Genomic DNA, 144,179 nt, shown 5'->3' with positions numbered 1-144,179 from the left:
TCTCCACAACTCATCAAACAGGGGCAAACACGAGGAAATCTGCAGATGCAGGAATTTCAAGCAACACACATAAAAGTTGCTGGTGAACGCAGCACACCAGGAAGCATCTCTAGGAAGAGGTATAGTCTACGTTTCGGGCTGAGACCCTTCGTCAGGACTAACTGAAAGAAGAGCTAGTAAGAGATTTGAAAGTGGGAGGGGGACAGATGGAGCCAAGAGCTGGACAGTTGATTGGCAATAGGGATATGAGGGGATCATGGGACAGGAGGCCTAGGGAGAAAGAAAAGGGGAAGGGGGGAAAACCCAGAGGATGGGCAAGGGGTATAGCGAGAGGGACGGAGGGAAAAAAAGGAGAGAGAGAAAAAGAATGTATGTATATAAATAAGTAACGATGGGGTACGAGCGGGAGGTGGGGCGTTAGCGGGAGTTTGAGAAGTCAATGTTCATGCCACCAAGGTTGGAGACTACCCAGACGGAATATAAGGTGTTATTCCTCCAACTTGAGTGTGGCTTCATCTTTACAGTAAAGGAGGCCGTGGATAGACATATCGGAATGGGAATGGGACGAGGAATTAAAATGTGTGGCCACTGGGAGATCCTGCTTTCTCTGGCGGACAGAGCATAGATGTTCAGCGAAATGATCTCCCAGTCTGCGTCGGGTCTCACCAATATATAGAAGGCCACATTCGGAGCACTGTACGTGGTATATCACCCCAGCCGACTCACAGGTGAAGTGTTGCCTCACCTGGAAGGACTGTCTGGGGCCCTGAATGGTGGTGAGGGAGGAAGTGTAAGTGCATGTGTAGCACTTGTTCTGCTTACAAGGATAAGTGCCAGGAGGAAGATCGGTGGGGAGGGATGGGTGGCACGAAAGGACAAGGGAGTCGCGTAGGGAGCGATCCCTGTGGAAAGCGGGGATGGGAGGGAAAGATGTGTTTAGTGGTGGGATCCCGTTAGAGGTGGAGGAAGTTACAAAGAATTATATGTTGGACCCGGAGGCTGGTGGGGTGGTAGGTGAGGACAAGGGGAACCCTATTCCTAGTGGGGTGGCGGGAGGATGGAATGAGAGCAGATATGCGTGAAATGGGGAAGATGCGTTTGAGACCAATTTTATCCCTCACTATCCTTTTGCTGTTAATATAATGGTAGTAACCCTTGGGATTTATTTTCACCTTACTTGCCAAAGCAACCACGTATCTTCTTTTAGCTTTTCTAATTTCTTTCTTAAGATTCTTTTTACATTCTTTATATTCCTTGAACACCTCATTTACTCCATGCTGCCTATATTTATTGTAGATATCTCTCTTTTTCCTAATCAAGTTTCCAATATCCCTTGAAAACCATGGCTTTCTCAAACTTTTCACCTTTCCTTTCAACCTAACAGGAACATAAAGATTCTGTACTCTCTACATTTATCTATATAGTACATTTATCTAGTACTTCTTATAATTTTGCTTAAGATAAAATTATCTGAAAATTCAATATTTACTTAGGTTTATTTTCTGATTGTATTCTTAACTTAATCAGAGTTTTGCTGTTAGGAAACTTGCATTTCTAAAAACACAATGTCTGTAATTTACCACAAAACTCAGCATTTTAATACAGGAACATAAGAACCTCAGAAGTTGATCGTTTGGCCTTTCAGGTCTTCTCTGCTATTCTGAAATATTTAAAACTTTATCAATTTCATTCTTGGAAATACTTACTGAATCAGCCTCCACCACTTTCTTGGTAAATGAATTCTAAATGTTTGGTGATTCTAATGTTTTCCCATCTCAGTGCTGATTGGTTGATACCTTTGAGACTGTGATCCTTAAGTGATTGCCTAGGATATCCTGAGAGGTTCTCTGGAAGATCATTAGCAATAGCTTTGTCATGTGACTGCAGAATAAGTTCCAGTGAAACACTTTCATCTGTCAAAAGGATTAATGAGGTTGACATGGTATTGGCGACAATGCTTTATTTTCAAACAAGATGCTTCTGTTTTGAAATTAGCCAATAGCCAGATTTATAGTGCCTACCTTACTAGGGAACTCAGATTTCTTTGGTCAGGGGCATGTGGCTAAGAACTTGAATGTATCACTCCTGAAAGTGTAGAAATTACTTACTCAAAGTTCTGTGGGAAGAAGCACAGGGACAAGCAATTCAGACACCAGTGGAATGGATGAACATCATTATGAGAGAACCGAAGTCTACATTAGAATCTGCCCCCCTATTTACAGATACAGATACCAAGGCTGCTGCTGACATACCTTCAGGCACCCTTTGCCAGCTACCACTGGAAAGTGGCAGAATGAATCAAATGCGGTGACAAACCAAGTGGTGACAAACCTGGTATAAAAATGTTGTGATATATCTGACTTATTTATTTTCCCCTTTTCAATAGGTTCAATATGTACATTTAACATCAGAGAAATGTATACAATACACATTCTGAAATTCTTTTGCTTCACAAACATACACAAAAACAGAGGAATGCCCGTTAAACGTTAGAAACCCAAAGCACGTCCCCAGCTCCCCCTCCCAAGCACAAGCAGAAGCAAGGCAACGACCACCCTCTTCCCCCACAAGCAAAAAAGTATCAGCACCATCCACCGAGCACTCAAGCATGAAGCAAAGCATCAATAAAGACACAGACTTGCAGTACCCTAAAGACTACTCGTTCACCTGGTAATTTGACATACCATAGGCTCTCCCTCACCCTAATAAGGGAACAAAGAGGTGCCCCCATTTCACAGCTGGAGGGGTGACATAACAAACAACTCGCTGATTTATGGTGTTAAAGTCTGTCTGAGCTTTGCACCCAGAGAGCTCAGGTCTCTGGGCACACAGCCAGCAGCTAGCCCACTGCTTCCAATGTTCTGTGTTCTCCCGTGACACCTCAGTCAGGAGCACTGGCCTTGAATCAGCCCATCTCCAGAGCCACGAAAGTCCAGCACCCTGAAGGCATGCTGGTCTCTTAGGCCGCGTCCTTGGGATATCAAAAAGCAGCCGGTTCTGAGGCCCTGAGAGCGGGTCCCATTCCCGCAAAGAATCAAAGTCAGAGTGTAATTCCAGCTCAGGGTCTTCAAAAGAACCTTGAAAAGGAAATAAGAAGAGGTATCAAAGATAGAAATAGAGCTGTTTCTAATTGTATTCAGCTATTACTCTTGAACTGGTTTTTCACCTGGGAGATGCGGTCAATGGATGTTTAATTCAGTGAAGTGTTAAACTCCTTTACTTTGAAAGGCATAATGTTCCTGTAGATTAAAATTAAAGTGTTCTTGTTGCCTTTGATTCCCTTTAATATAAACAAAGCTTTGAATAAAGTCAGTTATCAATTTTTTGTTATAAAATATTTTACATTATAATTTCCTCCAGAAAACTCACATTGATTTTACAGCAACAGATTTATAAGAATGACAATGCAGCCAGCTATCTGTAATTGGAGATATCAGATCTTAATATTTACAATCTGAATTAGGATTTTTAAATGTTAATAATTATCACTATAATAATAGTAATTAAAACCGTTTCTTTGCTTCATTGATGAAGCACATTCAGGATTTGTCATTTTAAGTTGCACATACTTTGTTGGTGTCATAAATATTGTGAACATTAAAGTTATATCAGACCACTAAAATGAAAGATACTTAATACAAATACTTTTGTAAAAATGTCATTGCAGAACAAATAAAAGGCCAGACATGTATAATTTCTTTGAATAATGCGATGGATCTTTTAGCATAATGCATTGTGAAGCTGAGTATAACCCTCTGCAGAATTAGAAACAGACACTAAGCTAGAAAATGAGCTTAGCTAAATGCTTCCATCATTATAAACCAATTTTATGTTTAATAATCTGCCCTGACCTCAAGATCTTGTTTCATATTGTATTCAATTTTTAAGCCAGCCATCTCCTTTGATCCCCAATTCCCCAAATAAAAGTAAATATAAGAGCTAAATGTTTGTCTTTTTCTCGTCATGTCCTGTAATTTTAGCTATGAGATTAGCAAAGGATTGACACTGCTTGCATTATTCATAGAAAGCATTTTCTATGTTTCTATATTATCATCTCCAACTGTAAATCTATAAATCGCTGACTCTTGATCAATTATTTTATCCAAATTATATTAATCTTCATGTATTTATTTTGGCATAAGATTTATGATTCATTGATTGATAAGATCTTGTTCATTCTCTCAGGCTTCCTTGTGCAGTGAACCATTGGTAGATTGAAGATATGGTGTGCAAGCATTTTCACCTCACTATTGTTACTTAATTGATTGGTAACTGTCTTCCTTTTTGTGATGATATTGCTCATCAGTTGACAATCTGTTCCATGCCCATGCAGGCCAATTTGAACTTGTTGTATGGAAACTATGGCTGCATGGAATAGGGTTATATAGTATGAGTTTAGGCGTATATGCTTAAAGCTTTCAATAGTTCAATAGTTCCATTCAATAGTTTAGAGAATGTACACAATATACAACCAGAAATTCTTGCTCTTTGTAGACGTCCATGAAAACAGAAGGGTACCCCAAAGAATGAGTGACAGTAAAAAGGTAAGAACCTCAAAGTCCTCCCCCCTGCCCACTCCCCCCTCCTATGCACAAGCAGCAGCAAAACATTGAGCCTCCCCGTCTTACTTCAGCAAAAAGGATTGGCACCCTCCACCCACCAAGCAAACAATAGCAAGGCTGTCAGGAAAGACCATGATCTGCTGTACAACAAAAATCAGTTGTTCACCTGACAATTGCACACACTACAGGCTCTCTCTCTCCCTAATAAAGGGGCAGAAAGATATCACACAGTGAGAGGGGAGACTAACAAGACAAAAAATGCCTCACTGATTACGATGCTAAGGTCTACCGCATCACATTTTTTCCCTGAGTTATCCGACTTGAGAACCAGCAACAAACTCTTTTCTACCAATGCATGTAAGAAAGGCAGATAGAGAGAGAGAGAGAGAGAGAGAGAGAAGAGAGCGAGCGCAATCCATGTACAGACGCCTACCACTGTGCCCAATATTCTGTTTCTCCTGCAACGCTTCAGTTGGTGACACCAGCCAAAAATCAGCTTGTCCCCAGGATGGCAGAAGCTCATCACCCAGAGGACCCGCTCGTCTTTTAGGCCACGCCCTTGGGATATCAAAACATGGACGGTCAGTGAGCTCCAGGAGCGGGAACCATTGCGGAAGAGAACTGAAGTTTGAGTGCAACTGTAGGTTAGGGACTTTGGCAGAACCCAATCCACTTTGGAAAGATAAAAAAGAGACATTAGTAAAAAATTAAGCTGTTTCCGCAGACGAGCTCAAAGAAGCTGCTGTCTAGCACCACTGTGGCATTACTCGAATGCTGTCTGTTAAATACTTATGTGCACTGGTTTTGCCTTCCTGGTAAGGGAGGCTCCTAATCATTGACACAAATTTATAATATTATCTTTTTATAATATTCATAGAATCATGATGTCACCAACAAAATCAACAATTATTGTCCTTGTCTATTGTGTTTTTAATATGCTCACTATTTCAAGAGGGCAGTTAACAACAATGCTACCTGACCTGCTGAGTTCCTCCATCATTGTGCGTATCTTACTCTCGATTTCCAGCATCTGCGGAATCTTTTGTGTTTACGAGTTAACAACAATGTTGTGTCTGAAGTCCCAAATGGGCCAAGATGCACAAAGGTTGGTGGTTTCCTTCACTAAGAAATTGGCAAATTATTTGGAGGTAGTCTGCATTGCACTTGTCAGGAGAATTGTGTGTGTGCAATCTCCTTTTGTCAGAAGCATATCTGGTGCATAGCAGACTCATATGTCACTTAATTTTCTTTTGTTTGAAAATAAACCACATAGCACACAAAAATATGATGCCACATGATGTAATTTCTACTCTTTCATAAGTGCTGATAGAAAAACTGTAGTACTCCTAAAAGTAAGCGATGGGAGTACTTGCTTTGCATAAGCAGAAGTCATCAGGAATAGTTGCTTATCTGAAATATATTTCTGCAGTTTCACTAGTATAATGAAATGTCTTAGATGCCTCAGCTGAGTTGAACTGCCCAAAAATTGAAAACTAAGTAAAACAGGAGATATTGAGAGAAGGGAGAGAGGCTTACTGAGGGGAATTACTCAGGCTTACGGAGTGCATTGGGTTCTGCCAAAGCCCCTGACCTACAGCTGCACTCAATTCCCTTTTTCTTTCAACTTGAACATGAAAGGAAAAGGTCCTCGATCCATGAAGCATTTGAGTCACGTCCAGCGCAGTCATTGATATGCAATGGAGAGTATTCATCCTGCGCCTTCCTGAAGTCCACAATCATCTCTTTTGTCTTATCCACATCTACCTCCCTACCTCTTCTCTATATGCCGACTCATTATTGTTGCCAATGAGACCATCATTGTAGTATCATTAGTGAACTTGATGACACAGTTTGAGTTGGATGTGGCAGTGCAATCATGAGTCAACAGCATGAACAGCAGAAGACAGAGCACACAGCCCAGGAGGGTACCAGTGCTCAGCGTGATGGATCTTGAGATGTTACTGCCAACTTGCACTGACTGGGGTCTTTCCATCAAGAAGTCCAAGATCTATTTACAGAGAGTTCCAACAAGAACAGTTTACTCATCAACCTCTGAGAGATGATCACATTAAACACTGAAGTCAATAAACAACAACCTGTCATATAAAGCAAAGTTTTCTAGGTGGGGACAGGACGGAGTAGAAGGTTGAGGCTATGGCATCATCAGTGCACTGGTTTGTGTGGTGGGCAAACTGAAAAGGTCCAATATAGCTGGAAGGTGGGATTTTTACAATCGATTACCAGCCGCTCAAAGCACTTCATGATTATTGAGAATATAGCCATTGGACAGTATTCATTTAGGCCAGTTACCGGTGTTCTCTTGGACACCAGAATGATGGTGACAGCCTTGAAACTGGCAGAGACAGTGGACTGTTGCAAAGAAATATGAAAGATGTCCAGTAAGACCTCATTACTTCATGCATGCCTCAGGGGCAGTGTCTGAAGATCATTGGTTGTCATACTTGACACAGCTTTTACCAGCTGAGGAATAGTTTTCAGTCCTATAACTAAGCAGCCTTCACCATTGTTTTGGGGGATTTTAACCAGGCCAGTCTGAAAAAATCACTAAGTAATTACCATGAACAGAACACTTGCAATACTAGAGGAAACACACACTGGACCATTGTTACACAACTATCAAGAATGCCTACCGTGCTATTCCACGCCCTCACTTCGGGAAGTCTGATCACCTGGCTGTACTTCTACTCCCTGAGTATAGGAAGAGACTGAAGACTGCAGCACGAGCAGTGAGGACCAAGAAGGTATGGACAAGGGAACACGGGAGCACCTACAGGACTACTTTGAATCGGTGGACTGGACTGTATTCAGGGATTCATCTTCAAACCTGGATGAGTAGGTATCTGAGTAGCCAGGGCATCAAAGGTTATGGTGAGAAGGCAGGGGAGTGGGACTAAATAGGAGAAAATGGATCAACTCATGATAAAATGGCGGGGCAGACTCGATGGGCCAAATAGCCTACTTCTGCTCCTGTGTCTTATGGTCTTATAGTATGCAGCAGTTGTTACCGACTTCATTACAACCTGTGTGGATGAGTATGTGCCCACAAAGACTTACTGTACATTCCCAAACCAAAAGCCAGGGATGAACCAGGAGGTACGTTGTCTGCTGAAGGCTAGATCTGTGGCATTCAAGTCTGGTGACCCAGGCCTGTACCAGAAAATCAGGTATGATTTGCAGCGGGCTATTTCAAAGGCGAAGAGACAATTTTGAACGAGTGTTGGAGGCGACATTGGATGCATGGCAACTCTAGCAGGGTTTGCAAGACATTACTTCCTACAAAGCGAAACCCACTAGCATGAATAGCAGCAATGCTTCACTGCCAGATGAACACAACGCATTCAATGCACGCTTTGAAAGGGAGAATATAACTACAGCTGTGAAGATCCCTGCTGCACCTGACGACCTTGTGATCTCTGTCTCAGAGGCTGATGTTAAGCTGTTTTTAAAGACGGTGAATCATTGCAAGGTAGAACCTCTCACTGCTATGGGTGGATGTTCCCACTTGCTTCAAAAAGACAACAATTATACCAGTGCCTAAGAAGAATAATGTGGGCTGCCTTAATGACGATCACCCAGTAGCACTCACATCTACAGTGATGAAATGCTTTGAGAGATTGGTCATGACTAGAATGAACCCCTTCTTCGGCAAGGACCTGGACCCATTGCAATTTCCTTGTCGCCACAATAGGTCAATGGCAGATGCAACCTCAATGGCTCTTCACACAGCTTTAGACCACTTGGACAATACAAACACCTATGTCAGGATGCTGTTCCTCGACTGCAGCTCAGCATTTAATACCATCATTCCTACAATCCTGATTGAGAAGTTGCAGAACCTGGGCCTCTGTACCTCCCTCTGCAATTGGATCCTTGACTTTCTAACTGGAAGACCACAATCTGCACGGGTTGGTGATAACACCTCCTCCTTGCTGATGATCAACGGTGTGTGCTTAGCCCATTGTTCTACTCTCTATGTACCCATGACCGTGTGGCTAGACATAGCTCAAATACCATCTATAAATTTGGTGATGATACAACCATTGTTGGTAGAATCTCAGATGGTGACGCCAGGGCGTACAGGAGTGAGATATGCCGACTAGTGGAGTGTTGTCGCAGCAACAACCTGGCACTGAACGTCAGTAAGATGAAAGAGCTGATTGTGGACTTCCAGATGGGTAAGACGAAGGAACACATTCATAGAGGGATCAAAAGTGGACAGAGTAAGCAGTTTCAAGCTCCTGGATGTGAAGATCTCTGAGGATTTAACCTCATCCTAACATATCGATGTACCTTAGAAAGAAGGCAAGACAGCGACTCTGCTTCATTAGGAGTTTGAAGAGATTTGGTATGTCAACAAATACACTCAAAATCTTCTATAGATGTATTGTGGGGAGCATCCTGACAGGCTGCATCACTGTCTCGTATGAGGGAGGGGGCTACAGCACAGGAACAAAAGAAGTTTCAGAGATTTGTAAATTTAGTCAGCTCCACCTTGGATACTAGCCCACAAAATACCCAGGACATCATCAAGGAGCAGTGGCTCAAAAAGGCAGCTTCCATTATTAAGGACCCTCAGCACCCAGGACATGCCCTTTTCTCACTGTTACCATCAGGTCAGAGGTACAGAAGCCTGAAGGCACACACTCAGTGATTCAGTTCTTCCCCTCTGCTATCCGATTCCTAAATGGACATTGAACCCTTGAACACTACCTCACTTTTTAATATATATTATTTCTGTTTTTTGCATGTTTTTTAATCTATTTGATCTACTCAATATATGTATACAGTATTGATTACTTATTATTGTTATTATTTTCTTCTTCTATATTATGTATTGTATTGAACTGCTGCTGCTAAGTTAACAAATTTCATGACACATGCCGATGATAATGAACCTGATTCTGATTCTGAGCTTCGTTTAACACAATGGCTGTTAGCAGTGTTACATACCCTGTAACTGGGTTGCCAAACCAGCAGAAATGGATCACTCAGTTGGAGTCTGGATTACTAGAACTAAGAAAGTTTTATTAAAGAAACAAGCAACACAGTAATCGAAAGGATAATAAATGCAACAGTTCAGCAATGATAAACACACATGTGCACAGAATTAAGATAACAGCATCAATCAATCTCTATCATTGTCTAGGGGTAAATGACCAATTTCAAAGTGACACAAAGTTCAGTCCAATTTAGTTCAGTTCGCAGTAACCGTTGCCATGGCGATGGACAACGTGGGGGGAGAGAGAGAGAGAGAACGACTGATCATTCAGAAATGGCTTCCACTCACAGACCGGCGATATTGCTCACAAGCAGCTTTCGGGCAGGTCCTTGGTGATGTCACCTGAGGTCACTGACTGTGACCCCTCCTCCAGATGCGGTCGATCCTCTGCAGTGAACCCGGCACCCAAGCGAGGGTGGACACACATCGGGTTCCCGCTGATCGTACCTTTCCACCCTGTGCGTTTAAGGTCCGGTACTTCCCACCGACTCGTGAGAGGCGCACCGCTTCCAGGGTCTCGTTACCTCGAGTGTCGTGTGTGTCCTGCCTTAGCGAACCTGTTCCTTTTTATCCCCCTGCTGGGGTATCGCCTGTCCATCACTTCAAACAGTTCAGGGTTCAAAGGGGGAGCCGCTCCAGACAGCTCTCTCTCCCGTCCCTTCATTACACATCTCCAGACGCTGCTCCATTGTTCCTTATCTCTCCTTCCCCTGAGGACAGGTGGCAGACCACTTGTTGATGCCACTGATGCTAACCCAGGCCAGCAAACATCTTAATTTTGTGTGTATTCTCGTCACAGCAGTAAGCCTGCTTCAGGCTGGTAAGTGCTACCAAGGGAGTAAACTCCATCATAAATCTTTGTGTGTGACCTATAGTGGACTAATTACGCATTAAGTATTGGATGAAGCTATGCAACCATACACTAGTTTTCCATCAGAATTCAATTGCTAGAGTAATTGAGGAGAAACAGCCACCATCCTGTTCGTTTGAACTGATCTCAGACTTGATTTTGGCATGTGAATGCAAGTTTTCCAAACCCATGGAGAATGTGAGGACAATGTCCAGTAATTTCACAATAATTAATAATCTAAAATCTCCATTAGACTGAGAAATTTTGAATCTAAATGCTGTCATGAATGAAGCCTCAAACTAATTAATGTAAAGGAAGTCAGCAATCAGCCAGCAATATCTAGATAACTTTAATAAGAATGTAATATTTTGTTAATAACGACGGCTATTAATACTTTATTTCTCAACATGTCAAACCATGCAAAATTCATTAGAACCATTATTAGAAGTAATTATTTATGGGCAATTTAGCTAATAAAAATGTATTTTCATAATACATGATCCATAATTCCTTTTTAAATCTTCAATTTAAAATCGAGTGTTGACTGACTGGTTAAAAATTCTGAAAACAATGGATACAAAGAAAAACTCCAAGATGTGAAGAAAATTTTGAACAATTTCAGCCTTTCTATCCTTTTCACTGTAAAGAAAGACCACTTGATGAGGAAGGAGCAATGAAAATAATACCTTTGTGATCCATCAGAACATTGCCATAAACCATAATAGAAATAGATCTGCAGTCCCCCAGATAAACAGGACAGAAATTTATGCTCATTAGTTAACCAAAACTCAAAGAAGTCAGAAAGTTATATCTCCCCACCCCCCACTGATTTATTGGTTTTATCTAGTGTAGTAAAGAGGACAAAAAAAAGCAAGCAAAGCTTGCTAATTTTCTTTGATCTTCTTGAATTTTCTTCCCATTTTATTCCCTCTTGGTGTTTGGATAACCCCAGCCAATTATGAGAGAACAAAAATGCTATCAATTAGAATCAGAATCAGGTTTAATATCACCGGCATATGTTGTGAAATCTGTTGCTTTGCTCCAGCAGTACATTGCAATACATATGAAAAAATACTGTGGAAGTTTTCATGAGTTCATTGTCCATTCAGAAATCTGATGGCAGAGGAGAAGAAACTGTTCCTGAAACTTTGAGTGTGTGTCTTCAGGCTCCTGTAGCTCTTCCTCAACTCGATGTTGAGTGCAAAGTTGTTGCTGTGACACCACTCAACCAGCTGATCTATTTCGCTCTTGTACACATCCTCATCCTCATCTGAAACTCGAACAATAGTTGTGTTGACAGCAAATTTACAGATGCCGTTTGAGCTGTGCCTACCTACACAGTCATGGGTGTAGAGAGAGAGAGCAGTAGGCTAAGCACACATCCTTGAGTTGTGCCAGTCTCAACTGTCAGCATGGAGGAGATGATCTTTCCCATCTGTACAAACTGTGATCTCCCAGTGAGGATGTCGAGGACTCAGTTGCAGAGGGAGGTACAGAGGCCCAGGTTTTGTAGCTGTTCAATTAGAACAGAGGCTATGATTGTGTTGAACGCTGAGCTAACGTAAGGATTACTATTGTGCAGAGGATCCAAAGCCGAGTGGAGAGCCAGAGAGATTGCATCTGCTATAGACCTATTGTGGCAATAGGCGGTAGGAGTTGATACTAACTATGACCAATCTCTCAAATCACTTCATCACAGTGGATCTGAGTGCTACTGGGCAATAGTCAATGAGGCAGATCACCATGCTCTTCTTGGGCACTTCTGTCACACTTTAGTTACCAATGTTACCAATCTAACATTGTATGGGATAATGGCAAGTAAGAGGCAGGAACCTGTCCTCCCATAATCAAAAGAAATTCCGCAGATGCTGGAAATCTTAAGCAACAACCACGAAACGCTGGAGGAACCCAGCCGTCAGGCAGCTTCTTTGAAAAACTTTGCTTCCTGTTTTACGTCAATGCATATTTGGAAGAATTTATCATTGTGTATACAGATATGAGCAGTATTTGGTTTTATAAGACCATAAGATATAGGAGCAGAATTAGGCCCATTGAGTCTGCTCTGCCACTTCATCATGGTTGATCCATTTTCCCTCTCAGCCACAGCCTCCTGATTTCCCCCCATGTGAAAGTTTCAAAGGTTCATTTTATTGTCAAAATATGTATGCAGAATACAACTCTGAGATTTGCCTTCTCCAGGTAGCCTTGAAATACTGAAAAACCTTGAAAGTCATTGAAATCAGCCTCTCTCCTGCACAAAAAGAAAATGAAACAAGACTCAAAATCCCCCAAACCCCAACCTCTCCCTTGCACAAAACTAGCAGGTCACCCACTCGGACACAGCAGCTAAAATATCAAATCCCTAACCCCGTTTCCCTACCATGCAAAAAAACAGCGATAATAACATCAAAACTCCAACACACAAAAAACTAACTTGGAAAAACACCAACAAGTTCATCAGATCTCAGATCCCCAACTTCTCCCCTGCCCCCAAACCCACCAATCAGCAACAAGAGAGAAAACACAGAAAAACTGAGGAGACCAATATAAACTACAGTCCACAGCAGTACTCACATATGTCTCAGAGTTTCAAAAACATCCTCTGTCAGCAGCATTGAGCAGTGTGACCGGTCGAACTCAGTCCTTCCGTGGGGGAGCAACTGCTGACCCACAGCCCTTCATAAACTGACCAATCAAAAATCTATCAACCTCTGTCTTAAACATATCTATAAATTGGCCTCCATGACCACCTGTGGCAACTAATTCCACAGATTCACCACTCTCTGGCTAAAGAAATTCCTCCTCATCATTCTAAAAGGATGCCCTTCTATACTAAGGCTATATCCTCTGGTCCTAGACTCACCCACCATAGGAAACACACTCTCCACATCCACTGGATTGAGACCCTTCAATATTTGATAGGTTTCAATGAGGACACCCCTTGTTTTTCTGAATTCCAGTGAATACAGGCCCTGAGCCATTAAATGCTTCATATGACAAGCTGTTCAATCCAGGAATAATTTTCGTGAATCTCCATTGAACTTTCTCCAGTGTTAGCACACCCTTTCTAAGATAGGAGGCCCAAAACTGCTCACAAGTGGGGCCGCACCAGAGATTTATAAAGCCTCAACATTACATCATTGCTTTTATATTCTGGTTCTCTTGAAATGAATGCCAACATTGAATTTGCCTTCTGCGCCACAGACAACCTGCAAATTAACTTTAGGGAATCCTGCACAAGGACTCCAAGTCCCTTTCCAACTCAGTTTAGAAAATAGTTCACCCTTTCATTCCTTCAACTAAACTGCAACACCATACACTTCTGGACACTGCATTCCATCTGCCATGTCTTTGCCTGTCCTTGTATTCTGTCTATGTCCTTCTGTAGCCTCTCTTCTTGCTCAAAACTAACTGTCCTTCCACCTATCTTCATATCATCTGCAAAACTTGCAATAAAGCCACCTATCTTTGTATCGCCCACAAACTTTGTACTAAAATCATCAATTCCATCATCCAAGTCATTCACAGATAATGTAAAAGGAAGTGGTCCTAGCACAGACCCCTGTGGAACACCACTAGTCACCAAAAGCCAACCAGAAAAGGCTCCCTTTATTCCCATTCTTTGCCTTCTGTCAATCATCCACTGCCTTATCCATGCTAGAATCTTTCCTGTTTTGACAGTGATTCCATTTTTGTTTAAATTGCAGAAATATATTCTGGTACCAAACTTGCCTGCAAACCCCAATGTAATTTAGCTTCTCAGATTCACTGAAACAACTCAGAATTTGTTCCTGACTCCACTCCTTCTCTGAGGTGTTTTAGCTATTAGAAGTTTTCCATTGTTCACATTTGCAAACTTGTGATGGTTGTTCTGGCTGCTCAACAACCGAATTACTATTAGCCTACTATATTCTGGCTATACTGAGGATATTGGCTAACCTACTTTGCTGACCTTGTAGAGGGCATGGATTAGGAATGGTGATTCTATACTCTACCTTTTTGTCCTGATTGTCTCTGTTGTTATTCCTAACTCTATTAGATTATTTCAAGGTAACCCACTCCTCCTACGTTCTTTATCCATGCCCACTTGTCCAGCAAGGATCTCAATCCATTTGCTCACCTTTCTATTCCTAACCCCACCCCTGTTTCCAAGACATCACCATTCCCTACATGGTTTCATCTGCCCATCACCCCTGTACCCATCTGTTTGGCTTTCTTCTTCCTTGCTTCACCTTTTCTACTCCAGCATGTGGATCCCTTTGTCTATCAACCCTCCCATATCTGGTTGCATCTATCACCACCAGCCATTGGCTATCCTTGCCCCATGCCCCTTGCTCTCACTTTCCTATCTGCCTCTTTTGTCTCTTTTCTTATGTTTCCGCCTATCATCCATTTCCACTTTCTCACACCTCCCTCTTAATTCGATATTCCTGCTTCCTGAATAACCTGTACAATATAAATTTATTCACTATGTGACAGGCAAGGATATAGGCTTTACAGTTTCCTATTGAATTTTTTAACTTTGCCACTATCTGCTGTGCAATCTCGAAATAAAAGAAGGAGCTCCAATCATGCTACAGAGGATTTTGGATTAACACAATTGCACATGGTTATCAGTTTAAAATTTATTATCACATGCAACCGAGGTTACAATAATAATTGGTAATGCTGTTGGGGATATGTCTTCATTCCTTAGGTATCCCATCTAATCTTCCTTTTCAATTCACATTGCTTCAATTTTATGTGTTGTTTTGTTTTGTGTATGAACAAAGTGCAAGCACAACTACTAAAAGTTGTTGTCCCTAAGCCCAGCTGGCAGACTCATTGCGCTTGTGAGATGATGCTGTATAACCTTTGCAACACACACAAAATGCTGGAGAAACAGCAGGCCGGGCAGCATGTATGGAAAAGAGAACAGTCGATGTTTCAGGCCCAGACCCTTCATCCAGTCCTGACAATTTTCTTTGACCTTGGAAAATAGATTTTGAAAGTCTTCCAGGTCTCATAGACTTTTTAACTCTCAGTATTACTTGCAAAAAAGGCTTATGTGAGGAACTAATTGATTGCTGATAAAGGTCTTTCTAGAACAAATAGGTCAGGAAATTGTGTTTGAAAAACATGCTTTTGAAGTCCATAACTGCAGGTACTTATGCAAAAAGATCCTATCCAGAGAAAATAAGAAATGAAAACAGAAGTGGGCCATATAACCCTTTATGCTGTTCTGCCATTCAATAAGATCTTGACTGTTCTTTTATCTCACCCGCACACCTTCTCCCTCACCTGATCTCACTTTCCACCTGCCAGTTTGTCTTCTTCCCCTCTCCCACCTCCTTATTCTGACTTCTTCTCCCTTCTTTTCCTGTCCTAATGAAGGGTCTCGGCCCAAAATGTTGACTGTTTATTCCTCTCCATACAGGCTACATCATTTCGTGTGTGTGTGTTGTGTTTATTTCAGTGCTACTTTCCTGCACATTTCTCACTTTTCGGGAGTCCCCAAATATCAGTCTTTGCCAGCAGATATTCCAGGACTGATCCTCCAAGGGGATATAGAATTTCAAGATCCACAACCCCCTAGATAAATAAAAACACTTTTCATCTCTGACTTGAATGGATAACACCTTATTTTGAGACTTTAATCTTTGGCTCTGAACACTCCAGTCAAGGAAATATTATTCCCACACCAACCTTATCAATGATCCAGTTTTCATTCTTCTCAACTCAGAACACCCATATTAGTCCTGTCTCTTACTGTTCCATCAAATGATAAATCTGATACAATCTGCTGAATATTTGCTTCACTTTCTCCATTGCAAATGTATTCTCCTTTTGATAAAAAGACCAAATCTGATATTGTTGTCCCTCTAGTCAATCATAATCCCTGATTTATTAATGGTGGTGACTGAGATGTAACGCCATTGAATCACATGGGTAGGAGGTAAGGTCATGAAGTCACAGGAGATATAGAACAGAAACTGTTCCTACAGCCCACTAAATGTGCACCAAACATCCACCGCCCATTTCCATCAATTCTCGAGTAAAATCAATTTTTATTCTCCTCACCTTATCACCTCACCCTTAATTCTGACACTCATCCACCACGCCTTTGAGATGTTGGAGGAAACCAGAGTAGCTAGAGGAAGCCCAGATAGTCAGAGAATGAAGAATATGGCTCAAGTTCAAGTACAAGTTTAATTGTCATTCAACCATACATGAATACCCATGAATACAGTCAAATGAAACAACATTAGTCCAGGGCCAAGGTGCAAAACACAGTACCAACAGTCATACACAGCACAAGGTACATATAAGGTAGCAATAAAATGCATTCACACAAAGAATATAGTCCAAGTCTCTGAGTCCATGAGTATTGCAGTGATCTGTAGTCGAACACAATTCGGCTTGTCTTCTGCCGAACAGATACTGGGAGGCAACATGGACACCGCGCCACACTGCCTTCAGCATCCTAGTGCAGCCACCGACACCACTGCCACTTCCTCCAGCTTTCCTGGGTGGCTGTAAACTAGCGACCCCTCAGCAAGTATGTATTACCAAGGCCATGCAGCTCTCCCACCATCTGCCCATAAATCAGTGAATTGGACTTGCAACATTCCACATTAACATTGTGCAGCAGGGCCTTAGGATCAAAAGAAAAGCGACTAAGCTGATCGCTTGCTTTTAGACTACACACCACCTTTGCATACCAGCTCCTCTGAAGCCTCTGTAACACAGTCAGCAGCATGATCCGCACCAAGTCCAGCTCCTTCATTTTCTATGCCAATGAGCAATTCATTGATGGGGTAGACTTGCAGTGCTTTAACTTCTTAATCTCCAGCTGGGTCTTCCAATTGTAAAAGAAATTCATTTTAAAAAAAACATTATGCCTTTAGTTCAGAAAACTCTTCTGACAGTCTAGCCTTTTTTTTGTGTCTCATAATTTTGTAAACAAAGATCAGGTCTCCACTCCACTTCCGACACTTCAGAGAAAACAAGCCAATTTAGTCTGACCTCTCCTTATAGCTAATCCTGGCAACATCTTGGAAACATTTTCTGTATCCTTTCCAATGCCTCCATTGTAATGGGGCAACTAGAAATAGACATGACAAAAGCCACAGGGAGAATGCACAGACTCCAGGGAGACACCACTTAAGGTCAAGATCAAGGTTGGAACTCTGTCCACTGTGCTACTGGTAGAATACCTCTTGTTGGAATTGGTAATTTCCTAGAATTATTGCCATGTGAAATGCACTCACCAGTTATCAGTTCTTTTCTTAATGTTGTCTTAGAGTTGCTGCCTGCAGGCATGGGATGTTTCTTTTGCTGAGGATTTGCAATGGAATTGAGAACAGTGCAATTATCATCAAGGAACTCCATCTGTGTAAAATAATGTAAGCCATTGCTTGTTTACTGTCAGACATTTTAAAGTAGTTTCCCAGTATGATTAGTAGGTGGTAAATGTTATTCCTTTGTTCAAGAGAGGGAGTAGGGATTACCCTGAGAATCATAGACCAGCAAATCTCACTTTTGTGGTGAGCAGTGAACAGATTATTGGAGAGAGTTCTTAGAGAGAGGATTTGCAAGTATTCAGAGAAACATAGTCTGATTAGGGATAGTCAGCATGGCTTTATGAGGAGCAGGTCTATGAGAAAGCAGCAGAAGATAGCTGTGCCTCAGACTCTGCCTAAGAAATTCCACCAGCGATTCTGCTGATGAAAAGATCATGACCCACAAAGATATTCATTCTTAAATGTATGAACTCTGACCCCAACCATTGGAGTGTTTGTCCTTGTCATTAGGTAATTTCATTTTCATGAAGGCATATTTAATCTATTGGATCCTTTTTATAAAATTACAGGCAGTCACTTTCTTCCTACACCTGGAATGCAGTTCTCTGATCCACGATAGCACTATCAATAACACAGGCCACCATTTCACTGACTGCAAAGTAATTAGCCTGATTGGAGGTGCCCTTTTTGGGGAATCAAAGATAGCTGAATAATTTTCCACATTGTCAGGTAGATGCCAATGTTGTAAGTGTTCTGAAACAGCCTGATTAGATGTACCTCTTGTTCAGGAGTACAAGCCTTACATATTGCAATGAGAATGTCAGATTACATCACTTTCTTATGACCAATGTTAGGCTAACCAGTCTATGATCACCCCTTTCCTGCTTCTTTTCTTAAATAAGAGAAATAAATGTGTTGTCTTTCAGTCCATGTGAGTTCTTCCAGAGTTTGTGGATTTTTGGACGAAGACGCATTCAGTATCTCCACATGTACCTCACTCAAATCCTTATGATGCAGGTCAGCATGTGCCAGTAATTTATTGTCTGTACTTCAAGTAAATTCTCCAATTTTGCTTCACTAATTATACTTGATTTGATCCCCTCATTCATTACAGATCTCCAATATTTCTAGGAGGCATTCCATGTCTTCTTCCATGAAGTCTGACATAAAGTATCAGTTTAATTTCTTTTGGATTTTTTTTTGGATCTCCCCCTCCCCCTCCCATTTTTAAATCTCTTACTAGCTCTTTCTTCAGTTAGTCCTGACGAAGGGTCTCGGCCTGAAACGTCGACTGTACCTCTTCCTAGAGATGCTGCCTGGCCTGCTGCGTTCACCAGCAACTTTGATGTGTGTTGCTTGAATTTCCAACATCTGCAGAATTCCTCGTGTTTGCGAGTTTAATTTCTCTGTCACTTCTTTATTCCCCCAACAGAATTTCTTCTGCTTCAGTCCACAAGCGATCGTATTAACCTTATCTGATCTTTTGCTTCTTACATGCCTATAACAGATTATATTGCCTGCTTCTATGTTTCTCACTAGACTCCTCTAGGCCACTTTATCAATGGCTTGATCTTCCTTTGCTGAATTCTGCATTTATTTCAATCCTCATGTTTACTGCTCTTTTGGCCAAAATTATAAGCCTCTTTCATTAATCTAAAATGCCCGAGTGAATCATGGGACCAGGTACTCTCACAACAATCACTTGAACCACCAAAGTATAGAAATCAACTGACCAAGTGCATGTAAATGGGACTAGTGTAACCAGTTTCTGTGCTGTATAACTTAATGACTTAAGGGCAAGGGCCAGAAAAATTGGTCAGGATTTATATATTTATAGTTTCCTGAACAATATTGTGTAAAGATGGACAAAATATAACTCAAATGATTAAAGGTGCAGGTAGCAATGGAATTAGAATAAATTGGGTAGCTTTAGTATGCGTAGACTGGGTATACTAAATTAGCAGCAATCACATAGAGAAGAAATTCATGAGGTACATAAAATGTGGTTTTGCTGATCAATACCTTGTGAAACCAACATGGGAAAGAGCTACTGTAGAACTGGAATTGTCTGTCAAGGAAGAGTACATTAATGAATAATTATTTAGGGGCTTTTTGGGGAACTGTGAACACTAGTGCTGGAAGTTATTTAGATCAATTTAAAAATCAGAGCCTTGAGTCTGTATAAAGCAGATTATGATGCATGAACTGACTACAGTAGACAGGGAAACTACTTTAAAATATCTGACAGTAAACCAACAATGGCTTGCACTATATTTGTCTTCCCTTGATAGACATAGCTATCTCGGAATGTAATACGTATTTCTTGCAAATTATGTATCTATTATTTCACTGTCACCCTCTTATTTTTCTGGAATATTGAATTCCCAGTGTTGTTCACTTTACAAGCATTTCCCTGTAATAGCTCATTCACTGTATCTATCTATGCCACCTACCTTGTTACAACTGCTACATACAGTCAGTGGCCACTTTATTAGGTACACCTGCTCGTTATTGCAAATATATAATCAGCCAATCATGTGGCAGCTTGCAGGCGTGGTCAAGAAGTTCCACTGTTGTTCAGATCGGACATCAGAAAGGGGAAGAAATGTGATTTAAGTGGAATGATTGTTAGTACTAGACAGGGAGGTATGAGTATCTCTGAAGCTGCTGATCTCCTTCTACTTTCATGGACAACGGTCTCTAGAGTTTACAGAGAATGGTCAGACTACTTCAAGCTGACAAGGAGATGAGAGTAACTTAAATAGCCACGCTTTACAACAGTGGTGTACAGAAGAGCATCTCTGAATGCACATCATGTTGAACCTTGAAGTGGATGGGCTACGTACAGCAGCAGGAGACCACAAACATACACTCAGTGACACTTTTTAGGCGCCTCCTGTATGTTCAGATAAAGACCCTCCAAGTTTGTCTTTTTCTAGATTACACTGTAACTGGAGACATACTTTTGTTGCCATTTTGTATTTTTCTTTAACTTTCCATATCACCCCTTCATCAGAACCAGAATTCAGCAACAAATTGTAGCATATGACTTCGATGTGGTCAAACTTAACCGCATTGAAAAGCTTAGATTTCTGCAGATAATTAGGGGCTCAAAAGGTGCAGAGGATGGAAAATGATCTGCTTTCTACATAGAGTTAGATAGATTATTCCCTGAGCTGTAAGTCAACACAGTCTGCTTCACATTAACATGATCTTGTGCTTAGCCAAAGCCAGTGATTGTGAACCTTTGAAGGAAGAACTAATAATTGATCTTTAACAATAAGTCGCTGATCATTGGTGATCCCAAGGTGTTGAGGATAGGAAGTTTAGTCATGATGATTGTTAACGTTACTTGCCATTTTTATAGCAGGTGGAACAGGGGAAGAAAGGAACAGTAGGATAAGAGCAGTGTGGTTTGAGTACACTGACATTTTAAAGAATGGATAATATGATAATATGGTTGATTATAGAGAACTGAGGGAACAAAACATGATTGAAATTCGGAAAAATTGTTGATAAAAGTTGATTGAACAGAAATTTTCTTGTAGAAAATTTTATTTTGTATCAATAGGCAGAAAGTGGCAAATTGTGTTCATATTACTTTAAATTAATTCACTTCCATCTGTTGACCTGAGAACCTAGTCATTTGGTTAACCAGAGAAAAGAAAACATTTCGTACACTTGGTTTACTCTAAAACCTGTTAATTAATTCATTGCAACAAAAATGTTATCATTGGTGTGTTAATGTTCAAGTGTTACCCATTTCTATAGATGCAGAGTGGAAAGTATCCTGACTGGTTGCATTATGGCCTAGTATGGAAACACCAGTGGCCAGGAATGGAAAACAAGGAGCACAGCTAGCTACAAGAAAGCTCAAGGACCCTTCGCATCCAAGCATTGCTCTCTTCTTGCTGATGATATCAGAAGGAAGTTTAGGAGCCTTAGTAGCCTTAGGAGCCTTAGGTCCCACACCACCAGGTTCAAGAACAATTACTACTCTTCAACCATCAGGCTCCTGAACCAGAGTGGATAACTTCACTCACTGAACACAACCTATGGACTCACTTTCAAGGAATCTACTACTCCTGTTCTCAGTATTATTTATGTATGTATGTATTTATTTATTTATTTCCTTAGTTGTATTTGTACAGTCTATCTTCTGTTGCATACTGGTTGCCTTTCATTAATTCCGTGAATTTTTTCATGATTTTACTGTATTTCTTTATTCTACTCTGAATACCTGCAAGAAAATGAATCTCATATTCATATAAGGTGACATTTACTCACTTTGATAATAAATGTACCTTGCATTTTGAACTTCGAACATTTGTTCCTGAGCTAGCCAGGCTTGGTATGGCAAGAATTCTGGCTGTCACCTGTATCCCTGACTGAAGGTTCTTCTTGCAGACTTAAGAGACTGCAGATGCTGGAATCTGGAGCAACAAACAATCTGGAAAGGAATTGTTGACATTTCAGATCAAAAGTTGACATCAGGAGAATTCTGGTTTGAGATTTTGAACCGATACATCGATAATTCCTTTCCTTCCACTGAGGCTGCTTTACCTGAAGACTTCCTCCAGCAGGTTGTTTGTTGTCCAAGGTTCTTCTCCTTCCCTACTGACCATTAGTCTCTGCATTTGTTGCTGCTGATGTATTTTCCTCTTCCATGTGTTATTACATCAATCTTTCAAAAAATCGATTGAAGCATGTAACTGAGCTAAATGAGCCAATCAAAACAGGGCATGGAGTTGATTACTTCAAACAGTGTTCCATGTGGATTACATGATCAGGTTTTCCTAGAAATGTGTTTCACTATTTTCATAGTCATACGGTTATTCAATGCAAAAACAGGCCTTTCAGCCCAACCGTACCCTCCCTGTTGGTCCCAGTTGCTCGTGTTTGGCCCATCCTCCAAGCCTCTTCCATCCATCTATCTATTCAAACGTGTCTTAAAATTTGCAGTTGTACCCACCCCAATCACTTCCTCTGGAAGTTCAGTTCAGGTACTTACTACTCTCTGTGTAAAAGTACAGAGACCCAGTTGCCTCATATTACCATTGTATTAACTAGCTATTCAGCTCACTCGTGAGACCTAGAATGACTTGAGAGACACTTCAGAATCGACCTATTGTTTCTTATCTCACTATTATTTGTTGAACAATCTCCAGGTGTTTACTTTAATATAGGTCTTTTATGTGTTGGGCTTCATCAAAACCAGGTAACTTCCAATTGAAAATAACTTTGCAACTTTGCTTCTTTATCTCATGAAGGTCTAGTTTCAGTCTGTACCACAGTATTAATAGCACAGGTGGCTTCCCCAAATAATCTCTATTTCATAATTTTGCTATCAAATACTGGACAATATCCTTCCAATTAAATTGTTATCAATGTCAATGTCTTGGGAATGTTGTCACAACTATTTACTTTCCTTGAGCATGGCTTGTTCAAACTGAAAACATGGCCCAGTCTGTTCTGATTTTTTCAATCATTTGCATTGTTCTATTACTCTTCTCTCAAAAACCTGTCGGTCACATGAAGTTGGCTTCTTTTCCCACCATGCTTTGTAGAAGTTTAGCAGCTAGCAATGTAGTTACTATCAAGCTCTTGCATAGTATTTTTTTCCAAATAAGGATGACTGGAATATTATTATTAAAACCTTCCCACTCAAATCTCCAACTCAAAATGAGGCTAAAACAAATTCAGGGAGAATCTGCTACCCTGAATCTTGAAGAAGGATCGGGACCAGAAATATTGCCTTTATTCTTTTCCATAGATGCTGCCATATCTGCTGAGTTCCAATAGAATTCTGTATGTGTTGCTTTGGATTTCCATCATCTGCAGACTTTCTCGTATTTGTGATTTATCCTGTATATTTCCTCTCCAAAGTTATTTGGCAGTAGAAATTAGTCAAGAATCCATATTTACAATTAATTTATGTGTTATATAAAGTCATTCTGCCACTGCCAAGAACTAGTTCTCCTGGAGCCACACTGAGATGACAGACATATTGTAAACTAGCAAAGCCTTCCAGAAGAAAATCTGGGACAAGAAGCAGTGTGATTATTGTTACGTTTTGAACTCCAAAACATAAATCTAATTGAAAGCAAAAACACAGAGCTGGGAAGGCATATCTCAGTTTCATTTTCACTTTAGCGACACACTCACATATGACATGGTGGCATGATAACGTATGCCATTCACATACTTTTACATATAACCTATAATTAATTATTTAAACAACAAGAATGCTTAATCAAAAATATATTTACAATATTACTCAAATATTAAATACACAACACTCCTCCCTGCTTAGCTACGAACTCCAACTCAACTATATACACAAAAACCAGTATAATACAACTACTATATAGACTTCCATGGCATAGTAAATTTTAAATCATCTCATTTTAGCCTGAAGATTTACCAAAGTCACTGTGGAGGACTTACTTTCATGGAATAACATCATTCCTGACCAGGGAGGTCACTCTGTTTGGGAGTTGAGACTTGTGGCAATGAAACAATCTCAGGTTTGGGGGTCTTCCCTTCCCTGGGTTGCTGTAGCAGTTGACTCTGGGACTGCAGGTAGAGGTTCTGACAGCTCTGGACACTTTTCTTCTGGATGTATTGACATCCCAAACAGTGCATGGCCAGTTGCTCAATCTGCTGAGCTATCTCAGGCCACCAGACAAAGATTCGAGCCGATGCTTTCATTTAGACAATGCCTAGGTGAGTGGCATGTACCTCCTTCAACACTGTTGCTCTCAGCTTGGATGATACAACAACTCTCAATCCCTACAGAAAGCAAAATGCTTCAGGGATAAGCTCATCCCAGAACTGTTAAAAAATGAGGGAAATGGAGATTCTGTTGCACGTTCCACCCATTCTGGGTGCCATGTGGATCTGAAATTGTGTGAAGTGCTTTTTGGTTTCCCTTTGGATCATCTCTGCCATATCAGGGAGACTGTCAATTTGCATTAGGTAGAATACTTAAGAAGTATCCTCTTTCATAAATTTTTCAGGTATTTGCTTTTCCAAGGTTATATGGGACAATCCATCAGCATTTCCATGAATAATCATCCTCTTGAATTCAATCTTGTAATTGTGTGCTCCAAGAAACATAAACCATCTCTGTACTTGTGCTGCTGTTATTAGTGGAACACCCTTCCATGTATTGAAAATGGACATTAATAGTTGATGATCAGTAATGAGGGTAAACTCTCTCTTATTCAAATACTGGTTGAAACATTTTACACCCCAAACCAGACTCAAGCCCTCTCTTTCAATCTTCGCATAATTTTTCTCTGCCATAAGGCGAGGCATCACAGACGAGCATCACTGGATGATGTGGATCATAATGTGTGAGGACTGTGCCTGATGTCACTATTTTCCTTACCTTTGGAATGCCACCTCACCCTGCTTTGTCCATTGCCATTTCTTACCAATCTATAGTGGTGTGTTCAAGGGGTGGAACACAGTAGCCAGGTTTGACAAAAACCTGTTATAGTAATTAACTGAGCGTAAAATGGACAATGACTGTGACACGTTCTTTGGCCTTGAGTCATCAACAATTGCTTAAATTTTATCAGTAAACGGGTAATGTTTGTGTGTCAATGGTGTGATCACAGAAAGAGACGCTTGGTTTAAAGAATTTACACTTGCCATGTTGTGCTCTGAGCCCATAACCTTCTAATCTTTTTGATGCTCTCTTAAGATTTTGGAGATGTTCGTTGTCATCGTTACCTATAGCAACGATATTATCTAGATAATACTGAGTGGCCGAGCAGCCTCGCAGCACCTACCCCATAGCCTTCTGCCAGAGTGCAGGTACAGATGCTACTCCAAAAATAAGATTATTATGGCGATAAAACTCTATATGAATATTTATGGTAAGATTCACTTAGACCATAAGACATAGGAGCAGATTAGGCTATTTGGCTGATTGGGTCTACTCGTCCTTTTTTTCCCATCCTCAGCCCCACTTCTCGGCCTTCTCCTCATAATTTTTGATACTGTGGCCAGACAAGAACCTATCATTCTCTGCCTTAAATACCCCCAGTGACCTGGCCTCCATAGCTGCCTGTGATAACAAATTCCACAAGTCATCTCCCTTTGGCTAAAGACACTTCTCCACATCTCTGTTTTATGTGGACGCCCCTCTGTTCCAAGGCTGTGCCCTCTTGTCTGGGAGCCCCCAACATGGAAAACATCCTTTCCACATCTACTCTGTCGAGGCCTTTCACCATTTGAAAATTTTCAATGAGATCTCCCCTCATCCTCCTAAATTCCAACAAGTACAGACCCAGAACCATCAAACTTTCCTGGTATGATAACTCTTTCATTTCCAGAATCATCCTTGTGAGTGAGGAGAGTGAGTAGCGCGCTGCGCATGCACAGCCCTCCGGTGAAAAATGATATCGTATCCATTAAATAGGGGCCATAGACAATTCTGATTTGATGGAGACGGTCGTGAAAGCACAGAGGAACATCTGGAAAAATTTCTGAAACGCTCGTTTGCTGCTGTCGTTACTGCGCGGTCGGGAATCTTTCGGAGGGAAGGCCTCAAAATCCCCAGCTTTGCCTGCTGTTGGCGACCGAGATGGAGGTCGAATCGTTCCGATCGAGATGGCGCTCAGTACTTGGTATTGGAGAGCTGAACAGAGCTCGAAGTTTTCGGATGATTCAGACTCGGACCGTGGTTGGGTATAGCAGGGAGAGTTTTTCTTCCTTCTCCCTTCTGCGCGAGATGTGGGACATTTGAGAGACTTTGAATTTTTACTGTGCTCATGGACTTCTTCATTAAGTTATGGTATTGTTGCACTGTTGTAACTATATGTTATAATTATGTGGTTTTGTTAGTTTTTTTCAGTCTTGGTCTGTCCTGTGTTTTGTGATATCACACCAGAGGAAATATTGTATCATTTCTTAATGCATACATTATTAAATGACAATAGAAGAGGACTGTGTGTCTTCATAATCTAACGTTCTTCAATGCCAGCACATCTTTTCTTAGATAATGAGCTCAAAACTGTTCACAATACTCAAGGTAAGGCCTCAACAGTGCCTTATAAAGCCTCAGTATCACACCCCTGCTCTTATATTCTAGACCTCTTGAAATTAATTCTAATATTGTATTTGCCTTCCTCACTGCTTACTCAACCTGCAAGTTAACTTCTAGAGTGTTCTGCACAAGACTCCCAACTCCCTTTGCATATCAGACTTTTGGGTTTCCTCCCTGTTTAGTAAAATAGTCTGCACATTTATTTCTTCTACCTTAGTGCATGACTATGCATTTTTCAACATTGTATTTAATTTGTCACTTGCTTGCCCATTCTCCTAATCTAAGTCGTTCTGCAGCCTTCCTGATTCCTCAACACCACCTGCCCCTCCACCAATCTTCATATCATCTGCAAACTTGGCAACAAAGACATCTATTCCATCATCTAAATCATTGATATACAGCATAAAAAGAAACAGTTCCAATTCCAAACCCTGCATCAACACTAGTCACTGGCAGCCAACCAGAAAATGTTTTTCTGTTAGAAAAAGCTTTTTCTATCACCTTGATATTGTTCGCTAGCTTGTTTGTTTTTTATCTTTCCCTCTCAATGATTCTTTCAGTTGCTTTCTGTAGGTTTTTAAAAGCTTCCCAATCCTCTATCTTCCTGCTAATTTTTGCTTTGCTGTATGCTCTCTCTTTTGCTTTTACATTCGCTTTGACTTCCCCCCTGTCAGCCACAATTGTACTATTTTGCCATTTGAGCATTTCCTTGCTCTTGGAATACATCTATCCTGCACCTTCCTCATTTTTTTCCCAAAAGTCAGACCATTGCTGCTCTGCTGTCATTCCTGTCAGCATCTCCTTCCAATTTACTTTGGCCAGCTCACCCCTTATGCCACTGTAATGTCCTTCACTCCACTGAAAGACTGCTACGTCAGACTTGACTTTCTCCCTATCAAGTTTCAAGTTGATCTTAATCATATTGTAATTACTGCCTCCCAAGTGTTCCTTCAGCTTAAACTCCCTAATCACCCCTGGTTCATTACATAACATCCAATCCAGTATATCTGATCCCCTAGTAGGCTCAACAACAAACTGCTTTAAAACTGCACTCTGGACTCTTCTTCCATCTCCATCTGTAACTAGGCCTCAGCTAAGTTCACTTTACTGATGTGTTCCCCTGCATATAGGTATGAAAAGATATCCCCCTATTCTGGGCAGAGGGCATTAATCTACTTGCAGTACTGGGTTGATGGTGACCCTAAATCACCACAGATCCTGATAGGCCCATTCTCCTTGGACACTGGATCCACTGGCATTGACCATGGGTTCCACTCACTCTTGGAAAAAATTCCTTCAGCCTCCATGGGATCTAGCTCACCGGTTACTTTATCATGAATGGTATAAGGAACTGGATGGGCTTTGTAAAACTTGGGTGCATCATTTTCATTTTACCTTTATATGTTTGACTTCTTTCAGGGTCATCCTTGAACACAGTCGTAGCATCATCCAGTAACTTCCTTAATTCGGTTTCAGTTGACTCTATTGCAAGGGATGTGGCATACCAATGGTAGCTGGATCTTCAATCAAGTTGTGGTTATCTCAGCCAATCACAACCCCACAATGCTGTCCCTCCTGTTTATACCACATGCAAGCCCAATATGGCTTGTTGGTTGTTATATTTTACTGCTATGAATGTTATTCCTGCAGGAATTATCTTTTCTCAAATATAAGTAATTAGTTGGATATCCGTAGGCTTCAGTTCAGCATCTTTAAAACACCATTCAAGTTAATTTTGTGGAATGAATTCAACAGCCAAGCCAGTGTCTAATTTCATTTTATCAATTTGCCGTTCACTTCAGGCATAAGCCGTATTGCTTATCTCATGTTAGTTTTACATATTATAAATCTCAAGGCTGCCCAGACCTGTATCACTCTCATTATTATCAGACTTTTCGTCAATAACATGCAGATTGGTGTTCTTTGTATGTGTCTTATTTTGTTGCATCTTCTGCAAGTTTCACCTTTAAGCCTGCATTGATCTGGCATAAGTGAGCACCTACCCCACAATGGTAACACAATTCATTCAGTCACACAGGTTCCTGTTAAGATATTGCAATTTTGTTCACGCTCACTTTCATTCCCGACTGCAACTCAATTATATCTCTGGTTGCTGTTTCCATTGATACAACAATTTCAACTGCACTTTTTAAATCTGAGCTGTGCTTCAGTTTGGATTTGCAAATGTTTTCTTGTAAGATTCCACAAACTAAGCGATCTATCAGTGTATCATTAAGGCCATCACTGAACTGACAGTGCTCAGACAAACTCTTCAATTCAGTCATGTATGCTAAAATAGACTCCTCTTCCTTTTTATTTATGATTATTATCATCTGATACGCACTATTTGTGAACCCACAAATTTTTCTGTTTTCTACCTTTGCTTAACTCGACTGCCTCTGTCCCTTCCCACAGACGCATAAGCTGCATTGTTTTTTTTCACTTGACCTTTTCTTACTGAACTTTTATTTTAACTCAAACATTTCACTGTGCTTCAACAGGTAGGTTGTCACCTCGGGCTTACTTAAACCTTTCTCGTCACCACTGTTAGGTTTTGTAATTCTGAAACAATGCTGACGTAGGCCAGTCACATAATTCTACGAATAACCCATAATTAATTATTTAAATGAACAAGAATGCTTAATCAAACAATTTATCTACGTTATTACTTAGCACCAAAATGACTTGCCCTCCCAGCCATTTGTAGCAATGAATTCCGCAGATTCACCACCCCCTAGCTAAATAAATTCCTCTTTACCTCTGTTTTAAAAGGATGTTCCTCTATTCTGAATTGGTGTTCTCTGGTGCTAGACACATCTCCCCACACTAACTCGATGTCCACTAGGCCTTTCAATTTTCGGTAGGTTTCAATGAGATCCCACCTCATACTTCTAATCTTGAGTATAGGCCCAGAGCATTCAAATTCTCCTCATACTTAACCCTTTCATCCTCATGAACCTCCTCTAGACCCTCTCCTTTCTTAGCATCCTAGGTAAATAGAAAACTTCCTCCAGAATCTCAGCACAGTGAAGCTGCACAGGTAGAATGAGAAACTGAAACGACATGTTGTGGAGCAAAAATAAGCTTCATCTCCCATCATCCACTTATAAACAGCCATCAAAGGTATAACAGAAACTGCCTATTTTGGAACGATATCATCAGCTATCTTGTGATCCAGGAAAATGTAGTGTGTGCAAAAATCTGGCTGCCTATTGTTGGGAGACTGAGGAAGTTAATGAGAGTTAAATGACATTTAATGAGAGTGAAAGCAAATAATCTCTCAAGCCTGTTCTTTACCCTCTGTGTATAATATTTTGGCGTCTCATTTCTTTACTCCTCTCTCAAATAGCTCAGTATATTCCCATACACTCAAAACATTTCAATATCTCTTGTGTCTAATCCCACATTCCCCTTTCTCTTTAATATCCCATCTAGTTTACGTAACCCTCTCACCGGGGTTCGTATACAAACTTGGCTTGTTAGCTAATCTGCTAACAGCCAAATGACTCAGCAATCATTACAGTTAAACCATGCCAATGTGCACATGAACGTTGGAGCTCATTTCTGGAGTAGTCTGGGGTGAATCGCTTTACTCACACATGAAACCCATGGTCAGTGTGAAAGCACTCGCAACAGCCTGAACTTCCCTTGAAGGTCATCTTGAATGAACTGGCTCTCTCAGGAGTGTTGGCCCTTCCTCTTTGGAGCTGTTCATCTGTACAATGGAGACTGTCCTTCGAATAGCATTCTATGGCATCTTCCCTTGTGCCTGCTCCACAGCTCCCGCCAAAAAAAGACCCCAAACCAGACTAATGCCTTCAGAAAACTGCTAGCACGATGTTCTGCTGGGAGAAAGTTACGACATGTACCAAGACAACCCCAGTTGGCTGACACCAAAATTCCTGATTTGGATAACATGGCTCTTTATCTTTAGCCAAATCCGAAATACTCTTACTATCAGGACACACTGCTTCAACAGGAAACTGCTAAAATAAAAATACCCCATGGCATAGCAGTAGAAATCTTACCCTGGGCATTGCACTTACACAAAATATATTGGGTATATTGGTGTATGCAGCTCCTCATGGGTAATCAGAACAATACGAGTCACAATATCACAAAGGATCACAGCAATGACATATATCTGAGGGGGTTTTTTTGGAACTGTATTTGAAAGTCTGAGCCAACAAACCAACTGTGTTAAAACCTCTCTGCAATCTGTTTAGAGCACTGATCAGAGGGAACCAAAGGAAACATAAAAATAAACTTTAAAATAGCTGATTTAATATACTGTTTAGATATATTTTGAACAATGTACCTTTTTGCTTGACTAGTTAATAATAGCAGTGATGAAATAATGAAAAGCACAAGGTATCCATAATATGGAGCAGCTGTAAACATGATGAATCTTTAAAAAATAATGTATTCTATTAACTTCTATTCCAACAACCTTCATGTTATTCCTGGAGAAATTTAACCTTCAAATTCTGAACAACTAAAAACTACTGAACTGTTACAGAAGGCCACACTTGATCCATGTTAATCGACAGCAAAGGCAGCAGTTTTTTTTTCAGTTCAATATTCACAATGTTTTCTTGGGGTGTTTTTTATACTTGCAGCATGTTGGTGTCAGTGACAGGGCCCAACATACAGTATATTGCTGAGAGTATAAAGGGGTGAGAGAGAGGGTAAGACAGGGGCTGGGAAATGACAGGTGGTATCAGGTGCAGAGGGATTTGATGGACAGATGGAGCCAGGTAGGGGGAGGCAGAGGGCTGGAGGCAGGAAAAGGTGGCTGGTGGGTGATGTGTAGAGACAGATCAGGAAAAAGAAATAAAAGGTGCAGATGGAACCAGATGGCAGGAGAGGTGGTGGAGGCAGGAACAGACTGAGCAATGATTATTGCAAATAAGAAGTTACAGATGCCGGAATCTGATACGTAAGGAAGATGATAGTGGAACCAGATAAAAGAGGGATGTGGGAGGATCATATGGGACCATTTGGGCATGGGGAATAAAAGCAGGTGACACAGGATTGGTGTGGATAGGAGCGGGGATCAGAAGGGAGAGAAAAAAAAACTACTGGTTACTCAAAGTTGGAAATTTCAATTTTTATATCATTGAGATGAAGATGATTCAGCCTGAACATGATGCGCTGTTCTTCTAGTTTGCATTAACCTTACTATGGCATTGGAGAAGGGAGAAGACTGACAGGTCAGTGAGGGTATAGAAAGGGGACAAAATAGCGTGCAATCAGTGATCAAGGTGGCCATTATGAACAGAGCACGGGTGTTCAGCAAAACAGTCGCTATTCCCACACTGATCTGTCTCTCTCTCTACCTTTCCCTCTCTCCACATGGCTCCAGCTACCTCATTTTCCCTCTTTCCTTATCTGTTTCTAACTGCCTCTCTCAAGCCACTGTCTTCTGACCCCACCGCTCTGCCCACACCACCATGTCCATCATCTCCCTCATCACCTGGTTCTACCTATCGCTTGCAGCTTGCTCCAGATTCCAGCCTCTGCAGTCCCTTGCATCTCTGTCAACATTTATTCCTGATCTTCAGCTGACCTAAAGAAGATCATGATGAGCTGTTTCTTCAAAATGGCAAAATTTTTCACAGGATTAAAATGCCTAATACCAGAAGAGCATGCACTTAAGGTGAAAGGGGATAAGTTCAGAGGAGATACCTGGGGGAATTTTTTTTTACATAGAGATTGGTGGGTGTCTGGAATGTAATGCTTGGATGGTAGCAGAGGCAAATATGATTGAGGAATTCGAGATGCTCTTAGACAGGCACATGAATGTGCAGGAAATTGAAAGATATTGACATTGCATAGGCAGATGGGATTAGTTTAATTGGGCAATTGATATCTAACTTAAATTAGTTTTGTACACTTTGTGGGCCAAAGAGCCTGTTCTTTCAATATGGCATCCAAGCATGCTGAGTCATTGCGATCTGTTCTCTGCAGATCTACTCATTCCTTCTTCTTTTGCCCATTATGTTGCTGGCATTTAGGGCAGCAATGAAGGTCCTCCATCTCTGGCGGCATTCATGGCTTCCTTAGTCATGTCAGTAGCTTCCTCGCAGTGTGCTGTCAGTTATGCTAGCCCGGGGTGGAGACTTAAGAATTCACACACCGACACCGAAGTATAAAGATTCTTCCTTGCTATTTCCGTAATAGTTTTCTTTGACTAGTCTGGATTGCTGAACCCCCAGACTTGGAGGATCAATGGACTGGTGGACCACTCAAACTTTTAGTCAACCCTTTGATTTGTTTGGCATGGGTGACCCTACCAGGAGCCAAAGCATAAAGCCCTGCCTCCAGCCAACATAGCTCTCTGGATAACTGAAGCAAGCAAGCCTCCAAACCCTGACCAGGTTGTGGTCCTTTTAGAGTAGATCTATTCATTACTTTTATGACAATCAATTTACACCTTTAAACTTATATTCTGTTCTTGTTTTACCTTGTACTACCTCAATACACCATTGTGATGAAATGATCTGAGTGACTGGTAACCAAAACAAGATTCTCAGTTTCTTGTGGTACATGTGATGATAATAATAAACCAATTTACCAGTTTACTAGGATTATTGCACATGTTGTGACAATGAAGGAATTGTGATTTTTTTTTTCAATTATACATGTAGTAGACTTAGAATGAAGCTCATATGTTGTGGTGCTCGCCTACTCCTGTTATTCATGTATTCAGAGGGTAGATTTCATTCCAAGCCTTGGGATATATTGTAATATGTTTTGTAATTAGTATGAAGTGATCATCTCAGTACAACAGTACATTGACGTAGCACAAGGGAACACAATATCAGTGTATAGAATGAAATGTTACAGAGAAAGTAATTATCTGGATTACCTGGTTTAGGTTTAACCTGCTAACTTTGAAATGGCTGGACAATATTACCACATTTCCGATAGATAGCAGTATTGTAGCTGAGCCAAAAGGTAATTTCAAGAGGCCAAATGCGATATCTGGAGCCACACATAGTCCACACATAAGGCAAGCAGATTGCCTTGTGTACAGAACTTAGAGAAACAGATAGATTTTTTTTCTATGTCGTAGAAACTCTTCTTAGGCTTCCAAATGGGTAACCAGTGTTTTGATGACAAAATCTGCCACCTTCGTCAGGTATGATGCCTGGGTACATCGAGTCCATTGGTATGTATACAGTGCCTATAGAAATTATTCACCTCCTTGGAAGTTTTCATGTTTTTTTGTTTTACATTGACTAACAGTGAATTTAATTTGGTTTTTAAGTCACTAAGTCACTCTTGAGCTTTTTTGAATCACTGCATATCTTAGGGTATAGATACGCCAACATTATAGTTGCTAGGGATCTCTAGGGTTTAATTTCAGTGACAAAGAAATAGCAATATATTTCCAAATCAGGATGATCTATAACATGGAGGAGAACTTGCACGGATTAGTTTTTCATGTACCTGTAGCCTTTGGCCTTATTTGTTGTGGTTTGACACTGTGAGAGGTGCCATGGTTTAGTCAAGGCAAGAAATTGCAATGTATTCCTGGAGTTCAAACACTGTAGGCATAGTACACCAGACTTCATATTCTTTCAGAATCAAAATCTGGTTTATTATCACCGGCATGTGTCATGAAATTTGTTAACTTAGCAGCAGCAGTTCAACACAATACATAATATAGAAGAAAAAAAGTAAAAATAAATAAGTAAATCAATTACAGTATCTATATTGAATAGATTAAAAATCATGTAAAAACAGAAATAATATTTATTAAAAATTCATGGGTTCAATGTCCATTCAGGAATTGGATGGCAGAGGGAAAGAAGCTGTTCCTGAATCGCTGAGTGTGTACTCTTAGGTTTCTGTACCTCCTACCTGATGGTAACAGTGAGAAAAGAGCATGTCCCCGGTGGTTGGGTCTTTAATAATGGACACTGCCTTTCTGAGAGACCACTCCTTGAAGATGTCCTGGGTACTCGGTAGGCTAGTACCCAAGCTGGAGCTGACTAAATTTACAACCCTCTGCAGTTTCTTTCGGTCCTGTGCAGTAGCCCCCACCCCCATACCAGGCAGTGATGCAGCCTGTCAGAATGCTCTCTATGGTACATCTATAGAAGTTTTTGATTGTTTTTGTTGACATACCAAATCTCTTCAAACTCATAATGAAGTCACTGTCTTTGTGGCTGATTTCCACTGGACTCAAGCAAACAAGAATGCTAAGGGTCTTATTCTTGTGTGTTTTGTTGAAATTAAAATACTTATACCTGGAATGCTTTTCTTTTAAATTTATATAGTACACTTTCATATAATGTTACTTTTCATATAACATTTTTAAAAAATAATGCAATATTATTATTCTTTTGTTTTTTAATCTCTCAGATTCTGAAATTAATTACCATCGGAAAGAAAGAGATTGTCAAATATTGTCAAAAGTGTACTTTTTGTTTAAGAAAGGAACTAAAAGAGACACGGATCATCACTATAATAAATTTAAAGAATCAAATATCGCTGTGATGATTGTACATTCTAGTATCAATTGTTTGGCGACAAAACAAACACTAGATTAATGTACTTGACTTGATGTCTGCATCTATATAAAATGTTCACGAAGAAATAAAAGATTTCTGCATTGTTTTTGGATAAGGACATTGCACTCGTCCAATGTAAGAGAGGTATGAGACCCAATGCTGTCACTTGATTCCTTTGTCCCTTGTCCCCTTGGGGACTATTTCAGGATGTATTCTAACAAGCAAGATAAAGGGGGAGGACTCACTGTCTCTGGTCAATTGAAAAAAAAGCAATAGGGAGTATCAAATTTAAAAATAAATATATTGCACATAGAAGAGAAGCAGGTCAGAAGACTGGACAGAATACAAACGGCAGCAAAAGATGACAAAGAGATTATTGAAACAGAAATAGAAAACAGTAGAGTATGAAACAAAGTTGGCTAGTAATACAAAAATAAAAAAATCAAATCTTTGTAGTTATTTTGTGATAGACAAGATTGAATGAAGTGCGGATGCATGGCATAAAAAGTGATTCTGGGGAATTAATAGGAGAAAATAAGGAACTGGCTGATGAATTAAACAGGGTGTTTATAACCATCTTGACTATAGCATCCGGGATGTTTCTGATCGCGTCCATAATATCTTGAAATGGGAAGGAGAACAGGCAGAGGTTGTGGTACATATTGGTACCAACAACATAGGTAGGAAAACGGAGGAGGTCCTGAAAACAGACTACAGGGAGTTAGGAAAGAAGTTGAGAAGCAGGACCTCAAAAGTAGTAATCTCCAGATTACTGCCTGTGCCACTTGACAGTGAGTATAGGAATAGAATGAGATGGAGGATAAATGCATGGCTGAGGGATTGGAGCGAGAGCAGGGATTCAGATTTCTGGATCATTGGGACCTTCTCTGGAGCAGGTGTGACCTGTACAAAAAAGATGGGTTTCACTTGAATCCGAGGGGGACCAATATCCTGGCGGGAAGGTTTGCTAAGGCTATTGGGGAGCGTTTAAACTAGAATTGCTGGGGGATGTGAACCGAACTGAAGTGATGGAGGAAAAGGAGGTTGGCTCACAAGAGAAAGCTTGGAGATAGTGCGAAAGGGAGGATGGGAAGGTGATAGAGAATGGATGCATTCAGACTGATAGTCTATTTTAATGTCTATTTTAATGCGAGGGGTATTATGAATAAAGCAGATGAGCTTTGAGTGTGAATCAGCACTTGGAGCTATGATGTTGTGGCCATTACAGAGATTTGGATGGTGCAGGGGCAGGAACGGCTACTTCAACTGTTAGGCTTTAGATGTTTCAAAAAGGATAGGGAGGGAGGCAAAAGACATGGGGGCATGGCACTGTTGATCAGAGATAGTATCCTGGCTGCAGAAAAGGAGGAAGTCATGGTTGTCTACGGAATCTCTGTGGGTGGAAGTTAAGAACAGGAAGGGGTCAATAATTCTACTGGGTGTTTTTTATGGACCACCCAATAGTAACAGGGACATCGAGGAGCAGATCGGGAGACAGATTCTGGAAAAGAGTAGTAATAACAAGGTTGTTGTGGTGGGAGATTTTAATTTCCCAAATATTGATTGGCATCTCCCTCGAGTGAGGGGTTTAGATGGGGTAGGGTTTGTTAGGTGTGTTCAGGAAGGTTTCTTGACACAATATGTAGATAAGCCTACAAGAGGAGAGGCTGTGCTTGATCTGGTATTGGGAAATGAACCTGGTCAGGTGTCAGGTCTCTCAGTGGGAGAGCATTTTGGAGATAGTGATCACAATTCTATCTCCTTCACGATAGCTTTGGAGAGGGATAGGAAAAGACAAGTTAGGGAAAAGTTTAATTGGAGTAAGGGGAAATATGAGGCTATCAGGCAGGAACTTGGAAGCATAAATTGGAAACAGATGTTCTCAGGGAAACAGACTGAAGAAATGTGGCAAATGTTCAGGAGATATTTGCGTGGGGTTCTGAGTAGGTACGTTCCAATGAGACATGGAAAGAATGGTAGGTTACAAGATACATAGTGTACAAAGGCTATTGTAAATCTAGTCAAGAAGAAAAGAAGAGCTTACAAAAGCTTCAAAAAACTAGGTAATGATAGGAATATAGAGGATTATAAGGCTAGCAGGAAGGAGCCTAAGAATGAAATTAAGAGAGCCAGAAGGGGCCACGAGAAGGCCTTGGCGAACAGGATTAAGGAAAGCTCCAAGGCATTCTACAAGGATATGAAGACCAAGAGGATAAGACATGAGAGAATAGGACCAAGCAAGCGTGACAGTGGAAGAGTGTGTATGGAACCGGAGGAAATAGCGGAGGTACTTAATGAATACTTTGCTTCTGTATTCACTATGGTAAAGGATCTTGGTGATTGTAGGAATGACTTGTAGTGGATTGAAAAGCTTGAGCATTTAGATATTAAGGAAGAGGATGTGCTGGAGCATTTGGAAAGCATCAAGTTGGATAAGTCATCGGGATAGGAGGGGATGTACCCCAGGCTGCTGTGGGAAGCGAATGAGGATATTGCTAAGCCTCTGGCAATGATCTTTGCATCATCAATGAGGAAGGAAGAGGTTCTGGAGGATTGGAGGGTTGCAGATGTTCCCTTGTTCAAGAAAGGGAATAAAGATAGTCCAGGAAATTATAGGCCAGTGAGTCTTACTTCAGTGACAATAGACAATAGACAATAGGTGCAGGAGTAGGCCATTCGGCCCTTCAAGCCAGCACCACCATTCACTGTGATCATGGCTGATCATCCACAATCAGTATCTATTTCCTGCCTTATCCCCATAACCTTTGATTCCACTATCTTTAAGAGCTCTATCCATCTCTTTCTTGAAAGCATCCAGAGACTTGACCTCCACAGCCTTCTGGGGCAGAGCATTCCACATATCCACCACTCTCTGGGTGAAAAAGTTTTTCCTCAACTCCGTTCTAAATGGCCTACCCCTTATTCTTAAACCGTGGCCTACCCCTTATTCTTAAACCGTGGCCTCTGGTTCTGGACTCACCCATCAGTGGGATCCTGCTTCCTGCCTCCAGCGTGTCCAACCCCTTAATAATCTTACATGTTTCAATAAGATCCCTTCTCAGCCTTCTAAATTCCAGAGTATACAAGCACAGTCACTCCAATCTTTCGACATATGACAGTCCCGCCATCCCGGGAATTAACCTTGTGAACCTACGCTGCACTCCCTCAATAGCAAGAATGTCCTTCCTCAAATTTGGAGACCAAAACTGCACACAGTTCTCCAGGTGTGGTCTCACCAGGGCCCTGTACAGCTGCTGAAGGATCTCTTTGCTCTTATACTCAATTCCCCTTGTTATGAAGGCCAGCATGCCATTAGCTTTCTTCACTGCCTGCTGTACTTGCATGCTTGCTTTCAGTGACTGATGTACAAGAACACCTAGATCTCGTTGTGCTTCCCCTTTTCCTAACTTGACTCCATTTAGATAATAATCTGCCTTCCCGTTCTTCCCACCAAAGTGGATACCCTCACATTTATCCATATTAAACTGCATCTGCCATGCATCTGCCCACTCACCCAGCCTGTCCAAGTCACCCTGCATTCTCATAACATCCACCTCACATTTCACACTGCCACCCAGCTTTGTGTCATCGGCAAATTTGCTAATGTTACTTTTAATTCCCTCATCTAAATCATTAATATATATTGTAAACAGCTGTGGTCCCAGCACTGAACCCTGCGGTACCCCACTGGTCACCGCCTGCCATTCAGAAAGGGACCCGTTAATCGCTACTCTTTGTTTTCTGTCAGCCAGCCAATTTTCAATCCATGTCAGTACCCTGCTCCCAATACCATGTGCCCTAATTTTGCCCACTAATCTCCTATGTGGGACTTTATCAAAGGCTTTCTGAAAGTCCAGGTACACTACATCCACTGGCTCTCCCTTGTCCATTTTCATAGTTAAATCCTCAAAAAATTCCTGAAGATTAGTCAAGCACAATTTCCCCTTCGTAAATCCATGCTGACTCGGACCAGTCCTGTTACTGCTATCCAGATGTGTCGTAATTTCATCTTTTATAATTGACTCCAGCATCTTTCCCACCACCGATGTCAGGCTAACCGGTCTATTTTCTCTCTTTTCTCTCTGTTTTCTCCCTGTTTTCTCTCTTCCTCCCTTCTTGAAGAGAGGGACAACATTAGCCACCCTCCAATCCACAGGATCTGATTCTGAATCTATAGAACATTGGAAAATGATTACCAATGCGTCCACGATTTCTGAAGCCACCTCCTTAAATACCTCGGGATGCAGACCATCAGGTCTCGGAGACTTATCAGCCTTCAGACTCAACAGCCTATCCAACACCATTTCCTGCCTAATATAAATTTCCTTCAATTCATCCATTACCCTGGGTCCTTTGGCCACTATTACATCTGGGAGATTGTTTGTGTCTTCCCTAGTGAAGACAGATCCAAAGTACTTGTTCAACTCGTCTGCCATTTCCTTGTTCCCCATAATAAACTCACCCGCTTCTGTATTCAAGGGCCCAGTTTTGGTCTTAACTATTTTTTTTCCTTTTCACATACCTGAAGAAGCTTTTACTATCCTCCTTTTTATTCTTGGCTAGTTTACCTTCGTACCTCATTTTATCTCCGTGTATTGCCTTTTTAGTTATCTTCTGTTGCTCTTTAAAAGTTCCCCAATCCTCCGGCTTCCCACTTGTCTTTGCTATGTTATACTTCTTTTCTTTTATTTTTATACTGTCCGTTACTTCCCTTGTCAGCCACAGCCTCCCCTTACACCCCCTAGGATCTTTCTTCCTCTTTAGAATGAACTGATCCTGCATCTTCCGCATTATTCCCAGAAACACTTGCTATTGCTGTTCCACTGTCATCCCTGCTAGGGTATTGTTCCATTGAACTTTGGCCAGCTCCTCCCTCATAGCACCATAGTTCCCTTTGTTCAACTGTGATACTGACACTTCCGAGTGGTTGGTGAGTTGATTCAGAAGATCCTGAGAGGTAGGATTTATGACATTTGGAGAGGCATAATATGATTAGGATTAGTCAGCATGGCTTTGTCAAAGGCAGGTCATGCCTTGCGAGCCTGATAGAATTTTTTGAGGATATGACTAAACACATTGATAAAGGTAGAGCAGTAAATGTAGTGTATATGGATTTCAGCAAGGCATTTGATAAGGTACCCCATGCAAGGCTTATTGAGAAAGTAAGGAGGCATGGAATCCAAGGGGACATTGCTTTGTGGATCCAGAACTGGCTTGCCCAGAGAAGGCAAAGGGTGGTTGTAGACAGGTCAGATTCTGCATGGAGGTCAGTGACCAGTGGTGTTCTTCAGGGATCTGTTCTGGGACCCCCTACTCTTTGTGATTTTTATAAATGACCTAGATGTGGAGGGATCGGTTACTAAATTTGCTGATGACACAAAGGTTGGGGGTGTTGTGAATAATGTGGAGGGCTGTCAGAAGTTACGACGGGACATTGATAAGATGCAAAACTGGGCTGAGAAGTGGCAGATGGAGTTCAACCCAGGTCAGTGTGAGGTGGTTCATTTTGGTAGGTCAAGTATGATGGCAGAATATAGCATTACTGGTAAGACTCTTGGCAGTGTGGAGAATCAGAGGGATCTTGGGGTCTGAGTCCTTAGAACACTCAAAGCTGCTATGCAGGTTGACTTTGTGGTTAAGAAGGCATATGGTACACTGGCCTTCATCAATCATGGGATTGAGTTTAAGAGCCGAGAGGTAATGTTGCAGCTGTATAGGACCATGGTCAGTCCCCACTTGGAGTCCTGTGCTCAGTTCTGGTCACCTCACGACAAAAATGATGTGGAAACTATAGAAAGGTTGCAGAGGAGAATTATAAGGATGTTGCCTGGATCGGGGAGCATGCCTTATGAGAATAGATTGAGTGAACTTGGCCTTTTCTCCTTGGAGTGACAAAGGATGAGAGGTGACCTGATAGAGATATACAAGATAATGAGAGGCATTGATTGTGTGGATAGTCAGAGGCTTTTCCCCAGGGCTGAAATGGCTAACACAAGAGGGCACAGTTTTAAGGTGCTTGGAAGTAGGCACAGAGGAGATGTCAGGGGTAAGTTTTTTTACACAGAGAGTGGTGAGTACGTGGAATGGGCTGCCGGCGATGGTGGTGGAGGCAGATACTCCTGGATAGGTACATGGAGCTTAGAAAAATAGAGGGCTACGGGTAACCCTAGGTAATTTCTAAAGTCAGTACATATTCCGCACAGCATCGTGGGCCGAAGGGCCTGTATTGTGCTGTAGGTTTTCTATGTTTCTATGGAACACTACTAGTCACCAGCAGCCCACCAGAAAAGGCTTCTTTCTTTCTATTTTTTGCCACCTGCCAATCAGCCACCACTTTATCCATGCTAGAATCTTTCCGTAATTCCTGTAAATCCTGTATCTTATTACGCAACCTCATGTGTGGCACCTTGTCAAAAGCCTTCTGAAAATCAAAGTACACAACATTAATTCTCCTTTGTCTATCCTGCTTGTTATTTCTTCAAAGAATTTCAACAGATTTGTCGGGCAAGGTTTTCCCTTGAGGAAACTATCCTGACTATGGCCTATTTTATCATGTGCCTCCAAGTGCCCTGGGACCTCATCCTTAATTAACATTTTCCCAAGCATTAAGGTCAGACTAACTGGCCTATAGTTTCCTTTCTTCTGCCACTCTCCCTTTTTGAAGAGTAGAGTGACATTTGCAATTTTCCAGTCTTCCGGAATCATTCCAGAGTCTAGTGATTCTTGAAAGATCATTACTAATGCCTCTACAATCTATTCAGCCACCTTGTTCAGAACCCTTGGGTGTTTCCCCATCTGGTCCAGGTGACTTATCTAACTTCAGACATTTCAGATTACCAAGAACCTTCTCTCTAGAAATCGTAACTTCACATACTGTATTTCATGACAGCAGACAACTGGAACTTCCACCATACTGCTCTTGTCTTCCACAGTGAAGAATGATGCAAAATACTATATCAGTTCACCCACTATTTCATTGTCCCTAGTTACTACCTCTCCAGCATCATTTTTTATTAGTCCAATATCCACTCTCGCCTCAATTTACACTTTATGTATCTGAAGATACTTTTGATTTCCTCTTTAATATTGGCTAGCTTACTTTCATGTGCCACCTTTACATTCTCAATGACTATTTTTAGAAACATAGAATACATACAGCACAATACAGGCCCTTTGGCCCACAAAGCTGTGCCGAACACGTCCCTACCCGAAAACTACCTAGGCTTTACCCATAGCCCTCTATTTTTCTAAGCTCCATGTAGCCATCCAGGAGTCTCTTAAAAGACCCTATCGTTTCTGCCTCCACCAACACCACCGGCAGCCCATTCCACGCAATCACCACTCTCTGCGTAAAAAAACTTACCCCTGACGTCTCCTCTGAACCTGCTTCCAAGCACCTTAAAACTGTTCCCTCTTGTGTTAGCCATTTCAGCCCTGGGGAAAAGCCTCTGACTATCCACACGATCAATGCTTCTCATTATCTTGTACACCCCTATCAGAATGGTTAGCATGAGAGGGCATAGTTTTAATGTGCTTGGAAGAAGGTACTGAGGAGATATCAGGGGTAAGTTTTTTACACAGAGAGTGGTGAGTATGTGGAATGGGCTGCTGGTGGCGGCGGTGGAGTTGGAAACAATAGGGTTTTTTAAGAGATTCCTGGATGGCTACATGGAGCTTAGAAAAATAGAGACTATGGATAAATCCTAGGTAGTTCTAAGGTAGGGACAAGTTCGGCACAGCTTTGTGGGCTGATGGGCCTGTATTGTGCTGTAGATTTTCTATGTTTCTGTAGTGGATGTGTGAGAGACATCCTAGCTAATCCTATAAAATGAGAATCAGAAGGGAGGGAAAATCCCAGAAAAACTGCGAATATGGGAGAGGTGGTTCGAAGCAAAAGTTGCTGCAATGCGCTGACAATTTCCTGGGTTTTGACTAAATTCATTGCTAGCAATCAAAACAATGTCTATTGAAAAACTGGTGGGGGTCCAGGCCCCAAAGTGTATTGAAGCAACTGAACCTAATGTTTGGATAACAACTTAGGCAGCGGGTTAGTGTGAAAAGATCAGGGCAGTTGGGAACAGGCCAGTTCAGCTTGCCGCTCCGCTCTGCGTTGAACTAAAGGTCGGGGAATGGTCTCTCTTTGCGGACTTCAGTTCAGAATGCTATTTGCTTGCGCTTCTTCCTTTGTATGATTTACTTTTTTCTCACTGCACGCTGCATGTTTGATGGTCTTTTTTTAAATGAGTTCTTTTGGGTTTCATTGTTTTGTGGCTGCCTGTTAGGAGACATACAGTATCTCCAAGTTGTATAATGTATACATATGTAACACCCTGGCAAAGGTTTCACTGCTAATGTAATGGTTGTTCTGCAGTGTTTGGGTTATAACTCGAGATAACGGGGGCTTTGGAATGTGTGCCGTCCAATGAAGGGAGAGTTTTTTTCTTGCTGTGTGCCTGACAGTGAGTTGTTTTAGGTCTTTTGTTCGGTAGAAGATGGAGAGAGAAGATGACAGAACAGAGAGGGCATAGACTGCAGGACGGAGTGGTCTTGGAATGGGGCCGTGAGTCGACGACGCCTGGGGGGAAATCGATGGAGGACTAACGGATGGGAAACCATGAGCTCCCAATGTGCACATTAGACTGTTTCATTAAAATAGGCCCTTTTCTTTTTGTTTTCCTTTACTAACCCTCTAGTCAAATTCAGAATTATAAAGCTAAATTGTTTAATTGCATATGGTGTACTGTTTGTTATTTCGTGGTACTGACTTGTAACACGGGAACACATTACGCAGCATCCACACAAACAAGGGGTTTTGCACCTCAGATTTCACATGTTTGGCGGGGCCAGAGACTTCTTTCATAGACTAACACCACCGGCCAAACCCGAGGGTTACACATACCTTGATAATAAATGTACTTTAAACTTTGAACTTTAGAGATTGCAGTGCATAATTTGAAAAGGTTGTTAGGCAGGTATTTAATAAATCCAATAGAATGCCGTCATTTATTGTGAGGAGAATGAATATAAAAACAGAATTTATGTTTCTTCTCAATAAGGACTACATCCCTCATGCAGTATTAGTCAACTCTTTTAAGGATGCATGTAATTATTTTGGAAGCAGTTCAGAAATTTACTTAAATGATAGAAGAGAAAAAGAAAATGTTGGAATTAATACTTCAGGTTGAAGACACTTGGTCAGAACTGGGAGTGAGAGAAAAGGATCTTTTTAAGCTATAGGGAGGTTGAGGGGGTCAGAAATGAGGACGTCCATGATAATGTAAAATTGGGGTTCCATGTGAACAAGGTGATCTGGTCATTATGTGAATGGATACGGTTAAAGATTGAGAACATAGTCGACATTGTGTTGTCACAGGAATGTAAACGATGTGAAATGACCAACAGACCAGGATGGCTATATCCTCCAACCCCAGAGAAACAGAAAGAAATAAAAGCAGAATAAAGAACAAATAATTTAAGCCAAATCATAGAATACAAGCTAGATGAAGTTGTAGAAACTCAAAATTGAATCCAGGACGTTGTAAAGTGTCCAGGCAGATGGTGAGGGTGGTTAATAAGGTGTATGGTGTGTTGCCCTTCTTCAACGTATTGAAAACTATGAGGTAAAGTTGCAGCTCTATATTCTCAGAAGTTCTCAGTATTATTTATTTATTTATTGTGTTTTCAGAGTCTGTCTTCTTTAGCACTTTGGCTGTTTATCAGTCTTTGGGTGTATTTTTTCTATTGATTCAATTGTATTTCTTTATTCTACTGTGAATGCCTGCAAGAAAATGAATCTAGCATAGTATATGGTGACATATACGTATTTTGATAATAAATTTACTTTGAACTTTGAAACTCCAGTTAGACCACACTTGGAGTATTGTATTCATTTCTGGTTGCCTCATTATAGGAAGGATGTGGAAACCTTAGAGACAGAATTGAATTGAATTGACTTTATTACTTACATCCTTCACATACATGAGGAGTAAAAATCTTTACATCTCCATCTGAATGTGCAAATTATAGTAATTTTAATGAATAGTATATACAACAGGACAGTCAACATAACTTAGAAATACAATTGTATCAGCATGAATTCATCAGTCTGATGGCCTGGTGGAAGAAGCTGTCCCAGAGCCTGTCGGTCCTCACTTTTATGCTGTGATACCATTTTCCGGATAGCAGCAGCAGGAACAGTTTGTAATTGGGGTGACTTGAGTCGCCAATAATCCTTTGAGCCCTTTTTACACACCTGTCTTTGTAAATGTTCTGAATAGCAGGAAGTTCACATCTACAGATGCGCTGGCTGTCCGAACCACTCTCTGCAGGGTCCTGTGATTGAGTGAGGGACAGTTCCCATACCAGGCAGTGATGCAGCCAGTCAGGATGCTCTCAATTATGCCCCTGTAGAAAGTTCTTAGGATCTGGGGGACCGACCTAAACTTCTTCAACCGCCTGAGCTGAAGGAGGCGCTGTTGTGCCTTTTTCACCACACAGCCAGTATGTACAGACCACGAGATCCTCAGTGATATTTATGTCGAGGAACTTAAAGCTGTTCAACCTCTCAACCCCAGATCCATTGATGTCAATAGGGGCTAGCCTGTCTCCATTCCTCCTGTAGTCCACAACCAGCTCCTTTGTTTTTGCGACATTGAGGGATAGGTTGTTTTTTTGACACCACTGTATCAGGGTGATGACTTCTTCTCTCTAGGCTGCCTCATTATTATTTGAGATTAAGCCAATCAGTGTAGTGTCATCAACAAATTTAATTAGCAGATTGGAGCTGTGGGTAGCAACACAGTCATGGGTATACAGGAGGGGGCTTAGGACACAGCCCTGAGAGGCACTTGTGTTGATGGTCAGAGGGGCACTGGTGAAGGAACCCACTCCTACCACCTGCCGGCGATCTGACAGAAAGTCCAGGATCCAGCTACACAAGGCAGGGTGCAGTCCGAGATCTCTGAGCTGCTTGTCGAGCCTGGAGGGAATTATGGTGTTGAATGCTGAACTGTAGTCCAAGTACAACATTCTCACATAAGCATCCTTCTTCTCCAGATGTGTGAAGATGGTGTGTACAGCTGTGGCTATTGTGTCGATCGGTTGTGTTGGTAGGCGAATTGTAGGGGATCCAGTGTGAGTGGTAGCAAGCTGCAGATGTAGTCCTTGACTGGCCTCTCAAACAATTTGTTTATTATTGGGGTGAGTGTGATAGGACATCAGTCATTCAGACACGTTACCTTGGTCTTTTTAAGTACAGGGACAAGGATAGATATTTTGAAGCAGGAGGGCACTCTACACTGGGAGAAGGAGAGATTAAAAATGGCTGTAAACGCACCTGCCAGTTGTGCCATGCACACTCCGAGTACCTGCCCTGGGATGCCGTCCAGTCCCGCAGCCTTGCGTGTCCACTTTTTGGAAACACCTGCGTACTTCAGCCTCAGAGATGACCAAGCTGCGGGTCGCATCAGCAGCTCTCCCTGGGGGCTTGATGTTGGCAACATCAAATTGAGCATAACAAAGGTTTAGCTCATCTAGGAGAGAGGCAGCAAAGATGGAAACTCCACTGTGTTTAGCTTTGAAGTCTGCAATGGTGTGTAGACCTTGCCATAAGTTGTGTGTGTTGTTGGAGAGTTGTGTCTGAATCTTGTCCCTGTATTGTTGTTTCGCTGTCTTGATGACTTTGTGCAGATTGTAGCTGCATTTCTTGAGTTCCTGTTGACAATATAAGCTCTGCGTTGCGCGGTAAGTGCTGCCGGCACCGAAGTGTTGAACTCGCACAGAAGTGTGCAGAGGAGATTTAGTAGATTGTTCCCTTGATTAGAGAACATGTCTTATGAGGAAAGTCTGAGCGAGCTCAGCCTTTGTTCTTTGGAGTGAAGGTGGTTGAGAGAATGTACAAAATAATAAGAGGCATAGATAGACTGGAGAACCAGTACCTTTTGCACGGGGCAGAAAGAGCTAATATGAGAGGGCATAATTGTACGGTTATTGGAGAAAACTATGGGGGGTGGGGATGTCAGAGATAGTTTTTTTTTACACAGACAGTGGTGGGTACCTGGAACATGCTGCCTGGAGGGACAGGAGAGCAAGATATATTAAGGACATGTAAAAAACTACATAGGCACATGGACGAACGAACAAAAAAATGGAAAGATCTTGACGAAGGAAGTATTAGGTTAATTTAGATTAAAGTAAATGGCTAGCATAACACTGAGGGCCAAAGGGCCTATACTGACTGTACTGTTCTTTTCTATGTTCTATGAGGGATTTTCCTCAATCCCAGATTGGGCCTCAATGCAACAGGTCAGGAGGCCACTGACTGTCTGAGTGGGAGTGGGATGGAGAATTAAAATGTTATGCAATTGGTAGTGCAGGGCTGCCCCTGCAAAAAGAAAGAAAGAAATTAAAGATGAAAGAAAGAGAGAAAGAGAGGGGGAAAGAAATAAAGAAAGAGAAAAAAGAGAGAAAGAGTGAGTGTTATAAGCAATGGGGTAAGAGTTACATAGGATAGACAGCATTGCAGAGATTGGCCATGCCTTTGTTGTATGGCAGAACATGCTCAAAAGTTTGAGTGAGCTACTTCTATTCTGGCTGTGTTCAAATTTTCATATGTACTTGGTTCACCTCAATTCTTCATCTGTTTATATATCTGAAGCCACAGTTCCAAATTACCAAGATGAAGGCTTCCTTGCACTCAAACATCTTTGAAATGTCTTCATGCCTACACACTACGAAGGCTTTTGGATTTCAGTCTATAGGTGAAATGTAGGATGTCCATTTAACTTCTCTATGAGGGGTTAATAATATACCTTTCATATTAGAAGTGATTTTTTTGTTTGCAGAGAGAAGAAACAATTTGGCCAAGTTAAATAACATTAAGATGAATTTATAAACTGAATTTAAAATTCAAGATGTGAATATGTCTGTAGGGAGATGTGCATCTTATTCTCACAAACTAATAAAAGTCCCAGAAAAATATATTGACTTGTTTACAAACATGCCAAGAGCAATATAATCCTAGACAGCTAAGTAAATAGCAATTGAGTGTAGATTGAATACCAGCACTGATTATCAGTTCCTGACTCAATGCCTCACACTCTATTCTGGTGAAAGTAAAACTAAAGTAAGATGGAAGTAACAATACAATCTCATTTTCAACCATTCACTGAAAAAAGACCATTACATTTTATTGTGCACTGTTTGTGTTATTGTCTGCTGATTAGCTGTCAATTATCATTTTAAAACATGCATTAGTTCCATTACTATTGTTAATGTTTCATGCACACATTCATTAGTGACTTGAAGTAAACTAATTTTCAGAAATAACCATGACGAGAAATAAAACCATTTCATGGCGTCTGTAATTTCAAAGTTCTCATTAGATTCATAAAGGTTGATAAAGCTAGAGGTTGCTATGGAAGCAAGTGAAAAGATAGCTAAGGCTTTACAGAGATGTTTGCATATTAGTCAGAGCACGTGAGCTGCCAGAAGACTGGAGGAGAGCTCATGTTGTTCTCTTATTTTTAAAAGGCAATAGGGATAATCTCAGAAATTATAAATTGGCAAGCTTTACATCAATATTGAGGAAATTATAGGAAAATGTCTTAAGAACAAGACTTACGTTCACATGGAATGTAATTAGTAAGCGGGATGTGATTAGTAAGTGTCAACTTAGTTTTATGCAGGGAAAATCCCATCTCACAAATCTGACTGAATTTTTTGAGGAGGTAAGCAGGAAAATTGATGTAGGCAGGGCAAATGACATGGTTTACATGGACTATAGTAAGGTCTGGAAGATTATGTCACATGCAATCCAAGACATGTTAGCATATTGGATCTAAAGTAGTTGTGATCTTCCCGTGATTCAGGCCATTTACAAAAACAGGTGTGTAAAAAAGGCCCGAAGGATCACTGTTGCTACCATCCGGGAAACAGTACCGCAGCATAAAAGCCAGGACCAACAGGCTCTGGGACATCTTCTTCCACCAGGCCATCGGACTGATTAACTCACACTGATTTGAGTGTATTTCTGTGTTACATTGACTGTTCTATTTATTATAGTTTTTTTATAAATTGCTACGATTGCACATTGCACATTTAGACGGAGACGTAACATAAAGATTTTTACTCCTCATGCATATGAAGGATGTAAGAAATAAAGTCAAGTCAATTCAATTAAAGTTAATTTCAAGCAGTCTGTAACCACTGAGGGTGTATCACAGGGACCATGTCAAATGCAGAGGATCTCTGGATCTCGGAAGACCTGACTTAGGGAAATCTGACTTCATGCAAATTCTGCAATAAAATTTTAAGTATTTGTTAAGACAGGAAAGCTAGTTACAGAAATCCAAACATCTTCAGGAGTTATGGAGTAGGGGCCAGAATCTGTGCTCTTTATTTCTATGACTCATAATAATTCCTGCAAAAGCAAAAACCTTACTGTCCAGAACAGTCACCACAAATCAACTACTCATAAAAGAGAGACTTCTTCTTTAAATAAAAGCTGGAGCAGAAATTGTTATCAGCAGCCAAGTAACAACACTAACTATTGACCTCCTCACAAACAACTTCCACTCTTCCAAAGTTGGTTGCTGTCAGCTGTCAGCATAGCAGGATATCCGACACCCAGCAACTTTGATATCATCAAGCTGCCTGAACAGCGATTAGCATGTACTTCAAGGAGACTGCTGGTATGGTAGTTAGCAATGAAATATGATGCTTTGAAATGTGTCGCAGTTTGGTAGGAAGAATGAAAAGAGGCAATATGAGTGAAAGGACATTATTCTAAAAGTGATACAACACCAGAGAGATCTGATAACATGCATGCATAATTTGTGGAGAATTGTAAGGCTGATTGTAAAAGTCTTTTAAAAACATACAGAATACTGGACCACATAAATAGAGATATAGATTAAAGTGCAAACAAGTCATGGTACATCCTTATAAAATATTAGATTAGCCATTACTGGAAGCGGGGCACCATATTTCAGAACAGATGTGAAGGTTTCGGAGTGATTACAGAAGAGTTTAATTAGAATAATTCCAGAGATATGGCACTATAACCAAATGGGAAGTTTAGAGACACAAAAATTGATCTCTTGGGAATTGAGGAGTCATAGAGAAATACAACATGGAAATAGGCTTCTCAGTCACTGAATCCACACAAACCTGCACCCCCTCTGTCAACGCTAATCTATCATTAATCAGGTTTCATTCTTCTGTTCCCCTGTTTTTCACACCCACCCTCATTCCAACCAGGAATTCTAGTGCCAGGAGCAATTTACTGGGGCCAGATAATCTACCAACCTCTTTGGGATGTTAGAGATGTGGAAACCAGACAACTCAGAGGAAACTATATGGTCTCAGAGAGAATGTCAACACAGAGGTCGGGATTGAACTCAGCACTCTAGACTGGGGCTACTAGCTGTGCTCCTGTTCTGCCAGGTTAAAAGGAAATCAAATGGACTTATTAAGAGCTATAAGTGATGGAGCAGAGTAGATAGAGAGGAGCTCCTATTGGCAAAAGGGCTGAGAACAAGAAGAGAATGAGTGAAGGTAATAAGCAAATCAAACATGCATGGCAGGAAGCAGAATATTTTTACCCAGTGAGTGGTTAGCAACTGACTGCATCAGCTGGGACATGAGTACAGATAGAACCATTTGCAGTATCCATTGCTGGATCCCTATCCAAAAGGGGATTTCCAGAGCGACGAAGAGATTGTCGAGAGTGGAACTAATAGAAATGCTCTAACATGCAGCTTCTGTGGACCTGACATGCAAATAAACTTCTTCCTTGCTGTAACCATTGTGTGTTTCTGTGACTAAAGTATAGAGAAAGTCAACAATCAATGAAAATTATTCCCTTCTTAACTCATTTTTAGATCTATTTCTGGACAGTAAATAAAAATTGGAATAATTAATATGGAAGCTGAAATGCCATAAAGTAGAATGTAAAAGGGCCATTTTAAAATCTGTTACATTTGAAATATTCATGTGAATAATTTACAATGCATGCTTGTAAGAGTTGTTCCTTGGGGTTTACACCCTAGTAAATACAGTGGTCACAACAGTAGGCCAGAAGCAAAGTGTGCTGTTTTGGTAACACACCCACTATCACCCCAAGGACTTTCTAGCGTTTACAAGGTTTATTTTAGGAATGTGAAAAAAACACTGTCTACTTACCTGTGCAGTTCTAACAAAAACTCAACATCAGCCACACAACTAGGCAGTCCACTCCATTGGCATTCCAGCCACCACTGTAAACATTTATTTCTTCCATCAGCACTATGTAATAACTGTTAGTATCATTGACAAGATGCACTGGAGTTACCTTAAGCCACTTTAACATCATCATCATCATTATCATTATGTGCCATGCCAATCTACTTTTACAGCACTTCCAAAACCCTCAATCACCAAAGGCAAGAAGAAAAAGGACTTCTGTTGCATGGGAACACCACCACTCACCTTTATGTTCTTCCTCAAGTCACTTAGTAACCTGGCCTGGAAATAGATTGCTGATTGTTTCCTGCTGATGTTTTCAAATCCCTCCAACGGCATTGTTTGACAAGCTTTGGGATATGAGAGTTGATGAAAGAGACAACCTTTCAGACATGGCAATAAATGTCCAAAACTCTATTGATCATCTTTGTTTATTATGAAGCCTGTTGAAGGTCTTAAGCATTGAGGATGATGTACTACTTTCTTCTTAAGAAGTAGAAAACTAGACCAAAGAGATTTTTCACCAGCCACAATGTAGGATGATTACTTACTTGGTGAATACAGTTGCTGAAGTGCAAATAGAGAAAAAATAGTTTTTAAAGAATAAGATTAAACATGAAGATGCTAGTTCATCATTAAAATACACATATAATTCAGTTCCTTCACCTTGGCTTAACCAGATTTTAGTACTTGAAGGTTAATGATTAAACTTCCAATAAATTTATCTTATGATAGTACGTAATGTAGAATTGAAAAGAAAAAAGTCTCCAGCAATATGAGAAACACTTCACTGAACTGGATATCCACTAGTTACTTACAATTCCATGCCAAATCTATTTCATTTAAGACTAATGCATCCATCCGTTAAAGAGGAGACTTTTGCTTATCAGCCTCAGCTGGATGTGAACTGAGGGCATACAAAATGAAATATGGATTTAGCTAGTTTTTGAATATAAAGTTTGATTATATACAGTAAGTGCTTTAAACAGGCTTCATGATGACAGATGATGGATGATGGGATGCAGACAATATTGTTGTCTGTATTTTTGGGGGCTTTTTCATATGAAGTTAATAATATACAAAATAAGAGCCAGAGTTGATTATGTAGCCCCTAGAGCTTTCTCTATTATTCATTAGTATCATGGCTGATCAGATATTGGCCTCAGCCTCACTTTCCTACCTTTTCCTCATAATCCAGGATTTCCCTGTAGACCAAAAATCTATCTTAAATAGACCCAGTGATGCATTCAGTGAACTCTCTAGGGCTGATAATTCCAAAAATCCATAAATCTCTGATAAAAAAAATCTTCCTTATTTCAGTTTTTTGTTACCATGAAAGTAGAAGAAGAAATCATAAATTATTTTGTATCTACTGATAGAGAAGAAACGATCACATCTGAATTGAGGGCATCAAAATCCTGATTCAGTACTTCAAATATTAAAGTTCACTTTGCCTTTCCTTTCTCCTTCTATTCCCTTGGTCCTGATTCTTTATCACTTGTTCCTCATTTTTATTTTTTATATAGCTTAACTCATTGCTGTTAGTGCACCATTTTTACTAATACTTGACTAATTTGTTATGCTATTGGGGCAGGACAGTGGTTGGTATCTTAGCTTTTATTGGCTTTTGGAACCAATTCACAAGTTTTCTATTAGTTTGTTGAGAGCTGTAAATCTACAATAGACCACTTATACAGAATCACAATACTCCTTAATTAGAAACTGTGACAAAGATACACAAAGAGACATACAGACACAGACACACACACACACACACACACACACACACACACACACACATGCAGAGCACTATATTGTTTCATCATTGGCATTGGCAGTACAATACAGGCACACATCAAGAATGTGTGCTTTGCTCACTGCTTGACTCTTTCCACACTCACAACTGTGTAACTAAGGACAGCTCAAATATCATCTATAAATCTGCTCATGACACCACTGTTGTTGGCAGAATCCCACATGGCAATCACGAGGTGTATGCGAGCAAAATAGATAGGCCGGTTGAGTGGTGACACAATAACAACCTTGCATTCAAATCAGTAAGACCAAGGAATTGATTGTGGACTTCAGGGAGGGGAAGTCAGGAGAATGCACACTCAATCTTCATTGAGGGGTCAGCAGTGGAAAGGGTGAGCACTTTCAGGTTCCTGGGTATAAAAATCTCAGAGGATCCGTCCTGTGCCCACCACATTGATGCAATCACAAAGAAAACACTCCAACAGCTATAATTTATTTGGAACTTGAGGAGATTTGTTATGGCACCAAAGACGCTAGCAAATTTCTACAGATATACCATGGTATTCTGACTGATGGCACCACATTTGATATGGAGGCACCAATGCACGGGATTGTAAGAGGTTTCACATGATTGTAGACTCAGCCAGCTTCATCATAGGCACGCATCTCCCCATCACTGAGGACATCTTTCAAACATGGCAGCATCCATCATTAAGGATCTTTATCATCTGTAACCTTCCTTCTTCTTAATACTTTCATGAGGGAAGAGGCACATGAGCATAAAGATCTAAATTCAATGTTTTCAGAACAGGTTCTTCCTTTCTGCCATCAGACATCTGAATGGTCCATGAACCCATGAACACTACCTTGCTATTCCTCTTATGCACTTTTATTATTTATTTTTATTGTAACTTACAGTTTTTTTCATGTATTGCAATATACTGTCGCCACAAAACAAGTTTCACGACTTATGTCAGTGACAAGAAACTTGTTTTGGTTTCTGCAGACACTACTACCCAGAGGTCATTCATACATTGTGTAAAATCGTTACTCATAGTGGGTAGGTTGCGAACCTCATCTCGCCAATTAAATCTTCCATTGTTCACTAATTAAGGGACGAGGGAGATTGGAACATCAAGGTGAATGCGGAAGTTTGGAGATTGTTTGGGTGTTCCAGCACTCTGCAGTCTCTGAGAGGATTCTTGGAGACAGAGACAGCGTGCACGAACTTCATGGCAGGAAGGCTGCGGGATGGGGCACAAGCCATTGATAGACTTCATTTCGCCAATTAAAGCTTTCATTGTTTGCCGATTAAAGCGACGAGGGAAATTGAAGCATCGAGATGACTGCGAGGGTGAGCACCAGCTGCCTGTCTTTTGACCGTTCTGTATCAGAGAGAGAACGGCCTGCCACTGTGCCTGGAGAGTATTCCTCAGATTTTCTGCAATTTGGATGTGGACTTGGACTATGGCCCTTTTTTCAGTTAGTTTTTTATATTCTGTGTTTTTAAACATCTTTCCTGTTTTATTTTTGTACGGGTGGAGGGATTTAGGGGTTGATGTGCATGTTCCATTTTTTTTGTTATTTTTGTGCAAAGGGGTGGTTTTGGGGGTCGATGTGCCTCAATAGTTCCTGTTCATTTTTTTTGTGCAGGAGGAGGGATTTGGGGGTCGATGAACCTGTTCCATTTTTGTTTGCTTTTTTTTTGTGCAGGAGGAGGAATTTTGGGGCTTGACGTGCCTGTTCCATTTTTATTTGTTTTTTGTGTGGGGAGGGGGGATTTGTGGGTTGATGATCGCGCTGCCTTTCTTTTCTTAGTTTCACTGCTAACCAGAGAAGAAGAAATTTATATTGTATACTTTGGTCATAAATGAACCTTTGATCCTTTGCAAACTGCATACTCAGAAATTGGACAATGATGTGTCTTCTTTTAAATTTGCGAGTTGCACTTGCATTTGCTTTTCACACTGTAGTCTGCATTGGCAATCATTTTGAATCAGTGGAAAAGTCTCAAGGTACAGCACAGAATCAGGTTTGTGCCCACTGAGACCGCAATGACTATCAAACATCCACTTGGTTTTCTTCTTGGCATGCCTGATCTTTACCTGGCTCTGGACATAAATCTAATGATGTCATAAGGTATACACTGGCAATTTCTGCAGTTGGCAGGCAGCATGCAATGAATTTTAATAGTGTTACCTGTTATGTTTTTATGCACAATTAAATAAAGAGTAAATCTGACAGTGAGTTGAAAACGTATGTCAATGTAGGGGTGCCCAAAATTCTACCATTGTGTTTCTCTCGGTATATCTCAAATTCAGTTCTAATTGCTCAGAACTTTTGCTGTACCATTGCTGGGTCTCCTGTGCCTTATTCCTGTGCTTTCTTATCTAATTCATAACAAATATATAAGCTATGATCTCTGCCTCAGAATGAATCCTTGCATCCATTCATGGCACCAATACCGTATAGTGACATGATTGCAGCATGAAGGGTCTGCCAGATTCATTGATGATACAAGTCCTCTACCGTGCATCTTACCAAAACAGAACTAACTCCAGTTTCTAGAGAATAACCTTTACATACTTCAAAGTAAATTCCAAATAAGTATGTTATCAAAGTACATATATATCGCCACATGTGACCATGAGATTCATTTTTTGTGGGCATTCACAGTAGAACAAAGAAGTCGATATAGAATCAGTGAAAAACTGGATACAAAGACTGACAAACAACCAATGTGCACAAAAATAGGTACTGAGAGCATGAGTTGTACACTTAAAATAAATGGTCAGATATCCCCATGACACAGAAAACACATATAGTAACCATTATACAATTAGACAAATGGATACCTTGTATTAATGAGAGTTCAGCTAATGGAGTATTATAATATAAAAGGGATAATTTAGTGTTATTATAATATGAAACTATTGGTCTCTTATATCACTAGTTCAAGCTGATATTGACATCAAGTAGCTTCCAAAGCTATTATGTACAAACTCTCACCCAAATGGATCCAAGTCTATTTTGAATTTTCCTCACTTACTAACATAAGGATCTTACTTCTTGTTTAAATAACACTTATGGTCGAGTTGAAGTACCTGATAGACTAGTTGATGACTAACTGGACAAAGGATCATCAACAGAGTCCAATCACATTTTAAAATCATATATCATTAAAATCACATTTAATATGTGATCTGTCCTCAAAAGATATATAAACTTTTTGATTTTTTTTTGTTATTTGCAATTAAGTGGTACAATGTCCTACATATTGGAAAGTGGATCAGGGAAGCAGAAGTCAACAATGTGCTTTTTCTGTAGGGAGGTTGGGGCCAGTATGACACTAGTGACAGACAGGTATAATTTTTACCTATAGAACTTTTTAAAATGAGATAATTTTCTATGGAAAGGAACAGCACAAGTAAACCTGGGTATCTGATGCATCAGGTTCTTCACTTTACTGTGAGTATATGAGGCATGATCAGTGAGTTTGCAGATACAGCCAAAGTTAATAGTATAGTATGCAGCACAGAGAGCAGCCTGTGTAGTATGCAGCAGTGAGAGCAGTCTACGGTTACATCAGGATATAGATCACCTGGGATGGGGGCAAAGGAGTGTAACTCTCTTGTGTGAGATCATTAAACCAAGACATGACAAACACAGTTAACAAGAGGGGCCTGTGGGACTGCTTTTGAACAGAGTGCTTTTGGGTCACAAGCATAGTTCCTTGAAATTGGAACACAGATAGTCAAGGTGGAGGAGACGGGATGTGACCGAGATACTGAGAGTTGGGATGCCATTTTACACATCTACAAAGCATTGGATAGGCCCCACTTGCATTAGTGTATGCAACTCTGATTGCCATACTACAGGAAGGATGTGATTAAATAAGAAAATGTGCAGAAAAGGTTTACAAGGATTTTGCTTGGTTTGAAGAGCTTGAATTATCCAGGAAAGAATGGGTGGCTAAGTCCTTTTTTCTTGGAGCGGAGGAGGCTGGGATGAGACATGATAGAGATACAGTATTTTGAGAGGCATAGACAGGGGTTGTTTTCATGGTAGGAGGGTCCAAAACTGAAGGAAAATGTTTTAAGGTGAGATAGAAATGTTTAAAGGCAATCTGAGGAGCAAATTCTTCACACAAGGAGGAGTTAACATCTGGAAAGAGCTGCCAGAGGGGACAGCAGAGGCAGAAATTATAACAGGGCAAAGAGTGACATGAAATTAATGCAAACAAGTAGGGTTAGTACAGGGAGGCACAATAGCTCGGATAGACATAGCTGGATGATTTAGCCAGTTATGCACTGCATAACTCTGTGACTCCACATCTCCATGATGCCAACAACAGATATATTGTTCTCTTCACTCTTTCTTCAACCTTGTAAAAGGATCTATCCATCTAAAACTATCTGTTTTCTCTTTCATTTCCACCAAAACCTTCTTGCTTTTTTTCATAAATGTAGAGGTATGGCAATATCCTTTTAACTTCTTCCTTTCCCACCATCCAGGCAGACAAAAATCTCCTTCCAAAGTGAAGTAGCAATTCACTTTAACTTTAATGAATCCAATCCCAGGGGGCTAATGGAATCAGAAATGGTAGTGGTGTCCAAGAGGCTTTTAATCTGTACACAAAAATCCAGGGAATGGAGGGAATTTTTGCACACATAAGAGACTAGTTTAATTTGGCATCATGCTCAGCACACACATTGTGGGCAGCAGGACTTGTTCCTCTGCGGAACTGCTCTATGTTATATGTTCTCACCTAGTATACAGCATTTGATGCCAACACTATCATCTCAGAAGCACCAAATCCTTTTCCAATATCATCTCCTCTACATTGGAGAACCAAAAGCAGGTTGAGTGAGTGCTTTACAGAACAGCATTCAAACAACGATGCTGAACCTGAGATTTTAGTTACCTGTCATTCTAATTCTCTATCCTACTCCTATTCTGTTATTGGCTTATTTGTCCTGTTCTAACAAAGCTCACAGAGCAGCAGCTCATTTCTCCAGCTAGGCATATCGCAGCAACCAGGACTCAGCACAAATTCAACAGTTTCCAATAGCCAGCATCCCAGTTGTGTCAAAACTGGTCAGTTCTGATGAAAGATTGTTAACCTGCAATGTCATTTCATTTTTTTTAACAGATGCTGCCTGAGTGTTTCAAGTGTTACCATTTATTTGGGGTTTCTACCAAATGGAAAGTTCTGTATCACATATCTCCAATAGTGCTCATTCCTTCTCTCTCCTCTGTCCTAATTCAACTGTTTCTACAATTCTACTGATTTGTGATTATCAAGTCTTCAACATTCTGTTTGCACTGCCACTTCTGTGTCATTCAGTCTTTCTTGCCGTCCACCCTGTTACTCAGTCCTTTTGTTCTCCTCTCTGCTCCCCATTTACTTCAATATATAACAGGTTCAATTGTTACTTTTCCCAGTTCCAATGAAAGGATGTTGAACTGAAATATCGACTCTGTTTCTCCCTTCTTAAATCCCCACTCACCTACTGAATATTCTCAGAATTTTCTGTGTTCACTTGTATTAATGAAAATTGCCCAGATTAGATGAAAGATTTTCAGCAAATGCAGAATCTCTTGTGTTCAGATTAGTTAACAATATGCTGATGCAAACAGTTAGGTTGGAGACAAGAAAATTGGTTAAAGTATTTTATATCTATATATACTTCCACGAGTAGGTCATTTGCAGTAATCTTAGCATGAGATGCTCAAGAGAACACTGAGGAAAATTGTGAGTTTGAATACAGCTCTAAATTGAGCCCAGCAATTGTCGCAGAAAGGCTGAAACACAATATGGTTGAAAGCAGTCAAGAAGGAACACATTCAATGAATCCACAAATGCATCGACAGCATCTACTGTGTCTTTGCGATCTACAAGCAATACTTATTAAAATGAAAACAAATTTAAACTTGTCAATGTTATCAAAATATATTCATTCTTTTATTTTAAAAGAATAATGATGACAATGACCAATCAGTCTCAGGTGATCTCAATGCATTTTATGAAAAATTTGATGAGAATTATGACATACACGCATGAGCCCTCACATCACCAGATAATCCTGTAATTTCAGACCCTGAGGCTGACGTCCAGTAATCCTTCAAGAGAGTGAATCCATGAATGGTGTTTGATCCAGGCATCATACTTGGCTTGGTATTAAAGATCTGTTTGGACCAACTAGCTTTGTGTTGTTTTGAGTTAAGATTGCATAATGCTTTGTTTATGCAGTATTTATCTACACTTCAGCTTCTTGCTCTTGCAGTTTGAGGTTCCCAGCTGCTTCAAAACATATCTATTGTACTAGTGTCCAGGAAGTGCATGGTGACCTACCTCCATAGTTACTGTCTTGTAGTGCTTACATCAGTTGTACTGAAGTACTCCAAGAGGTAGTTATTGTGTGAATCAAATTCTAACTCAGAGATGACCTGGATCCACCTTAATTTGCCTTCTGTTCCAACATGCTGACCTTCTGTGGCAGTAGGAAAATTCAAGTGGATGTAAGTTCTTTGGCTCTTCATCCTGCTCTGGGCCACGTGGACAATAGGAATACATATGTCAGGCTGCTGTTAATCAGTATTCAATACAATTGTTCCATCCAAACCCATCATCAAACTTCAAAACTTCAAGACTTGGGTCACTGTACATCCTTTTATATCTGGATACTCAACTTCCTCAAAGGCAGTCCTCAATATTTCAATATGCAGGTAGACTGGGAAAATCAGGTTGGCACTAGATCATAAGAGAGAAGATGTCTAGAATGCCTACAGGCTGGTTCTTTAGAGCAGCTTGTAGTCAAGCCCACTAGGGGATCAGGTATTCTGGACTGGGTGCTGTTTAATGAACTGGATTTGATTAGGTAGCTTAAGCTAAAGGAACCCTGATGAGGTGGCTGTTGTAATAAGATAGAACTCACTCTGCAATTTGAGAGGGAGAAGCTAAAGTTATATGTATCAGTATTACAGTGGAGTACAGGGAATTAGAGAGTAATGTCAAAGCTGATTGGAAGGGGACACTAACAGGGATAACGGCAAAGCAGCAATAGCTGGAATTTGTGGGAATAATTTGGAAAGTGCAGCTTAAATACATCACAAAGAAGAAGAAGTATTCTAAAGGCAAGATGAAGCAACTATGGCTTACGAGGGAATTCAAAGCCAACATAAAAACAAAAGAGAGAGCATATAATAGAGCAAAAATTAATGGAAGGTTAGAGGATTAGAAAATGTTTAAAAACCAATAGAAGGCAACTGAACAAGCCACAAGGGGGAAAAAGATTAAATATGAAGGTAAGTCAGCTGACAATGTCAAAGAGGATACCAATATTTTTTCTGATATGTAAAGACTGAAAGAGAGGCGATAGTACATATTGGACGACTGGAAAATAATGTTGTAATGGTAATACTGGGGGGACCAGGAAACCACATAAGTATTTTGCAAAAGTCTTCACTGTGGAAGACGCCAGCAGTGGGCCGGAAGTTTGAATGTGAGGCAGCAGAAGTCAGTGGAGTTGCTTTTACTAGAGAGAAGGTGCTTCAGAATCTGAAGACAACTTGGATCAGGTGGACTACATTCCAGTCTTCTGAAAGAGGTAGCTGAGGAGATTGTGGAGGCATTAGTAAGGATCTTTCAGAATCAATAGATTCTGGAATGGTTCTGGAGAACTGGAAAATTGCCAATGTTACTGCACTCTTCAAGAAGAGAGGGAGGCAATAGAAAGGAAATTATAGCCCAGTTAGCCTGATCTCTGGTTGGGAAGATGTAGGAGTCGATTGTTAGGGATGTGGATTTGGGGATCTTGGAGACATGACAAAATAGGCCAAAGTCAGCATGATTTCCTTAAGGGACAATCATGCCGGACAAATCTGTTAGAAATCTTTGATGAAATAACAAGCAGGATAGACAAACGAGAATCAGTGGGTGTTGTGTACTTGGATTTCCAGAAAGCCTTTGACAACATGCTGCACATGAGGCTGCTTAACAAGAGCACATGGTATTACAGAAAAGAAACTTGCGTGGATAAAGCAGTGGCTGAATGGCATGAGGAAAAGAGTGAGAATAAAGGGAGCCTTTTCTGATTGGCTGCTGGTTACTAGTCGTGTTCCACAGGGGTCGGTGTTGGGACCACTTCTTTTTACACTGTATGCCAATGATATGGATGATGGAATTGATGGCTTTGCAGATGACATGAAGATAGCTGGAGGTGCGGGTAGTGTTGAAGAAACAGGGAGGCTGTAGAAAGGCTTAGACAGATTAGGAGAATGGGTAAAGATGTAGAAAATGGAATACCGTGTTGAGAAGTATACAATCATGCACTTTGGTAGAAAGAATAAAAGCACAGACTATTTTCTAAGTAGGAAGAAAATTCAAAAATCTGAGCTGCAAAGAGACTTGTGAGTCCACATGTAGGATCCCCTGTGGGTTAGTTTTCAGGTTGAGTCAGTGGCGAAGAAGGCAAATGCAATGTTAGCATTCATTTCAAAAGGACTAGAATATAAAAACAAGGATGTAATTCTGAGGCTTTATAAAGCACACTTGAGGCCTCATGGAGTATTATGAGCAGCTCGAGGCTCCTTATTTAAGAAAGGATTTGCTGACATTAGAGATTTATGAGAATGAGGAGGTTTATGAGAATGATCCCATGAATGGAAGCCTTATCGTATGAGGAGCGATTAACAGCTCAGGACCTTTACTCGCTGGAATTTAGAAGACTAAGCTGGGATCTCATTGGATCCAAATGGATGTCGAAAGAACTAGATAGAATGAATGTTTCCTATGGTGGGGGAGTCTAGGACAAGAAGATACAGCCTCAGAATAGAGGGACATTCATTTAGAACAGAGATAAGGAGGAATTTCTTTAGCTGAGTGTGATGAATCAGTGAAATACATTGCCACTGGCCAGGTCATTAGGTGTATTTTTGCAGAAGTTGATAATCAGTGTGAGAAAGGTGATGGGGAGAAAGCAAGAGAATGCGGTTAAGAGGGAAATGGATCAACAATGATGAAATGCTGGAACAGACTCGATGGGCTAAAAGGCCTAATTCTGGTCCCATGTTCTATGGTGTTGTTGTCTAGTTAGTGAGAATTGGTATCAACATCTCCTCACTGACCAACAACACAGGTGGTCTTCAAGGCAGCATGCTTAGCAGCCTGCTCTAATCTAAATAGACATATAACTATGTGGCTCAGCACAGCTCCAGCGCCATCAAGTTTTCCAGGGACAGTAATGTTAGATGAATTGTAGGTGTTGACGTATCAGCTTACCAGAGCTAGGTAGGTCACCTAGTTGATTGGTGCCACAACCTCTCGCTCATGTCAGTAAAACTAAAGAGCTGATTGTTCACTTCAGGAAGAAGAGAGAGGGTGACCATGCACCAGTCTACACAGAGGTGCTGGCAATGACAGAGTCATCAACTTTAATTTCCATATGTTAAATATTGGATGCCCAGCCCTGGGTCCATCACATCCGTACAATCACTTGGAAAGTATTAAGTTTGTGTAACTTCAAAACATAAAACTAATTGAAAGAAAAACATGGAGCTGTGGATAACCTATGTATGTTTTTTTTTACATTAGTGAGGCGCACACATATGATATGTCAGCGTTATGAGGTATACCATTCATATACTTTTACATATAACCTGTAAACTTAACCTAATCAAATCATATAGTTGCAAATACTGAAAACATTACTGAAAAACTAAATGCACAACAGAAGTTGCAGCGGTGATATTGTGCTTTTAAGAACCTATGTCACCAAACACTCTACATGTACCATTGTACTGTTGTAGAAGTTAGCGTGCCGTGTTTCTGTATGCACTGTTGAAAGTACCTTGACTGGTTGCATCATGGTCGGTATAGCAATTCCAATGCACAGTGAAGATCAGAAGATGCAGAGAGTAGTGGACTCAGCCCAGAATATCTTGGCACATCCCCCTCCATCAGTAGCAATTACAGGAGATCATGTTACTGATCCAAGAAGGCAACATACATCATCAACAATCGCACCATCTGGGCTATGCTATCTTTTTGCCGTTCCATCAGGCAGAAAGTAGAGTAGTCTGAAATCCCACAGTACCAGGTTCAAAACAGCTACTTCCCTTCAAAGTTAGTTCTTGGGCCAATAGGCACACCTATAACCACAATAGTTTAGCAACATACGAAGACCACTTCGATAAACTTTGTTCTTTTTTGTAATAATTGTGCATTAAGATGGACTTTGTACAGTATATTATTGTTAAAAATCGTGTCTAATTAATGTTTGGTTCTTATGAATGCTTCTTATATGATACCATGTGCTGTGATGCTGCACCAAGTAAGATTGTCCTTCCATCTGTGCATACATGCGCTTGAATTGACTTTATTTCCTACATCCTTCACATACATGAGTTAAAATCTTTACGTTACATCTTCATCTAAAAGTGCAATCATAGTAATTTGTAATAATTTATAATAAATGGAACAATCAATGTAATATAGAGTACACTCAAGTCAGTGTGAGTTCATCACTCTGATGGCCAGGTGGAAGAAGCTGTCCCAGAGCCTTTTGGTCCTGGCTTTTATGCTACAGTACCGCTTCCCAGATGGTAGCAGCCAAAATAGATTGTGGTTGGGATGGCTTGGGTCCCCAATGATCCTACAGGCCCTTATGACACACCTGTCCTTGTAAATGTCCTGAATCATGGGAAGCTCACAACTACAGATGTGCTGGGCTGTCCACACCACTCTCTGCAGAGTCCTGCAATTAAGGGAGGTACAGTTCCCATACCAGGCAGTGATGCAGCCAGTCAGGATGCTCTCAATTGTGCCCATGTAGAAAGTTCCTAGGATTTTGGGGCCCAGACCAAACTTCCTCAACCGTCTGATTTGAAAGAGGCGCTGTTGTGCATTTTTCACCACACAGCTGGTGTGTACAGACCACGTGAGGTCCTCGGTGATGTGGATGCCGAGGAACTTGAAGCTGTTTATCCTCTCAACCCATGTCCATTGCTGTCAATAGGGGTTAGCCTGTCTCCATTCCTCCTGTAATCCACAACCAGCTCCTTTATTTTTGTAACATTGAGGGAGAGGCTGTTTTCTTGACACCACTCTGTCAGAGAGATGACTTCTTCCCTGTAGGCCACCCCGTTATTGTTTGAGGTGAGGCCAATCAATGTAGAGTCATTGGCAAATTTAATTAGCAGATTGGCGCTGTGGGTGCAGATGACAAAAACTTGTCTTTGACTTTGATGTAAAAAATGTGACATCATTGCATGATTACTTTAATATGTGAATTATTATGTAAACGTCCACAGTTTAGGAAGAATTACGCAATTCCGTGAAGTTATCTGATAGAAGAGCCAATGTTGGAATTCTCTAAATGTGACAAGATCTAAAAAGAATCACAGCCAGTAGCTTACTGAAACATGTTGTTCACTGCCAAGATTTTAATGGTACCTTGCTTCAGCTAACTGACAACTACAAATGGTGTTTCTTGGCAGCCTCTCCATTACGAGTTAAATGCTCACCTTTGTAGCAGTCACAATGGACAATAATGCATAAAAGACAACAAAAATGCCAATTAATATCTATTGTTTTGTCTTAAGTTTACTTTCTTTTTTAAAAGCTGCTAAAATCAGAACACCAGTCCTTAAGCCAAATGACAATATTTGTGCATGGACCAAAAAGTTTAAATTGGATAGCACCAGAAAATGTGCGCTACAATCATGGTGCGTGATTAAACCATATTGTGTAAATAATTGTCCTCCAGCTGTAGGTATTAATGATAGTTCAGTTTTGTTAATGGCTACAGTTGGCTCAAGGTAGACAGCAGTGAGCAAGGCAACTGCAACTCTTGAAGCAGGAACAGCCTTGTGGTGAAAGTAATCTCACTACATTAGATGGAATGACAGAACATTCTGAGAATGGGCTTTTAGACTTCCAGATATGACTTTAGAGGCTTGGTAAGCAAAGTGGAAGAGCATCGCTACTTCAATCTATGAAGCCATTTTGGCAGGAAGCAGGCAATTAGATAAATGTGAGATGTCATGCCTAAGAAATCTAATTGACTTCACAGGTGTAGGAAAAAACACTGAATACGTCATTAACTACCATATCTCAACAACTGAATAAATAGCCTCATACATTGCTCATTAAAATGCATCTCCATTTCTCATCAACCATTCGCTTCTCTCAATAAAAGAAAGGGCAAAAAGCAGAGGGTAAAGTGGTCTGTCATAAGAAAAAGAGTCATGACTTCTCTGCTGAGTATTTTACAATGGCCATCATGATCTTTTATCTCTGGTTAGAAACCAAATGGACATTCAGAGAGAGTGATGGTTTTCAATTTCTGAATATCTTTGGGTTCTCATGCTGCAAGGGATATAGCAGCACACAAAGGGGCCTATACCATAGGGAAGCCTGGGATCCTTGGAAATCTATCTATGTCCTTTTGTAGTCTGCTGATCTTTGAACAGAGATGTGCTAAAAAATTGTAAAATATATCCTTGCAATAGAGTGGAGACGTCCTGAGGCATAGAGGCTCATGGCATGCACACCTTCACTGTTCCTCCGTCGCTAGAAATGTAGTTGTGATCCTGCTCTATATGGCAAAAGCATATGGCACATTTCTGTTGACACTGTCATAAAGAAGTGTAGGCTCCTCAAATATTGTTCCTTGATATACAACATACAATATACAATATAGCTCACATGGAACCCCTGGTGTATACAGCCTTCTTCCTTTCCATTTACACTTTCTTCTCTTCCTTCTTCTAACTTGTATTAGTAACTTGCAAATCATCTTTTCATTCCACCTAGCATGCTTAAGACTATAATGAATTGTCAAAGCCCCATTATATAGTGCAACAAATCTGGCCGGTATTCAGCAATCAGGATGGGAGCATGTTGTTGCCCTGTGTGTTTGAAAACAGTGTCATGAATACCGTTTCATGAAAATTGTTGTTGTTGTTCCTTTCCACAGCTTGTGATGCATCAGGCAGTAACCTTGCCATTTTTTTAGTCTTTTTTTAGCTCGATGCTCAACCCAAGCCAGGAGCTGGCTGGATTTGAACCCTGGACCAGTCAACTCGAAGGCTGGTGTGGATGCCACTACACTACCGGCTAGCATTCATGAAAATAACATCCTTTAAATACTTGTTTCCACTGAATACACTTGAGACAAGAAGGCTTAAGCTACCATGAGCACACACAGCCTGATAATTACAATTAGATAACATCAAAAAGGCTATTACCGATTGAAAAATAAATTGAAGAAACTAAAAGATAAAACTGGTCCTAGTAATTCTAACAAATTGCTCATTATGTCAGGCTAAGCAATTATATGTACTCTGCCTTTGAACTTATGTGAATATTTCAATGCAAGAACTATATTTCCAAGTGCAGTCACGGATGCTTTCTGTTTAAAAAATATATAATCCAGTTCAGGGTGCTTTCTGTGATTGATTTTTTTCTCTTGAGCTGCAGCTAGAGTAGTTTTTGAATTTAAGGTCAAAGAATGTTATTCATTTAAAAATGAGATGCACATTTCAGCCATCAAGTTCCCCAAAGACTCTGCTTCAACATTAAGTTGAGTGGTTAAGCTGATCTTGATATATGTCCTCTTCTCTCAAACAAAATGATACAAGGTTATTTGTTATTAATGAATCTGGTTAGTATACAGCAATGGAATGTGTTAAAATTCACAGACAAGTGACGTAAGCTTTAAGCTATCACTGAACTATAAACCAAACCAATGGTGAGGAATGACTGGAAGTGCTGCCATTCCACTGCAAACAATCATTCATATCAGGTTAAAGGAAAATGCGTGTCACAAGTGGATTAATCTATTCCCTTAGCTTTATTAGTATCACCATATAAGTCAGCTTCAGCTGTTCAATTACAGATATCGTATAAAAGTTTACATGAAACTGTCAAGATCATCATCAATATCATTACAGTGCAATGCGCAAGTATCACGTGTGCAAAGAAATCTTGAGCCCAGATCTCAAGCAGTTTCAAAACAGGAAGAACATTTGTGTTTCTTTCATTAGTACCATGGTACCAGTAGTGATATATACAACACTTGTGGTGAGACAGATACCTGTAGCCTTTGTTAACACCAATTAAGTCTCAATATGTGTTGCTCATGTACTGAAATAGTTTAATCTCAGGTAAAGAATAGAGTAAGAACAAGGATACTACATAAAGACTAGGGACATTTCCAAGGTGAAAAGGGGTCTCTTTCCACAAATGCTGGTTGACTGGCTGAGATGTTCCATAATTTCTGTTTTAACTAGATTAGGTCAAATGATTTCGTGCCCATCTATGCTTCCTAGTAGCTGGTCCTAGAGCAAACCAGGTAGTAGCCCGGGAACATGGTACCAGCCTGTCCACCATGTGTAGGCAATGGTTCATTCTACGTAGGAGAGGGTAAGTTGAAGCTAAAGAAAATGAAGCTTAGGTGAAATATGGTTAACTCAAACTCATGACAATCTGCCTTCTTATCAACCAACCACCACTTATGAGAAATCCTTCTTGTTAAGGTTAAATCCAACAAGTAGAAAATATTAATGTTGCCTCTTGGGGACAATGACATAATGTTTGTAACAAGGAAATAAAAAATGAAGATGGGAATACAAAACAGGTCCATCAACTGTTAAAACTTTAATTATTATGTCATGTTAATGCTAAGGAAGGATGATCACCTTGAGGATTGTTTGAGAACCCAATAGGAATATTGATTTTTTTTCATCCTTTTCAGATTTAACTTTAATGCCATGCCAGACGGAGGCTTTGCTGCACTCCATTCCCTTTTTGTAGAAAAAGTTGTTTAATATCCTTCACTTACAACTGTTGCACTGATCATTGAAAAACGTATCTTTGAAATGATAAATAGATTGGTATGCTTAGGCCTATGTTTTCCTTCCTTGTCTCTTTAACAGGAGAGCGTGGTCCTGAGCAATGATCCATAGCTATAGGTGTCCATGTTATGATTCCAGTGCAAAACTATGTCCAAAGTGCTTTACTGGCACTGCACGTGCCAGGAAGACAGTCAAGTAACTACAATCAGCAAGAAAACAGGTAAGTAAATGAGCTCAATTTGCCTCACTCTTTTCACTTATAACAGTCCTTCAGGCAAAAAAAGATTGTTTATAAAGGTAATTCATAGCAAATAAAAATAAAAACATGCACTGAATTGTCAATCACCAATTTGTGTAAGACATATGTAAAAGTGTACAACTTTTCCTGTTAATTTTTTTTTACATTTGATCTTAATGGATCAGCAGCAGGTAAGGCCTATGTTTCTGCCTGCTCCTCCAGTTTACAGGTAAAGGTAGCCTACCCAGTAGACAAGGTTAAACAAACCAAAGGCGGTGGGAAAGAAGATCCGGGCATACGAGTCAATTTTAGTGATACGGATGTGTAGCCTCCCTTGCCTCCATGCTCCAGTGCGGCAGTCATCAAAACAGCAGAAGAAACTGGTGCAGTCCTTGCCATCCAGACACTCATATCCATATTCCTCATCCCGTTCTTGAGGATGGGAGGAATTATTCATCTGAACAGCAGATGACCGAGGACGAATATCAACTGTAGGTGCCTATAATCATTTCAAGAAGTAATCTTTAGTTAGGTACTGTTTAGAAAAAAGTTAACTCAATAAAAAATTATTCTGGCTATATTGCTCAATATGGCTAATACCATAAGTTCAAAAGAAAAAAAAAAGGATAATTTCAAATTTTAGGATAAACTCAAAAATCACTTGATAAATTGGTAGTGATAACTCTCACAATTAACCTGTGCACACTCCTAGCTCTGCCACTAATGACACACCCAACACCAAATAATAAGCAGACTTATTCTTGGAGGCAATAGTAGGGAGCTTCCTTGTTATGATGTGCTTGAATTTTATATTTGTAAATTATCTTTGTTAATATTATCACAATACTGCAATGAGGTTGTGTCATAAAAGTGGCATTAAACATTCAATCTCAAGTTTTACAGCACTTTCAGACCTATTTAAGTCATTTTCTTCTATAACTGCAATATCTTAAATCATAAATTCAAGATGACTAGAAACAAGGACACTTCTTTCCTGAGTCTGAAAATGGGACCAAACCTCCCAAACTTAATTGGTGCAAAATCATACTTTGACATGAGGTAGTTTTCTGAACAACAAACCCATGCATTAATATTGATCTTGTCTTATATTGTTGACCCTGTCTTGAAGAAATCCTGTAGTAATGTTTTTGGATCTGTAATTATTGATCTCCATTAAGATGTGGCTATTAGAAGCAAAGGTAGAACATTCACTCAACACTTCTGACAGAGTATGGTTGTGAATGCTTCAATTTTGCCTTCTGAGTTCAAATGCTGAGCTCTGCCATCTCTGTTTATGGAGTTTCTCCTTTTTTTAACTATTTAATTTTTTACCACCGTGTGCAGCTACAATGGGTAGGATTGCAGAATATTGTTCTGACCTGTTCCTTTTGGATTTCAATTACATTTTAAAATTAGGCAAAATTTCATTCAAGTAAATTCATTGTAATATCACAGAGCTCAAGTAAAATTTTTTTTTGTGCTAATAACACATCTTCTGAGAAAGTACTAATAAAAATATTGCTTACCTCAGACTTTATTGACACATAGATTAAACATACGGGATTATTTTTATTTAAATTTCCCTTTGACTGATAATAGTGATAAGAAAATAATGGGATGGGAAATGCTATTAATTTCCTAAATCAATTGGAAAGATGCTAAAAGTTGTTATAGTGGTTCCTGTTTGTATTTGCAGTCTGACATTCTGGAAATCAGATCACAGAAGTAAATTCATCATGACGACAAGTTTAATGGCGGTGTATTCATCAAAAAACTAAAGAACTGGAACACATATTCAAGAGAACCCATTCCCCCAATGTATTATAAGGTGAGTGGTGACTATATTGCTTCTTATTTTTAAAAAAATTGCATTTGCTTATTTTCTGATATTTGCCGAGGGATCATGCTTTGTATTCACTTTTATTACTTAATGTTTAGCAGCTGGAAACAGTAGATATAAATAACAGGCCCAGGAACTTACATTTGATCCTACCTTGGGTGCTGTAGATTTTCCGATCTCCTAAGACCCAAAAAAGTGTGAGAATGTTAATTTGCTGCCGCAAAGTACCTCTTAATGTCGGTAGGTGGCAAAAAAAATCAAAAGGAAGTGAGTGAAAGAGCAAGTTGTTGGAGAAAAGGAAAATAAAAGAGAGAATGGGGCAGATGGGATTTATTGTAGTCTTCTACAAACCTGGATGTGTTTTACTTATTTCTGTGGGTATCTTTGTTGTAACAAAAGCACCTGTTAGTCCTTCTGTCTTTGATAATTGAAACATTAAAGATTATATTTTACTCTTTTTATGTTCCTATTCACTATGTTAGGAAGTTTTGTTTGCTTTTTATTGCGATTTCAACATTACTTTATTAAATACATTTCATAAATGCCATCTACGAAATTTTGTACAGAAAGGTTGTAAGAAGATGACCTTTGCATTTGTTTCTAGCATCAGCTCTGTTGGCTCAACACAGCCTAGAGACATAATGTAAGCGTTTTGACCTCAGGAGGAGATTTTTTGATGTCCAGAGTTCAGAATGACCTGACAGCATTTAACAGAATGTAATGCTGTCAGCAGACCTAAGCTTGCCAAAGTTGTGAGTCTTTTTAATAAAAATATTAAAATTGACATGAATAATTAAGAATAGAAATAATGTTCACAAAATAGAAAATACAAAATTCATTTGGACAGAATTAAACATTTAAATATATTAACCTAATACAAAATAATTTAAAATAAATAAACCTTTCATTTCCCATTCTGCAGGCTGGCATTGGCTACTGGGTATCTGATTCAATGTCAGTTCACAAAATTCAATGACAGGACCAGAATCCACCCTTGAGCTCAACATGGAGTCCAGTAATAGAGACTATGTGATAACCATAAGCTTGGAACTTACTTCATTGTAAGTGGCTGGACACTGGAACACTTCAAAACTATTAATCATAGCCAGGAAGATTTGCTCCATTGTAGATCAGTCAACTGCCACTGAGACTGAGTTAGATCCTTTGAGACAATAAAAAATTAGCTACTTATATTTTTTGTCTGTTCATAATCTACAGATTATCTTTCTGATTTACTTGGAATGAAAGTTATTGTTTTTTATAAAGAGTGAGGATTCTGTTCAGATTATATCTCCAGGCACTAAACACTGCAACCTGCCTCATTACATTTTAAGAGTTCATCAGTTGTATATAGTGCAATGAAAAGACTGATATGTCAGTGTGATAACTCTTGCTATATTGATGACTTAAATCATGTGAATAAATAATCTTGGATGTGAAAATTGTTTAATTGTCATCAATCACAGAATTGTTTTTTGCTTCCTCAGATTGCACTGTATCAGATTGAAATGTACCTGGTAGAGAATCAACCATTACATTTCTTTGTAGCTTTTTTTATATATAAACAAACTATTCTCTGGCTTGAAAAAGTGCAATCTTTAAATCATTTTTAGATTAGTGTGTTATGATATACAATCATATTGTTACAATGCTGTATTTCAAAACAATTTTCAGAAAATATCTTTATTTGTAATGAAATGTTCATAAAAACACAGTAACTATATCTTACCATTTAAAAGTTTTATGATTATTTAGCTGAAAATAGACATCAGTTTCATTTTGATCCTATGTTAGTTTAACTGCATAAATCTACCAGCTAAAGGAAAACTAAAATAATAAAAAAGTGTGAAAGTTGCATGATTAACATAGCCTAGTAGATTAAATTATTATTGATATTATATTGATACATAATTAATGATATTAAGATGCATATAGTGCTTGAATTTAAAATCTATTCTTGTATCGTTATTTGAAAGAGACTCGGAAATTTGAATTTCTTTTACTCATTAATCTCTTTACACTCCCGATCTCCTTCTCCAATAAGCCATAAACTGAACAATTAGACATTAATGAGATTGTTATTTCTGGATGTTGGTGTTGGTACTGGTTCATAGTCTAATTTTGAGGATGCATTAAAGGTTCAGTGAAGGTTGAAGGATAAACTTAACTGTTCTGTCTGTAGCTCCTGCTGTTACAAGCTATTATTACATTTCAACAGTAACTACATTTCAAAAGTATTTCACTCATCTGTAAACTACTTTGAGACAGCCTGAGGTCAGGAAAGGTATTTAGAGTGCAAATCCTTCTCTTTTGTACCAGCTGTTCTCCTGCTATGAATCCTGTTATTGGCCTTACAAATCCATACATTACAAGGTAGTTACAGCAGAGAATTTGATCCAATAGGTCTATTCTAATGTTTATGCTCCACACATACCTAAACCTATGGAAAATGATATTTCATGCTTGGATGGATATTGGTAGGCAAAATGTCCACCTTTAGCTGCTTGCTGATTTTTACCCCAACTCCACTCTGCCAACCGTATTAAGAAGACTCTGCCTTTTTCATACCTTTCTCAAGCGTGACCATTATTCTGAAAGTTTACTGAGTGTGCACTTTTAAAATTGAATTGCATGATTAGATAACCAGAAGTGACTGGAAACTAACTATTGGGTTGAACTAATAATCACTTTCAGGTAAAGAGATTATTTGAAGTAGGGAGATAAGATACCAGACAAAATGTGGAAAGGTGGAATCAAATATTATGACACTCGGCTTATCTTTTCCACTCTGATGCAGAAACACTTGCATGATTTCAACATGACTAAATTAGAATTCTTCTATGAAGACCATGATTATAACTTGAGAAAAATATTTTATTATAATATCCCCTTTGGAAACTTTGAAACAACTATTTTATTCTACAGCTGATTGGGATTGGAAATGCAACCAATGGAAAGAGAAGCATACTTCATCATCTTTCAGTTAAGGGTCTGATGATGTCATATGAAATCAGGTAAGTCTAAAATCATGTCCGGTATCCAAACTACCATATAATGGGGAAAAAAATTAGAAAGCTACAGGAAAAGAATTATATTCAGAAAGTGAATGTAAGAAGCAGTTATAAAGATGAAAGGACTTGCAGCTAAATTGGAGGCCCAAAGATATCCTAAGAAGTTAGTTGAAAACACAAGCAGGATTGTAGAAGATTAAAGTGGACTTAAGTGGCAAATCACACTTGCAGGTGTTCCAAGATGGCACTGCTTTGGTTATAGCCAGGGAGTCTGGTCTGTTATGTAGTTACCAGAACAAAAAACTAATCAAATCAAATAGCACTTAAAATGTGAAGGATGTACATTTTTCTTGTGATGTTCGGCTACATTATGCATTGTATTCTCTTTCATGGGATGGCATAATTTGCAAATATGTAACTTTCATCATCCTGCCAGGTTTGCTGGTGTGGCTGTTTCAGGAAGCTGACTGGCCAATGAGAAGTGACTAGGCTTCAGGTGATGGTAAAAATGGCCTGGTCCTTGGACTGTCCTGATGGCTTTCTGACTACTGCAAGTAACTTTTCATTGTTACCAAATTTTGCTGAAGATCAGAGACATTTAAAAATAGTTGAAAAACAAGTTAACCAATTAAAAAATGAAACGTGTCAAAAACTAAAGTGACAAAATAAGAAAGATACTTTAAAAACAGATTCAATTTGCAAACTTAACTTAAAACACAAGGATTCATTAAAATGTTAAAATATAAATACTTTTACTCATAGACATTTCTAGTGAAGGTCAGCAAAATACTTTTACTTACAGTAAATTTCTAATGAAATGTCAGCTAATGTGTGGCACTCAGGTTGGAGGAACAACACCTTATATTCTATTTGGGTAGCCTCCAACCTGATGGCATGAACACTGACTTCTCTAACTTCAATTAATGCCCCACCTCCCCCTCGTACACCACCCCTTATTTATTTATTTATTTATTTATTTATGTCTGTCTGTCTGTCCTCTTTTTTCTCCCTCTGTCCCTCTCACTATAACTCCTTGCCCATTCTCTGGCACTCCCCTCCCCCCTTCTTTCTCCTTCGGCCTTCCGTCCCATGATCCTTTCCCTTCTCCAGCCTTGTATCCCTTTTGCCAATCAACTTTACAGCTCTTGGCTCCATCCCTCCCCCTCCTGTCTTCTCCTATCATTTCGGATCTCCCCCTCCCCCTCCCACTTTCAAATCTCTTTCTATCTCTTCTTTCAGTTAGTCCTGACGAAGGGTCTTGGCCCGAAACTTCGACTGTACCTCTTCCTATAGATGCTGCTTAGCCTGCTGCATTCACCAGCATTTATTAAATGTGTCAAATTTGACTGACTTAATATTGAGTGGCCAAACCCACAATACATCTGGTCCTTCAGCTCACCACAGATGAAACACCATTGGACTAGATGGTGCACGGAGGGCAGGATCTTACCCTTAATATTGCAGGGAACAGAAATAGTAATGTCATACTCATTAGTAGCAGACAGGGCACTATTCTTTACAGGACTGCTGACTGAAGGGAGCAATATCTGTCCCATTAATAGGCTCAGTCTATTGGTGAGCACTCTGACATACTAAAATTATTTCTATTGTAAAAAAAGAAAATGAAGTACCTTCGAGGAAAACATCCGAAGAAGCTTTTTTTGGAAAAAAAAAGAAAAATGCTTAAAGGGAGTTATTATAAATACAATGCAGGAGAACAGAAGAAAGTAATAACACAGTTTAAAGTAACAGATAGAATAATATAGACTTACAGTAGAACGAACAACTAATATCTATCCTGAGTAACATTTTACCTTCATTCATATATTGCATGAAAGCCATAGGCAAATGGCTTTACAAAGAATATTCCTGTAAAATGCATCTTTTTATCTATACAGTACATAAGTAATGTTTCATTTACGTATGCTGATGACAAGTGCACGTAGGTTTACTTAGAATGCAATTCTTAAAATGTGCGATGGCATAATTTACCCAGCATTATATCTAGTTACAGTGATCAATTGAGAGATACATCAGTTAAATCACATATTGAAGACAGTAATGAGGGTACAGTTCAATCTGTAGGACGGGTTGAAACATAAGCATGAAGCAAAGGCGAAACATAACGGTGAAAATTTGAAAAGTGCAGTCTGCAAATTCTCTGTTGCCACAAGGTTAGATACTAACGAGATAAACCAATTTATTTAGCCATCTAGAAAATAGAATGGCTGTTTTTATTCTAAATGGCAAGAGAGGACCAGTAAAAATTATACTATTTCAGACTATAAGTTAACATGTTTTTGCAAGCCTAACAAGTTTTTTTTTATAAAAGAATAAAAATGTTGAGCAGCATTTTGGTCTTTAAAGTAATCAGTGCTATAACAGAAAGCAATGACTAACCTTTGGAAGAAATGTGTTAATGTCAAAATTTACAACAATGTATATTTTTATCATGCATGCAAACACTAACATCAATAATTGTCCTTAAAAATATCATTATAGTAAGGTACATACTCGATTCTTCTTCTTCTTGTCTTTGTCTTTAGCGGGCTTTCTGTTACTGACAAAATAGTGCAAGGTCCCATATTCAATCAAAGCAGCAAATACAAAGATAAAGCAAACAGACACAAACAGGTCCATAGCAGTCACATAGGAAACCTTAGGGAGGGATTTGCGAGCAATCGTGCTTAGTGTAGTCATGGTCAAGACAGTCGTAATACCTGTAACAAGAATGAAACGATGATCAAGGTTGTGATCAATCTCATTATTCATGACTTGAAACCATAAGTGTTTTCACACATTTGCTTATTTCACCTTGCCTTTAAAGTTCTGATAATTAGAAAATTAGACAAAGATGTGTAATTCATCTCTTATTTACACATTGTTTGCTTAGCAACTAAATATATTAACTAAAATCTTACTAATCATAAAATTAATTGCTGTCAATACATACTGAGATCCTGAAGGTTTGGGCTCATACTTGCAATGATGATACAAGTGTTTTCTGTTTGCCTTCTATATATTGCATTAGCTTTTAGCTGTGTGTTCATTGACGTTCAATGAACTTAAACATCTGTGAACGACTTAGCAGCAAAGGAAGACATAACTACCCATTTAGAAAGCAAAAAATCAATCTGTAATAGATCCCACTGAATGAAACTAAAATCAGAATGGAATGCACTTCAATTCTGTTCATCGTATAAACTACATTTTCCTCAAAGTTTTCAGATAAGAGATATGCTGCTGAACATCCCATTGAATCTGACATTTAAGCTCATAAGCACTGCTGACCATAGCAGCTAAGTCCTGAATGTATTTTGGCATCTGATATTAGGCCTAGAGAGTCAGCTCACAGTTTTCTATAAAATAATTCCATAAGAGTTGTTTCATATTTCAAATATCATAAATAGTAATATAGAGAATTACTGTTAGATGCTTGGGTCAAATATCATTTGCTAAATAAATCATAAAGACTAAAGATCCACTTCTGTAATATAAAACAGGATGTTTTCTTGATTAGAATTTTGGAATTATCAATTGGTGTACAGTAACTTTATGCCTGTAATAAGAACTATCACTTCGGCCTTGGCTCTGTGGAAGCCCTTGCTACTCAGGTGGTAAATTTTTGGTTCAAATTCCACTGCAAAGCATTTGCCCTAAAATCTAAGTAGAAAGAAAACAACAAAGTTTATTCATACAGTACCTTCCACAATCACAGTACAATCCAAAGTCCTTTACGACTAATCGGATGGAACAATTAACATTTGTGATAATGAGCAGCTAACATGACTTTAGCCATGAATTTATATTGTCCAGGATTTCCCTCCTTCTCTTTTTTGAAATTGAGGAATGGATTTTCACAGTCATGCTAGAAAGTAGACAGTGTTAAAGTGGATATCAGTCCAGTACTGAAGGAAACAGCACAGAGTGCCATTGTCCATCCCCTTTTTCATATGGTGATACCCCTTTCATATGGTGATAATAGCATCTCTCTGATTGTCTCAGCAGATTGTCTTGCAACAGAGCTCATTGCTTTTAGCAGATTTTTGCTGTCATCTTTCTACATGTTACACCTATCAATGCACTTCAGAGATATTTACTATGAGCCATACTGCAACACCCTGTATTGCACAAGCCACGATATGATTGAGGTGTTTTTCTTTGCATAAGTATAGAAGAACACAAGCAATGGCGTAACTAAAAAGTAACTCATTACATAAGCAAATGAATGACATACAGGCAGCCCCTGCATTATGGTCATGTGGATTATGGAAATTCATGCTTACAGAATTCACAAATCACTCTTGAGGAAGTCATGAGAAAAACGCAATTTTTTTCAACTTGTGTTTCCTCAGACAAGCAAAAAGAACATGGCTGTTCTTTATGGAAACTCATGGTCCTTTTTTAGGAACACAGAAGTCACCTGTACTGCATGGAATACTGATTTCAAATATGTTAGCTCTTCAGGAACTACATGGCTGAGATTAATTGAAGGCACAAGAGATTGCAAATCAAGTTCTAGTTCAAGTTTATTGTCATCTGACTGTACATATATAAAACCAAATGAAACAACAGTCCTCTGGACCACAGTGCACCCATTAAACATGTATTACACATAGTACATTACAAATGTTACCATAAAAAGTTAAACATATAATTCAAAATGCATGTAGTGTGCAGCACAGGTAAAGAGTCCTACAAAAGAGATCTTGGTGGTGTGATGGTATTCATTAGTCTTGTAGCCTGAGGGAAGAAGCTGTCACCTTGTCTGACATTCCTAGTCTTGATGCTTCTGTACCTCCTTCTTGATGGTTGTGGGTCAAGGAGATTGTGTGATGGGTGGTAGGTATCCTCAACAATGCTTCCGGCCCTTGGTTTGCAACGCTCCCAGTAAGTGTCTAATATCAGCAGGAGGGAGACCCCAGTTAACCCCTTGGCAGATTCTATTGTCCTCTGTAAGGTCTTGTGATCCGATACCTTGCAGATCCATACCACACAGTGAGACGGCCAGACAGGACACTCTCAATGGCGCTCCTGTAGAAATTTGTTACAATGGGGGCAGGGAGACTTCCAGGCCTCAATCTCATCAGAAAGTGTAGACGCTGCTGTGTCTTCTTGAGTAGTGAGGAGGTGTTGTAGGTCCAGGTTAAATAGTCTGTTATGTGTGCAGCAAGGAGCTTTGCGCTCTTCACTCTCTCTACGGCAAAGCCATTCATGTGTGATGCAGAGTGGTTGATCTATGCCTTTCTGAGGTCCACAATCATCAATTTTGTCTCGTACACGATAAGACTCGGGTGGTTGTTCTCACGCCATTTGGCCATCCTCTTTACCTGCTCCCTGCATGTCAACTCATCTCTGTTGCTGATTAGGCCAACCACTGTTGCATCATTAATGAACTTGATGATGCATTTTGAGCTGGATCTGGCAGTGCAGTCGTGAGTCAACAGCATGAACAGCAGTGGTCTGAGCAGATAATCCTGGGGGACACCAGTGCTCAGCATGATGGAGCTTGAGATGTTCCTGCCAACTCGAACTGACTGGAAGCTTTCTCTCAAGAAGTCCAAGATCCAGTTACAGAGAGGGCTGTTGAGTCCTAGTGAAGCATTATTCTGATTTCTTTCCCCTTCACTTCAAGTCCTGATGAAGGGTCTTGGCCCAAAGCATCAACTGTTTATTAATTTCCATTGATGCTGCCTGACCTGCAGAGTTCCTCCAGCACTTTATGCGGTTTATTCCTCCTGGCTAACATACAATAATATGAACACTAAGTTTTCCAGTTTCAAATAAACTTACCCGAACTATGTTCCTACTCTGACTGGTCTACGTTCTCTCTTCCTTTGTTCAATGTTTCCATTCCCCTCACTCCAGGTTGCCTCGATTTGTTACTGTTCTGCTGCAGGTTCCATCTGCCCATTTGCCATATACCTATCCACCTGTGTTTTTTAGGTCCACTTATCATTTTCCAGCCTCTGTCTTTGTCTTCAGCTACCCTCTTCCATCCTATCGGCTCCATGTGTCTATCATCCCTGTCCATACCTGGTTCCACCTATCACCTACCAGTCTATGCTTCACTTGTCCCTTTCACCTCTTTATACAGACTAACTTCACATGATACTTTCTGTCTTGAAGCTGCTTGACCCAAAACAATGACCATCACTTTGCCTTCACAGATGCTGACTGACCCCTTGAGTGCCTCCAGCACTTTGTTTTAAGCTGCTTGCCAAAACTTTGCTCCCACTACTGACAAAAATAAATCTTAAACTTATGACTGATTTTTTTGTTAAATATACTTAAATGTTCATTGCCATTGCTGGATCTTACAGAGATGTATCAATTTTAGGACTGTCACTCCAATTACATGCTGATAATTGCTTTCTTACCAAGTACCCACATATGCATTAATTCACCAGTTCCCCCCTTCCCCCTTCCCCCTTCCCCCCTTTATACATACAAACAATATACACGTATATATTTGAATTTTTACATAGTCAAATATTGCTATACTCAAATATGTCCAAAGAAGGTTATTAGACATTACACCCTCATTGTCTTTTCCTGGTGAAAACAATAGACCAAACAAACTGGGGACGACAGCAGCTGAATTAAGATGTGTTCTTAAAAGAATATTAATTACTTTTAGACAAGTTTCAAATATTTCTTGTACATAAAGTTAATAATTGTGGTGTAAGCATTTCATTACCTAATGATGTTCTTGCTGGTACGGCATCCTTATTGATCCAAAATGATACCCAGGATAAAACAACAGTCAATGTGCAAGGAATGTAGGTCTGAATGGTAAAGTATCCCATTCGTCTGCTGAGATCGAAATACACTGACATTACAACATAATCTCCTGCAGGGAAATGAAAACATTCAATGAGTCCTTCTCTTAGGATAAAAATAATTACTTAATTTTCCAGACAGTGACATATGAAAAGTGTTTGTAATTCATTATGCTTACAACTGTCCATTTACTTTATGAGGCTGTTATATGACAGTTTCCAGTAATTAAAAAATACATTTCATTGTGATTTCTAGAATCCAACTGTGTGCAAGCAGAAAGGAAATATTGTCTCTTAATCCAGTTAGACTGAAAACTCTTACTGCACAATGAATCTCAACCAGGAGATGCAAGTATTTAATTTAATGTTTAAACATGTTGAAAAAGTGAAATAAACAGAATTGAAAATGGGATTGAGTGATGTGACAGAAACATAAAATTAGTATATACCTCCAACAGTAATTATAATCTCAAGAAATGAAATTTCACACATATAAGAAATAATTTAACAATGTCAAAGAGATGATTTAATTATAATTAACACCATTAATTATTCACTTACAAACAAATACATCAGCACTTTGTTTTTGCATTGTTAAGGATGTTCATCTTTAGAAAATGCTGTGTGTTCATGTGCATTAGAAACATAGAAACAAAGAAAACCTACAGCACGATACAGGCCCTTCAGCCCACAAAACATGTCCTTACCTTTGAAATTACTTAGGGTTACCCATAGCCCTCTATTTTTCTAAGCTCCGTGTACCTATCCAGGAGTCTCTTAAAAGACCCTATCGTATCTGCCTCCACCACCGTCGCCGGCAGCCCATTCCACACACCCACCACTGTCTGCATAAAAAACTTACTCTGACAGCTCCTCTGTACCTACTTCCAAGCACTTTAAAACTGTGCCATCTCGTGCTAGCCATTTCAGCCCTGGGGAAAAGCCTCTCACTATCCACACGATCAATGCCTCTCATCATCTTATACACCTCTAACAGGTCACCTCTCATCCTCCGTCGCTCCAAGGAGAAAAGGCCACGTTCACTCAACCTATTCTCATATGGCATGCTCCCCAATTCAGGCAACATCCTTGTAAATCTCCTCTGCACCCTTTCTATGGTTTCCACATTCTTCCTGTAGTGAGACGACCAGAACTGAGCACGGTACTCCAAGTGGGGTCTGACCAGGGTCCTATATAGCTGCAAAACTACCTCTCGGCTCCTAAACTCAATCCCATGATTGATGAAGATCAATGCACCGTAGTTTTGAATTACTCATTTAAATATTAATGCAGCATAGCTTGTGGAAGACAAATTATTACTGTCCAAACACTATCCACTGTAATTGCAAGTGTAGATACCTTCATCACTGCCATTACAAAATTTGAGCCAAAGTGCACTTTATTGAAACACTGACGAAGGGTCTCGGCCTGAAACGTCGACTGCACCTCTTTCTAGAGATGCTGCCTGGCCTGCTGCGTTCACCAGCAACTTTGATGTGTGTGTTACTTAGTGCTTGCATAGTTTTTATCTCAATATTCCAGACAAGCACAATCTGCATTAATACAAAGGGCAATTGATGTGTCTAATAATGTCAATTGGTGTTCGATGCAGAGTTGACACCATTTGACATGGCGCAAGATTTATACTGAGACAAGCACTCACCCAAAAGAAAACTGGTCCTTGCTTGGATATAAGAGGTCCAACAGCCCCCTGATTTACCACCAGGAGGTTGACACTACAATCGTCCTCAAGATAGATTCGTTTTACACATCCCAATGTGCCATCCTACTGATCTCTTCATGGCTGCTGGTTTCTCCTATTGAACTTCTTTCCAACCAAATGTTGTGCATTTAATATTGCAATAATATTTGAGTAATATTGTAAATATATTGTTTGATTAAGCATTCTTTGCTGCTTACATAATTCATTAAGACAGATCATTCCCAGCTCCATGTTTTTGCATTCAATTCATCTTGTATTTTGGAGTTACAAATCATAACAGTGGCAACAAGAAATTTTTAATGAACCCAGGATGACTACCATCTCTTGAAGAGCAGTGTGACATTCGAGTTCTTAAAAAGCGCAGCAAGAAACAGCTGAGTTAAAAAACAGCACAGCGTGTGCTCCTTTGAGAAGGGTCAGAGACATCTAAGCTTTAAAAATAAGGGCAGAAAATAGACAAATTCAGGATTTCATAAACAGTGAGTACCAGGTGATCATAATCATAAATAATTATGATAATAAATGGCTGGCTATATTAGGAAGATAGATGCATTCAAATGCTCAAGAGATAACTGGATATTGTGTACTGAGTGAATTAAGCAGCACTTATAGCAAATGAAATAGCCAATGAGAATTGAGTGCCAATTTTACTGAGTGCATTCGATCTAAAGGCATACAATTTGCCTGGAAGTTGAACATTTCCAACCAATCCAACCAAAATGAGCTTTTCTGATATCGTGAAAGTAATGCAGGAACACTTAAAGTGAAAACGGTTGACTGCACAACACTTCAGGTTACTTAAGTGGAATCAAAAGGAAGAGGTGTCCATTTTTGCTTATGTGGCTGAAATGAAGTTGTCTGAGCATGTCAGTTCAGTAATAGGCTTAATGATACACTGAGAGATCATTTAGTTTGTGGAATCTTACAAGAAAGCTTTGAAAAATAACTTCTAAATGAAGCACAACCTATATTTAAAAGAGCAGTAGAAATAGCTGTATCAATGGAAACAGAAGCCAGAGGTGCAATTGAGTTGCAGTTAGGAATGAAAGTGAACGTGAACAAAATTGTAACAGCTAAACTGAAACCCGCCTGGCTGAACAAATTGTGTCGCTGTTGTGGCAGGGCCTCACGTACACCAGACCAATCCAAGTTTAAAGACGAAACTTGCAGAAAACGCAATAAAGTAGGACACATACCAAGAGCACATTAGGCAGAAAATAAAATAAATATGCTGAATAGGGAAGAGAAGAAGATAAAAAGTCAATTTGTACTTTCAAAAAGAACATGAATCTGCGTGCTGGTGATTGAAAAATCTGATAATGATGAGAGTAAAACAGGACTGAGTAGATTTACAAAGTGAAAACTAACAATAGACAAGCAATATAGCTTACACCAGAAGTGTACAACAAATTAATTGAAATAGAATTGGACACTGGCTTGGCTATTTCAGTCATTCCAGAAAAGGTGTTTGAATGGCATTTCAAAGATACTGAACTGAAGCTTGCAAATATCCAACTAAGAACTTATTCTGGAGAAAAGATAACTCCTGTGGGAATGACTTTTGTAACAGCGAAGTAAAACAACCAACAAGCCACTGTTGGCTTATAGTGGTAAAAGTAGGAGGGCCAGCATTGTGGGTTTGTGGATTGGCTGAGACAACTAAACTTGATTGGACATCATCCCACAATTTGCACGCTACATTCCCTGCAATTGATTCAACTGAAAGCAGATAAAGAAAGTTGGGGGATGGCATTGGAAAACAAACATATCAATGGTAAAACAGTGTTAAATGAAAATGCCACACACAAGTTTTACAAAGCCTGTCCATTTCTTTGAACAATCTGCGATAAAGTAGCCAATGAGCTAGATCGCAACAAGGTTGAATGGATTTTTTTCCAAGGTTGAAAAGAGCCCCTGGACAATGCAGGTGGTCCCAGTAGTCAAGAAGAATAGATCCGTCAGGATCTGTGGTGATTTTAAGGTCAACAAGAACCCAATACTGAAAGAAGATCAATACCCTCTACCTAAGATAGAGGATAGGGGATATTTTTGTAAATCTTTCTGTAGGGAAACACTTCAGCAATGTGGACAGCTGTGGCCTACCTACAGATGGAGATGGAAGAAGAGTCTAAAGCGTTTCTCACCATAAGCACTCACAAAAGGGCTTAATGGCCATAATAACATTAATTTTGGAGTAGTATCTTCACCTGCATTCTAGCAGAAAGCTATGGACCAAGTGCTACAAGACTGCCCAGGCACACAGTGCTTCCTGGATGATATCATTGTTACCAGTAAGGATGGCAAAGAACATCTTCAAATCCCAAGACAATTGTAAAAAGATTAGAAGTTTATGGCCTCTGATCACAACACAAGTGGTAATTCTTTAAGCTAAGCATCACTTACTGTGGTCACACTGTTGACACACAAGGCTGAGAAAATTCAAGCAGTGGTCGATGCGCAAAGACCAAAGGAAATGTCACAGCTGTTAGGAATTGGCAATTACATTAGCAGGTTCTTGCCAGACGTGGCTACTGTGCTCCACTACAGATCGAGAAGAAATGGCAATGGACAAAGCAGTGTGAGGTGGATTTCCTAAATGTAAAGAAAATGGTGATGTCAGACACTGTACTCACAGACTATGATCCATATCATCCAGTGAAGGTTGCCTGTGATGTCTTGCCTTATGGCATACAGTGGGTGTTACTCATGTTACATGTTATGAGCACTGAAAATGAATGCCTTACCACTGCAGGAAAAAATTACACACAGATTGATGGAGTGGCCTGAAGTCAGGATTATGGTGTAAAATATTTTAACCAGTATTTGCATGGGAGAGAGTTTACGTTCATTACTGATCATAAACCATGAGTGTACATTTTCAATTCACAGAAGAGTGCTCCACTAACAGCAGGAGCATAAACACAAAGATGAGCTCTGTTTCTTAGAGGACAAAATTACAGAAACAAATTCAAGTGATAAATTAATCATGGAAATGCTGATGGTATGTCCTGTTTGTGCTTGGAAAAGGAAAGTCCTGAGAAAGTTTACAAAAGGGGACACTCCTCTTGACCTTATCTCCCTAATGCAAATCAAATGTTCCCTGTTATAGCATAGATGAATCCCCCAATCATTTCAAGATTCCAAGCATCTCATCCTCAGAAGATCACCTTGGGTTGCCACGGTAACATTTTACCAGGACCAAGATGAACTTGCCCTTGACGGGCATTGTCTTATGTGGGGAATTAGAGTTGTTGTAGCATTCAAACCGAGAGCTGAAGTGTTGGAGGAGCTACTGTACATGCTTGTCATCTAGGCATAGTTAAAATGAAAGTGTTGGCTCAAAGCATTGTCTGGTGGCCTGAGACAGATCAGCAGATTTAGCAGCTTGCTGTGCACTGTTTGGGATGTCAACACATCCAGAAGAAATTGAGTCAGAGTTGTTAGAACCACTTCCTGCAGTCCCAGAGTTAACTCCTACAACTACCATGGAGGAGGCCCCAGAACCTGAGACAGTTTCACAGCCTGAATTCTCACCTGTCAAGCAGAGTGACCGCCACCCACCCCCTCCAACTTGTCAGCCATGAAGTTATCTCACAAGACTAAGAAATCGTCCACAGCGATTAATTCTTTAGCCTTGAATGGAACGATTTAAAATTTATTCTACTGTGGATGCCATCTGAATATTAAGTTGAAGTTTATAGCTTAGCAGGGAGGAGTTTTGTGTATTTAATGTTTCAGTAATATTCCATTAATATTGTGAATATATTGTTTAATTAAGTATTCTTTGTTGTTTGCATTGTTTATTACAGGTTATATGTAAAGGAATGTGAATAGTATACATCATTAGTAGTAGTATAGTAGTAGCAGGAATAGTATATGTCCTCGTTGTCCACGGGAATGGTACCGGAGGATTGGAGGGAGACGAATGTTGTCCCCTTGTTCAAAAAAGGTAGTAGGGATAGTCCGGGTAATTATAGACCAGTGAGCCTTATGTCTGTGGTGGGAAAGCTGTTGGAAAAGATTCTCAGAGATAGGAGCTCTGGGCATTTAGAGAATCATGGTCTGATCAGGGACAGTCAGCATGGCTTTGTGAAGGGCAGATCATGACTAATAAGCCTGATAGAGTTCTTTGAGGAGGTGATCAGGCATATAGATGAGGGTAGTGCAGTGGAGTTGTAGATAGTGTAGAGGATTGTCAAAGATTGCAGAGAGACATTGATAGGATGCAGAAGTGGGCTGAGAAGTGGTAGATGGAGTTCAACCCGGAGAAGTGTGAGGTGGTACACTTTGGAAGGACAAACTCCAAGGCAGAGTACAAAGTAAATGGCAGGATACTTGGTAGTGTGGAGGAGCAGAGGGATTTGGGGGTACATGTCCACATATCCCTGAAAGTTGCATCACAGGTAGATAGGGTAGTTAAGAAAGCTTATGGGGTGTTAGCTTTCATAAGTCGAGGGATAGAGTTTAAGAGTCACGATGTACTGACGCAGCTCTATAAAACTCTGGTTAGGCCACACTTGGAGTACTGTGTCCATTTCTGGTCGCCTCAATATAAGAAGGATGTGGAAGCATTGGAAAGGGTACAGTGGAGATTTACCAGGATTCTGCCTGGTTTAGAGAGTATGCATTATGATCAGAGATTAAGGGAGCTAGGGCTTTACTCTTTGGAGAGAAGGAGGATGAGAGGAGACATGATAGAGGTGTACAAGATATTAAGAGGAATAGATAGAGTGGATAGCCAGCGCCTCTTCCCCAGGGCACCACTGCTCAATACAGGAGGACATGGCTTTAAGTTAAGGGGTGGGAAGTTCAAGGGGGATATTAGAGGAAGGTTTTTTACTCAGAGAGTGGTTGGTGCGTGGAATGCACTGCCTGAGTCAGTGGTGGAGGCAGATACACTAGTGAAGTTTAAGAGACTACTGGACAGGTATATAGAGGAATTTAAGGCGGGGAGGGGTTAAATGGGAGGCAGGGTTTGAGGGTCGGCACAACATTGTGGGCTGAAGGGCCTGTACTGTGCTGTACTATTCTATGTTCTATGTTCTATGTATTACGCCACTATGCCGTACCCACGCATCTCACTAAAAGTAAAAACGAAAGACTTGTTATTCCCATCTCTATGGTTTGTTTTCAATTAATTTTATAATTTGGAGTTACAAACATAAAATCAACCCCTTTTCACAATCATCTTCATCAATCCCCCAATCATTTCAAGATTCCAAGCATCTCATCCTCAGAAGATTATCTTGGGTTGCCATGGTAACATTGCAGTTAACATGACGCTATTACAGCTTAGAGCATTCTGGAGTTCAGAGTTCAAATCCAGTGCCACTTGTAAGGAGTTTGGATATTCTCCCTGTGAATCATTTGGGTATCCTCTGAATGTTCTGTTTTTTTTCCCACAGTCCAAGCACATACCAATAAATTCAGTGGTCATTGTAAATGCTTCTTTGATTAAGTTAGTGCTAAATAAGTGGGTTGCTGTGTGGTGTGGCTCTTTGAGCTGGAAAGGCATGTTGCGTGCTGTATCTCCAAATAAATAAATCTCTTCACACCCTCCCCGCCAATGTTCCCAACTGATTAAGACTTCTGCATTTTCCAACTTCTTAGTTCCCAAATGATTTTCTCAGCCACCTCCCTGAGAAGCTGATGGTGCATCACCTTCTTGAACTGCTGCAGGTCTTGCAATGAAGTCAGTGTTAGGTAGTGAATTGCAGGAATTTATTTCAACTACATTGCGAAAACAATAACATTACAAATTGATCAGTATGCACCTTGGTGGGAAACCTGCAGCATGAAGTTTGGCCATTTAATTGTTCCCTTTGTCCTTCTACACATTAATATAGAGAAGCTATCAAACAAGTTTTCATGAATTACAGATATTCCTCTGTTGGCATAAGCCTACCAGAACAGATCTGTATTGTGAACATACTTACAGCAGTAAATGTCTACCCCATAGTGTGTGATAAAAATGATGTAACATCATATCAATTATGATTCCCTCTGAATGTTGTGGGTTTAAGAAACATGAACAAATAAACCCAGACTGAGCAGGGTAGGGAATAATTTGGACCTTAAAGTGCAATTTAAAGTACACAGCTATCTTTAAAACATGTAATTATTACTTTGAATTATGTAATTGTTCTAATGTTACCTCCTAAAACAAAATTCACTTTCTGCTGAATCTGAATTTACTTTTTGTATCTTAATATTTAATGTTAAGTCCAGTGTTCTCACTGGAGTTTAGAAGAACAAGAGGGGATCTCATTGACCCCTATCAAATATTGAAAGGCCCGCCCTAGATAGAGTAGACATGCAAAGTTGGAGAGTCTAGGACCAAAGGGCACAGACTCAAACAGTAGAAGGATGCCACTTTACAAAATAAATGAGGAGGAAATTCATTTGCAAGATCATAGTGAATCTGTGAAATTCATTGCCTTGACATCTGTGAAGGCCCAGTCATTGGGTATTTTTAAGCAGAGGTTGATAAGTTCTTGATTAGTAAAGATGTCAACGGTTATGGGGAGCAGCAAGGAGAATGAGGTTGAGAGGGAACATAAATCAGGCATGACCCAATGGTGCAGCAGATTCAATGGGCCAAATGGCCTAATTCGGCACACCAATGTTGACGGTCTTATGATCTCATATTAAATAGGCTATACTAAAAGGGCTTAAGTACCTGTAGGTCCACTAGGAAAGAAAAAATTCAGCTATGCTTTCTAACTGCAACCTTCATCTGACAGAGAGTTGAAATTTGTAAATATTTAGAAAAAAATCTGGATAGGGTATACTCAGATTAACCAGACTTTAAACAGCAATTTATCCAGCATCTGTCACTCCAATGTTTGCTTTATTCAAATCCTTTGAAATATTCATTAGATTGGAATGATTAAGCCTCCTGAAATCTTCATTGTCATTAGAAGTTTCAATAATTGGAGAAGAAGTTTTCAGAGAATAAGCCAAATTCACGAAGATAAGTTGTTCAATAGTGCCAATACATGGGCAATGTTTCAGCCTGCCTTTTCTCTTTGAGCAAATGGTTAGGCTGGAGATTGACAGCAATTGTTTCAGATGTGTATGAGGTGAAATTTTCAGTTTTGAATTATTTCACTCATATTGCAATGTTTGCCATTCTCAGAGTTAGCCTAATGATTAGAGCCAGACATTCCTGCCATTAGAAATGTTATTGGATGTTTACATTCAGGAGAGGTTGAGTGTGGCTTACAGGAAATAACATTTCATTGTTGAGTAATACTCTCACAGGGGCTCATATGCAAACTTGGCTTGTACGCAAATTCTGCTAACAGCCACATGACTCAGCGGTGAAAAGGCCACCTTTCATAAACAATATACATCTAGGTTTGACTTGGGCTTGAACCAAACAGGAACATTGGGAATTCCAATTAAAGGTACCTTGATTTGAGTGGATGCTGTGTAAATACTGACCAGGCACAATTATCGATCAGCAGAAATATCATATTGTGCACCGTATAAAATTATAAAGCAAGTATATTCATCAATTTCAGCTTTATCAAACAGTTAATAGGAAAAAGAAATGAAGAAAAAAAAATCAGCCCAGTCTAAATGTGCACACATGTTGTGTCTGTAATGGTCGGGTGTACCACTTTACTCACGGTGCTGACTTCTCATCACTAATCACAGGTAGAACTTCCCCTCATAGTCTCATTTGTCTCATGAAGCACTCCTTGCATTAGGGTCTCCTCTTCAAATTGGATCATGCAGGCATCTTCCTGGATCCTCTCCTCTCCACACCTCCTGCCAAAAGGCCACGAACCCAACTACTGTCCATCGCAAATCTCTCTCTGCCCAGTTCTCACTGGAACTTTCTCCAATCACCATCCTGATTGGCTGACACAACATTCCTAAGTTAAACAACATAGCTCCTTGTCTTTAACCAAAACCAAAACATTCTACCAGCAGAACACACTGCTTTTACAGAAAACTGCGAGAATGAAATACCTACAGCACAGCAATAGAAATCTTAACCAGGGATTACAGTTGTAATTAAAGACTTACACAGATTAAAATGAGGACACAATGAAAACCATGTTTATGAACTGTAGAGAGTTTGTTTATTTGAAGAGTGTCAGGTTTTGTGAAATCTTCAGAAGGTTCAGAATTTTCAAGATGAATGTATGCTGATACATTTCTTTCAGAAGTTAAATATTGTTTTGCACAGGAATGGAACAGATCAATCTTCAGCACAAATGTATTAGCCTAGACAGAGCAATTTAATTCTGAAAGCTTAACAATTCAACTAGAACAGCAATTTAAATGAAACATCAACACAGCAATAAGAAAGTATGTTCATTCTGATTTAACCCCTAAAAGCACTATTGAAATATTTAAACTAAGTACTAGGACAGGCCCTGAGGCATTGGTTTTCACTTGAAAAGCATCTTGGAGTCAAAATCTTGCATACTAATTGCCCGAAAAAAAATACTGTCAGTGAAATCTAATTACTCTTTACTTGCAAATGCCATCATTCATCATATGAGATCAATGATTACACCTTGATCATTCCATACCGCAAGCTGACCGAAGTTAATCATCTTTTTATTTCCCTTTTTAAGAGCATTGCTGCATGCATTAAGTGAACAGATCTCTATCTTTTCCATTTTACTTCAAGTTTCAAGGAGTGAACATCATTAACAGTCTGTGCTGGCCCAACCATGTTGATGTCACGGCCAAGAAAGCTCACCAATTTCTCCACTTCTTCAGGAGGCAGAAGAAATTTTGCATGTCCTCATTGACCCTCACCAATATTTATCAATGCCCCACAGAAAGCATTCTATCTGGACGCATAAAAGCTTGGCATGGTGACTGCTCATGTGACCGCAAGAAACTGCAGAATTGTAGACACAGCTCAGCACACCACAGAAACCAGCCTCCCCTCTATTGACTTTGTCTATAGCTCTCACCACTTCAATGAAACTGCCAGCATAATCAAAGGCCCTACCCACCCTGGAAATTTCCTCTTCTCCCCCTTCCCATCAGGTAATAAATACAAAAGCTGAAAACACATACTACCTGATTCAAGGACATTTTCTGTCCCAGTATTGTCAGACTCTTGAATGGACTTCTTGTATAAAATTATGGACTCTTGACCTCACAAACTACCTCGTTATGATCTTGCACTTTATTGCTTATCTGTGCTGCACTTTCTCTGTAGGTTTTGTACTTCATTCTGCATTTTACCTTGTTTTGCCTGAATGCACTGTGCAGTGATTTAACCTGTACGAACAATATGCTAGAACAGCTTTTCACTGTATCTCACAATAATAAACCAATACGTAAGGTCCATGTTATTTCGAGGAAATGTGGCACATATTGCCCATCAACTGTTTACGAATTGAGGACTCTGCTCTCAGCAATCAATTCCATCATCTTCATTTGCTCATCCTCCAGATGAAAGTGATAAATAATGAATCCCTCTGCCAGCAGTTCACGAGTTGTGTAATCACTCACTAATCCTCTCACAAGCACTGCCCAGAGAAGAAAGAAACCAAAATAAATTGCATCTAATGATGCAGAACATGAATGTGATACTACCATTTAGCTAAAGTGAGAGGAATTATCACTCTGAAAGCCACCTCAGTATTCAGAAGTTTCAGTTTATACTGCAGCTGGGACTGGAATCATAAAGTCATAGAGTTATAGCACAGAGATAGGGCTGGTCCATTCTGTGCCTTATCCCATCAACCTGCACTAAGCCCATAGCCCTCAATACCAGCCCCCCACTATCCATGTATTTACTTCAACTTCTCAAATCAAACCCCTTCCACCACTCCTGCGGGTAGCTTTTTTCCACAATTGCACCACCCTCTGAGTGTAGGAGATACAAGTGAAGAATGGGACCAAAACATCTCCTGACTCGAAGGCAATAAAGCTATCCCACAGAAATTTACAAACCAGCAATAAAATGAAACATCCTTCAAGGGACAGTGGTGGCACAGTGGTTAGCACAATGCTTTACAGTACAGGTGACCCCGGTTCAATTCCCGCTGCTCCCTGTAAGGCGTTACGTTCTCCCCATGACCGTATGGGTTTCCTCCAGGAGATCTGGCTTCTTCACACAGTCCAAAGACATATTGGTTGGTAGGTTAGGGTTAAATTGGGGGAATTGCTGGCGGTGTGGCTTAAAGGGCCAGAAGGGCCTATTCTGTACTGTAACTCAATAAATCAGTAAACAATTATTTTATGCAAACAAAAGTTCCTTGATTAAAACCTTATTTTGGATTATCAGTTGTATCACATCAATACATCACAAGAACACAATTGATTTTTGTGGTACTTCAAGGGATACTTTACCCAGCTCATCTAGCTGAATGCGACTGTAATTACTTCAACCTTGGTGCTCACATGCTGGGCTGAGGATGGGGATCTGTTCAGAGACTCCTCCTCCGCTGAGCTGTTTAATTATCCATCACCGTTCATGTTAAGATTAAAAAACTGTAGGGCAGTGGTGAGGTCTACAAAGCTCCGCCTATTCAGTACAGATTTTGATGTTCAACACCAATGTGGTCTTGTGTCACAGCTTCAACAGGTGGGCATCTCATCTTTAGATATATCTGGTGTCACAGTTGCAAGCACATGCATACACTGAAGTCATTATTATAAGCCAAAATCTCACTGTGAGAAGTGCAGGTGTCCATGTGTAATCTATCAACAAGAGTCTGCAGTTTCAAAAAACAGTAACAATAGAAATGCTGGCCCTGTCCCCTAAGGACGAGAATTTAATGCTTCGCCTGGCAGAGAAGGTTTCTGGCACATCACTGTTCAGTAGATAGCTCAAACTGACAGATGTCACCTGTGATAGGTTGGAAAAATCCAGGAGCATAGAAATTTAATGTTGTGAAAACCTTCACAGTCACAAACCTGTCCATGCGATGGAAAATGTCCAGGGTCATACTTGAAGAACTTCAATGACAGCATGTGGCGTCAGGCGCAGACAATATGGCAAGTCTCTGCAGAGCAATACTGGTTTAAAAATGTTCTTGGGCAACAAGGCTTCTGATACAATGGCCCCCTATTTTTCTGACCTCCATAGATATTTCTCTTACTTCCTTTAAATATCATAAAATAATGTCTGGAAGAAACCATGATTTTACATAGTTTGTTCTTCCTAATAGCTGAGTCAGCGTGTACTGTACATTGGCAATGTGTTCATAATGAAGCACAAGACGGCCGAGATTAAATCTGCCTAGACTGTACAAAGCAAATGCTGTTTCCATTGAAGCTTATATTAAACCTGAGGTTTGCAGTAAGTATTCAGTGCATGCTGAGCCTTATAGAGTTTCATCATCATGTTTTAACAGAATCCAGCAATCAGGTCACAGCATGTAGAATGCTTCTTCCTGCAACCGCTTGGCCCCTTAACGGTTGTTATCATAATCACCCGATCTTGCAAAAGAAACTTAAAATAGATGTAAATTTCTAAATGCATGAACAATAAATTTAAATATTATTTGTGGAATAGGTTCCAGCTGCAGTTTATTCCTTTGCCACAACAGTACTCAATATATGCATGGCAGTGTTGTTCTCTGTATTAGATGATATATCTAGATATTTTTAATGCTTGTAAATAAGGTGCAGCATTAACTAAATTGGGAGGCTATTAATTAATATTTCTGTGCTATGATCATTATCACTAAACTGTAATGATTTAAACAGTGGGTTTAATCTAACAACTCATCTTAAATCATCTGAAGAATCTCTCTGGCCAACAAGAACCTTGGATTACTCATCAGATCAACCAGAAGATAAGGAAACAACAGAAAGATTTCTTGTTCGGGCATTCCTGGCTGAGAGAGGAATCATACTTATTTTTGGTGTGTTTAAACATTTTTGAATTTAGTACTATTGGCCCTACAGTTATAAACTTGCTCAGCATCAAACAGGGTTAGGGGGCTTTTACAGTATGGAATGCATACTTAAGTAACCAATCTAATTTTAAGTGTGTTATATTAACCAGAATTGATCTCCAGATGATCTACACTGAATGAAATTGCACATTGTTCTGTTAATATCTAGTAAATGGCACTACTCATTCTAATTTCATGATTTTCTTTTGAACTGACACATTTCTGAGGAAGTTAACTAACCCTAAAATTTTAACATATCTGTTGTCGCAGTGGGAGATAATTCTCTTGTTCCTCTTTTTCCAGCAGAGGTAGAATTTATTTTCCATTTTTGTGAAGATTTCTGCACTATAACATTAGACTGATATTTTGGAATCAGGACTCCAGACCAGGAAATCCCCTTATCATACAAATCGTGTGATAGAAGTTTCCTTGAGCTTTACTGCTTTGAAATACAGATTGTGTTGCAGGGAAATGCAACCTTTCCATTGTTTGTTTCTGTTCAAAGACCATTAATTTTTATACTTAAAATGAATATTATATTACTCAACTATCCACTTTGTGAAAACAAACTCAATTGACCAATTGTCCTTTTGCAACCCCAGTACTTTTTCAACAAAACGCATTATCTCTGAAAGTAGCTTTTGTTTGAAGTGCATTATTCAAAAATTTAAAAATAAATTCATTTTGCCGTGAATTATCTGGACCAAACAGAAGTTTTGTTTTATATTCATTCAAGGGATGTGGACATTGCAGATTGAACCAACATTTAATTGCCCATCCATGGCCACCTTTGAGAAGGTGAAGGTGCTCTGTCTTTTCTAAATCGCTAGAGTCCTTGAGGTGAGGGCATACCCACAATTTTGTTTGGGAGAGTGTTGCAGGATTTTGACCTAACTATGGTGACGGAACGGCACTATATTACCAAGTCAGGATGATGTATAGTTAGGAAGGCCCTATTTCTGCCCTTGTCCTTCTAGTTGGTAGAGGTCATGATGAGTTGCTGCAGTATGTCCTGTAGATGGTACTGTGTGTCAGTGGTGGAGTGAGTCAATGGTTTTGGATGCAGTGCCAATCAAGTGGGCTGCCAGGTCTCTGTGGACTGCTAAAAGCAGTTCAATTAATATAACAATGCGGCTGGAAGTATGTGTAATTCTTGACATGCAATGCAGTAAGGAGAAGTGAAGTTTTGTTCTTTCTGCCAAGATGCTTTATCAATTATGTCTTAATCTATCCCTTCTTTAATTGGTTTTGACAGCCCAAAATCAACTTTCAATGAAACAGCTCACAAAAGAAAATCGGACCAGCCTCAAGAAAAACAGCTGTAATTTGAGAAGATTTTCTGAAGGCACTTTCAAATAAGCGATCAGCAGGTCATCAACGATCTTCCTGCACTTGTAAGGTCAGAAGTGAGGATATTCACTAATGATTGCACAATGTTCTGCACCATCTCTGATTCCTCAGATAATAAAGCTGTACACATCGAAAAGCAGCAAGATCTGGATAATACCCAGGCCTGGATTGATAAGAGGCAAGCAATATTTATAACACACAAACGCTGGACAATGAAGATACCCAACAAGGGAACATCCAGCATTCAACGGGATTGCCAACACTGAGTTTCCCCACTATCAACATCCCAAGTGTAACCAATGATCAAAAACTCAGCCAGAGGAGCTACTTGCAAAACATGACTACAAATAAAGGTCCGAAGCTAGGAATCCCACAATAATTTACTGACATCATCACTCCCCAAACCTGGCTACAACCTACGAGGCTGAAATCAGGAGTGTGATGGAATACTGTCCACTTGTCTGGATGAGTGCAACTTCAACATTAGTGAAGAAGCTTAATACTATGCAAGATATAGCAACCCATTTGATAGGGTACCCATCCACAACCTTTCACTCAGTCCACCACAAAATGCTTTAGCAGCACTTTACACTGCAGCATCCCATCAAGATACATTCAAAAACCAATAACATCTACCAGTTAGAAGGACAAGGGAAGGAAAAATGCAAAAGGATGGGGGCACCACTGGGAAGCTGCCCTTCAAACTATGCACCACCCCGGCATGAAAAGATATTGATGTTTTTTCACCATTTTTGGATCAAAATCCTGGAACTCCCTCCCTAATAGCATTGTGGATTTACCCACATCTAAGGACTACAGCCCTTCGACAAGGTAGTTTAAAACCACCTTTTGAATAAGAATTAGCAAAGTATAATTAAGTGCTGGCTCAGCCAAACAACAAGTTACTTACTTACTGCCTATTACATCACTGGTGGCAATGAAGGTCCTCCATTTCTGGCAGTATTCAGTCATACTAGAACTTTTATATTGGAACTTATTTAAATTTTACATCCATCCCACTACGTGAGGGAGTAAAAATCTTTGTGGTATGACTATGTTGCAATGTACAGACATGTGAATTTAAAAGTCTAATGGCTTGTAGAAAGAAGCTGTCCCCATAGCCTGTTGGTCCTGCTTTAATACTGCGGTAGTGTTTGCCAGACGGAAGCAGCTGACACAGTTTGTGGCTGGGGTGACTGGTGTCCCCAATGATCTTCCAGCCCTTCTTTCTGCACCTGCTGCTATAAGTGTCCTCAATAGAGGAAAGTTCACACTTGCAGATGAGCGGGGCTGTCTATACCACTCTCTTCCGTGTCCAGCGATCAAGGTTGGTGCAGGCGATGATACAGCCTGTCAGTATGCTCTCAATCCTGTAGAAGGTCCTGAGGATTTGGGGGCCCATGCTGAACTTCTTCAGTCACCTGAGGTGGAAGAGATGCTGTCGGGCTTTTTTTGCCACAAAGCCGGTGTGTACATCCCAGGAGAGATCATCGGTGATGTATATACCAAGGAACTGAAACTACTCGCCCGCTCAACTGCAGACCCATTGATGTTGATCGGACTGAGCCTCCCTTCCTCCTGTAATCTGTTTTTGGGACATTGAGGGAGAGGTTGCTTTCCTGGCACTACTGTGTCAGGGTGTCAACCTCTCCTCTGCAGGCTGTCTCATTACCACTCGAAATAAGGCCAATCAAATTCATGTCATCTGCGAATTTGATCAGCAGATTGGAGCTGTGTTTGGCAGTACAGTCGTGGGTGTAAAGGGAGTAGGGAAGTGGACTCAGAACACAACCCTGGGAGGCACGTGTGTTGAGGGTCAGAGGGCAGAGGTGAGGGAGCCCATCCTTACCACCTGTTGGCGAACCGCTAGGAAGTCTAGGATCTAGCTGCACGATGTGTGGTGTAGGTCGAGGTCTCTGAGTTTCCTGTCAAGTCTGCAGGGAATTATGGTGTTGAATGCAGAACTGTAGTCCAGGAACAGCATTCTAATGTATGCATCCCTCTTCTCCAGGTGAGTGAGGACGATGTGTAGTGCTGTGGCTATGGCATCATCAGTAGATCTGCTCTGTCAGTAGGCGAATTGTAGGGGGTCCAGTGTGATAAGTAGCATGCTGCAGATGTAGTCTTTAACCAGCCTCTCAAAGTATTTGCTTATAATTGAGGTGAGTGCGACAGGATGTCATGTCAGTAGCTTCCTCTCAGTTTTCACTACTGCAAGTCATGCAAGTCCCAGAATACTGTTGCACTCAGATGCAGAAGAATTCTTTGTTGCTGTTTCTATGACAATTTTGTTTTACCAGTCAGGGTTGTAGCCCTGAGTTGAACCCCTGAACCTGGAGCAACGTTGGACCACTCTTAATCTGACCTCTACCCTTTGAACTGTTTGACATGGGGACCCTACCAAAAGCCAAAAACATAAAGTACTGACTCCAGCCAACATAGCTCTCTGGTTCACTGAGACAAGCAAACTCCAAACCCAGTGATAAGGCTGTGGTCCTGTTGGAGGAGCTAATCAGCAAAGCCCACATCAATTCATTATAATTGATGTAGTAGAAGGTAAAACAATAACAGATCGTAGAATTAAGTGTTACAATACAAAGAAAGATCAGTGTAGACTATAAAGTGCGAGGTTACAACAAGCAAGATTGTGAGATCTTTGAGCACTTGAATCGCAAGGCATAGAATGCTAAAGGCCATATATAGAATGCTCAGTGGGTGGGTTCAACATGTGCCAAAAGGCTTTTTTCTGAGACGTTGTGATTCCAGATTTATTTCTACCAACTGACGTATGCATTTACAGCCTCCAACCTGACGGTATGAACATCAATTTCTCCTTCTGGTAAAAAAAATATCCCAACCCCTTCCCTCTTCTTCTATTGCACACTCTGGCCTCTTACCTCTTCTCCTCACCTACCTATCATCTCTGTCTGGTGCCCCCCCCCCCTTCCCTTTCTCCCATGGTCCACTCTCCTCTTATCAGATTCCTCCTACTCCAGCCCTTTACCTTTTCCCACACACCTGGCTTCACCTGTCACCTTGTCACCTTCTAGCTAATCCTCCTTCCCCTCCTCCTACCCTTTTATTCTGGTATCTTCCCCCTTCATTTCCTTTCCTGAAGAAGAGTCTCAACCCGAAACGTCAACTATCTATTCATTTCCATAGATGCTGCCTGACCTGCTGAGTTCCTCCAGCATTTTGTGTGTGTTGCTCTGGATATCCAGTGTCTGTAGAGTCTCTTTTGTTTATGATTTGCATTCATAGTGTGAATACCTTTTCTGTTCATGAAGAAAATGCATTCTTAAATGGATCACTAGTGATTACATGGGTTCCTGTGCTAAATTATTTGTCTCCTGGAAAGTTGCCATCCGGATGTTGTGTCCCCTTCTGCTGCTGCTATTCCTCTCTTGGAAACCAGTGAATGCACTGGCCCTGGAAACCATTTATTAACGATGCATCCTCAGTGCTGGCTAAAATAGATGATAAATATTGCTGTTATGTTTCAAGTTCAACTTTAGCGCCATAGGTGTAAATATGCAGGGTCTAAATGCCATGAAAATTACCTTTTTTTTTGCAGTACACAGTATTTTCCAAACATGACAAATGCAAGTTAACAGACAATATAAGTTAACATAAATTATACTGAACTGTTGGTTATGGAAAGTGTCCCCCGTCAGACTGCAACAAAGATTAAAAAAGTGTGGATTGAACTTGCAGCAGTTGAGTCTACTCAAAATTAGGACAGACATATTCTGTAGTTTTGTGCTCAGGGATATACTGTAGGTAGGAGAGATCACAGCCTCTGATGAGTTCCTGCAAATTGTTTGTTCTCATAAATTGGTTCTTTTCAACCTGTCCATGGAGCCCAGATGGAATCTCCAAAATGATTTGTCTTGGCAGCATTGGAGACAGTAGTACCCAGGACAGCAGACAGAATTTCATCTTTCTGTCAAAATGACCAGAACAAGATCCTTTATATTGTGGAAAATGTCCAGTGCAAGCAGTTGACAATCCCCAAAGAGAATAATGGCTGGTGAAAGAACTGCAATATAAAGTGTGACAGGTCACTTTTAAGATGAGTTTCAAAGTAGACAGGCGAAGATCACTGAGGGCATAGTCCAAAAATTCAGCATCCAAAACTGGAGCATGAGAAGCAAGCTAGGGAGGGTGCAAAAAGGGCTCACAAACCTGTTGCCAAGACTTCAGAGTTTGAATTATAGGAGAGAGAATGGACAGGAAGAGACTGTTCTCTCTGGATAAAAAGGAGGCTGAGGGAGGGGTGATCTTATAGAGCTTTATAAAATCATGAAGACCACCGACAAGGTGAATGATCAGAGACTTCCTGCCTATTTCCCAAAGTAGCGGAATCTAAAACTAGCGAGCATAGGTTTAACATGAGCGGGGATGGGTACAAAGGTTATCCATGCACCACAGAGAAATAAGGAAAAAAGTGCACAAGGAAGTGGTAGAGGCAGGTACAATTACAATGTTTAAAATACATTTGGACACATTTATGGATAGAAGAGTTAGTGAGGCATATTAGATTAGATTAGATTATGAGGATACACAGTACCCTTTTATTATTTAGCAATGCATATTGTTAAATACTAGCAAATGGATTAGCTTAGAAGGCAACTTTGCATGGATGAATTAGGCCAAAATGCCTTTTTCTGAGCTGTATATCCATACTATTCTTTGATTCTAATATCAGAACATAGAAGCAGTAGACCATGGCCTTTCAATTCAAATATGATCATGACCAACTATAAGACCATAAGACATCGAAGCAGAATTGGGCCATTCTGCGATAGAACCTGCTCCACCTAATAATCCAGATCCTATCAACTTGAGCTTTAAATATACCTAATGATCGGTGCTCTACAGCCATGTAAGGCAATGAATTCACATTCAGCTAAAGAAATTCCTCCCCGCCTCAGTTTTGAAGGGCATCCTTCAATATATTATAAGTCTGTAATCTTTGGTGGTAGACCTTCCCACTATTGGAAACATCCTCTTCATATCTATCTAGCCTTTTCAATATTCAGCAAATTTCAAAGACATTCCCCTTCATTCTTCTGATTTCCAGTTTTTACAGGCTCAGGGTCTTCAAACACTCCTCATAATTTAACCCCTTCATTCCCAGAGCAATTTTCATAAACCCCCTCTGGACCCTTTCATATGCCACCACATCCTTTCATAGATATGGAGCCCAAAATTACTTGTAGGTGATCTGCCTTATAAAACCTCAGCATTACATCTTTGTTTTTGTATTCCAGTACTTTGGAAATAAATGTCTCCCTTAACACTGACTCAATCCACAAGGTAGCCTTTACAGAATGCTGCACTAAGTGTCCCAAGTCTCTTTGAACCTCCAATTTCTGATTTTGCTCCCCTTTTAGAAAATAGTCTATGCCTTTAGTCCTTCTACCAAAATGTGTGACTATACACTTATTTACACTGTATTGCATCTGTCACTTCTTTGCCTATTTTCCTAATCAGTCCTTCCGCAGCCTCCCTCAACACTATCTGCACCTCCACCTATCTTTGTATTATCCACAAACTTGGCCAGAAATCCATCAATTCAGTTTTCCAAAACAAAGCAGTCCCAACACCACCCCCTGCAGAAAACGACTTGTCATTGACAGCCAACCAGAAATGGCCCCTTCATTCCCACCCTTTGTCTTCTGTAGTCAACCAATCTTCTATCCACACTATATCTTTCCTATAATACCATAGACATCTTGTTTAGCAGCCTCATGTTCTCATCTCTCTGACCTTTCAAGAAAAAAAATATGCTTCCTCTTTAATTACCTCCATCGATCCAGCCTCCACAGTCTTCTGAGGTAGAGAATTTCAGAGATTCACCACATATCTCACTGCCCAAAAAAGTGAATTTTTTAGAAGCAACAAGTACAAGGGGGAAAAAGTGACATCACAGTGTTCTGTGCAGCAAAAATCAGCAGGGAGATTGAAAGATCAATATTATATCTGCCATCAGAATCTCCATAATCCACAAAGAATTATACTCCTATTAATTTCGCAGAATACCTCAAAAGCTTTAGACAATAGAGCTGATCCTTTCAGTAACCAGCAGTGAAAATAATTCACTATAACGTTAACATCTAAATGCAGATCATTGCTCTCGATTAAAAGTTAAATATTCTGCTTAAACAGTGCTGCTTTCTACAAGTACAACAGAACTGAATTGACATTATTTCTTCATTCAAAGGCAATTTAGTAATCCTGGCAGTTTTAATTATGCATAACAACAGTATTCTTTAAGAAAAAGTCTTGCTAGGAGTTCCCTTTTGAACATGTAACAATTATAATTAATTAGCATTAAATTTAATGTGCTTTTGTTACAGTTGTTTTCCAGTCGCACAGACTTGTCAGAGTATTTAGTTCAGATGATCAGTAGGGCAACATTATTGTGGAAACTGTCTATAAGGATTAACACATACAAAGGGGCTGAATAAATATTACAACATATAGTCATCAACCCTGAGTTCATCTGAGGTATTATCTCAGCTATTTCTGCCAGTACAAACATCAACAGTTAATACTCACAAAACCAAATACATTGGAAATAAAATAATTTCCTCATGAGGGTCCTCACATCTAATTAGTTGGTTCATTTTATAAAAGAACAGGAAAGTAATGTGAAAAGATGAAGTTGAGGTGGAAGATCAGCTATAATCTTATTGAATGGTGGAAAACGACTGACTGACATGTTGAACATATGCGTCTAGTAAAGACTTAAAGATTATCTTTATTTGTCACACGTAAATTGAAACATCAAATCATGCAGTGAAATGCATCATTTTGTGTCAACACCAACAGAGTTTGCGGATTGTGCCTGCATGTCAGCATGCTTATGGTACCAACATGCTGACACCTGCAGGCACAATCCTCACTATCTCTAATGCTAGCGGTACATCTTTGGAATGTGGAGGGAAACCAGAACACCCAGAGGAAAATCATGCAGTCATGTGGGAACCATACAAACTCCTTACAGACAAGGTGGGAATTGGACCCCATCCAGCGATCACTGGTGCTACAAAGTGTTGTGTTAATCGCTATACTGCTATATATATACATACACACACACACACACACACACACACACACACACACACGGGGTGATTGATAAGTTCGTAGCCTAAGGTAGAAGGAGTCAATTTTAGAAAACCATGCACATTTATGTTTCAACCTAGTCTCCTCCTACATTTACACACTTAGTCCAGCAGTCACGGATCTTGGATCTCTAGAAAGTGTGCACAGCAGGGGTGATTGAGAAGTTCGTGGCCTAAGGTAGAAGGAGGTGAGTTATACAGCTCTCATTACATGCGCATGCAGGTCAACACTTTGAGTGATTATGCAGAAAGTTTGAAGTTAATAACTCATCAGGGGTGATTGATAAGTTCGTGGCCGAAGGTAGAAGGAGATGAGTTATTAACTTCAAACTTTCTGTGTAATCACTCAAAGAGTTGACCTGCATGTGTATGTAACAAGAGCTGTACTAACTCATCTCCTTCTACCTTTGACCACAAACTTATCAATAACCCCTCGTATATACAGATATATATAGTTAAACTCCATTGAAAAGAAAAGATCAGCAGAAGATTGCGCCATTTAAATTCACACAAAGAAACAAAGATGTATGAATTAGGAATGAGATAAAGTGTAAGTTTTGAATCTCCTTACAGGTAGGCAACATAATTTCTTGAAGATTTCATCTAATGACCTCTACCTAGTCCTGTTTGAACTAATATTCAGCTTTATTTACAGGTGGAATTTTGTGTAAAATTAATAGTTCATTCAAATGGTGTTTCCTGGTATAGAAACACCAATGCCCTTGAATGGAAAATTCTACAAAAAGTAGTGTATATGGCCCAGTTCATCATGGGTAAAGCATTCCAACCACTGAGCACATCTACATGAAGCATTGTTGCAGGAAAGCAGCATCCATCATCAGGGGCAGCCACCGCTTACAACATGCTCTCTTCTCGCTGCTGCCATGAGGAAGAATATAAAGAAGCCTCAAAACTTGCACCATCCGGTTCAGGAACAGTTACTACCTCTCAACTTCATTCAACTTCACTTGCTCCATCATTGGACTGTTCCCACAACCTACCTACTCACTTTCAAGGACTCTTCATCTCATGTTCTTGATATTTATTGCTTATTTATTTATTATTATTTTTTTCTTTTTCTTTTTGTTGGTGCGGACTTTCATTGTTGTCTTTTGCACACTGGTTAAACACCCAAGTTGATGTGGTCTTTCATTGATTCAAGTATGGGTATTATTCTATTACAAATTTATTGAGCATACCTCAAGAAAATAAATCGCAGGGCTGTATTTGGTCACATATATATATTTTGATAATAAATTTACTTTTAACTTTGAAATCCACAAAGAATACAGTTTTAAAAAAATAACCAAAATATATCAGAGCAAAAGGGGTTAATTAGCATTCTTGATATGTATATATCTTAAATAAAAACAAGCTCTTTGGCACTATTTCGTCCATGCTAACCAAGTTGTGAACCTGACATAGTCCCATTATCCTGTGTTCAGCTTATAGTCTTCAAATATTTCCTGTACATGTGTCTATCTAAATATCTTTTAAACATAATTGTATCTTCTCGCTGCCTCTCTGGTGATTAAATATCTGTTATCTGTCAAGTAGGGGACCGTGCACAATTCTGATTTGTTGGAGACAGATGTGAGAGCACAGCGGAACATCTGGAAAACTTCTGAAATGTCTGCTTTGCTACCGCTGCTACTGTGTGGTAACCGGAATCTCTGGAGCTGTAGGCCTCAAAACCCTCGGCTTTGCATGTTTCAACGGCTGGGGAGAGGTCGAAGGCACTCGGCAGAGGATGGCGCTCGGGAGGCTGCTTGGAAGCTCGGAGCTTTCGGACGGATGGACTCAGGGTCGGCTGTGGTTGGGTGCTTCCAAGGCATCGGCAAGTTGACGGTGCCTGGAGATTTATGGCAGGGAGTTTCTCCCTTTCGCTGCCGCTATCGGGGACTCGGGACTTTGAGACTATTTTTTTTTACTGTACCTATGGACTGTTCTTCACCAAATTATGGTATTGCTTTGCACTGCTGTAACTATATGGTATAATTATGTGGTTTTGTCAGTGTTAGTCTTTGGTCTGTCTTGTTTTCTGTGATATCACGCTGGAGAAACATTGTATCATTTCTTAATGCATGTATGCATTTCTAAATGACAATATCAGAGGACTGAGTGTTCTCATAATCTCTACAGTGTCCTCTGGCAGCTCATTCTATATACCTATCCCCACTGTGTGAAAATGTTACCCCTCTGGTCACTCTAGATCAGGGTTTCACAACCATTTTACACCATGCACCTGTACTATTAACCGAGGGGTCTGTGGGCCTCAGGTTGGGAACTCCTGCTCTATGTGTTTCCCCTCTCACCTTAAACCTGTGTCCTCTAGTTTCGGATTCCTCCACCCTGGGAATAAGGCTGTGGCCATTTACATTATCTACAGTATGCTCCCCATGATTTGAATGGAATGATATCAGAAAAAGGTCCCAGTCTAAAGAGGTCCATCTATAATCCCAGACAATGCTTTTCCCTGTTCAGTATGCCTTGGGTTTTGGCATCATATGCAAAGTTACTAACCATGCGAATGACTTCTTCATCCAAGTCATTAATAAGCACGACAAACAACAGTGGACCCAGCACCGATCACTGCAGCACACCACTGGTCGCAGTCTGGAAATCAGCACTCCACTTATGTCAGTGAGTGAGGTGAACGTGTGCCATGCAGCTCCGGTAGAACAGAAGCTCCAGAACTGAGTTGCTCAGTCAACCTCATTTCAATTGGCCCTTGTGTCATTTCGGATTATCACACTCTTCAAGGAGCTAGAAAACTTCAGCAATAGGGTAATCATTCTGTTGTAGGAAAACTTGGCATGTTTTCCTGGTCTTCTATTGCACACCCAGTGCAGTTACAGTATCGTACAGCATTAGGTATGGGAGTGTAGCATGTGGAAGAAGAGTGTAGTATTAAGTTGGACAATTAAATGATTAAGTTCCTGGACAGAGATTATTGGTCCAGAGAAATCAACAATTGGTATTGGTGTCGGTTTACTATTGTCACACGTACCAAAATAAAGTGAAAATCTTGTCTTTCATATTGTTTATACACATCAAATTATCACACAGTGAATTGAGCTAAAGTGAGATAAAACAATAACAATGCAGAATAAAGATTAAAATTTACCAAGGAAGTGCAGTACAGTTAAATGATAAAGTGCAAGATCATTATGAGGTAGATTGTGAGGCTATGAGTCCAGCTTGTTGTACAAGAGGTCTATTCAACAATCTGATGTCAGTAATGTTAACAGTAAAATGACTAATTGTGACAAAAACCCACTTTCCCATCTGTGTCCTTTGAGAAAGGAAATTTGTCATCTATACCTTGGCTGGTCCACATGTCATTACAATTTCATCAACTCTAAATTGTCCTCTGAAATGACACAGGAAACTAATATGTTTTAATATGCAAGCAACACACATGAAATGCTGGGGGATCTCAGCAGGCCAAACAGTACAGGTCGACGGTACTCTTTTCCACAGATGCTGCCTGGCCTGCTGAGTTCATTCAGCATTTTGCGTGTGTTGCATGGATTTCCAGCATCTGCAGATTTTCTCTTCTTTAAGTTCAATATGGAACTGGGCATGGACAATAAATGCAGAGTTTTCCAGTGATTTCCACATCCTGATCATACATACAGACCCTGTGGTATTAGAACCAATGAGTTCTGGCCCCACCTGATACCCTGAAAAAGTAACTCATTCTGATCATAAACACAAAAGATTTTGCCAATGCTGGGTGGGAATCCAGAGCAACACACACAGAATGCTGGAGAAACTCAGCAGATCAGGCAACATCTATGGAAATGAATAAAGTTTTGATGTTTCAAGCTGAAGCCCATCATCAAAACTAGAGGATATGCAATTATTGGTATATCCATTGCCTGCAAATTCAATGACTTACAAGAGGGAACATTGGAGTTTGTATGTACTTTCCTCTGTTTTCCACAAATTCCACTTCAGTACTTGGGTAGCATTGGAAAGAATGGAGGCTAAAATGGGATTTGCGTGAACCCTTCTCGGGCTTCCAGCTGGGTCCAGTTGTCAGTTTTAACCAACGTTTCGATGAAGTCTACCATCTTCATCAGTGATGATGCCTTGGCATGTCTAGTCCAGTGGTATATATATCCTCAATTCCCATTGTCCGTCCCTCTTGATTGGTTAGTCCTCAAACGTTTCCATTCTCTCACCTTGTTTAAAATTGTATTCAAGTTCTTACTTGAAGTGAGACCTTTGTCTTTCTAAAAATTCTTATTCCCTAGTCTTATTTCAATGGCTTCCGTCACCAGATGGCCCTAAAAGCCACTGGCGCAGCACAATAGTTTGTGCTGATGAATTTCAACAAAAATGAAGGCCTTGCTCTAAATAAGAACAGGAGTACAATTTTAAACAAGGTGGGAGAGCGGAAACCTGATTGATTGAGGACCAACCAATCAGGAGGGATGGACAACGGGAGTTTGGGAGTTGAGTAGACTAGACTACCAGACTAGACATGCTTAGGTATCACCCTGATGAAGATAGCAGAGTTTGTCATCAAAACATCAGTTAAAATCAATACCTGTACCTAGCTGGAAGCTCGAGAAGAGTTTGTCCATCATATATACAGGAAAAACACTAGATACTTTTAAAATGGAATTATCAACAGAAAACAACTGATGAAAAATGAACAGCAACAAAACAATCCACAATCTCACATAAAACTATTAGTTTACAACAGCAACAATGGGAACTAGGCTACAATCAATAAAGACAATTGCTGATAATTTACTCAGTACTCTAATCATCTCTGCAATTTGAATCTAAACATATTTTGTTGAATTTATAATGAATAATCAAAGACTTCCAGAGGATCTAAATGCATAATCCATCAAGATGTCTCCATAGAGAAGATGTGAATGTCAAAAATAATGAAGTTCTCTTGAAAAAATGATATCACTTCATACATGAACCAATTAAAAAAGCAAGGTGCAATTTGGTGATGTAAAGGCTTGTATGAAGAGTGGAAAAAGTAATGGATGGTAGGCAACCTAGTGAATTCCTGCTCCACTGGGCTGTAGTGGAAAAGGAAGAAAATGTCTCCCAATATCTTCTTCAGTTCCCAAAGTGTTTCCATTGTGCAGATTTACATGAGCAATGATTTGAGAGTTTATTACAAACGTACATATTCTACCCCCTTGTGACAGTCAATGAGGGAGAACCAAAGAGAAGAGAATTAAATCAAATGTATATCTAAAAAAAACCGGCATGGGTAAGTAGAATAATTAAAAAAGTGTCATCAATTAGTCATTGATTTCAGATGTATAGAATCCCACACAACTCAATTTTCTGAGAGCAACCATTTTGTGTGATCAACATTAGAAATCTATATTTGAAACCAACTTGTCACACTTCTTATTTATTTCATGCATATGTTAGATTGTATCATGTTGATCTTTATCTCCTAATTCTACAGAGAACCACAAAGCAATTACACACAGGTTTACTCATTCCTGACTTCTGCTGGAGCACACTGCAAGTCAAGAATGAGACAGATTTCAGATACACTTAGCACCTACAGCTTGGCTGAAATGCTGATTAAATGTTATATAGATGGGGTGGACAGATTGACAACCTTAACCAAAAAGGTAAGCAATGGTGACTGCTTTGTTTTTATCATTAACTGAATCATAATGTTTTCAATTAATTTCTAAAAGCGTCTTTAAATTAATTTGTTTCCTTAACGTTGTTTTATATTTATAACTTATTTAATCTATTTGAATGATGACCAGAAACATTTAAGTAAACAAGGAGTAATTTTAACCACAGAGAAAGGAGGGCTGACTAGTGCATGTGATGGGCCAGGTTAAGCACAGTCTGACCCAGTGGCACTTCAAGTTGTCAGAAGCACGCACATCCGCTCGGTTGGAGGGGGAAAAAGTCAGCAACATGTATACAAGATAAAAATCATTGTGACTGAAGTTCACATTACCTCAGTACAGTCTACTAGTTTTATTAATATCATGCATTTATTTGGAGCAGTACCTCACTAACTTTGTATCCTGGATGAAATTCTATGCACAATCTACACAATTCTCATTGAGATTGTGTTATAGTTTTGTCGTTTTGCCCAGCTCCTCTATACAGTAATTAAGAGATAGGGCCAACAATTCACAGAGAAGTCAACATGAGGGGAAAAAATACTGTGGAGAATATTCTCCTGAGGCAGTGATTAAAGAACTAAAGAAGAAAGAAAAGGCTATAACGGTTAAGGGAAAAAAAATTATCAGCATTGAAATAATTCCTAAAAATACAATTTAGTCAATATTTTGTTCCCATTTAAGATGCTCCATGGAAATTCCTACTTTTAACCAAATGTTTGCCTTGGCCAACAACTATTTCCTTCTCAAGCTAACTAACCATTTTTATATATTGATGTACCCCATCCCCTGAAAGAGTTTCTAAATCAAAAGAAAATTTTTAAATGGGATTGATAAGGTTGTTCTGTTATGGGTCAGCATAGACATGATGGGATGAGAGATATCTTTTTGTATCTATTATAAAAAAGATTCTAAAGCACTTCTGCCAACACCAACACACACCTGACTTGATGGTGACAGTGAATAATAAGAGTCTTCATTTAAGGTCTTTGACTGAAGTTGTAAATCTACATTCAGTAAACAGTGTAAAATGGATTTCACTAAGGAAATGTATCTTTATTTGCTTGCATTTTGTCACTCACAGTACTAATCTGCATGACAATTTTAGAAAAATTGCCTTTATAAATAAAATTATAAGGCAGGCCTGTCAAAAATAAACTGGAATAAACACAATCATGTGGTTTGAAGGATTTCACAGTACTTTTCTAAAAACAAGAAGTGGTATTAGCTTGTCTTTAATTCAGTACCATTGTAATTTCAACTGCTATGCATTTCTACAACCTCTTTGCACAGATGCGTTAGAGCTGTCACACAGTGTGAAAAACCCCACACTGGACAGAGTCTACTTAGAGCTGTCTGATGACTCACCTCCTTACATAAATTTAATCAGAATGCCAAGAACTATGGCTGCTGGAAATATGAATAAAAAAAAGAATATCTCATAAATATGCAGCAGATCGGCAATTTCTATACAGAAACAGGAACAGAGTTAACAAATACATCAGAACCAAACTCTCTTCACAGATATTGGCTAATTTGTTGGGTATTTCCAGCATCATCTGGCTTTGTCTCAAATGTTTAAGAGTATGTTAAGCTTAACCATCGACTTATTTTTAGGAGATGTATGTTAGAACATTCTGTTTCTTAAGAACAACTTTGCTCTGTATATCGTGACCTTTTACTGTTGCAATATTTATTCTACCTTCCTGCAGAAAGAGTACTTGGTCCCTTTGATACTAGTTGTGACAAAATTTGAACATCAAAAATTTCCTGGAGAATTCAGCCAGATCCATTATAATTCCAATGTGAATCCTGCAGGATAAGACATGGATCTGGTTTTGGGAGATCGTGTCCTGTTAGCTCCACAAGCAGCAGAGTCTTCCTTCAGCACATCAGGACAAATTATATCATGAAATAGCCATAGTTAACTGTCTGTGCTTTGAGTTTCTGCATTTCAGCATAGAACACAGTTGATTACACCAGTCTACTCAAATATACCAAGTCTTTATTCAGCTAAACTTTGGTAGATGTGTAGTAGAGAATATCCTGACAGGTTGCATTATGGCCTGGTATGGAAATACCAACATCCAAGAATGGAAACACCAACAAAAAGTGGTGGACACAGCCTAGTCCATCACAGGAAACCCTCCCCACTATTGAGCACATCTATAAGGAGCACCGCCACAAGAACGAGCGCCCACCATCAAAGACTCTCAGCATCCAGATCATGTTCTCTTCTCATTGCTGCCATTGAAAAGAAAGTACAGGAGCCTAGGTCCCACAATCTAGATTCTGTAACAGTTCAACCATCAACCCTTCAACCCTTCAACCCCTCAACCATCAGACTTCTGAACCAGCGTGGATAGCTTCACTCATCCCAACTCTGAACTGATTCCACAACCAATGGACAAACTTACAAGGACTCTACAAGTCATGTTCTCATTATTATTCATTCATACATTTATTTGTTTGTTTGTTTGTAATTTACTTATTTGCTCAGTTTGTCTTCAGAGAGGCAACCATCTCCTAGCATCTTCTTGTTTCTCCCACAAAGCCAACATCTAGTCAAATTTACTACCTCATCTTGAATGTAGAGCGATTGAACCTTCATGAACAACCTCCCATGCAGGACTTGTCAAATGCCTTGTTAAAGTCCATGTAGACAACAACCACAGCTTTGCCTTTATCAACTTTCCAAGTAACTTCCTCAAAAATCTCCATAAGATTGGTTAGACATGACCTACCACACACAAAGCCATGCTGACTATCTTTAATCCGTCCCTGTCTATCCAATACTTATATAATCCCGACCATCAGAATACCTTCCAATAACTTTCCCATACTTATAAGTTACACGTCCACTATTATTCTATTCATCATGTCACATTTTGTGAGAAGTCTTTTTCTGAAACATGCCAAATCACTTTAAAATTGTTAAATAGTTTAATAGTTAAATTGTTTCATAGTTTAAAAAGATCTTACCCTGTAATTCATAGGTTTAGATTTATATTGGCATTTCAGTATTAAACATTCAGAAAATATTTTCATATGATCTAATATCTATGGCAAATATCTGGATTATAGTTAAGGAAAATGCATAAATATGAAAAAAGAGCAGGACTAATTGTCTGTGTCAAATACCTGCATGAGCAAAATACAATAAATGGTCACTTGCTGTTCTGCATGAATTTATAAATTAATTGTTTCAACTCTTTTTGTCTTTTCTTTAATGACATTTTCTGTGTTTGCCAATGGTGTGTTCTCAATTGCAGATAGTATGTTTGGAGCAATAACAATTTTTATGCTATTGAAATAGGAAATGGGCAAGTGATCTATCGTTGTAAGTTCAAACTGCATCACAGCAATTTTTGAAACTGAAATCAATAATTTAGATAAATAAATGTACTGCAGCAACCCACTGAAGCGTCTGAGACAGCATGTTGTCTAAAGCACGTAACACCTACTACCTAGAATATTAGAAGCAAAAATATGCCAAACGGTTACTCATGCCTGCTCAGTATTTCCATACGACCATAACTGAACTTTTAACTCAGCACCACTTTCCTGCTCTAACATCTTATCCTCTGATTTCCTTAATATTGAAAAATCTATCAGTCACTGTGTTGAATAGACTCTGTTACAGAGTCTTGACAAACTTTGGTTCAAGGATTCCAGAGTATCACAGCCATCTGCATTAATAATTGTTTTCTCATCTATGTCCTAAATGGCCATCACCTTCTTTTCAGACTATGAGGTTTGGTTCTTTCATTCTTATAAACCCTCAAGATTACCTTCCTTATGCAACAGGTATCCAGGAATTAATCTGGTGAATCTTTGATGGAGTCCCTGTCATAAATACACCCCTCATTACACAGGGGTAATATTCCTGAACTAGCTGACAATATTCCTGAAATAAGTTATAGGAGCTTTATGTAATTGGAGCAAGATTCCTCTATTTAGTACTCAAGTACATTAGAACAATGCCATCATTATTTGGAAATAAAACTTGCATCATCTTTAGATCCAAATACCAAACATCCCAACTTTACTATCCAGGGTACAGTCTTGGGATGTACTTGACCGATTTTATCACCAACGTGTATTTGGGTAATGACTTGGTTACTAGGTTAGACCTAAAGGCATGAGCTATTGATCTGGTAGCAAGAATTCAAATCTAACCATAAAGCAATTAAACTTATTTGGATGTAAAACCATATTAGCAATAATGGCTCTAAAAGCATGGGCATGTTTTGAAAAAGAAGCCACCTAATTCATCAAGCTCCCTTAAAGGGAGTAATCTTCCATCCTTTTACAATTTAGCCTATGTATGACTCCAAACCCCCAATATGCTTCAGAAGTCACACAGTGAAGGACAATAAAGGTGACCTAACTGCACCTGAAAATGAGTAAAGTAAATACTTATTTTACCTCCTACACTATCGTCCTCATCCTTTCATCAGTTTTCCTGGAGTTTGTACATTTTATTATCCCTACCACTTTACCTTAACAAAGTCACATGGTGTTCAGGTGCTTCATGAAGGCCAATTCTTTTTTCTTTTTGTGATTAATAACTTGATTGCCAGTAGTCAATCCCTGATGGATTGTTTTGATATTTATAGCTTTATATCCAGCTTAAGGAACATATTTTCCCCAAAGTGAAAATATACTTTGTTTTATTTATTTTTCAGCTAATTAAAAATCGGTTAGTAGTCTTTTTATTTTGTAACTTGAGCATTCTCATTTGTTCTACATCAACTGATTTTACCTTGGTTGTCAATAACATTGCTAAATGCTTATCGTCTTCACCTTGAAGTCAAATGTTTGAATCTAAATTAATTCTTCCACCTAATTGAAATGTAATCCCTATATTATAAAATTCCCCATTATTAAAAGTATTACAGTTCTCACAATACTTTTACTTGCTCATTCCTGTAGGTGTACTGTGTAAAACGCATGCCTGCATGTTGTTGCATCGATTCCATTAAGCTATTCATATTGACCCCTTCTAAGTGTCAATTCTTTCTTTTATATTGATGGAAAAAGCCTTAAGTATGTCACAGTGATTCTTTCTGGCAGACACTTCCTATTCTTTTTTTATAATTTGTTTCAGCTTTGCTATCTGCTTCATGATGTTTATTATTCTTTCCTTTTTCATCCTACCACTAATTCAAATTTCAAAGTACATTTATTATCAAAGTACGTATACAAATTACAACTCTGAGATTTGTCCTCCCGTGGGCAACCACAAAACAAAGGAACACCATGAAACCCAGTCAAGGAAAACATCAAACACCCAGCACATGCAAAATAAGAACTAATAGTGAAGACGGCAAAATGCGAGCGAATAACACCAAGAGTATCAAACATCAAACCAAGAGTTCAGGAGCATTCAGTTTTGTTCGGTTCAACACTGCACCAGTCTTCACTGAAGAGCCCCAATCAAACCGCTCCAAAACAGCAAAAAAAGTGTCAACAGAATCCAGAAACGCATGAGACATGAACCTCAAAAATCCCCCAAAAGGAGTCCACAGCCTCTCCGATCAATCCTTGCAACATGGAACCCAAGACTCCTGCACTTCCTTACGACAGCAGCCAGCGAGAGGGAGAGGAAGACTAGTCAAATGCAGGCTTACAGCACCAAACATCCACTCACACTCCACTCCTGACTTCAACCTTGCTCAATTCCCCAACTGGAGAGAAGCAATGAAGTCGATCACGGGCTTGCCCCACTTCCAGGCCTCCAGGCCGTACACTTTGCCTCAACCTTACTGAAGTCCTTCGGAGACAGCGAAGTGCCAGATTGCTCAATCACACCAGTAAAATGTAAATCACAGGTTCCAATTGCATGCAGCTTAGTAGTAGAATTATATTTGAAAGAAGAATAAGTAACAGAAATGGCTTAATGAACTGTCTGCAGGACATCACTGTTGGTCACGTAGTTAATATAAGAGCTAATAATAAACCTTGATTTTTGCAAGATAATCAAATCAGAATCAGAATCAAGTTTATTATCACCGGCATGTGATGTGAAATTTGTTAACTTAGCAGCAGCAGTTCAAACTAGCAGGGAAAAATATAATAATAATAATAAATAAAATAAACCATAATTATAATAAACAAGTAAATCAATTAAGTATATTGAATAGATTTTTTTTTTAAGTGCAAAAACAGAAATACTGTATATTAAAAAAAAAGTGAGGTAATGCCCATTTAGGGATCGGCTAGCAAAGGGGAAGAAGCTGCCCCTGAATCGCCGAGTAGATGATATATAAGGTTGATTCTAAACTAGTGTGTTAGTTTTACATGAAAAATATCCTGGAAATACAAGGGAATGTGAGAATGTCCATAGCTACTTTATGGAATGTGCCCAATGGAAAAATCCAAAGGGAAACTGCTGCAGGGAACAGACAGTGTTCAGCTTTTAAGAACCTAATTGTATTAAACCAAGCTCATCACTTACTAAGTGCATTGATTATACAAGGCTGCAAATGCTACTCCTTTCAGAATAATAGCCACCAGGCGTGTAGAGCAGGCTCTCATGCTTGGCAGTGCCAATGTTGAACACTGTTTATATCAGCTCTACATATCCACAGTTAATCTACCGTCCCAATGATTTTTTTTGTCACTTATAAATTGGTTTATAACTGCATTAAAATCCATACTATTCATCACTAATCTCCTATAGCAGGGGTCCCCCCCGGGTTACAGACCCCTTGCTTAATGGTTTTGGTCCGTGGCATAAAAAGTATTGGGATCTCCTGTCCCAATGGGTAGTGAATCTCTGGTGGAGGCCAGATCATTTGACGTATTTAAGCTGGAGCTGGAAGCGGAGCAAGATTGCTATGTGAGAGGTTGAGAAACTGAATGTTATTAGAACTGGAGCAGAAAAGGAGCTGATTCCAATGTTGATCAGAAAGATCACACTGAATGGTGGGACATGCATGAGGATCTTGGTAGCTTATTCCTGCTTCTCTGCTTTTATGCGTTCAATAGTTTGAACAGACATTGCCTATTTTAGAGTCATGGAGTCATACATCATGGAGACATGCCCTGAAGTCCAAGTGGTCCATACACTCCAAAATTCCCCTTTAAGCTATTCCCATTTTCCTGTGTTTAGCTCATATCTAGTCTAAACCATTCCTATCCACGTGCCTTTTAATATTTTTCATATATTTGCCTCCATCACTTCTAATGGTAGTTAATTCCATATACTGGCCACTCTGGATGAAAAAAAACTACTTCTCAGTTTCCTATTAACCTTCTCTCTTTAAAACTATGCCCTCTAGTTCTTGATTCCATAACCATGCCTCTCAGGACCTCAACATCTGTACAAGATAACACTTCATTCCACAACACTCCAGTGAATAAAGTCCCAGACTGCTAAAAATCTCTCCATAACTCAGTCCCCTCGAGATCACATCTCTTCAAGAGTCATAAATCACTTCAAGAGTGAACAAGGTTGCTGCAGCTTGGAGTCACATATAGGTCAAACCTGGTCAGCATCACGGATTTCCTTTCCTGAAACACATGGATAAACTAGATGGGTTTATAATTACAGGACTGCAGTTCAATAGTCACTACTGCTAATTTGGGACAGCACTTGAATTAACTGCAAAATTCATGAGGTATTGTGTTAAAATTTGGGAGCAAATGCAAGATAGGTTTAGAAACAAAATAAATAAATATCAATGTTACATATCCCTTCAACAGTAAAAATAATTTATTCAAGGAATTCATCAAATTTTTAATTTTAAATATTTACTGTGCGAAAGGCTGAAACTGTTAATTTACATTGTAGATTTAATTTGCTGCAAAAGATTTACCAAAATCATGAACTATTCATTTAGATTATGAGCTTACTGTATGTTAAAAATCTTAATACACTTGAATGATCAGGATTTTTAACATCAATGTTGTGTTTGCTCCCACTCAAGGCAATTCATGTCAATGGGTATGGTAATGAATTATCTGGATTACTACAAGGACCAATTTGAGATTCAGAATGTTATTCAATGCACAATCATAATTTGACCAGGTCACTGTAATATACAGTGGTTTCCAGTTAATTGGGACACATCAAGATCAGAATACTTTGGCCCAGTTAAGCGGCTGCCCCAAATAGCTGAAGTTTCATGATAGTAGTTATAAAAGTATAAAAAAGACAAACTGAGTAACAAATTATGTTTAAATGAAATGCAGATCAAATTAGAACACTACCAATAACACAATGGATTAGTTCCCAGTAATTATTGACAGAGGAACTCATCCTATGTACGCAATGAACAAAGTCAGCACAGACTGTGCAGACCGCCTTCATAAAATGCTATCAGTGATTGCATCCTCCAAATCTTAACTTCCATTGTACCATTCAAGATCATTGTTGATACCTTCAAATTCTTCATAGTACCTAACTTGATGAAGAAGTGAAATTGCTTTATTTTCATTCCCCGACGTTTCTGGCATCCCTAAGCCTGAATCTTGAGACCACAGTAAGCAAAACAGTTCTGAATTGCTTTACTCCTTATTTTTCACCAACTATCACTGACAAAATTCACTGCTTTTTGAACACAAACACATGCAGCTGACGCTATTTAGAAACTGAGTACGGTGTAGCATCTAGCGGCCACAAAAGTGCCCACATTTCATGCTAGCTAGAAGTTGTTCGCCAGCAACCTCCTGCCCCAACTAAGCAGTACCCTATCACAAATAAACGGAGGGAAGCTCAGCAATTTTACCAGTTTCTTTATATTCTTTGAGAGTTGTCCCAAATAAGAGGCTGTTCTGATTAACCAATGGCTCAATTAACTGGAATTCACTGTATTTAATACCATTGCTAATCTACTGAATACTATGAATTGGATTATAATCCACTACTGACAATTTTAAAGTTACATAAATCCTAGTTATATGAAGTAGAGCTGAATAGTCATAACATAAGGATACCTGTACTTACATAATTAGCAGAAGAGGAAAATAAAAGTCAGAAAGCCAGATCAAAGTAAAGAAAAAGGAGAAGAAAAGCAAGAAAGTCAGAACAAACTAAAGACAATTGCTGTACTGTTATAGTCTGATTTGCAGGGTATGACAAAATATTGGCATCCAATCTTTTCGAAGTACTCTATTTGATGAAAGGACAGAAGGGTGCACTGTGCTTTATTTCAGTGCAACACGTTTGAAAATTGCATACTTTGTAGAGGAACACAATTATGACTATTTCCAAGATGAATTGAGACACTTCAAATTTGTTTGGGCATTTCTGGTCATAGTTCACTTTTGCTCTGATGAGATGCTGTATTCACTAATGTTTTGATATCACACCCTATGCAAAATACAGGACTGCCAGAGAAATAATGCTACATTGCTCTGAGGATACTGGTTGCTGTTATCATAGAGGGTATCTATCTTAAGGATGCTTCCCTGACCAATATCTCTGACAAATTATATCTGTCTTTCACTGTGCTCTACCTCTTCCCTCCCTCTACTTTCTTACAACTCTCAGGTTCCAATCTCTCTGCATCTCCTCAAGCTTCAATATTCTATCATAACTATGCCATCCTCCCCCAGCAATCAACCCCACCTCTGTTCTAATCCTCCAAATTCATCTGGAACCTCATCTGCCATACCCTCTCCATGGTTTCTCTAAGCACTCAGATATGACTGTGGACGCCACATTTTTTATTGCTTCTTTGAGAAGCATGGTGCACGTTGATGCTTCTGCACATGTAAGTTTCTCTGCTAGAAAGTTCACAAGTGACAGAGACTTTGGAGTGTATGGTCTCTAGTGCACATTTCAACAAGAAAAAACTACAATAAACCTGTATAGAATCAATGAATAATGGTATCCAGTATGAATAACCAGGGGTAAGCATATTGACAGTACTGAGACACAAGACAAATCAAAGGATTTTCTTACCCAAGAGAAGCTGGAAATTGACAAGGAGCAGAAAGATTAAACGATCAATGTACACAAATCACAGAGAAGAACAGGACAGAAACAAAATGCAATTTATAAAGGCCGGTGGATGATGGCCTTTATCATGTGAGCAAAATCATAGAGGAAGAAATTTTCTTCAGACGTGAGGAAGAATATATTATCCTGATGAGAGAGATTGATAAAATATACAGGTGTTAGAGAGTTGAAAAGATTGCACTTGTATTTTATCTTGTATTCAATTAAGAATAGGAAATTGACCTAATTAAAGTGATTCAAATGATAAAAGAATCCAATACTGTAGATAAGACGTATTTCTTCTGAGCAATCCAAATCAAAAGGACACAATGTTATAGCAGAAATTGGAACCCATTTATTACTTTACTGAGATACAGTGAAAACCTTGACCCTCATGCTGTTCATACAGATCAAAACATTACACAATGCATTGAGGTAGAACAAGATAAAAACAATAACAGAATGCAGAATAACATTTAACAGTTACAGAGAAAGTGCAATGCATGTAAACTATAAGATGTAAGATCATAATGAGGTAGAGAGCGAGGATGAGAGTCAATTCTGTTCTATTAGGAATCTATTCAATAGTTTTGTATCAGCGGGATAGAAGCTTTCCTTGAGCTGTTGGTACATGCTTTCAAGCTTTTGTATCTTCGGCCTGATGGGGAGAAGAGAAAACATCTTGGGGTCTTTGATTATGCTGGCTTCTTCACTGAGACACACTGGACAAATATGATGGAGAGGAGGCTGGTTTCCTTAATGTGCTACATTGATTACAATGCACAGTTTCTTGTGGTCACGGGCAGTTGCTATACCAAGCCACAATGAATCCAGTTAGAGCACTTTTTGTGGTGCATCAACAAAAATTGCTAAGGGTTGATGGGGATCTGACAAATTTCTTTAGCCTTCTGAAGAAGCAGGCCATGGCACAGACTAGGATATGCAACTGGTGATGTTCACTCCTGGGAACTTGAAGCACTCAAATCTCTCAACTTCAACCCATTGATGTTAACAGGAACATGTGCACCACCCATTGTCCTGAAGTCAGTGATCAACGCTTTTGTTTTGTTGACTTTGGCGGAAGGTTTGTTGTCATGACACTATGTTACTTAGCTCTGTCTCTTTCCTGTACTCAGCCAGATACAGGTGTCCCCCGCTTTTCGAACGTTCGCTTTACGAAACCTTGCTGTTATGAAAGACCTACATTAGTTACCTGTTTTCGCTAATAGAAGGTGTTTTCACTGTTACAAAAAAAGCAGGGTGCGATAAAAGGCAGCGTGCACCCCGAGCAGCTGCACTCCCCCAGATTCGGAACTGCATTCTCGCCGGCATTGCTTAAACACGTGTCTGTGAGCAGCCGTTTGCAAGATGAGTTCTAAGGTATCGGAAAAGCCTGAAAGAGCTCGTAAGGGTGTTACACTTAGCGTAAAACGAGACATTTTAAAAGCATTTCGATCATGGTGAACAAAGTAAGGAAAAGTGAGTTTGGCTTGTGGAAGTTGATGAAGATGATGTTGAAGAGGTTTTGGCATCACATGACCAAGAACTGATAGATGAAGAGCTGATGCAATTGGAAGAGGAAAGGATAACAATCAAAACCAAATGCAGTAGTGAAAGTGAAGTCATCCAGGAACTGAACGTGAAGCAACTGCGTGAGATTTTTGCTGCAATGATAAAGTACAACTTTAATTTTGAAAGGGCACGTTGGTTTAGGGCATATTTTCAAGATGGTTTGAGTGCTTACAAAGAACTGTATGATAGAAAAATGCACAAGGCTAGTAGTCAAGCATACTGTCATTTTTCAAGCCTTCCACATCAGCCACAGCAGACGGTGAACCTCGACCTTCGCCATCAAGGCAGGCAGACATAGAAGAAGATGACCTGCCTGCCCTGATTGATGATGAGATGACACCCCCGTATCCCACCACCCCAGTGGTCCCAATCTCCCAGGTGTTCTGCTCAGCTACAATCTATTTAAATGGTGAAAAAGGATTGAGAAACTAAACAACCACTCCTACTTCTTTTAATACAGCAGCTAAACTTTTGCAATATTTCATTTTGTGTGGTTTTAATGGAAGGATGTAAGGTTTTCCATTCTTTTAAGTGCAAATATTTATCAGACCTGTGCTGTTTGAACTGCCATTCAATCCATAACATTTTGATTTCAATTTGTGAATATCACGAAAGAATTCTTGACAAGCAGTTAAACAAAAACAACTTTTGAATTGCCAGTCCTATTTCTGTAAGATCTACTTGTATCATTATAAAGTTGACAGTAATAATAGTAGATCCACTGTACACCCACTTTATGTTACAAGTAAATGTGATGACACCAACTATTTAATGAAGCTTCTCAGAATAGTCACTTATTTTGATGCATCCTCTGCTTTTGGAGGCACTTTTGCTGTGCTAGCATCTCATTACAGAACCGAAGTATTTGGTTTTTGGTTACAGCGCTATAATGAGCACTGCAATTATAATATTGCTGATCAAACAATTATTTGAAATGCATAACGTTACCCCAAAGGAAACAAAGAATTTTGAAGACAGGAGTAAAGTGTCAATAGAATGGTAACTCATTTATTCTTACCTGGAGATTTTTTATTTTATATCTATTTATTGAGACACAACACGGAATAACGGCCCTTCAAGCCACGCCATCCAGCAATCCCCCAATTTAATCCTAACCTAATCATGGGACAATTTACAATGATCAAATGTATGGCTTTGGACTGTGGGAGAAAACCCATGCCATCACAGGGAGAGCATAAATGTATCGGAGGGAAATGAACCCAGGTCACTGGTACTGTAAAGCATTGTGTGAATGCACTGTAAAAATAGATGCATCAATTGCAATTGTACATGTATTCAGAACTCAGTTTCCTGTGAAACAATGCTCAAAAATAATATAACTAGCATAATGAATCTTTGTAATGAGAATGCAGTACTACTGAACTCAAGAAACCTGTATTACACAGGTGGGCATATAAACTTTTTGCAAACAGACTGCATAGTGTGTAGGGTGCAAAATTGCAAACTTCAGTACTTGAGGGTTTGTGAGAGGTCTTGATGAATGGTCTTGGCTTGAAACATGGAGTGCTTATTCGCCTACATAGATGCAGCTTGACCTGTGGCATTCCTCCAGTACTTCGTATGCGTTGCTCTGGATTTCCAGAATACGCACAAAAGATTTCTTGTGCAATGGAGAATACTTGAACAATTTCCTCCACTTGCAAGTCTACATCAGGGATATACAAGGTTAAAAAGGGAATGGTGTGACCACCAATATACAGAGTAAATGAAATGGAAAAAGTGACAAAGAACATTTTGTCCAGAAATGGTAAGTGTAATGTGACAGCTCCCCATCTGTGAAAGCATTTGAAGTTCCCACATACAGGTCTCATCAGTTACATCAGGACCCATAAAACCAAAGAGGAAGTGAATTGGCTTTGAACAACTGGCTTACAAGGAGAAGATTAGCACCAGTACTGGGATTGGAAGAAATTGTTCCATTAAGGGAGCTCCACCAAGCTTGTCCAATATCTTTGCAGAAAGGATAAATAGGGCAGTCACAAAAATGTGGATTAAAGTTCAGGGTAAAAAGACAGAAAAATATAATTTAAAAATGAAAGTAAGTATAATTCATAAATTCTATTTCAGGTTCTAAGGGGAAATAAAGTAGAATATGGAAGTTAATGGAATCAGAAGGATAAAAGCAACAAATCCACACATAGGTCATGAGAGCTACAGGATAGAAATGTGTGAGACCAAATGACTACTCTTTATTAAATGTACAAAGCTAAACGAACAAATTAAACTAAGTCAGCTTGCAGGATATGGTAAATTATAGCAGACTATCCAGCAAATAATGAGGTCTATGGGGAAAATGGGGAAAACCTCAAATGAGGAAATGTGAGAAACAGTCTTAGGTATTAATGATGAGAAAGGGCATAATGGGGATTAAGGAAACAGTGTAAACTTCATACATAGACCTCAGAAACAGAAAGGGATTTAAGGCAGCCATCATTGTGTACAGACATCCAGATAACAAATTGAAAGTGACAATATGCAAAATGCAAAGGATAATGAAGGAAGTGGAAAATGCAGAGTGGTTATATTAAGAGATTTTAGCTTCTGTATAAATTGGGGCAAGCAGACAGATTTCTACCAAAACAGGAATCGATTTCTTGAGTGTATCTGGAGCAATGTATTCTAGACCCAACCAGCTGGCAGTCTTCATTAAAATAGAAATGAACAATATATCAAATAAATTTAACAGCTTAATAGGATGTGAACACTTATTTAATAACAGTCATGATATGATTGAGTTCTATGCAATTTTTCTGAAGAAATATGAATCAATTGCAGAGATGTTAGATTTACATAATACCTGCCTCAATACAATTACATTCATTGACTAATTGAATAAATCAGTTACAAGTAAAAAAAAGTAAGATTCTTTTAATAAATAATGTAATAAAGCACCAATTTTTACCTTAAAGTCCAAGAGCTTGTTTGCCAAAGAAGCAAGAGGCAATATAAAATTGAAAGAATCATAACAAAATGAAAAAAAAAGTACAACCACATACAGTATCTTGGTAACTGAGAGAGTACAATGAAAGATCAAAGATAAGGAATTATTAAAAGCTCCAGAAGGGAATTTGGAAAGAAAATTCTACTTAAAATATACATAACAATATTACAGTGAAAAGACAGGAGGAGAGGATCAATGTGGGCAGTTTCAAATTGATAATATACAACTTAAGTGAAAAAAGGAAATGGTAGATATATTAAACAACTATTATTTTGTGATGAAAGAATAGAATGTTGGACATTCCTAAACAAGCAAATGAAATGAACTAACCAGTAATGTGTGTTATAATCCAAAATATGGAGCCATATATTAAGACAATCCCCAAAAAGTTTAATACAGAATTTAAAAGGCATCTCTGAACTACAGGATGGAAAAAAAACTAAATTTTCATGGAGATCTGTTGCAAAAGCAATACCTTTTGAGTATACTTTGAAAGGAGAACACAGCTACAGCTGTGAAGACCCCTGCTGCACCTGAAGACCCTGTGGTCTCCACCTCAGAGACCAATACTAGGCTGTCTTTAAAGAGAGTGAACCCTCGCAAGGTGGAAGGTTCTGATAGAGTACCTGGTAGGGTCCCAATGGAGTACCTAGTAAGGCTCTGAAAACCTGTGCCAACCAACTGGCGGGAGTATTCAAGGACATTTTCAACCTCGCATTGCTATGGGCAGAAGTTCCCACTTGTTTCAAAAAGGCAACAATTATACCAGCGCCAAAGAAGAATAATGTGAGTTGCCTTAATGACTATTGCCCAGTAACACTCACATCTATAGTGATGAAATGTTTTGAGAGGTTGGTCATGACTAGACTGAATTCCTGCCTTAGCAAGGACTTGGACTCATTGCAATTTGACTTGTCGCCACAATAGGTCAATGGCAAATGCAATCTCAACGGCTCTTCACATGGCTTTCAACCACCTGGACAACACAAGCACCTATGTCAGGATGCTGTTCATTGACTATAGCTCAGCATTTAATACCATCATTCCCACAATCCTGATTGAGAAGTTGCAGAACTTGGGCCTCTGTACCTCCCTCTGCTACTGGATCCTTGACTTCCTAACTGGAAGACCACAATCTGTGCGGATTGGTGATAACATCTCCTCCTCACTGACGATCAACACTGGTGCACCTCAGAGCTGTGTGCTTAGCCCACTGCTCTACTCTCCAAATACCCATGACTTTGTGGCTAGGCATAGCTCAAATACCATCTATAAATTTGCTGATGATACAACCATTGTTGGTAGAATCTCAGATGGAGATAAGAGGGAGTACAGGAGCGAGGTACGCCAACTAGTGGAGTGGTATTGCAGCAACAACCTGGCACACAACGTCAGTAAGATGAAAGAGCTGATTGTGGACTTCTGGAAGGGTAAGGCGAAGGAACACATGCCAATCCTCATGGAGGGATCAAAAGTGAAGAGAGTGAGCAGTTTCAGGTTCCTGGGTGTCAAGATCAATGAGGATCTAACTGGCCCCAACATATCAATGCAGTTATAAAGAAGGCAAGACAGTGACTATACTTCATTAGGAGTTTGAAGAGATTTGGTATGTCAACAAATACACTCAAAAACTTCTATATATGTACTACGAAGAGCATTCTGACAGGCTGCATCACTGTCTGGTATTGGGGGAGGGGCTACTGCAAAGGACCAAAAGAAGCTGCAGAGGATTGTAAATCTAGTTGGCTCCATCTTGGGAACTAGCCTACAAAGTACCCAGGACATCTTCAAAGAGCAGTGTCTCAGAAAGGCAGCATCTATTAGTAAGGACCTCCAGCACCCAGGGCAAGCCCTTTTCTCACTGATATCATCAGGTAGAGGCTACAGAAGCCTGAAGGCACACACTCAGCGATTCAGGAACAGCTTTTTCCCCTCTGCCATCCTATTCCAAAATAGACATTGAAACCTTGGACACTACCTCAGCATTTTAGTATATATTATTGCTGGTTTTTGCACAATTTTTAATCTATTCAATATACGTAATTGATTTACTTATTTATTATTATTATTTTATTTTGTTTTTTTTTCTTCTATATTATGTATTGTATTGAACTGCTGCTGCTAAATTAACAAATTTCATGACACCATGCCGGTGGTAATAAACCTGATTCTGATTCCAATGCATTTTAACTATGGGGGAAACAAGAAGAGAATGATTATGTTGATGCGTAAGATTAAGTCACATGGCAGAGAGGCACACGTGGAACAGAAGCACCAGCATATGGGCAAAACGGCTTCTGACAGTGCTGTAGGCTTGATGTCGGAGTAGCCAAATGCAAAACAGTGATTCAGCTTCATCTTGTATGTGAACTGAATTCCCTTACACCTCACACTCATAACACGCCAATCACAATCCACAGACAAGAATTCCAATAAATGTAATTAAGAAGCAGCTTTTTCATTTGATTTTAAACTTAGTCACTTCACTAAATCTATTTGAACATTTAAACAAAAATAAATATAATAACAAAATGATTCAACTTTTAAGAAACTTGCAATCAAGTCTCCATAGAGAAATGATACTTTTCATTCAAAATAAAATTATTCACAAACCTAAAAACTGTTTCTCTTTTCACAGATTTTTCTGTTTTAATGCCGGATTTCCAGCATTCATAGCTTTTATTTCTATTTTTTTTTTGCTCATTCAAATTTTCTCTAAGTATCTTGTGTATCTGCTTAATCTGTGTCCACAATCAATCTGGAGACAAAAGAAAAACTGGCTTTGATGGTGCTGAGTAAGGTCTGTTGCTCTTATTTGCCACCTGCATTTCCTATTTGTGTTTAGCTTCTGCCACTTTGAAAGACAAGTCTCACAGGCCAAGCTAGCCTAAATGCAAAATATGAGGCATAGTAGATCTTCAATGTAATTAGGTGACATGAGTAAGCTAAAGCAAGCTCTGTTGTTGGAATCCCACTGGAAACCTTTTCTTGAAAGGCAAAAATTTTCAATCCCAGTTTTGCTGAATGTGAAAACTGTTCTCAATGTTTTTGAACTTGGCTGGCATTTCAAAATGTTAAAAAAATTAAAACAGGTAAAATTGATTTTAAAGAAATATACAAGTTAAAAATATGGAATCAACTCAGAACTCTTATTTTTCATAATTAGTAAAATGACATAGCTAAAATGTTTTCTTTTACCTACTCCCCCCATAGCCCTACAATTCTCATGTCTGGGAAATTCATCAAGTACACTTCTACCAAACAACACAGTACTTCTATATTCATGTTAAAAACTGCTAGTAGTTCTATACAGAACTAATGGAAAAACCCACCAACTTTCAGATAATTAACATTAAAATAAAAAGACCTTTATTATCCAAAATGTTCTTCTTCGGAAGAAGCAGAATTGAAATATGAATATTCCTTTAAATGCATATTTTGTGTTAGCTTCTGTGTTACTATCCAAGATTGATGCCAAGAATAGAACATGGCAATTCCAAATTATGAACATCTTCACAAGACTTAAATGGTACAGGATAGGACAGCTATTGTGGTTTACATATGTAGTCAATCTTCTCAGCTTAATTTGTTTCAGATTTTAGCTAATATGTTGCTATATCTTCCAGGGAGTCTTTTACAAGAAGTATACCATAACATAAACACACAGAATTCTGCAGATGCTGGAATTCCAGAGTAACACACACAAAACACTGGAGGAGCTCAGCAGGTCAGGCAGCATCTATGGAAATTAATAAACAGTCAATGTTTCGGGCTGAGACCTTCATATCCTGTCTAGGAAGCCTCCAATAAATTTCCCTAGATGCTGCCTGACCTGCTGAGTTCCTCCAGCATGGTGTGTGCGCTGCACCATAGCTTCTTTACTTTATTGAAACCTGATTTACTGGACCTGATCTTATGGTAAGTAGGGAAGGAAATTTAACAGTGATCTTCCAAGAGGGACCAAAAAGGAAAAAAGGTGGCTGCAATAATAATAATGAGTTTAATCAACATTACATTAGAAAGCTAAAGAAAATGGGTAAATGTATTTGCCTGCTTACTTTTAAATTCTTAGTATTGAGAAAGTGTCAACTCTGATTGACTCAGGACAGATTATATAATTAAGTGGCACAGAGTAGAAGAATACAATATTTTATAACTTTTACTGACAGTATAAAATGTATCTACTGATCCTGCTCAAATAATAGAATTCATGATTTTGCTTCACATAATTTTTATTCATATAATTCAAAGTATAATGTAGCAATAACGCAGCTCATAGTTTCCTAGTCTTTTACTAGAATTAAGATGAACTGATATGCTCTACTTAGTGATTAAACATTCAACCAACATGTTGGAAAAAGACTTGCATTGTTTTATCTTGACTTGACCACTAAGACGGCGCCGATGAACCATGGCGACATTCTGCAGCCTATGTACAATACTTCTAGGTATAACTCTTTTGTATTATCCTCACTGCAATCTGCAGCATATAATTGTTCTTTAAGCAACATACATTTTTAATCGACTTAATGAACTACAGATTTCACGATCTTCTGAAGGTCTCGGCGAACAAAGTACGTACGCCACCTTTAAGCGGACAAAGGCCCATCACCATGGCCTGGAGCAAGGAAGGAAGGGGTGGGGAACTCATAGTCATAGTCATACTTTATTGATCCCGGGGGAAATTGGTTTTCATCACAGTTGCACCATAAATAATAAATAGTAATAAAACCATAAATAGTTAAATAGTAATGTGTAAATTATGCCAGGAAATAAGTCCAGGACCAGCCTATTGGCTCAGGGTGTCTGACCCTCCAAGGGAAGAGTTGTAAAGTTTGATGGCCACAGGCAGGAATGACTTCCTATGACGCTCTGTGTTGCATTTTGGTGGAATGAGTCGCTGGCTGAATGTACTCCTGTACCCACCCAGTATATTATGTAGTGGATGGGAGACATTGTCCAAGATGGCATGCAACTTGGACAGCAGCCTCTTTTCAGACACCACCGTCAGAGAGTCCAGTTCCATCCCCACAACATCACTGGCCTTACAAATGAGTTTGTTGATTCTGTTGGTGTCTGCTACCCTCAGCCTGCTGCCCCAGCACACAACAGCAAATATGATAGCACTGGCCACCACAGACTCCAAGCCAAGCTGAAACACAAAGGGATCAGTCACCGGGGAACAAAATTGAGGACCTGAGGGCAAGATTGCTGTATCAGAGAGAAATGAGGGATTGTTGTGTTCTATGTCTGTGTGAGACATGACTTTCTTCCAGCAAGCTAGATACAGCAATCAAACCGGAAGGTTTCTCGATTTACCGAATGGACTGAACTGCTGACTCAGAAAAGGCAAAGTTTGAAGGTATGTGTTTCAAGATAAACTCTCTGTGGTGCTCCGATGTGGCCGTTTTGTTGAAGTTGTGTTTCCCACCTTGAGTACCTAATGGTCAAATGCGATCTGTTCTATTTACTTGGGGAATTCTCCTCCTTAATCTTGACTGCAGTTTATGCATAAACAAGTGCTTGAGATATTGCATGATGCTATCTCCAAACAAGAAACAGTCCATCCTGAAGCATTTCAAATCGCAGTCAGGGACTTCAATCAGGCTTATTTGAAGAAAACATTGCAATTACCATCAGCATATAACCTATAGCACCAGAGGTCCTAACACACTATACCACTGTTATACTAAGATAAGGAATGCCCACCATTCCAGGCACAGATCACATTTCAGTAAATTGGATCACTTGGCTGTCCTTCTACCTGCATAGTGTCAAAGGTTAAAGGGCAAGGCTCCAGAGACAAGGACTACAAAGCGATGGTCATGGGTGGCAGAGGAGCGGCTACAGGATTACTTCAAGCCAGTAGACTGGGTAGTGTTCAAGGACTCATCTGTGGATCTGAATGAATACACCACGGTTGTCACAGACTTTATTAATACAGTTGTAGACAAGTGTGTCCCCACAAAATCATTTAGAGTCTTCTCCAATCAGAAGCCTGGATGGCCCATAAGAACGGCAATCTGCTGAGGGCCAAATCAGAGACATTCAAGCCTGGTGATGAAGAAATTTAGAATAGATACAGGTACAATCTCCAGAAAGTCTTGTCATAGGTGAAATGGCAATTGTGGCCTAAACTTAAAGCAATGAAGTATGCTTGACTGTTGTGGCAGGGCTAGAAGACTATCACCTCTTAAAAAGTTAAATCAAACATCATAGGTGACAACAAAGCTTCACTCCCAATGCCTTCTATGCTTGCTCTGATGATCAAAACATGGAGAAACCATCATGGACTCCCACAGCCCCCAGTGATCCTGAAACTCCAGTCACTGAGGCCAATGTGCGAGCAGCCTTCATGCAGCCAGCCCAGTTGGGGTACTTGGCCAAGTATTAGAAACCTGTGATGATCAACTGCCTGGACTGTTCACTGACATCTTTAACCTCTCGCTTTGGCAGTCTAAGATGCCCACTTGCTTCCAAAAGGCTTCGATTATACCGATGCCTAAGAAAAATGTGGTAACCTGCCTCAATGATTATCATCAAGTAGCACTTACATCCACTGATGAAGTGTTTTCAGAGGTTGGTGATGAAACATATAAGCTTCTCCCTGAGAAGCAACTTGGATCCGCTCCAATTTGTCTACCAGCATTACAGGTCCGGAGTAGATGCTATCTCGTTGGCTCTTCACTCAACCCTCCAGCATCTTGATAGCAAAGATGTATACATTATGATGCTCTTTATTGACTACACCTCAGCATTCAGTACCATCAGCCCCTCAAAACTAATCAATAAGCTTCAAGACCTTGGCCTCAATATCTCTTTGTGCAACTGAATCCTCAATTTCCTCACTTCCAAACCCCAGTCAGATCGGATTGGCAACAACCTCTCCTCCATGATCTCCATCAGCACAAATGCACCACAAGGCTGTGTGCTCAGCCCCCAGCTCTGCTCGCTTTACACTTATGACTGTGTGGCTAAGCACAGCTCCAATGCTATATTCAAGTTTGCAGACGACACCATTGTCTTTAGGTGTCAATCAAAGGTAGCGATGAATCAGCATATGGGAGGGAGGTCAAAAATCTGCTGAGTTGCGCCATAACAACAGCCTCTTACTGAATGTCAGGAACACGAAGGAAATGATCATTGACTTCAGGAGGAGGAAACCAGAGGCCCATAAGCCAGTCCTCATCAGAGGATGAAAGATGGAGAGGGTCAGCAACTTTAAATTCCTCTGTGTTATTATTTTGGAGGACCCGTTCTGGGCCCAGCACATAAGTGTAATTACGAAGAACTGATTGCATCACGGGATGTAAACTGTTCTTAGCGCAAGTCAATATTCCATTACGCACTACATTCCCCACCATTGAGCGTATCTGCACCAAACGTTATCGCAGGAAAACAGCATCCATCATCTGGGACCTGTACCACCCAGAATATGCTCTCTTCTCATTGCCGCCATCAGAAAGAAGATAAAGGAACCTCAGGACTCATACCACCCAGTACGTTACTCCTTAACCTTCAGTCTCTTGAACAAAGGGGATAATTTCACTCAACCTCATTTGCCCTATCATTGAAATGTTCCCACAACCTATGGACTCACTTTCAAGGAATCTTCATCTCATGTCTTCGATATTTATTGCTCATTTATTAATATTATTGATTTCTGTTTGTATTTGTACACTTTTTCATCTTTTGCACGCTGGTTGAATTCCCAAGTTAGTGTGGTTTTTCATTGATTCTATTATGGTTATTACTCTATTGTGGATTTATTAAGTATGTCCACAAGAAAATGGATCTCAGTGTTTTATATGGTGACATTTATGTACTTTAATAATAAATTTACCTTGAACTTTAACAGTTTTCAAGACTAAGATGAAATCCATTCTAAATACTAAGGGAAAGTCACTGGAATACTAATAAGTAATTGCAGGAATGATGTGTCACAGAGGTCCATTAAAAGATTGCTGGTAGCCAGAAGGCATGAACTGGCACCATACCAGAGGATGCAACATGATGATAGCTGATGAAAACTTCACAAAGTACCCAATGTAAATGTCAATTAGGAGAATAGCAATGGTCTTGCAGCCATCCCAAGAGGATATGAAACTTAAGGAAACTTATAATCTTTACAAGCATGAATAATATATAGCAACATTAATAAATGGATGGCAGTGATGAAAAGAAAAGATCACTCAACATTAAATGAACTGGCTTCTGGCAACTGATGTGTCAGATAATAATGGCATATTACCAATTTTCCAGAAGGAAAGACATTCTGGAGATGAGTTATACAGCTCTCGTTACATGCACGTGCAGTTCAACTCCTTGAGTGATTATACAGAAAGTTTGAAGTTAATAACTCATCTCCTTCTACTTCAGGCCATGAACTTATCAATTACCCCTGCTGTGGACCACTTTCTGGAGGTCTAAGATGCCGATTTCTACAAAGAAGGGATCTGTATGCTCCATGACCACTGGACTAATTGTGTAAATGTAGGAGCAGACTATGCTGAAAAATAAATGTGCTAGATTGTCTAAAATTGACTCTCCCCGATGAGGGGTTCCTTATGGTTCTCTGTTATCCTCCTCTTGAAGTCAATAATCATTTTCTTAGTCTTGCTGACATTGAATGAAAGGTTGTAGTTGTGGCACCACTTTGCCAGATTAATCACCACCGTTGATTCACCACCACAATGTCTTCGGCAAACTTAAATCAAACTTTTCAATTCCACAGATCAAGAAGTCCATCAAAACAAAAAATCAAAATACATTCTTTGTCTCTGAGGCCAACACCAAAATATCTCACATATGCGAACATAACAACATAAGCAAAGTTACAGGAATAGATGATACAATCTCTTAAACCTGCTCTGCTATTCAACAAGATCTTGACTTATCCTTCATTTTGGATAAACAATTCCCACAGTTTCTTCTGATTTGTGCGGTCTCCACTGTAATAATGGCAGCCATAACCTAACTCCCCTTTTGCCATCAGTCTCACACCTTAGTTCGCTTCTGTGACCAACTATGAAAACATACATTGGATTATAATGCAAAAATCAAAACTATCAAAAAAATTCTGAACCTAATTTAGAAACTCATCATTTGAATTGCATCCAGACATAAAACTCTTTCAGTGATTGTCTTCGTGGCACCTTTACTTCCTAATGAGATGTTGTGCAGGCAGGATCCATTAGGTTCAGCTTAGGCTGCAGAAGGCGACTACAAATGTCTCTAAAGCAGGTGCTTCCAACCTTTTTTTATGCTATGGACTAATTCCATTAAGCAAGAGGTCTGTGTAGCCCAGGTTGGGAACCCTTGATCTAAAGGATGATCTTGAATAGCTCTAGTATTAGAATGACTGGCTCTTTGGTGGTAATCTAGCAAGACCGTTTACAGGCAAAAGTTCAAGCACCACAGATGTGGCAGGCACTGTATTTCAAAATCTGTTAACCCAGCCAATGACAGACAATCTATTTCCCCAGAGAGTTATCTTCCAAAATGATACAACTCAACTTTATCTCGACTGAAAGCAATTTGCTCGTCTTCAGTCGTTTTCTTCAATGCTGTACTGATTCTTCACTGCTGTACTTTTCTTCAATGCTGTACTGATTCTTCACTGCTTCGTAAATGAAATTCATTTCCTGGTCAACTTTATTTACCTGCTGGAACTAAAATGTATTTCCTGTGTGAAAGATACAGACTACCTGTTAGGAATGCAAGCTATTATATTTTTACTGATGCCTGCACTAATGAGATTGGACCTTATCCCAAAGTGTGGGGCCAGGCAAAGCAAAGAAGTTAATGGAAAGTAAGATTCCTTCAATGAGCAGTCGGCATGAGGATGGCATGCTCCCTGCATTGTAATCAGTGGCACCAGGTTAATCACACGCTGTGGTTTCTCTGCACATTTTCAAGGTTAGCTCATGGACTATCAACAGTATCTCAGTTTTAGTTTTAAGTCTCATTAAATGAATTTAGGAACAATATAAATAGTCTTTTAAAATTATAGAAAAGAAACATTTTTCAGTGTTTCCAATTTAGTTACATCAAAATAACACCAGAGACCCTTGAAAGATTCAAAATAAATATCACGACATGTTATCATCCCACCATTCATGGTTCCCAACAGTTCTTCCAGGTGAGGTGACAACTCAGCTGCGAGTCTGTCGGGGTCACCTATTCTATCTGGTGTTCTTGGTGTAGCTGTCTCGGTGAGACTTGATGTAGATTGGGGGACCACTTTGTTGAGCTTTGTTCTATCCACGACCAAAGGCAAGATTTCCCAGTGGCCATCCATTTCAATTTGACATCCCATTCCAATTCAAACATGTTGGCTGGAGGAGTAACACCTCATACTCTGTCAGGATAGCCTCTAACCTGACAGCATGCACATCGATTTTCCTGACCCAGTGATTTTTCTGACCCCTCTCCCTTTTTCCATTCCCCATTCTTGTTCCCCTCTCACCCCTTCTTTTCTCCTCAACTGCCCATCACCTCCCTCTGGTACTCCTCCTCCTTTCCTTTCTTCCATAGTCCACTGTGTTCTCTGATCAAATTCCATGTTTTTTAGCCCTTTACCTCTTCCACCTATCACCTCCCAGATTCTTTTTTATCCACACTCCCCCACCCACCCACCTTTCCCCTCACCTGGTCTCACCTATCACCTGCCAGCTTGTGCTCCTTCCCCAGCTCCAACTCCTTATTCTGGCTTCTGCCCCTTCCTTTCCAGTCCTGATGAAGAATCTCAGCTCAAAACATTAACTGTTTATTCCCTTCCATAAATGCTGCCTGACTTGTTGAGTTCCTCCAGACCTTTGCTTGTGTTGTTCAAGGTTTTCAGCATCTGTAGAGTCTCCTGTGTTTATGTTATGACATCTACTGCTTATAAATTATGGTTGTGCACAGTGCAGGAATACCGATCTACTGTATATTCATCATCAGAGAGAAACTCCAAAATAGACACGGTGATTAAAAATAAATTTTCAAGTTCAAATCAGGCATCTACAGTCTTAAAGTAAAACAATTAAAACTATAACAATAGTCAGCGAGACACTAGATTACAATAGCCTATATGTGGATTGTGGTTAAACTGGTATCTGCTGCAGTGCAGAGTGCAGGCTGATTGCCTTGGTGCCAGTTACTACATTCAGCAATGAACTTTGTGTAAGGGGAAAACTATGAGAGACAGGCATTCTATGGAGCTTGATATTTCTATGAGTTGTCAAGATAATTTCAAATACGCCTTTCAATCCACAATGTGAAATGTCTCGGAGCACAGGAAAACTAAAGAGTGAGACCAACGATTAGTTGACATTTGTCTATATCTTTGGCATGCAGTTATTCATAAATCTGATATGACAAAGTCAAAGCTAATAAGATCAATAGGTGAGGAAAGTTAAGAAAGGATTGGGAACTGGGAGTGTATCAAAGCTGAGGGAGTTGGTCACAGGCAGCGAGTGCAGAAATAGGTTCAATTCTTCACCTCAGCAGCTACTGAGAAAGGCCGAACCTACATGATAGGAAAGTTGCGTCGAACAAAGCAGTGGATCATGAATCTTCTTCCCAACTCCCCCACCCCCCCCATCAGGCAAAAGATACAAAGGCTTTAAAATATTTACCACACAGCTCAAAGACAGCTCCTATCCCGCTGTTATAAGGCTATTGAATGGACCTCTTGTACAATAAAATAGACTCTTGATGACACAGGCTACCTCAGCATGGCATTGCATCTTATTGCCTGCCCGTACTGCATTTTCTCTGTAACTGTAACACTTCATTCTGAATTGAGTTGTTGTTCTTCTTCATACTACCTCAGTGTACTCATGTGATGAAATGATCTGTATGGATGGCATGCAGAAACAAAAATTTCCCCTATAACTCAGTACATGTGAGAGTAATAAACTCATTTACCAATCTGAAAATGTTATTTATTTATTTGTTTGTTAATTGAGCACGGAGTGGTTCTTCGCCCCTTTGAGCAGCACTGCCCACCAACCTCTAGGACATTCACAGGACAATTTAAAATGACCAATTAACCTACCAATCGGTACCACTTTGGACTGTGCGGGAAAGCTGGAGCACCTGGAGGAAACCCACGCGGTCACGGGGAGAATGTGCAAACTCGTTACATACAGCGGCGGGAATTGAACCCAGGTCGCTGGTACTGTAAAACGTTGTGCTAACCACTACACTATCTTGCCACCCTTGCAAAGCTTTTCCAGAGGTTCCCAGACAGCAGACTATAGCCAGTGATCTGTTCGATCATATTCCATGCGGCTGCCTGCTATTCATTCTAAGATTCAAAGTACATTTATTATCTGAGTATGTGTGCGGTATAAAACCCTGAGATTTGTCTTCCCACAGGCAGCCACGGGAAAAGAAAACTATGGAACCCATTCAAAGGAAAACATCAAATCCCCAGCACACAAAAGAGCAAGTCTTGTAAATGGCAAAAAAAAAAACAAGTGAAAAACACAGAATATAAATCACCAACAGAGAAAGTCATTGAAAGACTCCAGGCATATTCAGCTTATTTCAGTTCAGTTCGATCTAGTGCTTTGTTGTTCATTAATAGCAGGCCACAGAATCTATCTGTCCTGATAAAATTACACAAAATAGCAACAAAAAAAGGATTGACCAGAAACCAGAGACACAACATAACGTGAACTACAGGCTCCAATCCATAAACCACGTCAATTAAACCTTGCCCAAGACCTAAGGCTCCGGCACCGTCCTCTGGTAGCAACGAGGGAGAGGGAGAGAGAGACCGTTCGTATGCAGGCACGTTCCTCCAGGAGCATTGGGCAAGAGAAAAGGAGAGACCATCACACATAGGCACCTTTCACCGGGAGCAGCGAACAAGAGGGAGAGACGCCATATAGACTGCGCTGAACACATGTTCGCCTTCCACTCTCGTTCTTGATGATTTTCAATCATTCTTGATGCTTTAATTAGCAAGATTGGTGAGAAATGGAATTGATATTGGGCTTCTTGTCCTCGAGGCTGCACACATCATTTGAAACCTCACCAAACCCCCTCAGAGACTGCAAAGCCCCAGATCACTCAATCGGCACAAAAACATACCACCAAGATGTTGATCACATGCTCCAACTTTAGCAGAACCACTTTTGAAAGAAAGAGAAGACGTATAAGAAGTGAAAGAAGTAGTTTTGTGAACTGCCTGAACTATGTTGCCCTTGGTTGCGTTGCTCACCAGTGTCATATTCTTCCAGAAGGACGTTACCCATTAATTCAAGACCCATGCTGTTACTCTGTAGCCAACCATTAGTTTGTTTTGTAGATCAAATGCTGACTGCACAATAGACTGTGCTAGAATGTAGGAATCATGATTGGTCCAGTGTACAGCATAATGCCCTGTGCATATTCAAAGAATAGCTGGCAGACACCCAAACTGTGATGCTTCTGAGCTGACATGTGGCTCCCACAGAGTGTCAACCAAAGGCACCATACTGTGTATGGAAACCTGCAACCCTTATAAATCACTATGCCAAGAAATAATGAATACACTTATCTCTCTTAGAATAGTTACAATCATAACCTCAATTATACTATGATGGTAAAATAACAATAAATTTAAAATATTTTAAAAATAGCACCATTTATTAACATTTTTACGAGCAAGAGTAACAGTATTGTCAATGAAAATATAATGGACATTCTACTCTGAGTTAGCAGTTGTGACTGGATGGTGGAAAATGTTTTGATGGGATCCCCTTTACATGAATGGAGTAGGCAATGTTTCTCATTGAAATTCACATGATACAATTATGCTCTAAAAACACTGGATTTATCAATACTTAGAGGTCTTCCTTAAATTCCTCCTTCTTCTCAACAGTTTGTCCTGGAAGGCGCACACTGTCCTTGCAATGAAAATGCACACAACACTGGGTAAATTGATTAATATGAACTTCATTAATCTGTTAAAGCCAAGACAAACTCATTCAGTACCTGGTACATCACTCCTGGAAGACTCTGACCATATCACCAAGGATGTCTAACCATCACCAAGCCATTGGTTGCTTGTGGAAATCAGTCAGTAGTTAACCAACAAATCATTGATAACCCCTTTGTGAGGTCTTCGTGGGAATTTTCCTGTTTCTGAACACTGCTCAGTCTTGCATAGTAATATATGGTAATTACTAGAGTGTGAACTCCAATTTGACAAAGAATGGAATCATCCTGATTTAAACAATGACACACTTCTACACATACCTCTGATCCCATTAACATTGTTACATTTGCTTGTGTCATCAATCATGATATTGGAACCAATTCAGCACCGACTGTGATCAAACAACAGGTGGCACAAAAACATCAAAAAACACACACTGGGTTTTACCTTCCAGTTACAACTGATCCATTTAAACAAATGGTTCTTTTCATGTTTCTCAAAGCAAATTATTCCTGATGGAGTGAAAAATATTTGCTAGTTCATAGTGAGTTTTAAGAAAACTGATTTACCTGAAGTAGTCTTGACAAACTCTGTGGTATTTCTTAATCCGATAAATGCAAATTGATACAGTCGCCAGGAGCGTGTGTCACCAACCTCAACAGAACTTTGTTTCCATTGGTATATTATCTCATCTTTAGGATAGCCGTCTGGAATTAGGAGTTAAGCAAGTTCACAAACACATTTCTGTTTCTCTTACTTTAAGTCTGTGGTCTTATGCTGACCGTAGGGTCTTGCTCTCAGAGAAGTACAAAAAGTGGGAAAAGCCCATCAAATCTTCTATAAAGATGAGGTGTGCCTTATCATGATCAAGATCCCATCCATACAATCTCTTGAACCCTCTAATTCCTCTGAGGGTAAAAGGTGAAATATTAAAGGGGGATCGGAGGGGGAATTGCTTCACTCAGTGGCTGATGAGTGCGTGGAACAAGCTGCCAGCGGAAGTGATAGATGCAACGTCAATTGTAGCATTTAACAGAAGTTTGGATACATAGTTGGAAGACAGAGGTAAGGCGGCTATGGTCCAGACACATGTAGAAGCAATTAGGCAGAAGACCAGTTGGCATGAACTAGATGGGCTACAGGCCTTTATCTGTGCTGTAGCACTATATGACTCTATAATTGAGAGATTGAAGCAATGTCATTATGGGTTAACAACGCCACTGTGCCCTGAACATTGATGCGTGGGCATTGAGAAACTGAGTGCCACCATCTCCTGTTTGTTGTATCACCACTGTACTTTTAACTTGGACAAGAATAGATTGGGCAGGATCGAAAGTATAAAACACTTCTGACAGTAAGAAGTCAAGATTGGGGGTGAGACAGGTCTCAGATACAATGGGTCAGCAAGGGTATGAATGGAAGTATGGCAGTAGCTCAGGCAGAAATAAGCAGACATCAACAAATAAAGGAATCCTTGCTTTCCTTTAGCTTAACACGTTATTTGGGTTTGGAGCCGTATTGTTTTTAAGTTTTACTAGGTCTATGACATAATTAAGGTTCATGAATAAAATGGTGCTCACATTCTAATGATCTCATTAAATAGTTTCCTGCATGGCCAATCACCCGAGTAATCACATTCTCAAGTTCACCGATGACATGACAGTGGTGGGGCTCATCGCCAACGACAGTCAGACTGCATACAGAGAGGAGGTGGGAGAGCTCGATCCCTGGTACCAAACAAATAACCTTTTCCTCAGTGGCATCAAGACAAAGGAGATGATTATCGACTTCTGGAGAACTTGCACCACCCAAACCCCGCTTTGCATTGGTGGCATAGCAGTGGAACCTGTGAACAGTTTCAAACTCCTGACAGTGCACATCACACACAAGCTCTCATGGTTCCAGAATACATTCAACACAATCAGGAAAGCCCACCAACACCTCTGCTTTTTAAGGAGGCTAAGAGCTTTGGACTATGCACATCTATACTCATGTCATTCTACAGACGCCCAGCAGAGAGCATCCTAACAAGCTGCATCACTGCATGGCATGTTACGGAAACTGCATTGCGGCCACAGAAATGCTCTGAAACAGGCTGTCAAATGTTCACAATGTGTCACCGGCACCAGCTTATCCACCATCATAACATACAGAAAGATGCCAGTAACATCATGAAGGATCACACTCACCCTGCTCATGGACTGTTTGTCCCACTCCTACCAGAGAGGAGGCCACGTAGCATCAGTGCCAGGACCACCAGGCTCAAGACCAGTTACTTTCCCCAAGCAGCAAGGCTGATCAACACTTCCACCCACGAACCCACCTTTCCACATCCCCAACCACTATTACTTTATCACTACCTATGATACCTTTATCACCTCCTGTGATACTCCTGTGCCTAGCGTCACTTTACAGATGTATAATCAATCTATGTACATACGATATCTTATGTATTTATTGTCTTTTTTATTATTATTGTGGTTTTTGTGCTGCATCAGGTCGATTGTAACAATGATTTTGTTCTCCTTTACACTTATGTACGGCAAATGGTATTAAACAATCTTGAATTTGTATTGAATCTTTTACAATCTGATCAGGCAAATAGATTTGGAGATTCTATGGTTAGGTTTTGATCATGATATGATGGTGTGCCTGGTCTGTAGAACCAGATCTGATGGCCTTAAGACCTAGGTATTTTTGTACTCTCCTGTATACAGGACCTTACACTCAATATATGACTGCAGTCTTAGCTCGCCAATATTTGACCTTTTCAATCTCTCTCTGTACCTATGTTACCCGAGTCATAGATTAAAATCAGACCTAATATAATAATTAGGATTCTAACGTATCAATTTGTATATTAAAGTTAGGATGACTCTGCTAATTAACAATGACATTAAACTGCTAGTTGATAGCAGTTCTCACACATTGACATTACCTGAGTAGCACACACATAATGATGGAGGAACTCAGCTGGTCGGGAAGCACCAGTGAGAGAGAGTACAGTCAATGTTTGGGGCCAAGACCCCTCATCAGGACTGGAGAAAAAAAGATGACGAGTCAGATTACTCCTCATCTTTTTTTCTCCAGTTCTGATGAAAGGCCCCAGCCCTAAATGTCAACTGTACTCTTTTCCATAGATGCTGCCGGGCCTGCTGAGTTCTGCCAGCGTTTTGTGTGTCTTGAGGAGATCGGTGAAGCCTGGTGAGGAAGTGAGAAGCCGGGCGGTATTGTAATAAGTGAGAAAGGTAAAAGAGGTTTGGGGTTGATAGGCTATTTATGCCATCAGATATGTCATTATCAGATAAAATAAAAATTTTAGAAAGCCAACTAACTTAGAGAATGCTAATTACGGTAAAGGATTGCTATATATCTTTAACAACCTATTATGTGGCAGAATATTCTTTCAAATACTCTACTGTGCTTTAACAGAAAGCTTTACTGTTTGAAATAGCTGTAGATAAATGATTCACCATGTTCTATAAAAAATATGAGCCTTGATCAAATACATACAGCTCGAGAATTCCAGCGGACAGGAGTGTTCATCCATTGGGAAGTTATGCAGTTGAAGCTGGCATTCAGCATCAATTGTCAACCTAAAAAATTGAAGTTTCAATTTAGTGAAACGAATGAAACAGCAATAAGACTTTGACAGAGTAAGCATAAACATAAGAAATAGGGCAAGAGTAGTGGAAATATATTCATCTACACGTACACGGAAAAATACAGAAATATATAACGTACTTAAAAATGCAAGTAAAAAAATCACTGGATTTCTTGGGAGCATGGAAGTAATATGCCAAATGGCAGTGGTAGCAATATTAGGTAAAACACCAATTATATATTTCATGAAATCTTAAATAATTAATTTAAACATGGTAACATATAATTAATTTCTGAGATGCTATATTACAAATAGGCTATAATTCCAGACTGATATTCAGATATTGATATGTTGTGTGCGTGTGTGTGTATATACATATAAAATCATACTTTATGTTAAAAATGTTTTGGAATTTAAATAATGCAGTGCATATCAGGAACCAAGAAGGGTTTACATAGAAAATAGGTGCAGGAGTAGGCCACTCGGCCCTTCGAGCCTGCACCGCCATTCAGTATGATCATGTCTGATCATCCAACTCAGAACCCTGTACCAGCCTTCCCTCCATACCCTCTGATCCCTTTAGCCACAAGGGCCATATCTAACTCCCTCTTTAATCTGCTGTACAGCATTTTGCAGGCACCAGCATATTAAAATGAGCTCTTTAGCACTTATCTGTAACTATTTGCAAATGTTTTGTTGATGTTACTGATGCAGAAAATTTCATCTAATATTAAATTAATCTAACTGTTAATCAGAATTTTCATTGGACCTGGTTAGGCAGCGAGTGAGTGTACTTAAAAGCATCATGTTAAAGTGAGGTCTATCAGCCCATTATTTGACTACTAGACAGGTATATGGAGGAATTTAAGGTGGGGGCTTATATGGGAGGTAGGGTTTGAGGGTCAGCACAACATTGTGGGCCGAAGGGCCTGTAATGTGCTGTACTGTTCTATGTTCTATGTTCTATGTTCTATAACATAATCATTGAATGGTGTTTTGGTTAGCTAAGTAGGAGAGAATAGATTTCACTGTTCTAATAACAGTGGGTTTAGTGACATTTGCATTTAGTGAGTGATTTTTGTGGCAAGGAAAAGATACTGCATAAATCATAAATTGTTAAAAGTTGCTTGAAAATTCAATTATATTCACTATTATCTTCTCAAAAATATCAGTTCACTCTGATGCTCCCCTATACTTTTAAGAATTCGCAGTATTTGGAAGATTAAACTCAAATTAATCTCATTAAGTGTCTTTAATCACATTAGTATGCTTTTAATGATTTGATTGTTTTTATTGTGATTAAATTAATTTTTCTATCAGAATGGGAACCATTTCAACACTTGAGTACCATTGATTTCCACTTAGAGATTTTGTGCTTCCCAAATTTGAAATGAGTTATTTCGCTTTAGCTCCCTCTTAATACATTTGTACTTACCTGACTTTTCTTGTGTATTTTTTCATGTGTACATGATTTGATTAATTCTGTCCATATTTTTTCTCACTCATAGGTCTTTTTTTCTTAATCCTAAAGTAATATTAAATAAGATCCCCCATTTATCAAGACCTAAAGGTCGTTCCGTTCTTGCAGTTTTGTAAGTTTATTTTGAGCCTCAGAGAGGGGAATAATTCAAATCAATGATACCCTACTCCAGTAAAACCTAGTTATTCATTGCTTTCAATATGCAATCAGTTTAGTGTTAGAAAGGTTCGTGAATTTCCACTGATATCCTATCAGGGAGACAAAATCCCATCTTGAATATTGCATCAGTAGGATTTCCACTACACTGCAGTAACATAAGAAAAGACAGAAAGACTGAGGACAGGACACTATTATAGGTCTAATAAGCTGCTGCCTCCAAGGGGTTTGTATGCTCTCTCAGTGATCATGTGGGTTTCCTCCAGGTGCTCCAGTTTCCTCCCACATTCCAAACATGTATGGGTGAGTGCTAATGAGTAATTTTGGTGTCAGAAACATGGCAACATTTGCGGGCTGCACCCAACACATACTCAGACTATGTTAGTTGTTGACGCAAACCATAAATTTCATTATATATTTCGATGTTTTGATGTGCATGTGTCAAATAAAGATATTCTCATGAATTCTGCACCAAGGTTCTCATATTGTTGACCATGCCGCTGACTAAGTGGTGGAAAGCCTACCTGTAGATCCGTACAAGTGGCTTGTTCAGTATAATAAAAACAAATAACTTGAATACTGAATGGTATTTAACAATAAAAAGGCTAACAAGGTTATGTAATTGTTAACAAGTGCACTCAATACACTACAGTTACAGTTAAATTTTCCTTGTACTGTACATCATCAAAACAGAAACATGTTAACTTGGGCTACCTCAGTGTGTATAATATTCTTCCATCACTCCATATCCTAAGCATTCGATTTGGGGTTGTTATCCAATGGGCATCGGCCTTCTTTGAATTTCTGAAAAATGTGTCTGGTATCCATATTTTGCCAACCATATTGCTGTTTAGTCCAAGTACCTTCACTGTGCTGTTAAATTTGAGTCGTCTGTCATACCATGTTTGAGCAAAAAAGATATCAATGGTATATTCCTGTTGAATAGAACCAGGATACAATGCAATCAATATTCTTATTAACAAGCATAATTTCAATGCTATGCATGAATCTTGTTACACATTATCTTTCCCATGAATAACTCAATACTAAAGCATTGTGCTAATCTAGCTATTGAGTAATCGGGAGGATGTGCTAAATTCAACAGTAAACAAGCACACAGAATGCCTCTGTTCTACAAGATCCATGAAAAATAATAGCCCATCTATGTATGTATATACAGGGCATGTATATGGAATACTGGCTGCCTTATTAAATTCCTTTTGATTTTAACACTTGGCACTTGGCAATTCTGTCCAGATAATCAGACTTGCAGACTGTTTTTTTTTCCTCTGTGGGGAGAAGCAAGGTGAATGAGGCAGCAACTGCTGAATTTGTGGTTATAAAATAAAGTTAATCAGAATCTAACTGTCCATAATGATTCTTGACTTTCCACGGTTCCCCTCTTGGATTTTATGAAGAATATAATCATGCAAGAGGAAGTGCATTTCATTAATCTAGAGTTCCATATCTTGTCATTTCTCATTCAATACAAACAGATATTGAACACTTTAATTAAAAAAAGACCAATCAGTATTGCTAATTTTACACGCAGTTCAAAATTGATCTTGCAGCTTTTACTCGTATATTTGGTATTCTTTATTGCTTCAACATCTGTATGTTCAAATTTACTCATATTAGAGAAAAATACAAATTAAGCTTTCATCCAAACACTGTGGCAACATATTTTAATAATACCAGATAAAACAACTCTCAAGAGCAGTTCAATGTTAAATTAATGCAACTTTTGTATGAATATTAATTTGTAGTGCACATATCACATTCGACCAGTAATATCCAACCTCATAAGATATATGAGTTAAATGAGTTAAAAGCACTTATGCTCTCATGTAATACCACCTCTTAGGCTGAGATACTGGCAGAAGAAATTATTGCCCTATTGCCTGTTTTAGTGAAACAAAATGAAACAGGAAGGCTTACTACTTTGTTACAGGCAGTGGGGATTTGTCATAAAAATTGCCCTTATATCTTCATGTGATTTATGGAGAAATTCTAAGTTCATGATTTATATTCATCCAGTATAGCATTTCAGTGCTCTGGGTGAAAAGACCATGAGAATTGAGACAATTCTGTACAAGCTGTTTCCAAAAGATAGATGGCTGAACACCATTGAAGAAAACTAACTGTCCATTCATAAATGATGATGAGATATATTAAATACCCTTCAAGTTTATAGTATCCTTTATGATTTTTTTTTGCAAAATAACATAAATTCAATCTGTCTTCATAGAGTGATATAAAGCCAGAAACAGTTCAGTTACAAATTATATCAATGACGAGGACAAAATGTTATTGCTTAATTTATGTATTATGTTTACCAATGGAGAAATTGAAATACATCTATTAGTTTTTGGTACTATTTCAAACTAGTAACTGAACACTAAATTAGATATTTTATTCGATTTTACAGACTTAAGATGGCGTGCATGCATTAAAGTCAAAAACTCAATAAAGATGTGCATATCATGTTAATCTCACAATAATGCAGCCTACAATGCCATCTCTTTAAAAAGAGGGGAATGTGATTAACAGGATGCCAATGATCAACTTCACTGAAGATCAATTATCTTTAAATTAATTTATTTTACTTATTGAAAGTTAGAAACATGAAAAGGATTAGAAAGGGTCATAAGTACCTTTTCAGTTACTGCCAGATCAATTTAATTGAATTTTAAAAATTCATTTAAATCTTATTGGACTCTAAAATTTTCCATCTCAGGGACACAGATGATGTTGTAGACCTGACCATAATGCAATCAATCAGAATGTAGGACAATAATTGTAATCACAATTACTCA

General features: G+C 39.5%; 1 protein-coding gene across 2 annotated transcripts; it reads right to left on the bottom strand.

Annotated features, from left to right (window-relative positions):
• Positions 1-68,591: 68,591 nt before the first annotated feature.
• Positions 68,592-142,220, bottom strand: LOC140200867 (gamma-aminobutyric acid receptor subunit gamma-2). Of its 2 annotated transcripts, XM_072264502.1 has the most exons (7): positions 142,078-142,220; positions 139,637-139,719; positions 136,693-136,830; positions 79,920-80,072; positions 75,734-75,939; positions 74,851-74,874; positions 68,592-68,867 (listed from the first exon to the last, which is right to left on the bottom strand). In XM_072264502.1, the coding sequence occupies exons 1-7, from the start codon at positions 142,203-142,205 to the stop codon at positions 68,592-68,594; spliced, it is 1,008 nt and encodes a 335-aa protein (XP_072120603.1). In that variant the 5' UTR covers positions 142,206-142,220. The 2 variants fall into 2 exon arrangements, with proteins under 2 accessions (XP_072120603.1, XP_072120604.1); XM_072264503.1 differs by lacking the exon at positions 74,851-74,874.
• Between the last annotated feature and the right edge of the window lie 1,959 nt (positions 142,221-144,179).

Source organism: Mobula birostris, chromosome 7, assembly GCF_030028105.1.
Source record: "Mobula birostris isolate sMobBir1 chromosome 7, sMobBir1.hap1, whole genome shotgun sequence".
NCBI lineage: Eukaryota > Metazoa > Chordata > Chondrichthyes > Myliobatiformes > Myliobatidae > Mobula > Mobula birostris.
The sequence above is the reverse complement of the archived record's forward strand: the minus strand, read 5'-3'. Positions and strand labels throughout refer to the sequence as shown.

Bases quoted from the DNA above. Each gene is read 5' to 3' on its own strand.
- LOC140200867 (XM_072264502.1), bottom strand. From the start codon at position 142,205: ATGGTTGGCAAAATATGGATACCAGACACATTTTTCAGAAATTCAAAG. The intron at 136,831-139,636 runs GTATGTATTTGA...TCCTAATTCCAG, and splicing joins TCCGCTGGAATTCTCGAGCT to ACGGCTATCCTAAAGATGAG. The intron at 74,875-75,733 runs GTATGTACCTTA...TTCCAAAAAAAG, and splicing joins ACAAGAAGAAGAAGAATCGA to CTTCTTCGGATGTTTTCCTC.